The following is a 114749-nucleotide window of genomic DNA, read 5'->3' as shown; positions in this document are numbered from 1 at the left end:
TGAGGCGTTCGCTTGGTTCAGCCTACAATAGGCATCTCTTTCTGTTGCTTCTGCCGTATCTGATGAATCGGTAATTGAAATGGAAACCATTTGCTTTTCTCTCATCATGCATTACCAACTTTTTTTTAATAAAAAAACCAAAGAATTATTGAAAAGTATGAGTAGATCAGATCACAAAAACTGAGATATTCTTATCTGGGAAAAAATGGCCCTAGAAACTTTGCAGTGGGGATAGGTCCTTCTAACATTTTATTTTATGCTGTATTTGTTACTTCCATTAGAGTCAACTTGATTTCCTGTGTCTATAGTAAATTTGTTGGCCTTGGTTTCTAGATAGAAGAATCTTTAATTGGAGGAGCTTGCACCTGCATGCACGTTGGAACTGTTAGGCATGCCTCATTCACCTGAAAATGCTGAAAGGAGACGAGGAGCAATTGCAGCCTTGCGTGAACTGCTCAGACAGGGCCTTGAGGTGGAAACTTCGCGCCAAGTCCAAGACTGGCCGTGCTTCTTGAGCCAAGCACTTAATAGGCTAATGGCTACAGAGATAGTTGATCTTCTTCCATGGGACAGTTTAGCTGTTATACGCAAGAATAAGAAATCACTTGAATCACAGAATCAAAGGGTTGTAATCGATATCAATTGTATCTACGTGGCGTTAATAGCTTATGTAGCACTTGGATTTTCAAGCAAGCAGACAGAGTTGGTAAGTCCTTTCTCTGCAGCTCGTTTATAAGATATTCTTATCCCCACTTCCCTCCTTACTCTACTGTAATTTCTGAGAAAAAGGTTTTGTTAATTTCGTGTATTTTGTATCAATCTTACAATTATTAACATGCCTATTCAGGTTCAATTTCTTTTAAGAGAAAGAGTGAGGTTTGTTGTGTTCCATTTATTAATGTCACTTATTATTTTATTTTTTTTGCAGATAAACAAAGCCAAAACTATCTGCGAATGTTTGATAGCATCAGAGGGAATTGATCTCAAACTTGAGGAAGCTTTTTGTTTGTTCCTTCTTGGACAGGTAAATTATTCATTTTGGTCCAGTTCTATTTCTAGCTGACTTCATTAAAATATTCTCGGAATTGTTATCTTGGTTTCAGCAGATATAATTTTCATTCTCTTCTTCTCTTTTCCCCTAGTTTATTGAACTACTTTGATTTATTTATTGGTTTCTAGTGTAATGAGGCCGAGGTCGTTGACAAGCTTCAACAGCTTGAATTGAATTCAAATCCTGCTGCTCGAAATTCAATCTCAGGAAAGGAAATAAAACACGTTTCTGGTGCAAAACCATCGTTGGTGTGTCCTCTCTCTCTCTTCTATCTTCAGAATTCTGATTTTTGCTGCCCTTAAAAAACTTGCTTCTGAAACTGCTTAGGTGGATGGCTCAATTGGGGGTAGCTTCAATTGATGCATGATGATTTATGGCAAGCAATTAAAGCTGAGGCTTTGGGGCCTAATCATCAAGTTCATAGCCTCTCTGACGTCCTTGATGAATCAATGCTTGTTCAGGTGAAGTGCATGGATTGTTTTTCATATCTTGTCATGCTGTCATATAACTATCACCATTTAACAATCAAACTTTTGAGTGTATTTTGTAATAATATTGTTTAATCATTGAGCTACTGGCCTATAATCTGGAAAAATAAAATAGAAAATGTCATAGTAAATGAATTTTAGTATATGGAAAGATAATTTGAAATTGTGAGTAATCTGATGATAGTGATTGAAAATTCTAATAAGTTGCACATACCAAATAGCTGCGAGGAAATAGTTAACTTACTCTATGGTTGCAGCCATCTTATTTGGTGAATCGCTCAGCAATGTGTTCAAAGAGATGTGTGCACCAGGTCGCTAATGTATTGCCTACTCCTGGTGCAGCTGGTTTTAGTCTTGCTTCAAAGGAAAAAGAAATCTTGAAAGATTTAAATCTCAAAGAAAATTACTTTGGATACTAGAAATATTAAGAAAGAGTCATAATTCTACCCTGCAGAATTTAAATTGGCCAAATGAAAGGCTGAAATTTTCTGAGTGTCGTTAAAAACGTAGACCTTGATAAAGGCAATTACTTTTAACTTAGCGGAGAAACTATTTCGGCATGTTTAATAACAAAAAGTTTTCTTTCCTGGAGGCATAATATTAATGCTTTATCATGATGCTTTAGGGTGGTTTTTGTTTGTGTAATGATTTGCAGTGGCAAGCTCTGGCTGATGTGGCAAAAGCCAAGTCTTGTTATTGGAGATTTGTTATGCTACAGCTGTCTGTTCTGCGAGCTGACATTATGTCAGACAGGATTGGAACGGAAATGGCAGAAATTGAGGCTCTTTTAGAGGAAGCTGCAGAGCTTGTTGATGAATCTCAGCAGAAGAACCCAACTTATTACAGGTATAAGTAGAATCAACATTATACATTAATTTTTGTTATTGTTATTTAGAATCTTATTGTGTATTGCTTATTCATGTTTAATGGGAAATGAATATCATATCCTAGGCTGTTTTTTTGATAAGTAGTGTATACATTTGAATTTTTAGGATTAATTCCCATAATATGGTTCATGAATTTGTGAATTCTTACTACTGCAGACAAAAGATTGCTCATAAATTAGTCTCAATTACCAAGATAATAGTTACAATAATCTCTATTGATGAAATAATCTTCTATTCCCTGTCTTAGTTGCATTTTATTTTGCTATCCTGCAACATTTCCAACTTTTTCTTTATCTTGTTGATTGATTGCAGTGCCTATAAAGTTCGATATGTTCTAAGAAGGCAAGATGATGGATCATGGAGGTTTTGTGAAGGTGATACTCAAACACCATCACAATAATATTCAGCCTAATTCTGGAAGAGTAATGCTACACACATTCCCACTCCCATACTCCCTGACGTGGCTTTTAAAATCACTATTGGATCAAAATTTAATAGTGATCCATTCAAAATCTAATAGTAATTTTAACAACCACGTTAGAGAGTGTGAAAGTGGGAGTACGGGAGTAGGAGTGTGTAGCATTACTCATTCTGAAACGTGAGCCTGCTATGAGGAGTGTTCTGCTAACTCGTGTCTTTTCCGTCTTCAATTTCTTATCTTGCGGAGGAGGCCTGTAAAAATGAACGTGGAGGGCAGTAGTAAGCTTTTAAAAATGGTGAAATGTATATCATATAAGATGGGTTTGTTAGAATAGGGGCATTCAAAGGAAATTGAAGCTGAATTATTTGGTTAGTGCTGACCAAGTAGTGTAAAGTGTCAAATGACCTCATTTAGAATCTTTGTCAATTCGTTTCCTATCAATAATGTGATTGCTAATTGAGTAATTATGGACAAGTGAAATCATTTATAGAAAGGCTCTCAAATTCATCAAGTTTTGTTCAGTTCGTGGCTTCAAATGTGCCACATCATATGACTCATACTTAATCACCTTATTGACCTATTTTTGATGCATACATTTGAAGGAATTTACACCTTAAATTCTTCTGTTCTCCTTGCTACAGTGTCGGTGCTAAACCCACTCCAGTTTGTATTTGGATTTCCTCATATTTTATAAAATATTTGATTCTCATATTCTAAAAAATGAGCCATCTATTTTATCTAACGGTTTAAATAAATGCAAAAATTTGAATTACCGAGACAAGTGAATTTGACATATTAAAAATTAAAATTAAAATTAATTATTTTGGTAATACACAAATTTTTGCATTTGTTTAGACCGTTAGATAAAATGAAGAACTCAAATTTTAAAAAATATGAGAAGATATCAATCCTTCTAGTTCAATTGCACCACCCAAAACTGCTTTGTAGAAAAAAGAATCATTAATTAATAATTATTAAGACAATTATAATCAAGAAAAGAAAACGACAATGTTTGAAAGGGGAAAAAAAAATCAGGTGAAGATTTCTTGTAATTTTTATAATTTTGACATTAAAACCCTAGTTTTTCTTACAAGGTGGATAATAAGTAAAAAACTTCAATTCAAACTCTAAAAGTGGAGCTTTTTAAGATAGCATTTTGCTTTTAAACAAAATAAAAATAAATCTTTATATCATCATAGCCAAACAAAATCACCCTCTAAAATAATTATAATTTTTATCTGACCAACTCAAAATTAGTTTTGTCGACTTGCATATGGTCAGCATTTGCAAGCTTCATTCCCCCCCCCCAGTAGGCACGGAAATCAATTAAAGGGTATTATGAGAGAGTGCCTGTCCCCCCCCCCCCCAGTGGGCACGGAAATCAATTAAAGGGTATCATGAGAGAGTGCCTGTTGGTAGTTGGTACAACCTTCACCGATGCTTTGAATTCATTTCTTTTTTTTGCTTTTCTACTCAAATTGGGTAAACACCGAAAAAGTAGTTGGCTGCCTAATAAAAATAATAGCGCATAAGTATAATTAATTAAATAGTAGGAAAATGACTAAAACAAGTAGTCTGGTTCTCTTTTAGGGCCTGATTACCAAGGCAAAATGCCATAAATAAGGGTACGAATCTCAATAAGTCCTATAACTCTATCTAAACTCCCTGCTATGAAACGATCACTACTGAAAAAAAAGGTTGAAGTGAAAAATGTATTGTCGATGAAGAGGGAGTACAATATATGATAGCACAAGTTTCCAGTACAAGATCAAACCACAATGACAATGGGAGACTGAAACCCACAAAACCCACTAAACACAACATCAAATACATAAAATAACTTCATAAAACGGAGATACGAAGACAACAAAACAACAAATTTATAGAGAAAAAAGCAGAAAAACAACAAATGACCCAACAAACAACAGCATTGGCGGTGGAAATGGTGGGTGGATGGTGTAAGATGGGCTCTAATCGGCACGTGAGGTTCATCTTTTGGAGAGCCTCACAAAGGAGGAAGGTAAACTTCTAGAGAAGGGAGAGCTTCTCTCTCTAAAGAATAAAGAAATAGATTTTGCTTAGAATCCACTTAAAACCGGCATGAGGTGGTGCTACCGCCCAACCGACCGCAATGTGTAGCAATGGAGGAAGAAAATGTATATAAATTTGCTATAAATTAAGTTAGAAGAAATTCTCCAATTCAATATTTAGACTATCAGGTCTCTCTTAACAAGTGAGAATCACATATATTTTATTAATACTATTAAAAAAAGCATATATATGAAATTTCCTACCCAATTTGTAGAAAATTTCTATCCAAAATGAATAAGCATCATATATAAGTTGGATCAACTTCTTCAGAAACTAGCAACCTATTTCACAAAGAAACTGGCAATAACATACGCCAAATTACCAAAATATGCCATTTTCGAATTAAAATAAAAAGAAGATGAAGATCAGTAGCGAGCCAGTTAATCCTCATCAGCTCAATCCAGCCAAGGGTTATTCCTAGTCGGCTTCCTAATACGGCGCATCGAGCGCCAAACGACGCTGTTGCACTTGAACCCGGACCCGAACGCCAGCTGCCAAACCCGGTCCCCTTTCCTCACTTTCTCTTTGGCTTCCAAATACGCCAGCTCGTACCATATGCTGCTGCTCGACGTGTTGCCGAACCGCTCCAATGTCATCCGAGAAGCCTCCATGTTCTTCTCGCTCAGCTCAAGGTTTCTCTGCAGCTCGTCCAGCACCCTCTTGCTCGCCGCATGCACGCAGAAGTGCTCGAATGCCAGCTTGTAGTCCGGAATGTACGGCTTCTTCGACGACGATGAAGGGTTTAACCCCGCCTGTTTCCCGCCGAATAAGTGCCTCCACACCAATGTCGCGAAGAACAGCAGCTGCTCCGAGAACGGAAGAACCAGAGGCCCCAGCGTGGTGATGTTAGTTTTGAGCGCGTCGCCCCCAATTTCCAATAGCTCTTTGCTCACCCTTATTCCCTTGAATTTTTGTTCATCTTCCTCCTGGTAAACGCTCCTGTTGAATTTCATAAATTAAATTAATTAATTTTTTTTTATCAATTAAATGATTTAACAATTTAACAATTTAAATTACAACGAAGCAAAGCAGTAGCAGAGCGAAGCAAACCTCAAGCTGCGGTCATCGGCTCCTTTGTGGGTGCGAACAACGTGTTCGAGGCGGTACTTGGCCCGGCGGTGGTCACGCCGGCGGTTAGAGAGGAGGACGGCGGAGCAACCCATACGGAAGAAACAATTGGGAATGAGCATCGACTTTTCCTGCCCCTGGTACCAATTATACCCGACCATCTCCGCGCTCACCACCACCGCGCAGTTGTTGGGGTTCGATTGAAGCATATCCCTCGCCAAATCCACGGCAATGATCCCGGCGCTGCAGCCCATCCCGCCGAGATTGTAGCTCAAGATGTTTCCCCTCATCTTGTAGTGGTTGATTATCATGGCCGACAGCGACGGCGTGGGGTTGAAGATGCTGCAGTTGACCACCAAGACTCCAATGTCCTTCGGACGAACTCCGGTTTTCTGGAAAAGCTCGTCCAGGGCTCCAAACATGACCGTTGAGGCCTCCGCCCGACCTTCTTTCATGGTGGCGCAGTTTTCGGTGGACATGATGACTGATTTCGGGACGTAGGTTTCGTCGCCTAGGCCTGATGACTCTAGAATTCTCTTCTGAAATTCCAGGCTTGCCTCGTCGAACTTGCCTGATTTTCTAGCCAGCTCAATGAACTCCTTCTTCGACACCTGCATAATTCATAACCAATTTCGTTAATACAGAAGCCCTCATGCATGCAGACATGGCTGTAATCGAATTATCAGTTCCTATGGTTTATTTAATTTGCAATTAGTTTTCTATAATATTAAAATCAATTCAAGCTCCTAGGTATCCCAAAAGACAATTCACTCATTACAATCAAATTAACATGTTTTCGTTACGAATTAATAATAATAATATTATAAAAATGAAGTTACAAGAGTTTAAACGAACCTATAAAAGTTAATTAAAAGTTAATTAACCCGAGTTTATTAGTTTAATAAAATAACCGAACCCAAATCGGAGCCTAATCCGAACCGAACCCGAGTCACATCTAAGAGAAGATCAAAAGCAGTTACCTTGTGATCGTCGTGAGGCCGATAACAAGCGAAATCAACGAGGTAGATGGAGCGCGGGCGTGACATGAAGTAGACGGAAAGCGTGAAAACAAACAGACCGAAGAAACCGAGGACGGTTGCGAGATCGTAGCGAGCATCTTCCCAGAGCTTCCTCCAGAGTTCTTCCCGGCTCAGGCTCCCAACCTCGGCGCTAAACACAAGCACCAGCACAGGGATGGTGGCCAAGTAAATGCCGTGGTTGATCAGGTAGTGGTAACCCAATTTCACATACTTGAGGTTCACCGACTGGAGGAAGTCCGGTAGCCGTCGCCGGACCCTTACGGAGAACGTTTGGGAGCCGGCGTTCGGCCCCGAAGACTCGATCCCACGGCTGACGATCTCTGTGGATAACAGATCTCCTTCGCTCGCCATGTTGCAGATGCGATAGCTATGGATTCGAATGGTGATATTTATATATATATATAGAAAGTTGAAAACAGATTAATGGTGCCACCAACCAAAAATGTAAGTAGGTGAGGAGCTCCAAGCCGCCTTAACTAATTTTTCATTGGTAGTGGGTGTCTGAATTCAAAGTCCAAATAGCCGGGCTGCCAGCGAGGACATGGAGCCCCCCCCCCCCCGCTTTTTTTTTATTATTATTTTTATGTCTTTATCTCCAACAACTTAAAAAACAAAAAATTATGAATTAAGGACATAATTTTTTTTAAACTGAGTAAGAGAAATTTCTTTCGACTCAATATATAAAAATGACATATATTTTTTAAAAAAATATGTGAGATACACATATTTTTTTAAGAAAAGTGTTAGAGAGCCAAATAAATTAATTTAGAAAAATTTTCAAAGTAACGGAAAAGGTTTTTAAATTTTAAAAAAAAATGTAATTTTCTCTCCCTTTTCTGCCCCACTCACGATATGCCACGTCAGTTTATAAATTTTTTTGGGTTTATTTGATTGGCTCCCTAGCACTTTCCTTTTTTTTTTAATAGCAAGGATAAAGTTTGAATTAATCTCACTAAAAACTCGTGTGCAGCTCAAATGTTTAAAAAAAAAAAAAATGTCATTTTTATAAATTTGATTGAAATAAGTTCTTTCAACTCAGTTTAGAGGAAACACTGTCATTCTAAAACTACCTAAATTTAGGTTTTTTCTTGTATAGATAACAGAACGGCTTGAAAAATATTGTTTATTATAAATATAACATGTTACCAATGGTAATTGAGTATATTTTTATTATGTTTTTGTGTTTTATGTTGTAAAAAAAAGCTTTGAGCAAAAATCTCTATTAATTTTTTAAAAAATAAGTCTATTAAAAAATGAAAAATAAATGATTTGAGATTTTTTTTTTTTTTTTTTAACTACCTCAATAACATACCATATTTTTAATAAATAACATTTTTCAAATAGTTTGATACAGTGAATAACCTAAATTCACATAATTTTAGGGATTCGGATCTCCTCAAATTGAGAAGAAATTAGAGATTCTTCAATTATTAATAGTAGTTCTTCATTTTAAATTCAATGGTTTATAAAATTATTTAAACATTGGTAAAACAAAAGTCAGCATTTAATGTCTCGGTTATACAAAAGCAGTTGATATTTAATAGACCATTGAATTTAAAATAAAAAATCACAATTAATAATTAGAGAATCTCTAATTTCTTCTCAATTGGAGGAAATCTCAATTCTAATTTTAGAGTTTTGTAAGAGTTATCTTTTTTGTCTTTATCTTGGGGAACATTTTCTTTTTAAATTTTTATTTTGTTTAATATAGATTCATTTTTGTGGAACTTTGAAATTCATGCAATAAAGGGTCACCCTTTGCTGCATTTCTTGTTGTGGGGTGGTCAAAAAAGTCAAAACGAAGGAGACTGGAGGTGGTTGAAGGTCACTTGGCTGGGACCAAAGGCCTCGCCTATTCTTAGGTTCGGGTGAAGCTAAAAAGAACGTGCCAGACAATTTTTTATTTTTTTTATTTTTATAATTAAAAATATTTAAAAAAAAAATTTTAGCACGTCAGCGTTCCGTGTATTATGACCCCTTAGGTTCAGGCTTTTAAGTGCTAAGGAGCTAAACAAATAAATTTACAAAAATTTTCAAACTGACGTAACAGACCGTAAGTCGCAGACAATGGAGAAAAAATTACATTTTCTTTTAATTTAAAAAATCTTGCCACGTCAGTTTATAAATTTTTCTGGATTCATTTGTTTGGTTCTCTAACACTTCTCTTTAGCTACACCTGGTTGAAGGTTATTGGACTATTGTATTCACATAGAATATCCAATTAGTTATATTTGAAGAGTATTTTGTCTTTTCACCTTTTAAATAGATAAAAATATACTTCCATTATAACTAATTGGATATGAAGATTATAATTATGTATTTTCTCTGTTATTTTTATGCTCGAATGTAGAGTTAATATACAAATTTTATGTAAAATATTAAAGTTTTTTTTTTTTAAAAAAAAAAAGCTACTAAAATAGGTTCAAAACAATTTCTAAATAGTTTAAAATAAACCCCTAAAAAAAAGCTCAAAACACTAAAATAGACCCAAAAGGTCAATTGTTGAGTAATTCTAGGTGGCTTACTTGTGTCCCACTAAGAATGATATAGCTATTAAAATCATTATTTAATCCAAATTCAATAATAATGAATCACAAGTTCAATGGTAATTTTAATAGCCACATCATTCTTAATAGAACACAAGTAAGTCACTTAGAATTACTCTCCATTGTTTGATAGGTAGTTAGCCGTGCAATTTTGTCTTCAATAACTGCATTGATAACAGTTAATAATCACATGCCTAAGGAGTCAAGTGAGCTTACGTAAAAATAATAACCACATGTACATTCCTAATTTTTCCACTAGTATATGGTCCTCTCGTTTCAAATGAAATAATATTCATTTCAAGATTTAAAATTTGTGTATTTAACAAATGATCTCAAATGAGAAGTACCTGAAAATGATTTTGTGAAAGTAAATTGGGATGCTGCTGTAGACAAAAATAGTATGAAGATGAGAGTGGGCATTATTGTTATAAATAGGATGGGAGAGGTTCTAGCAACTCTGTCATCGCCAAGAAACCATATTATTGAGTCAGATATTGTAGAGGTTCTTGCGGCTTTGAGGGTAGCCCATTTTTGTTATGAGCTAGGATTTAATAGAGTGATCCTAAAAGACGATGCTCTTCAAGTGGTGCAAGCACTCAAGGAAGGATGGGAGGAGATGGTGTCACTGACTCACTATGGACATCTTATTGAAGAAGCTAGAGGGGTGCTAAATTGTCTCCACAGTTGGAAGGTTAATCATGTTATACGAAACCTCCCCGTGAAAGAAGCACTATCTCTCACCGTGGCAAAATGGCTCATTGAGGAAATTACATTATGTATTTTGGATATTATTTTTTTAAAACGTTGTGCTTAATGCATTTTTGTTATCTATAATAACCGCTCTATTATTCTCTAAGAAAAAAAAAAAAAGAACAAAAAAAGTGTATTTAACGGTGTATATGAAGTTGACACATTTTCTTAAAAATTTAAATAATATGAAATCATGTATATTGTTAGATCTACAAGCTTTAAATAACTACTATAAAATAAATACTATATATTTCATTTAAAATTAAGAGAATTCTTATCCAAATAATTAATAATGAAGTAAAAAATATTAAAAATTATATTTTTATTTTATTATATTAATGGGTAATGTCCATTTACTTTTGATTTTTTTTTTTTTTATAAATAAAATTAAAGGTGAATTATCAGTACACATTGTAATAATAAAAGCATAGCTTCTACTTTCTAGGCTTCTAGCATTGCCAGATTGAAATAGCCCACCATAATTATAATTTCTAGACTCAAGAAAGAAAAAGAAAAAATGTGGCCCAGAGGTCCCAGACCTTTTGAATTCATCACGAATTCTTCTTTTAAGGGGTTACTCAAAACTCAAAAGCAGCTCAAAGTCCCTTATATTTTCATCAATTCGTAATTAGCTGTTCATGTAGTCACTTTACCTTAGATTTTTTTTTTATTATTTTTTTAATAAGGAAAGTATTCATATTTTTGAAAAAGAAAGGTAAAAAATATATGTACCAAAAACAAAGGGTATTGAAAGCATGAAGGTCAAGTATGAAGCATCTTGTCGGTTCTGACGGTTAAAATTTTAAATTTACTCTTAATTTTAAATTAAAAATGATATTTTGATATTTTTCATAGCTTCCGTTAGGAGTTAACATAAAAAATTGACGGATAGGTAAATTTTATCAAATTAAAAGTTCGAGTAGTGAAATTGAAAGTTTTTAAATTTTTGGGGTGTTCTAAAAAATGCTTGAAAGTTTAGGGAATCTTTGTGAAATTTTTCCTTTCTCTTTTATTGGTGTTTTAATCTTTAGGTTTTTACTTCAATCCTTCATGGCCAGCGGACACCGAGGAGTTCAAGATGTTTCTCAATCGTCGTAAGGGAATGTTGTTGGGGGTTCCAGCGATTCCAAGAAAATCGTAGTCAAATCAACTCACATGGCTACACACTCGGTGTCACTAAGAGCAATGAGGTATCGATGATTTTATATCATCATTTGTCCAAAAAGCTTAAAATGATAAGAATATGTAAATTTAATCATTTAATCAACACTTTACGCTCACTCTCACATGACGTGAAATATTTAATTGAAATTATGGGTGAATCTGACTGAGTCAATGTTTGACCCAAAATATTTGGTTCTGATACCATATTAAGTCACCAATTATTTCAAAAACTTAATTAAATGCTGATTTGAATGAAGCTTTAAACGCTATGTCTCTCTCATCCTCCTATAGCTCCTCTCACTTTCTGATATATATAATTTTTTTTTTTAAGTCACTTTATATATATGTATTTCTTTTTCTGAGCAAGAAATAACTGATCATATCCTGCACGCAATGATCCTTGCGAAATAAATTGAGCTGTGGAATTAGGTGGGTTTTTTTTTTTCACGAATTTGATTATATATATATAATTTTTTTTTTTTTCAATTTTTTATGTTGATATCATGACACGATATTGTTAATCTATCATTAAATGGGAAGTCACCAAAAAAAAAAAAAAAAAAAAAAAGAAAAGAAAAGAAAAGACAAAAGCATGTGAAATAACATTTCTGGTGGTGTAATATTTTTGAATGGTCAGGATTTAATTAATGGAGTTCACGTAAGAGGCAAAGAACGTCAACCAACTTCTCCAGCCGTCCAATGTTCCATTAAATGATGAAGTGGGCAAAGGAAAAAGTTGTTCAGACTTTTATGCTTATCATCTTGGTGAGGGCCCATCTCATTGACTATTTAACCCAATAATCCGTGGGACCCAACTCTATTCCACCAACCCATCTTTGCATAACTGTTTATAATAATAACAATAATTAATAAATATAATTTTTGTTTTATGGGTAACTGCTAACTTTACTAGTGGCACACAATGACTGATGATCCATTTAGGAGTCCCATAAAAATAGCAATATTTTTGTGTGTGGGTGGGGAATGGGTATTCAATTAACTATTATAGATGGTAGGTGTTGAAGACTTGCAATAAAATTATTTCAAAAGAGTCGCAGTAGAAAATCTTCATTAGCAACAAACGACATTGGTTTGGTAAAGATATTATATATATAATACCTTAGCAGTCATCTTGGACTGAGACAACCAACTGTAGCAAGCAGGGTCAAAAAAGCACCAATTAATGCACGTTGCCCAGACAAACACCTAACACATGAATTATATAACAATGATGTCGCTTGCGAGCTTGATGCATACCTAAACTTTAACAACTAAAAATATCTAATAATAGATAAGACGAGTCGCCATGCATGCTAAGGCTCAAAATGTTAAAAAAAAATAATAATAATAAAATAAAATAAAATAAAAAAAATAAAAAAGAAAAGGAGAAAAATGCAATTTACTTCTTTAAAATTTTATGAATTTTTCAATTTTAACCCCAAAGTTCAAAAATTGGCAATCTACTCCCTAAAGTTTCAAAAATTGACAATTTAAACCTTATGTTACTAATTTCCGTTAATTTGGACGAAATTTTTTTTAAAAAAGCCTGAAGGTAGTGATGTAATTTCATAGATTTTTGTTTATTTAGACGAAAAAATTAATCAGAGGGTTTAAATTGCCAATTTTTAAACTTTAGAGTTAAAATTAAAAAACTCCTGAAACTTCAGGGGGTAAACTACATTTTCTCCTAGAAAAAACTTCACAAAATTTTCATGATTTTTCACTCGTTTTGATACTAATTTCAAAGTTTAAAAACTCTCAATTAAAAAAATCGAACTTTCAATTTTTTTAATCATTATGTTAGAATTTTTTATCAAATTTTGTTAAAATTTCCAAAATACCCCTATTTTAGTATTTTTGCAAAGCTTTTTTTTTAATAAAAAAATAAATGCCTAAATCTTTACATTTTTTAATAAAAAAACACAAGTATTTTAAAAATTTTGACAAGATTTAACAAAACAATTCTAACAAACTGGGACATTTGAAAGAAATTAAAACTCCGATACCTTTAATTAAGATTTTTTGACTTTCAAAGATACTTTCAAAACGTGTGAAAGTTAAAGGGAGGTTTTTGTGAAGTATCTTCTTAAAAATATTTAATAGATAAGAAGAGCATTGAAATAACTTTTTCTTTCTTTTCAATGTTGATCAAAATGTACAAACAATAAGGACAAGTCAAGGATTTTATTTAAATACCGTAGAATTTCATATGAGATCAACTTAATGGCAGTCCCAGAGTCTAAAAGGTGCTTCAGGCAACAAGCATGATGAAAACGAATCTTGAGATTCTTCTTCCCTCCAGCAATTCAGTTTTCTGCTATAGTCAAAATACTTCGCTAGAGTCAAATTGTTTGAAAATCTCAAAAATGTTGTGCATTTCTCAGAATCCCATTTGTTCTGCAAGATGATAACCTTCTCCTATGTCAGCAAATGATCCCCATGCCTAATGGCATTCCTCAACTTCCAAAGAGAATACACAGCACTACTCCAGCTTAGCCCTGCATAAGACAGCTTTCATTGTGATCCTCATTAATTCCAGTAGACCCCATTTCAGGATATCTTCCCAATCCACATACTCGTTATCAACAAGACACAGATGCAAGAGTTCTTTCCTAATTCTCCTACTAAAGCTGCATAGGAAAAACAGGTGCTCTCTATCTTCTATACATCTTTTTAGACAGAAGGAGCAAGAGACATCTCCTTTATATCCCCAACTCAGCATCTTCCTCCCTGTAGCTAAAGAGTCCCTAATAGTAAGCCAAAGGAGAAAAGCTTGCTTTGGAATTGCCATGGCTAACCAAACTAACCTCCACCAAGAAACCTTCGTATACTTCAACCTGAGTGCTTCCCAAGTATCAGAATTACCGTACACCCTTTCCTCGACACACTCTAAACAGGTGTCCTTTTCCCCAACATTAACTAAAACCAGCTTACTATGTATAAGAACCAGGTTGTCTGAACGAGCCAGTTGCCAACACCAATTTTCTTCTCTCATCACACTTGAAACTTTAGCTTCTAAACTACTCCCAGCATCATATATAGTATGAAAACCATATCTGTCAAGGAGGATCCCATCTGGGTGCCAATTGTTCAACCACAAATGAATATTCCGCACATCTCGTAACTGAAGCTTCAAAAATTTCCTGGCTAAATCCCTTAGTTTCAATAATTTCCGCCAACACCAGAAGCAAGACTCAGGAATTTTTATTATCCAGAAACATTTCCCTCTTAAGAGGTACTCTTTCACCCAGCCTACCCATAGGGAACCAGCCTTAGCAAGCAAATTCCAAATATGCCCAAGTTTCCAATCTCTTTAACCCCAATCACCCTTCAGTTTTTGGCGCACAAACCAGCTCCTAAGAAACCTTAAGCTTTGGCATTAATCGAATCAGTTCCTGACCAAAAGAACCGATTAAATTTATGCTCCAAAAACTTGATGATTTTCTTAGGAAGAATGAAAATACTGGCCCAAAACACTTGAATACTGTACAGTACCGAAGACAGTAGCTGCAACCGCCTAACAAAAGAAAATTTCTTAGCCAACCAAGAATCTATCCTGCCAGAGATCTTCTCAAATAAGCTTCCACAATCTTCTATTGTTAGCTTCTGCAAAATGAGAGGCACCCCAAGATACCTCACAGGTAGCTTACTCTCCTTGATTTTCAAACAGTCAATCAAATGCTCTTTCTCTCTCCCATTCACGCATAAGGAACTTTTTGTGGGGTTTTTTGACAGTCCCGAAAGGGAAGCAAACTCACTAAGCACTTAATTTATAGTTTGAGCAGAGCTAAGCGTGGCAGCTGAGAAAAGCAGCACATCATCAGCAAAGCAAGGGTGGGTGATCTGCAATTTGGAGCATTTCAGATGGAAATCAAAAGTCTTTTTCTCCACAGCTACATCAGCCATAAATTTAATGAAAACTTCCATGGCTATAACAAACAAATCTGGGAGAGAGTATCACCTTGCCTCAAGCCTCTACCTCCTTCGAAATAGCCAACCAAGGTCCCATTTATAGCCACGAGAAATATAGGAGTTGTGATGCACTCCCTTGTCCAATCCACAAAGACATTAGGTACACCAAAGCAAATAAGACAGTGAAGAATAAATTCCCATTCCAAGGAATCATATCCTTCATTAGATCAATGTATAAGGTACACCTAGCTTTCCCTTTTCCCTTATGGTAGTCCCTCACAAGCACTTAAGCAAGGAGGTCATTCCTAGAAATGCTATGATTGGGGACAAATGCCGTTTGATTGCTACTCACAATGGAATCCAGGCAAGGCAAAAGTCTCCTAGCAAGGATCTTTGTAATGCATTTAAATACAATGTTGCAACAGGAAATAGGACGATAATCCCCCCATCGAAACTGGATTAGCCTTTTTTGGAACCAATGTGATTATGGTTACATTGACTTTTAACAATTTTCCTGTTCTGAAAAAAGATTTGATGGCTTCCTTCATGGAAATCTAAAGGAAGAAGTGTACATGGAACATCCTCCTGGTCCTCAATTCTCCTTAGCTAAGGGTAAAGTATGTAAATTGAAGAAAGCCTTATATGGACTGAAAATATATAATTGAAGAGCATATTTGGGAGCTTAAATAATATAATTTTAAGTCTAGTTGGATCTTACTTTGTATTTTCACTTATTATTGATATTGAGTTTTATTTATTGGGTTTCACTAGTATCTTGGTTTGTTGGACTTAGTAGTAAAAGCCCAAGAATTCCAAGTTCATTAGGGTTAGGCATTAGATGCAGATTGAGAAAAAAAAATTCCAACAACTAATGTAATGCAATAACCAAACAAATCTAATATTGAAGTCAATTCAATAAGAAATCTCACAGAGAAATAAAGAAAACACAAGTGTATGGATTAAAGGGGGGAATAATGGAAGTCTAGGGTCTCTCTCTCTCTCTCTCTCTCTCTCTCTCTCTCTCTTTTGATGATAGCATAATCAAAAAGTGGCTGCTACAATCTATTAACATGTATTTCTAGGTAAAACATAACCCTAGTGTTGCCCTAATGATTGATGAGACTTTATTACCGCTACTTACGCGACTCACATTACCCCTTTTAAATGATTTCAAATAAAATAAAATAAAACAAATGATACATGACAAAAAATAAGATTGAAACAAAATCAGGCCAGCACTTTCAATGCTCCGGCACCATATTGCTTTATGGATTGCATGATGCAACCATATCTAGAGTGTGATGCCGAGTAACTCTAATGTGATGTTTAGGTTTGTCATTTTCATTTATATTTTCTTTTGAGATTTCGAACAATTTTTCAGCAAACCCTAGAAATTTAGACATTCTTTTTCTAAAACCCTTGTTTCACCACTTGTCCCAAAAGTTTAAGTTGATAAGAAGAGATAAATTTAATTATTTAATCAAATACTTTAACACTTCCCCCCAAGTGTGGGCTCAAACTTTTTTTTAATATGTGATGCCTAACACATGAAATATTTAATTGAAATGGGAGGTGATAAACTAAGACAAGGTTCGAACTCAAGACTTTTAGCTTTGATACCATGTTAAATTATCACTTGTCTCAAAAGCTTAAGTTGATAGAAATTGGTAAATTAATTATTATTATTATTATTTTTTTTTATAAGTAATATTGTATATATCAAAAAACGTAGAAGGGTGCATCCCTAGTACACAGAAAATATACAAGAGGACGCCTAAGACGAAAGATAAAAAAGTAAATTTCATTATTTAATCAATATATATATATATATATATATATATGTTGGGAAACTTCTTCAAGGTAGGGCTCTTCGGACTCATCCTTGTAGAGTAAACTTTAGTCCCGTGTACTGTACCCTCGAAAGTTTTTCTACACAGAACTAGTTAAATCGCTGGCTTTTCATCGGGGGGTGTGGCCCCAAGAAATTGTTTGCACCCATAAGGTGTTGAACCTTGGACCTTAAAGACATTTAATCAATACTTTAACAATCCTAAATCACCAAATTCTCATAAGATTCATAAATAGAAAATACTGTTCACACTACTTGTTTTACATTGATGTGCTTGCTCTCAAAGGCAAAAAAAAAAAAAAAAAAAAAGAGAAGAACAAAGGTAATTTACATAATGTGAAGGAATGATAAGATGATGTGGTATATCCACAAAGAACTAAATTTTGGAACAATCAATAGCATGATATTCTCAATTTGTGTCTTACTGCCGAAGGACAATTAACCTAATACTTTTACTACATCCAAGAATAATATTGCACAGTATGGGTGGACCAAGCTCATAACCTCTCCAAAAAAATGTTCCTCAAGCCAGCCTGATGCCATTATAGCAAGTAGGTGATTTGCACCTTTGATCTGATGCAAAGTATCAGGGATCAAGAAGTTCAATGCTTTACTTTTTATAGCTCATCATGTCATAGTTTCATGTGAATGAGAACACGAATAAGGTTGCTTCACTTCTCTAGCATTTATATTTCATGGTTGCCAAAAGAGTACATCTTTGAGGACAATACATTGTAGTATAGCAAGCAAAGGTGGCAGTAATACAGTATGCTTATAAGCTGAACTCAAGAGTGTGGAAGTTTAGTTTATTTATTTTTGATAAGTAAAACTTAAAGCGATTTTTTTTTGGAAGTTTAATTTATATGATGGATCTATACGCACCAGAGAAGTTGAAGCACAAAGATTTCACAGTTTCAAGCCAAATGCAAGTCAATAAAAAAGATAAAACTAAAGATTATCATACAATTGAAAACTAGCATGTTCATAAGCTGAACTAAAGAAGTCTAGTAACTTTAATTTATAAGATGGATCTGTGCACATCAACAAAGACATCAACAATTTCAATCCACGTATAACAAAGATAAAGTAAACATTATCATACAATTAAAAAGTGAAAATATCTGGAACCATCTTTTCCTAAAATAAAAAGGTAAGATAACAAAAATCACAAAAATCTGTTTTAATTATTTATTTTCCTAAAATTCTTTAATAAGAAGGCAAAAATTCGAAATAATGGCATTCCAGTGTTACTATTCTTGTAATAACTCCCAAGGCTGACAAAAATAGAGGGAAAAAAACTAAAATAATCATTTTTATACTTTTATGAGTTCCATTTGCTTGGATGAAAAACATACAACTCAATTTCTTCAAATCATCATGAAGTGTTGCAAAAAGAGTTGAGTTTAACAGTATACATAATATTTTGATATCGATGAACTTACAATAGCTTGATTCGACTTGCAAGGAGGTTTTGGCACTGAACTTTAAATGAGAAGCCCTACTTTGCAGATCAACATATTTAGATGCAATGATAAAATCACTGGGTAGAATTGGCAGAAGCTGTTTGCCCAATCACTGGACTTCAAATGAATTCATGGATTGACTGTTTGTGTTTTGGAAATGAAGGACAGCATTTTCCTGTGAAAACAGCAACATGAATACCTTCAACACTGTAAGTTGGATTTTTTCTGCTTCATGTGGAGTATTAACTGTTTCTGAATGCATACCCGCAACTCTGATTCTTAACATCAATTTGTTGGTCTCCATTGCTTTCCTCCAGTACCATAGAGGAATAAATTTGAAAGAACATGTGGAAAATCTGATTTCAAGTAGAATGTATTAGTGCATCAGTACACAATTAGAGAAATAATGACACTCATCTAAGAAAAAAGCAACATAAACCCCATAATAAGTAGGTTTGGCCTCTCCTTTGCTGACATTTTATAGATCTTATGTGAAAACCACTTAAAAGCCCCACGGATGACATAATTACTTCCCCTTTTTAGTCACAATAACCATGAATGCCACACATGTAGCTGTCCATGTTTCTGTCCGAATTGGATTTAAATAAATGTTAAGAGAACAAAATCTACCACCACACTGCCCCTCTTTTCCTGGTGGATCTTCATCACAAGGGGATTTTTTTTGAGGGGGGGGGGGGGGTTGGACATCAGAGGTGGGGAGGGGAGATCTACTTCTTGTGAAGAGGTGGCTTCCATGGGCAACTCTTTCTAGGACGGAGAAATGGACGACATTTTTTCCATCAGAGCTGGACCTTTGCCACTCCAAAACAAGAGAAAAATCAGCTTTGGAGAGAATAATTGCAGGAAACCCTTTTTTTTTTTTTTTTGTAAGTAAACGACAATTATCATTAAAAGTGTAAGGCGCCTCTAAGTACATAGGAAGTATGCAAAAAGAATCACCTAACTAGAAGGAGCAAAAAAACAAAAAGGAAAGCCATATTTCTTTGCCATAGATAAGAAAATTACAACCTTGTATCCAATTGAAAAAGTGAAATTTTTCTGGTGTTCCAGTTTGAGTAAAGTTCCTCAATGTCCCTATTGATCTATGGCATGATGATGGTTTAGGGTATGCGGGCAGTATCATTGGCACTCCACTGTACCTTGAGTTGTGCTGGAAATAATGCTAGAACTGCGATTCAAGCCAACTAAGAAATACCCAAATGTTATAAACTTAAGCTTCCAAAATGTGAACCTGTAGAAATCTAGGTGGAGGTACCTTGACAACTGTCTAGCTATTCTACATGTAACATGTTTGAATATGCCTCTGGGCTCTGGATGCCCTATTGCTTCTATGCCAAATGTTGTGACAGAACAGCTCAAGCAAAGTTTGAGAGAGAAACAGGAAAAGGCTTTCCAGAGTGGCAGCAAGTTCCAAATAGAAAAGGAAAAGGTGTTGCCAAGGCCCCTCCAGAGAGACACAGTGAAGGACGTGACTCCACAGAGGACAGTAAATCCAATATGTTTAAAGTGTTGTCACTTGCCAACTAGATGGAGCAAAAGGCAGAACGTAGTAAAGGGAACATGGAGCAAGGTGGAAGGGCGGAGTTTCAACCAATGAAGCAAAGTGAAGCCCACAATGGGTCATGCACCAAGAGAAGAGAAAAAGAAGTATGCTCAATGAAAAAATCAGCCAGCTGCAAAAGGCTAGGAATGCAGCATTCATAAGCTTCTCCACCATAAATAGTGGAGGGCGTGAATTGGAGGTGGAGGTCAATTAGTAGCATCGTCTTTAGTGTTTCGTGGGTGATTCACAGCCTTTTGGAATGTAGATGGCAACATCATTTAGGCTAGGACTATTCCCAATTTATAATTTTTTTTGATAAGTAATGCATATTATTAAAAAGCGTAAAGAATCCCTAAATACACAAGTAGTATACACATGAGGCTCCAAACAAGCAAGAGACCCAAGCCCAAAACCCCGAGGCACTCACACTAGAAAGTGTGAGTCTTGCCTTTTCCCCTGCCTAGAGGATGCTCCCACTATAAACTATTCCCAGTTTATAATGAACTGAGTATTCTAAGAAATTCTAATTTTTGAAAGGAAATGGTGACTCTTAGGATGGAGAGATTGGGTCCGAACTTTCTAATTACACTAATGTACCAAAAAGAAAATGTATTCCCTAGATACTTGAGCACAACTTCATTAGAGGAACATGTAAGACGGTGTAAACCAGTATAACTTATAATTTTATTGAATGACATAAGAATTTTATGCATTTGAGAAACCTAGTTTATCCTTGTTGAAATAAACAGCTGCTTCTACCCCTATTCATTCGTTATTCTTTTAAATCTGGTTTCTTGTTACTTTCTATAAAGAAAGCATCCCTATTCGATGTTTAAACATTAAAATATATTGAAAACCTTGGCACAATATGTATCATAATATAAACCTCATAAATGATGCAGAAAATTTTTGCACATTCTTTTTAAGTCCGAATTCGCGAATGAGGTTTATCACACTCTATCAACAAACATATGGTTTTTTTTTTTTTTTAACAAATAAATTCTAAACAAAAGAGTATTAACCTCAAGATGCTTCAGTATCCTCGTATGCACTGCAAACCTCTCCAATCTCCATCTCATCATTGTCTCTAAGCAAAGCATCCTCCTCCAAACTGCCGACGGTATCCTTTAGCTCAAATTGCATACCAATGTTTTCATCCTCAGAATCATTCTCGAACCGACCATCATCTTCCACGTCTGACATGTCACTAAAAGTTTCAATCTTCTTCTTCCTTCCCCTGTAACCAATAAGACCCTGGACTTTTTCCTTCCAAAGCACTAACGGCCCTTTCTCAATGAGCTCCGAACCTTCATAACCTTCTGTCAAGAAGACACTAAACCTCTTCCCCCTCTCCGAGACATAGAAAATCCCAAAGTGCTTCAAAAGAAGCCTCATCAGCTTCTGGGGCATCACAAGTTCCTGGCGAAAATGCGTGAGATGATCAGTCACTAGTCTCTTCTCAATAGTGAAGCTTAGCAGCTCGTGCATAACGGCTACGGCTCTCTTGTCAAACTCTAGAGAGCCAGGTTTAAGTCCCCGAGCATCCGCGTATGGGGACAAATAAGACCTCTTCTGAAAGTGCTCAATCTTTCCTCCATATCTATACACTTTCTTGTAAGTGGAAGGGAATTTCAAAGGAAAAGGAAGCGAAAGCAGTCCCGGAGTATGAGCATTGATATTAACCTCACTCACACTCACCGCCATTGCCTTCTTCTCCAACTCAGTAATAGCCCAAGCTGGGTTCCAGGAAACAAGTTCCAAATACTCATTCTCATCCTCGTCATTACACTTGATTACCTTAAACAACTGAGGATACTTGTGCGCCCAGTTGGTCCGAAAATCAATTGGCAAGCCAAAGTCTCTTCGGAAATGCGCAATCTTGTCTATACGAAGACGTTTATCCACGGACATCATTAGAAACCTCGTGACATGCTCGGCGGCCTTGTCTTGGTTCTCCTCGATTATTCTCTCCTCCTCTTCGACCAAGTCCTCGGCCTGCTTCGTCATTCCGAACCATACCACGCCGTTTCGGTCCTTGTAGAGTTCAAAGAGTTTCGGTACTTTGCGAACGAAGTCGGAGATCTTGTGGGGCTTTGGGAGGTTAATCTGCCTCCGGTACTGGTCCAGTGAGCGCAGCGGGATGATCATCTCGGGCTCTTTCTTTAGAATCTCCATCAAAAAGAGGACCTTGCTCGCTATCTTCAACTTCTCGGTTGCGATTTCCAGATCGACCCGTTTGTTCTTGCTTCGGTCTTGCACACGCTTACTGCTGGTCATAAATCGATGCTGATTCTTCGACCACCAATTGATGATTCTCACCGACAAATACGGAGACTTGTCCAAGCAGAAAAGCGGATCATTCATCTGAAAAACGGCAGCGAGTCTAACAATTCGGATGGCGGCCATCAATGTGTCAAATGCTGCGGTCAAGCGGATGAGTAGTGACCCTCAGGTGTTTGTGAAAATGCCAGCCGAAACGAGAATCAATAGTATTGCGGTAAATGGTGCTACAACGAAGCGGAATGCCATCAATGTGTCGAAGATGTGCTTGGACGATGGATGATGGATGATGACTTGCAAAGTGTCAAAGTGTATTTAGACGACGTCGTTTGTTGAAAATGACAGATATTAAATCTTGACCGTCCAATTCCCCTTACAGAAGATGATCCGATTTGTCAATCATCAAAAGCACTGAGCCAATTTTGGGATTTTACCGCCGAACGAAATTCAAAAGCCTTCCATTTTCCTTCTTCTCTTCTATATACCCGGAGACGGTAACCAAGCCCATTCCTTTTCATCAAAAAAGATGCGATCTGACGACGACGACGACGACTTCCAGATCCCTCTGACCCAAACAACAACGCGAAGGCCTCTCGAGCCCTCCAATTCCTCCAATCGCGTGTCCAAGAAACCAAAACGCTCCGGCAAAGAGAACAACGCACCGGGACCCACCTCCTCCGCTCCTGTTCTGAAATCGCAATCCGATACACCGTCGTATCGGACGGTCCCTGATGCGCGTCCAAAAATTAGGGAGCATAATAGTAATGGTGATTCTAGCGGTTGGGATTGTGATGGGAAAGGGGGATTGCTGACAAAAAGTGGGGGCTGTTTAAGCAATTCGATAGAGTCTAGGTTAATGAGGGGCGGAGTTGATTTGGGTTTAAGTGAGGATTTTGAGGTGGGTGCGGAGCTCGATGTGTTGCTCAAGCTGTGTTCTCAGGTAGAAGGGGAGGAGGATGCTGATGCTGTTAATGGCGTAGCCATTCGTCCGCAGCATGTAGATGGGTTACACGATGATCAAGTTTTTGCTCAAATTCAATGTCCTCTGTGTGGGATTGATATCTCCCACATGAGTGGTGAGCAACGTCAACTACACACTAACGAGTGTCTCGACAAAGAGGAAACTCAAGCTGGAGAAGTAAGTTTCCTCTTCTTTTTTGGCATAAATTTATCCATTTTTCCTTTTATTTTTTTTTTTAATTTTCAATAGATAGAAACTCCTATCAAGTGCTTTTTTCTCCCCTTATTCCCTTGAAGTAGAAGCTTAGCAATTATGCCTATTAGGGTAGGGCTTTGTTCTGCTGTTGCGCTTTTGCCTGACGTCTCATATCTGCTAACTTATTACTCATTACGACAAACTATGTGTTCTTTTTCTTGTAATGAATGCTAAATTTAGAATATTTGATGCAGGTTGTTCTTCCCGATGATGACAGCAAACCCCAAATTCCTCCGCAGGTTGTTGATGTCTCTCCTGTTCTCGAGTGGCTGCGCAGTCTCGGTTTAGAAAGATATGAGGATATTTTTGTTCGAGAAGAGATTGATTTTGACGCCCTACAGTGGCTCACAGAGGAGGTGTGCTTCACACTGAACTGTTTGAGTGCTGACCAACTGTTATCTATTCATCTTGGGGGGACACTGTCAATCATAAAAAGCTTCTGAAATTGATGGTTTTTTGGAAAATTAATGCTTCAACATATTTAGTATAGTCTATTTAAAAGTTCTCAATTTTTTTTTATTGGAATTCTGTTTGTAAACTAGATGAATACTAGGAAATGGTTAAGCATGGAATGAGATATAGAAAATTTTCCTTACCCTCTTCCAGGTGAAAAGAATCGTTTATGCTGCAGGCTAGGTCTTTGTATAATGAAGAATATTTAAGAAATGTATTTTGTTGGGGGGTGTATATGTGCATAGCAATGAAAATGTAGTGCTGAGAAAATTTCACTTGCCCTCTATATCTTGAACCGCAGCTGGTTCATGGTATTTCTCCCGTCATATTGCTTGTTTTGTTAGTGAAATAAAATTTATCTGAGCATTATTTCTTTTTTTTTTTCCTCTTCATTCGTTCTTTAATTTCTGTCTCATTTCATGTTTTGTTAGTGAAATAAAATTTATCTGAGGTTTTTTTCTTTTCCTTCCTCCTTTCATTTTTACTTTAAAGGATCTGTTGAGCATTGGTGTCACGGCACTTGGTCCCAGGAAGAAAATTGTGCATGCTCTTAGTGAACTTAGAAAAGGAAGTGCCCATGCGGTTGAAACACACAGTGATATGCATGCCTGTTCTGAACCTCAAAGGCGCAGCGCCAATGGAGTTGAAATGCACAGTAATGCCTCTGAGGGAACAGTTGACGAAACTAAGCAGTTAGCTGCAAACAAGTTGATTACTGATTATTTTCCAGGCGCTGCCACTGATAGGAAGAAAGTAAACTCCTCTGTGGGACTGAGTGGCATGGGAAAAAGATGCTCAAAATCTGCTGGTAAACGTGCTATGGTGAAAAATGATATTAAAAATGGAAAACGCATGGATGTTCCCTTGTGGTGCTGCATACCAGGAACACCATTTCGAGTGGTAAGTGGCCTTTCAAGTTATTATAAAGATTCATTTTGATTTCTCAGTCTTGCAGATTTGGTAGTTCCCTGGACTGGACTATAGAGCATCCCCTAATGAAATATTAATTTTTTTTTTCATTATGTGTATGCACCATGGTCATTTTTTGCCATGCCCTTGAATATTATAAAACCTTGATCATAAAATGCTGGCTTGACCATTGGGCAAGCAACTCATATTTAGCATTCTAGTCACTTTCAAATTCAGTGTTGTAAAGCAGACATGGGGTAAGTGTGTGGTTCTACCCCAGGCATGAACATCTTTTGAAGACAATGAATTTGATTAAAGACAAAGGCTTTGATATGACACTTCTGATATGCAATTGCTCTTGATAGTTAAGAGAGTTTTAGTGCTTCTACACATATTCTATGATAATTAACATAAATTCTTTCTGATTAACTTTTGCAGGATGCTTTTCGATATCTTAGAAGGGATTGTTCCCATTGGTTTCTCACTCACTTTCATATGGACCGTAAGTTCAATTACATTCTTTTTCATATAAGTTCAATTTTTCTAGTTAGTCTGAGAGATAGTGCAATGCGAGTAAGGTCAAGTTTTATATATTAGGACCGTAAGTTCAATTACATTCTTTTTCATTTAAGTTCAATTTTTCTTGTTAGTCTGAGAGATAGTTGAATGAGAGTAAGGTAAAATTTTATATATTAGCGCATTGCTCCTTTTTTATGTTGGTTGCTTATCAAATTCGTTCAGCAAGCCCACATAGATTATTATTGTTTCTTCACCAGTTGCTTTCTGCTTCATACATTTTTATTACAATATCCTGCCGTATCGCTTTATATATGGAAGAATTTCAAATTGGATTCACTTAAGGTTTTGATTGCATAATTTATATGGATATGGTTATCTTTCGCACAGATCTGGTTCTCTAGAAACTAAATACAAAAATTCTATAGCTGTGTAGCAATCTAATCTAAGAGCAAACTACACTTATCCCCTGAACTTGTACTTCAATTGCAATGTCCCTCAAACTTTAAAAAGTTGCTTGTACCCTCAAACTATTAGCCATTTTCACTTAACCTCTTGCTGTTAGGATTTTCTGTTAATTTAGATGGAAAATGCATGAAATGTCCATTATGATCTTGGTGAGATGTGTGAAAATACCAAAATGCTCCATTTTTTTTTTTTTTTTTAATTTTTAAATAATAATAATCTTTAGAGCAGATCCACGGCCATGGATCTCTTGGCTGTGGACAAGTTTGTTTTTTAAAATAAAAAATCAAAAATCTAATGCAAGGGTATTATTGTCATTTTTGGGTCGCGAGCTACGCATGTGACCCATTTTCTGTCTGATTTAACTAAAAACCTAACGGATGGGCTAAGTGAAAGGGAGTAGTAGTTTGGAGGGTCAATTGAAACTTTAAAAAGTTTGGGAGACATTGCTATTGAGGGGTAACTTCAAGGGTGCGTGTAGTTTTCCCATATTTAATCTTGCAACACTTTTATCTTAAGTAGCCCATTCATTTATATTTTTCAAAGAAGTGCTTTTGTAGAAACATCAAGTTAAATACACTTGAATTATATGTTACATTTTTTTAAAGCATCACCTTACTTTGTTTAGTTTAGATTATATTAAGATTGCAATATACTATCGTACCATGAAGTTAAATGGAAATCTTCAATAGTGAAGCAAACCTAGAGGCACTCACTTAGCATTGCAACAAAGTGTGTGGTACTCTGTTGTCATCAACCATCTCCTAAAAATATAGGTACGCGGGTAGATCATATCTATAGGATCCAGTAAAGAAAATCCTGATGGATGGTCATGACACAAGTAGTATTGGGTATCTGTTACGTGGAATTTGTGTTGCATTGCCTCGAGGACATAAGGAGGTTCTAGGGGGTGCTCGCATATATCATTGCCCGAATGTATGCCTGGAGATGGATTGTTGCAATCTTTCAGAGGTCGGGTTGTCAGTCTGCAAGCATTGGCTTTTGGTTTTATACTGAAGCCCTTTTTTTTTTTGGCTGCAGATTATCAAGGCCTAACAAGGTCTTTCTGTCACGGAACAATTTATTGCTCCTCTATCACGGCTAAGCTTGTGAATATGAAGATTGGGATCCCATGGGACAGATTGCAAATTTTACCCCTTAACCAAAAGATCAATATTGCTGGTATTGGTGTGACCTGCTTGGATGCAAACCACTGTCCTGGTTCCATAATGATACTTTTTGAACCAGCCAATGGTAAGGTGTGGTCCAAACTGACTTCCTCGTATACCATCTTGTAATTTTCCTTGTTGGCCTACCACTGTTTTTAAAGCCCATTGGGGTTTCCTTTGTGCATGTAGGCTATTCTACATACTGGGGATTTTCGCTTTAGTCAGGAAATGGCAAACATATCTCTTTTGCAATCATGCCCTATCCATACTCTTATCCTTGACACTACTTACTGTAACCCCCAGGTGAGTCTACTTGAATGGTGGAATTTTCTCTTTTGTTATTCCTTCTGAAAAATGTTAGGCTTACAAAAACATTGTACAAAAAAGAAATTTTACAAACTGATAATTGAATTTATCAAAATTTGAATTTATCTCATATCTAATCATGTTGTGCCACATCAGTTTGTAAAATTTTTTTTGTAAAATCTGTTTGTAAGCCTGGCATTCCTCATTACTTCCCAAATAAAGAAGGAATTATAGCTCACAATAGTTCTGGGATTTAAACAAGTTGGGCTTGGTTTGTTAGAGCAAGTTTGCTCTTGGCTTGGTTTAAACTTGCAAAGCAAGCGTGCTAATTAATTGGATATATAAGGACTAGGTTTAAAGCCCATCCTCTAATTACCACAACTCTTATGTCCAAGTTTTAAAGTGTAAGGTTATTCATACTGGCAATTAATTTGTTGATCTTTTGTAGCAATCCATGTAGTGTAAATTTCAGCCCTCTCAAGTCCTGCTCTTTTAAGCTTACCTAACTTGGCTGCTTTGGCTTGGCTCTTGGAGTGCTGAATTAATTCCTGATGTTTACCGAGTTCAAATTTCTGCACTGTTTTATGGCATTGTTGTAGGCATGGGCCTGGCCACATTTGGTTATTGGTCAGTGCGTCGGCTTTGAAAACCTAGAATTCTATTTTCTTGGGAGTTATGTATTCATCTTGTATATCCATTAATAATAATAATAAATAATGTATTCATCTTGTAACATTCATGACTGTAAAATTGCAATTTAATATGCACCGCAGCACCTGTGCATGTATTCATAACATTCACTCTAAATGATAGTGCCTATTTGCGGAAAAATTACAACTATCACAGAAACTGACCTTTATTTACTCATACCTGCAAAAGTTCAATTCACACGCATATTCATGTATTTGCTTGGAACATCATGAATAGTCACCTTCTGCACTCTGAGACACGTAGATGCCTTTAACTTTCAGCATAATATATTCTTAAATCTGTAATCATTAGAAAGTGTCAAATCTTCATTATGTAGTCACTATTTTAACTTAATCATACTGATGGAATTTCAGTGTCATTTCATGATTATTGCAGTATGACTTTCCAAAGCAAGAGGCTGTCATACAGTTTGTCATTGATTGCATTCAAGCCGAAGCTTTCAACCCTAAAACTCTTTTTCTGATTGGTAGCTACACAATTGGTACAGTCCACCATGCCTCTCTCTCTCTCTCGCGCTTAATAGGCTTACATATTGATGTATATTGATGTATATCCTTCCAACATTTTGATTATTGAAATTTATTATTCTGAACTAAACGAGTGGCCTATTTGACAACACTGTTTTGAGAAAGTTTTTTACTTTTAACAAAAAAAAAAAAAAAAACATTAATAAACAACTTCAAATACGAACACTCAAAATTACTTTCACGTTTTTATATTATATTATATTATATCATAACAATTTTTTAACTTAAAAAAATAAAAATCATCCCCTAAAAAGTTTTTTTAAACGAACCTTTGTCTTGATGTCTACTTTCTTTTTCAGTATTTGGTTCACCACCTTTTTGGTTACACTTGCAGTATTTATTTCTTTAATTTTTTCTGCTGAAACAATATTTTCTTTTTAACAGGAAAGGAACGGCTGTTCTTGGAGGTTGCTCGTGTTCTACGCAAAAAGGTTTATGTCAATGCAGCAAAGCTGCGTATTTTAAGATGTTTGGGGTTACCCGAGGAGGATATGCAGTGGTTTACATTGAATGAACAGGAAAGCCACATTCATGTTGTTCCTATGTGGACACTTGCGAGCTTCAAACGGCTGAAGCACATATCCAATCAATATGTGGTGAGATACACACATTATATATATAAAAAAAAAGCATATCTATAATCCTAACTGTAGAATGAAAGTTTTGACTCTCTCTCTCTTTCAAATCTTTAGATTATTTGTGACGAATCTCTCTTGGCTACCAGCTATGCAAATTGACAATTAAAAGGGACTCACTTTATCTAAAATGATTAACTTTATTCTTTTGAAGTGACGGATAGACATTTTATCCATGCTATGTGTGCTCTTATTGATCAGGGTCGATTCAGTCTTATAGTGGCTTTCTCTCCTACTGGGTGGACGTTTGGCAAAGGAAAGAAGAAGTCTCCAGGGCGAAGGTGGCAGCAGGGGACCATTATAAGGTCTGTTATCTCCTTGACTTTTTTTCGCCTAGAGTGGACCCTCTGGGAATTATCTCCAGTCCTTTCTAAGTTGTGACCCAATTTCGTTAAACATGCAAATCCCAATGACTAGAGTGGGGCTGACATTATTTATGAATCCGACACAAAATTAGGATGTTAGAATTTAATAATGTTTAATTAAATGAATTAGAATAAAATTGATATAAATAATCTTATATTTTTGCCTTAACACGATACAATCCGAATTTGACACGCAACTACAAACTGCCATCCCTAACTAGCTCCATAGCCGTAGCCCCCGCAACGTTTTTCAACAATTTGGGCAAACAAGTAATGCCTGTCACCTGTGATTTTAGCTCAAATATTATGTGTATGTGCATTTGTGGGTCTGTGAGGACTGATATGAGATATTTACCTTGTTTTCCAGGTACGAAGTGCCATACAGTGAGCATTGCAGCTTTACAGAACTCAGAGATTTTGTTAAGCTTGTTTCTCCTATAAATGTAATACCAAGTGTAAACAATGAAGGGGAAGATTCTGCAAATATGATGGTCTCCCTCCTGTTATCTTGATTTGTACACCACAGGCCTTGAGAGGGTTAAAATTGTAAAGTATGCTGTGAACTGTATTGAAGGGAAATTATTCCCGTTGGTCTTTACCCATTCTTTCACTCTCTCTCTCTCTCTCTCTCTCATTATATATATTTATTGTTCATCTGTAATGGAAAGTGATGTCCAAAAATAATAGGTAGGAACCTAGGCACATGTTATTAGGTACTCATGACCTCATCCAAAATTGAATTACACTTTCGAAGTGTTGTTTTCTTTTTTTCCTTTGTTGGAGGTTGAAAGCTTCTCGACTCTCTTCTCCGTCTTTGCTTACCCACTTTAATTTGAGGGAGGTTGACAGCTTCATTGACTACCCCCTCCAAGTGGCTGGACCATCGATAGCTTCCATACGACAGGAATCCCCAAAATAATTGGGATATTCTTCTTCTTCTTATTTTATTATTTATTTTTAATGTGAAAGAGAGGCCTTAAATAGGAGGACCTTGTTCAAACAGAAGCCTACCTATAGAGCCTTCTGCTCGAGTAGGGATCCCTAATTCCTCCCATAACACTACCGCTCCATCTTTAGGTTTTGTCTACTCTTTTTATGCTTGTCCATGTGTGATGCCCCCTACCTGTGTTAAGGTTAGGTTCGTCATTTAAGGTTACATTTGGAATGTGAAATTATTATTTCATTATGAAAATTGATTTTTTTATTTATTTATTTTTATTTTTTTAAGACGATATATTTTTATCGGTATAACAATTAAATAAGGTAAAATGTTTCATCATTACAACGCCAAATATATAATTTGAAATCTCCACATTTCAAACATTATTTATGACACACACAATAGTATTTTAGGCTATTACAAAACAATCTTTAAATATCATTGTCCTTATCAGTTTTAGATCTATAATAAATTTCGACGAATTACGTCTCTAGTCATTGTCCGGTCATCGATTTTCAGGCTTTTTCATCTTTATCACAATGCATTTTCATACGCAATTTCCTTTACTGCCTCTACAATAATGACAACTCTTATATATGCCTAAAAACTCCTTCGCATTGGTCAATGGTTTACTCTCATAAAAGAACCAAAAGAAAACAAAAGACAAACCGAAAATCCAATACCGTTACTCTTAAGGATTCATATAAACAAAACCTTAAAAAACGACTAAACCTTCACCCCATATATATATATATATATATTGAAATCAAATCTAGAGAGAAGATAAACAAGCTCAAAAACGAAACACGAAGAAACAGAAAAATGCATGAGAAAATAAAACAAAAACAAAACCCACATAATAGAAAACATCAATAGACAGTAGGATGGGAGGTAGATGATGGTGATGCGTGTGTCATGCTAGGTCGAGTGTAGAAAAGTAGATATATCTTCAAAAGATTGCGAACTGAGAACCTTGACAGATGTAGCGATAGACATAATAGAGATGGTAAAATAAAATAGGCTTCATGTTTAACACTTGAAATGGTCATTTTCTCACATCCTTCAATTTTCAATAAAAATTATTATTATTATTATTATTATTATTATTATTATCATTTTAATGGAGTACAGATCATAACATAATACTCTCATTTGCACAAAGAAGTGGAAGGTTTATTAGAACAATTGACTAAATGTATAAATAAATGCATGATAATTAAAATAATGCCAAACTGAAGTTTATTTAGATGAGTAAACTATTGATTTAAAATAATTCCAAATACTAAAAATCTGTGGAGCCCCTCAGTCTAAAAATAATTCCAAATACTACTATAAAACACTTGGTAAATATTCATGATAATAAAAATTGTTCATGTGCAACTGCACTAACCTAAAAATCTTTAAAAAGTCGAGGATAGACTCAATGATCCCACGTCCCCCGTTCCGGCTTCCCATGAGATTCTGTTTCTGTAAGGGACATTTTTTTATTCTAGCTGACATGACTTTTTATTATTTTTAATTCACATATAATTGATATTGTAATATATTTTCTAGTATGAAGTTATAATTACGGATATTTTATAAGTACAAAACTAAATGAGTAATATTTAATTGTAGGGCACAACTTTTAAAACGTTTGGGGGTGAATATATATATATATACTTTTCTACGGGGCGACCCCATGGCCAATGGGGATGCCATTCCAATTTTTTTTTTTTTTTAATTTTAAAAAAAATATATTATTATTATTATTTTTTTTATGTTTTTAATTTAAAGAAATTATTATTATTATTATTATTTTAATTAGGTATATGGACCCGTGCCAATTTTTTTAACAGTGCTGACGTGGTTTTCTGTCAAATTTTAGACAGAAGTATCATTTCCGTCTTTATATATATCTGAAGTATCCTGTAATAAAAACTAAACCCTAAGAGACAAAAAATAATTTTTTTTTAAAACAGTTCAATCTCATTTATTAATATTTAGCATAAAGTTCAAACAACATAGAGCAAAGCTCTGAAGCAACCATAGCCGAAGGGCGAAACTATGAGGTTACAAGTGTCAAAGATGACGTATTACATTCCAGACTAAAACAAAATTTGCTAACCTATAACTAATTTTCAAATTAAAACGCCAAACAGATTCAAACTAATACATATATAGCTATTATTTATCAGCATTGAGGGCAAAGAACCCCAAGCCAAAACTCATCCTCCTCGACTCAAAAGCCAAGATAACGTTCACATCTACAACCCAAAGGTCTGGACCAAATCAACTACCCCGAAGGGCATCAAGTGGATAGATAGAGAGAGAATTGAGCATTATTACGAGCAAAAACAAAATCGATATAGGAAAACAAAACAAGACGGAAAGAACCAAAAAAGAAAAGCCAGGGAAATAATCAACAAAAAAAAAGCACACTAAGAGGATAACAACAGCCCAAAAAAAAAGCCGATCAGGCGTTCACCGGAAACCGAAAACGAAAGTCGCGGTGGGGGGCACGAGAAAAAGGCCCAGTAGAGGACGGTGGGCGGCGGAGCAGGCGTGGAGGAGATCGGCAGAGCACTTAAATGGAGAGGAAAGTTTGAGTGAAACCCCATGAGCATCACTCACGAAGAGTACCTAAACAAGCATAAACAACAAAAGCAAAAACAGAAAGAAACAAGCACAAATTCTAGCAAAAAACAAGAAAATGAGATAATACAAGAAAATAAAACAAAGAAATAAAAAACCCAAAACAGAAACTACGTTGGGAAGGAAGGTTGCCGGGGGAAAATGGTTGAAACGCAAAGAACCCGGACGGAGCCGAAGAGGACAGGTGGAGGGGCGAGCGACGATGTGGGTTCGGCAAGGACAATAGATCGGGCAAAGAGCGGCCGATCCAAAAGCTTAGAGCAAAAAAAGGGGATCAAAGGAAGGGGAAGAGGCGGAGAAGAAGGGAAAGGAAAAATCGCCCCAAGAGCTAGGAGCATTAGGTAAAAAGATTAGCTCGCTAAGAGAAAGAGGGCGATGAGATAGGAGGGGAGGGGGGAGGCAAAAGAGGGAGAGGGGAGGAGGGCCGGAGGAGGAGAACATTTTCTCCGATGGCGCTCTATGCTAGAGATGAAATCCTAACAAAAAATAAAATTATTAAACCGCTTAAGTCAAAAAAAAAAAGAAAAAGAAAAAGTATCTAACCCTATTAAAATGCAAAACGATCATCTCTGTCTTTATGTATAACTGAAGTACTTCTTGTGATAAAACTAATCTTAAGAGACAAAAAGTAAAATTATTAAACCACAAGTACCAAAAAAAAAAAATAAAAAAAATAACCCTATTAAAATACATAACGACCTTGTGACTTGTGAGTCAATCATGAGCGACGGTGGATCTATGGTAGTCTAGTAATTCCCGAAACAAATACGCCCTTTTTGGAAATAAAAGAATTTTTTTTTTGAAAAAAAAGAGCTTTTGAGCCCGTGCCTGCCTCTCTCTGCAACTCTGAGTCTCTTTTGAATTGCTTGCGGGAACATTCCCCTTCTTCCCTTTTCTCTTCCTTTGGACCCAACTCTAAAAGTAAAAGCGAAACAAACAAACACCCACTTGAAGCAATCTCCAGCACTTCATTCAAAAAAAATTCGCTTTTTTTATTTTTTCTTTTTTTCTCGAGCCTTTTCGTGTATAAACACACTCAAAATTCACTCTTTGTCTTCAGCAGATTCTGATTCTTCCATTCCTCGAAAGCATTTCGATTTTGTTTCTTTTTTGACCAAATTTACTGGGTTTTGGTTTGATTCAAGCTTTGTTGAAGTTATGGTTGGCAAACTGTGAATAAGTTGTTGTGGTGGTAATGGGTGGTAATGGTAGAGTTGAGGTGGTAAATAGTAAAGGGTGTTCCAGGCTGTTCCTTGGCCTCTCGTCTCCATTGTCTTCTTTCAGAGGTCTACAACCGTTTGACCCAATGTCTCCTGCCTCGTCCTCTGCTGGGTCTGAGCCCGTGGCCGTCCGATCAAGTGGTCCCTTTGCCGGCCTCGTTATTTGTGTCACCGGTCTGTCCAAAGGTATGAAGTTCTTCAATTTTACTTTCTAGTTCGTGAATTTTTCTTTCTTTTTCTCTTTTACAATTTATATTCCGTTCTTATACTTATTTGTTCTTTCTTTCTGTTTTCATATGACTTCTAACTCGTAATTCTTTTTTGTTTTTTTTCCTTTTCTTTCTGGGATGCGGATTCTGTGTTTCCATTCCTAAAAACTGTACATTTTTGTTGTTTTTTTTTTTTTTTTTTTTTTTTTTTTTTTTTTTTTCAATTAGGAAAGATTGGTATGATAACTACTGTACATCTATAATCTATTAATTCAATTGTTAGAAGTGATTAATTTTAAGAGTATTTTTAATTATTTGTTATGAATCTTATTGTTTAGTCTATTTTCTTATGAATCTTGCTTAGTCAATTTTCTTTTTTTAATTATTTGTCTTATTAAGGAAGCAGTATTCTTATTGTCTAGGTAGCTAATGCCTGTGCTCTTGTTGTGACAGAAGCAAGGAAACAAGTAATGGAAGCAACAGAGAGATTAGGTGGCCAGTACAGCCCTAATTTGCATCCTCAGTGTACCCATTTGGTGGTCCAAATATCCTTTATTAATGTTTTTTTTGTTAATTGTTTTGATAGTACTATTTAATTGTGGTTGACCCAAGAAGATTGGATATAGAAATTTCACAATCTAATGTAACTGGATTAACGGGAAAGTTGAAAGGAAACATAAAATTTTGGGGAAACTTTACAAAACTCCCTTGAATTTCACATATTTTGACATTACCCACCAATGTTCAAAAACTTCAATTTTTTGTGATGTCTCCCCCGTCAAGATTTTCTGTTAAATCTTGTCAAAATTCTCAAAACAGCCATTTTTTTTTTTTTTTTTTTTTAATAAAAAAATTGAAAAAATGGCAAAGATTCAAGGGTAGATATTTTTGCAAATTTTGTTAAATCTTGATCAACGCCTAAATATTTGCAATTTTTTTTTTTTTAATTTTTATAATAAAAAAACAGGGGTATTTTTGGAATTTTGACAGGATTTAACGGAAAATCCTAATGGAAAAGGAGTTGCAAAAATTGGAAGTTCAATACCTTAAATTGAAATTTTTTGAACACTGGGGGATTTTGTGAAGTTTTCCCAAAAATTTCAGTTTGAACATCGTTGATTTCATAGAATTTTGCACAGAAAATCTTCTTATTGGTACTCACCTGATGTATATCAAGTGTGCATCTGGGAAGACTGCATATCATTTCCTGATCCTAGCATATCTCTCTTATACATGTGATATTCTTCAATGATGCATGCTTTTGTAAACTTCTTAACACTTTTTTACAGTTTTGGTGGACGTAAATTTGAGCATGCTTTGAAGCATGGATCAAAAAATAGTCTCTTCATAGTCACGCTTGGGTGGTTTGTGGATAGTGTTAGGAGGAATGGTAAGAATGAGCTACTTTTTGTTTTATAGTGACTAGTTTCTATTTCTTTTTGTTGAGAACTGTCAATTTTTCCTCCTATTGATCCCTGTCTATATTGGAAGTGCTGTCTAAATATTAGTTATTTAGATTTAAACTGTATGTGTTGGAAAGGTTAGAGAATGATCTGGGTTACAATCTTTTGAGCCGATTGATAATCTTCCATTTGCACTTCTCTTAAGGATTTTGTATTGTCCACATACTTGCATGCACCCCGCTGGGAATAAAATACACTCCAAAATACACTCCTGTCTCACTTTGTACGTCTTGGTTTGAAATGGCACAATTATTAACAAAAAGATAAAAATATAGTAATCTTTCTAAAACATCCTTTACCTTATATTAGAGGTGACACAATTTTCAAGAACAATATTGTTTACCTTACAATTTTTTAACGGTAAAAATTTCACTTTTAGAAAGTGAATATGTATTTTGGGACGTCCAGAAAAGAAATCAAGACATTTAATGCATAATAGAAGTACTTACATATAAACGTCCAACCATATATGAAATAAAGATATGAATACTTGCATAATAGACATGTAGGTGCTCCGTTTGCCTCTTGCGTTATTAACGTAATTAAATCACTGCTACTCTGCTGTTTTGTTTTCCATTGCTATAAACATAGTTACCCTAATGAACTAGGAATAAGACTTACTTTCATGGAATGGCAACTGAAACATGTTGGATGTATGATTGCTGGCTTCACTAGAAATTTTGTTTATTTGGTTGGTGGAGGTCTCCTGCCTATCAGATGGATCAGATGTCAAGCCATTATTGGCATTTAGTGTTCTACTTTCACTTTGCTTAATGTCAAAAAAATGTTTTTTCCAAAAAAAAAAAAAAAAAAAAATCCAGTATAGTGGTCTACCGAAGCATTCAGTCAGTAAAGAGTGGATAATCTGAAGTTGCAGTTTGGGCGCTTTAGTGATGATATCTGCTTACCTTGATTGAGAATTTTTCAGCTGATCTCCATTAAATTCCCCAATAATTATCAACAAACTTCTTGTGACCAGTTAGGCTTAGTTTTCATTTAACTTATTTAGGAATGGTTCTCCTTTCGGAATGCCAAGGTCTGGATCTTGTTTCTTAAGGATTTTTTAACCAGAATCAGGCTAAGAAAGCCATATGAAACGAATTTGATTTATGTTCTTATTTGGTACTTAATGTTTAATTTGTTTTCCTGCTGCAGTGAGGCTGAGTGAATCACTTTACAATGTTCAGAGTTTTGGAGAAAATGGTATGCGCTTGGATGAATTGAATTGGCGTGCTGGGTTTCCTGGTATCGAAACTTCATGTCTTCCTGTTGGTACTAATGGAGCCAAGCGATTTGACATGATTGAAGATCCACATCTATGGTTTTCTGGAAGGGAGCTTAAGAGAAGTACTGAGTCAACTCTTTCTGGTAACTCCATGTATATTGATCCAGACATTTCGGCTGAACTGCGTAATAAGGTAAACTTGAATGTTTAGTGGGAAGTAGTGTGTTTTCTTCTGAAAATAGATGTTTCTCTCATTGTGGGGCTAGCTTTTAATGAAAGTCTTACATTGCCATTTCTATCTGTTAACTGGGGAGACTCTGTTTCTTTCATCTCTACAAGTACCTTGATCAACTCTCAGATTATTGATATCTTTGGTAGGTTGTAGAGGCTGCTGCTAGAGAAGGTGCCAAACTTGTAGAAAAATGGTTTGTTGGTTGCAGTGCCAGTCATGTGGTTTGTGAAGGGACTTCTGTCCGAACATATCTTGGCCACTCTAGCAACCTTGTCACAGTGAGTGTCTCTGCCGTGCATTTTTATGTTTATGTGGATGAAAATTCTGTGTTTTCTAGTTCTACCGAGAATGGATACTTTTTGTGTTATGGAAGTTTCTGTTGCTCAGACTGTTGGGATGTCTCACTGTGTCAATATGAAGTATCATATCCTTTGGACCATTGGTGACATTTTCTGCAATGTGGAAAAAATTTGATATCCTTGATAGAGATCTGAGAGTGCTCTATGTAGTTACTTTTATATCAATGGAGTTCATCTGATATATGATGTGTCTCAGCCACTGTGGGTTCTGAAAACAGCAAAGGAGAAATATGTGCAACGGCTTGTTCACATGTCCACAGACTTGGCTAGGCAGATTGGTATGATGCTTGAAGATTCTCAAAATGGCATCTCAGGGAAGGTAAATGTTGATTCTTCATTTTCGAAATTTTGAAATATCATTTCTATTCTTTTCACTTTATTTTTTTGTTCTAAGCTATTCTTTTGCATTTACTAGTATGAATGAAGCATTTTGTGGATGCAGAAATTTTCTGTTTGATTTAATTTCTTTCTCTTTCTGCCCCACATCAATTTGGTGGTAAAGGTGTTGGGTGAGGTTGGACTACACTTTAGGTTCAAATCTTGCCAGCAGGGGGAAAAACAAAACAAAGAAAGAAAGCCTTTGAGAAATCTCTTTTTTAGCTTTAGCTGTTTGTATACTACAATACATGTATGGGGGCAGGGAATCTTGAAATAATGTTATGAGCTGTAAACTGGTGCTCATAATGTATTGACAAAATAAGAGTTATCATAAATGTGGATGTATAGAAGAGAATTTATCATTTGAGGCGTATTCTAGGAGGAATAAAAATTTGGAGTAGTTAGATAAATTCTGTTATGGGTATTCTGATACTTAGACTGTTAGACATTTGTGATAACAGGAGATTATCAAATAAATATGGCTCAGATCTCAACCTTATGAAATTCTCAATTGTCGGTCATATTTTATTCCTATTTTTTGGCAAAAGAATGGCAATCTGATACTTTTTTGAGAATTTATTCTAATATTCATTATATTTGTGTTGTTGCATATGCTTTTTATCTTCTTAAAGTTTCATATTGTTATTATTAACATTTTCTAGAAAACAAATGAGCAAAATGTCCCTGAAGATGATCAGAGTTTTAGAAATAAAGCGAGCCTCAATGAAAGGCAACAGGTTGTGAGTTCTGCTAAAATTGCGGTCAGAAATCGTCGTGGTCGTCGTATGCAGGTAAGAGATTAAATGCATTCTACGTTACTGTTGGGCTTCACGTCAGTCCGTGATTATCTTGGTTTAGGTCTTAGTTGTTGTCTTCCTGCCCATCCTTGACTTTGTCGAAGAGTTAAGACACCATATCTTTTGCTTGACTAAATTCAGAATGCTAACTGTCTATCAATATTAAGCTGAAGTATACACATAAAATCTACATGCTAGAAATTGCAATTTATTCAGGTGAGCTCTGCTGCATGGAAGAAATTTTTAGTGGACAAACCTCAGGCACTAGATTGGGGGATGTTGAATCTATCCAGCTGAGGCTATCCTTCCCGTGATTTATATGTCAATGTTCACTGGCATGATGCTGAGAGAGCATAGGAATTCATAATGATTTTCCAAACTTTCTCTGATGAGCTTGGCTATCTGATGTATTGACTTAAAAGTAATTAAAAGAAAGCTGAAGGGTGGTGGTGGACTTAATGATAATTAAACTTGGTTTAACTAATTGACATTTCATAATCAGTTTGTGATTTTGACCTGCAAGGCCAGCGATCAGTGAAGCTGCTGGAGAAGTGTGATCCCAAGTCTTATATTTTCTTTTTTGTTTATTTATTTATTTTTAATTTTTTTAGTTTTTATTTCAGTGCAAGATCCTAAGTCATATCATCTGAATAATGCAAGGGGTCTTGTCACACTTGCTCACCCTTTACTTAAGTCCACAGATGCAAGGAATCTGCAATCTTGACTGTTTCCTTTTGTTTGTATGTTTTAAGCAATTTGGGAGAGGGGGGAGGGGGGGTGTCGTCATCTAGCTCAATATTCAAGACTGCATCAATGGATTTTGACGTGTTATTTTGAAGTCACTTAATTGTGAATTGTGTTGCTATTGCAGACTTCTCAAACCCCAATTCGGCCAATAACTCCAAGTTGCCTATTGGATTCCATCTGCTGGTCGATATCTGAACCAACTTCCACCGTGTCTATTTACACAGACTCTTTTAGCGTTGATGGTGCTAGTGAACATCACTCACCTGTATTCCTAGATGCCAAAGGCGATGGCAAGGATTTGGAAGCTTCATTTGCAAACTTAACCCGGCCACTTACAGAAAGGTTGCTGATCTCTCTCTCTCTCTCTCTCTCTCACACACACACACACACTGCTACTAATATAAAGATTTAATCTCTGCCAATAGGTGTGAGATTGATGGATGGATTCGACCCTGCATTCCAAGTCACTGAAAATATTGGATCTTGAGGGGTTTAACAATCAATGTGTGTGGTTTTGTATGTATCTAATGTGTGTCTTTGTGAATCTTGCTATAAATTATGAAGTGATTCAACAACCAATATTTTGTGTTCATCCTATGAGGTGAAATATTTGCACTCTGACCAGGTCAGGTTGCACCATTTTCTGAATTTTGGAATCATATATATGCTCGTTATGCTGTGCTTTTGGTTAGCCTTGCTTTTTATCCATAAACAGTGCGTTATCTGACTGCATTTGTTTTTTACATGGTCTATTTGCAGTGAGAAATCTGAATTGATATATAAAAACCATTTTCTTACCATATTGTTTCCCGTTGATCGATTTGCTGAGATGGGGCCTTCTTCAAGAACATTTTTCAGCAATAACGGCTTTACGTGTTTGCAGGTGTTAGATCATATCCATTCATTTTATCAGGTAAGACTTGTAGATCTTTACTTCCCTGGATTATTACGTGCCCACCTACATATATTTTTTCACATTTAATCAATGACTAATTTAACTTTCTTTTGTTAGTGAGAATTGGTCAACGCCCTATCTTTTATAGTCGGTGTGGTCGTCAAATTCAATATAGCATTTGGTGCCCTGTTTACCCTTAAATATATTTTAATGAAAGGAAATATTGTATTGTGTGAATTAGAAGGGACTATTTTCTATTGTTGATTTAAAAATACTATTAAGAAATACAAAACTTTTGCTCTTTTGACATTTGTTTTTCTGAATTGCCATTCTGACGTGTGTTCTGTTGTCCACCAAGAACAAATACAACCTAAGAGGAAGTATGGTCATAGATATATCTTATTTTGTAATTTTGTGACTTCTGTTTTTGAAATTTGAAGGGGGGCTGTTGATTTTACGCCATTTAAGTTTATGTGGTTAACACAACCTATTGGCTATTGCGCTAATCGGACAGTTGAGGTGATTCTAGTTACCAGGGACCTTAATGTATATTTTGCTTTTTTTGCAGGAATACATGTCAGTTCACGAAATAGAGGCTGCAATTCACACTGATTCAAGACATGCGGACCGGCTTCGATTGGTGTACTGTAGTAGAGAAACAGCGAAATGTGGTTTTGTGGTTTTTAAACGGATTGATTTTTTAGGGAGTCGCAAAAGTTTCGAAATGTTGAAGCGTGTCAGCGGTGACAACAACAGTAACGTCTACGAGCTGTTGATCAGGGCATGATGTCATGTTATCAGTGGTGGATCCCTTCCATATACTAGTTTCGAGTTAGTGGCAAGCTCAATTGCCAAGCTGAACTATTAGATACAGATCCTCAGCTTGAAGACAGATGCATTCAACCTTCACTTGCTTCTTTAAGATCTCAAGAAGAATGGTGAAGCTTTTCTACCATGTGGTGGAACACTTCAGATTGTATTACTAGCATTTAGTAAGCATAGTATATAGTAAATGAGTGAAATATTCAGAGCATATTTGAGTTTCAAAACCTACAAATTGGTAGTATACACGTGTCCAATTGCAGTGCCTTGATAGGTAAGGTTCGAATTTTGGATCCCTTGTACATTGAAGACATATCAGATGGTTGAGGTTTTTTTTTTTTAAAAAAAAAAAAAAAAATTTAAATTTTTTAGCTTCAACTGTTTGACAAGCTATTCTTTATAATGTTATCTTGCACCAGATGGTGTTTTAGTCTTGTACGGGTGCTGGATCTATTGTTGGAATGTATTTGATGCAAGACAAACAATGATCTCAAAAATCACACTGCGAAATAGGACAGAGAGGAGAAAGAAGCTAAAAGAAGAGAGAGGGAGAGAAGAAAGAGAAAATAATCAATTTCTGGTAATTTTATTCTTTCAAAGTTTGCCTCAATTAAAGCATAAAGTATGCTTAAATAGACTCCCGACTCAAGTGATAGTTCAATCGGTTGGAGACTACACCTCATGAAGTAGAGACTGCTAGTTCAAATCATTCTCCCCCTTTCCCTCTCCTAGTGTGGACGCGTAAAAAAAAAATAGACTCCCGATTAATTTAATCCTAGACTATATAAATCCTAGGTCAACACCCATTTTTTTCCCTACCTAATATAACTTATTGAATTACAAATTTACTATCGACTCCAAAAAAAGATCAACTTAAATACTTTATAGAACCTAAATAAAATCTTTGCTTCTTGCATTACTATTGAGTAGCAATTATTAAAGATTTTGCATATCACAGCCTAAGTTGGGTGCATTAATGCATTGACCCTTTTAGTTTCATTATGATACTTGGATGGCTTCAATCAGGAAGTACCATAACATTACATGGCATGTTATTGCCAAATATGTCTTAAGAATAACTTTTATAGGGACCTGACATAAATCAAATTCTTTCTACCTTTTAATAATAATTTGTCACATTAGATTGGAATACCAAAACACTTTAACATGAAAACATCCGAAGACCTTTCATATTTTCCGAGCATTCTTGTTCCACCTCTCTCTCTCTCTCCCCTTGACCGCCTTTATTCCTCTAATGTGACATTTTATTTTTTATTTTTCAAAAAGGGTAGGAGAGGGGAGACTAATCAAAGCAATCCTATTTGGACATGACTATACTAAACTTCTATATGCTAAGGAACTAATAACATGAGGGGTTAGACGGGCCCACTAAGATCGGGGATTCGTAGGTCATCCCTCAAGCCAGTTAAGTTATAGTTTGACCTCAACCCTATTAAGGTTAGTGGCTCCAGCTCATGAGTAGGTAGGAGCATCAAAGGAATAAGAAATGTCACGCCGGCAATAATGTTTTCAATTCTTACAAAATGATGCTTTCTGTAATACCCCAACTTTTATTTCCTATAGCTAAGGTCATTTTAAATTTGGAAGATAAGGATCCAAAATTTTGCTAAGATTTGCATTAAATTTATATTTATTGACTAAAGTGGGTAGAAGAAGTCATTTTGAGAAATTATGAGAATGATTAGTTAGAGAGTAAAGCTTGTCAAACAAAGAAATGCCACACCATTTTGGATGCCAATAATTCAATAGGTAATAGTAATCACAATCTGGAAAAATATATATTTAGAGAGAATTATTATAATTTACTAAGAAGATATTTTAAAGGGCAGTTCAGAAAATGATTTGGACGAAGTGTGAATTTTATAAATTAACAAAAGACAGCAGTATTCTAATTATCAAAGAATTCTGACAGCAAATACCTACTTTGCATTTAACTCATAAAAGGAACAATTCAAGGTGCTATAGGTTCTATGGTTGTTACAGAAGTTGACAGCACTGGGAAAAAAATAAAACAATAAGATCAATTTTACATCACCAATAATCACCACAAGAGCAGATTCCATCCCTGAAAAGATGGAATCGATTTGCATCTCTCAACACAATTTCTCTTTGAGAAACCTTTGATATATATTTGATTGCAGTATGGCAATCCCCACAAACTCTAAGGTTCTTAATCACCCGAATTGTTGAAGATGGAGGAGTGCTTATCAGCCCAAAAGCTATGGCTAGCTTCTCACTATGGTGATAAAGAGCATGCTCTTTTTCCTCTTCTTCAACATCAAGCAGCACAAAGTCCGTATCAGGGACATACCCTTCTTCTCTGATCCTGTTTATCAAATCCTCCACCTTATCATATATCAAATCAGTTTGTGGATGGGATTTATCATCCACCACAAACAAGTGCACGTTGTTCTTCACATCTATCCAACTGAACCCTGGATCCTTCTTTACTTTTTTTCTCTCCATCATTTTTCTAGCATCAGTTACATCATCCCATTGGTTGGCAGCAGCACAGATATTAGATAATAGAACATAAGCTGCTGAATCAGATGGCTCCAGTGCCAAGAGCTGTGCTGTGACCCGTTTTCCGGTTTCTGTGTCCCCTTGAACCCTACAAGCACCAAGCAGGGCTCTATACATTGAAGCAGAAGCTTCAAAGGGCATTGATACTATCAGCTTTTCTGCCTCTTGAACACGCCCTGCACGGCCCAGGGCATCAACTAGACAGGAGTAATGCTCAATCTCAGGCTTAACGCTGTACTTTTTGGTCATTGAATCAAAATACTTGTAAACTTCAGAAATTAGACCAGAATGGCTACAAGCAGAAAGTACCCCTATAAAGGAAACTTTATCAGGCTCAATACCATTAGATTCCATAGCTTTGAAAAGGTTGAGGGCTTCCTTGGCATTTCCATGCTGAGCTAAACCAACCAACAGGGCATTCCACAATGCAATGTTCCTCGTGTTCGTCCTTTGGAATAAAAGATATGCATCTGCTATGTTCCCACATTTGGCATACATGTCGATAAGTGAAGTCCCAACAAAAGGATCCGACCCATAATCCAACTTGATCACATTTGCATGAATTTGTCTCCCTTGTTCCAATGCTGTCAAACAAGAGCTAGCTTTGACAAGGGTAGCGAACGTATATTCATCAGGCTGCACTCCTGAGAGTCTCATCTGATGATATATAGAAAGAGCACAGTCCTCATCTCCATTTTCGACACATCCCGAGATCATAGTCGTCCATGCAACGTCGTCAGGTGCAGGGATTTGGGTGAAAACTCTGTGCGCTGATTTCATGTCTCCACATTTTATATACATGTCTAGAATACCGCTGCTGACACATAAATCTAGGTCAATCCGGGATTTTATTACATAAGCATGAATTTGCTTCCCTTGTTCTAAACCCACCAGGCAACCAGAGGCTTTAGCTGCAGCTGCCAAAGTAATCTGATCTGCCCTCTCTCCACTTTCATGCATCAGACTCAAGAGGTTCAATGCTTTCTGACTGGCATTGCTCATTATGTAGCCAAACATCATTGCATTCCACGATGCCAAATCAAATTTGCCTTTCCTTTCAAAAAGAAACTCAGCCTCTTTCATATTTCCACTCTTAGAATATACATCAATAAGGGCTGTTGAAACAAAACTGTCAGCAACGATTCCAGTTTTTATTGCATGAACATGAACTTGCTTACAGAGATATAAGCTCTCTTTAAGTGAGGAGCAAGCCCTTAACACACTTGCTATTGTAAATTGATCAGGTCTTAGGCCCTCACGTAATAAATCTGTATATAGTTTCACTGATTCCTCTTCTAAACTACTCTGCGCACAACTTGAAATCATCGAGTTCCATGAAATTAAATCCATTTCTTTCATGTAATTGAACACTTTTCTTGAAAAATGAAGAGAACCTGCCTTAGAGTACATGTTTATAAGACTATTTGCAACAGAAATAGCTGAATCTAAACCCAACTTCACAGCAACAGCGTGAACCTGTTGCCCTATCTCCAGATCATTGGTTCCTGCAATTGCAGTGAGAATGACAACAAATGTCACACTATCATATTCCACTTTTGATCTAATCATATTTATAAAACACTCCACAGATCGCCAATTTTCACCAGCTTGGACATACTCAGACAATGTCTTGTTCCACATAAATATCTCTTTGTTATCATGATTCAAAAACAATTTTGTCGCATAGGCTTTAACCTGCTCAGCAAGCCTGTTGCCTTCACCAGAACCAACATTGTTAATCCCATTAAGAAGAGAACGGACACTGATATAATCAGGACGCAACCCACTCTCATGAAAAGCAGAGAAGAGACAAAGTGCTTCTTTATAAAGATCCATTTCCACATAAGCCTTAAGCATTACATTCCACAAAACAACATCCCTCTCTGGCATGCCATCAAACAAAACACGGGCATCCCTAATCCGCCCAAATTTGGAGTATATTTTCGCAAGAGTCCCAGATACAAACACATCCCATTCCAATCCAATCTTAACGGCGTATCCATGAACAGCCTCCAAACCCCATACACATCCAGTGAGCAAACACAGCCTTAAAACTGGCGCCAAAGTGTGTCGACTGGTTAAAACAACAGACCCACGAAGCAGGCGAAATAGGCGAAAGACCTCTTGAAAATTCTCAAAATCATCAAAGTCTGCGGATTGTGCATAGGCGGCTAGAATGGAGTTCCAGGTAACGAGGTCTCTATCAGGGGTGTTATCGAACAGCCGACGTGCATATGCGAGTGACCCACACTTGGAATACATGGTAATAAGATTGTTGGTCAAAAAACGTTCTGGGTTTTGGCCGGAGGTTACCATACACGCATGCGCAGACTTGCCGAGCAGCAAGTCGGTCTCGGAAATGGCGGCACGGAGGATGGAGAACCATTGAGAAGAAGAAGAAGGCGAAGATGGTGAGGATGATGAAAAATGAGGAAAGCGGAAGCGGAGGAGAGTGCGTGGGTATGGGGTTTTCGCTGAGGGGGAAACGGAAATTGCTCTGATGTTGGCTTGCAGCCGCATTTCCTGGTTTCATGGTCTGCTTTACAATTCCCTCCGCACTTCAAAATCCCCCTAGTTGTTGATCCAAGGCCACAATAGCACCTAAAAACAAAATAAAAATATCTAGTTTTTTAAATTTAATTTAATTTAATGAATTTTATTATTGGGTTAAATTCACTTTACTTTAAGTTTTAAGAGTTTTTTAATCGGAACCCTTATATTTAAAAATTGATAATGTACTCTCTTAATGTTTTAAAAATTTTCAATTCAGACTTTCTGTTATTAATTTTTTTCTAATTAGACAGAAATTTAAAAAAAAAAAAAATTGAGGGTAATTATGTAATTTTATAAATTTTCGTACAATTTAACGAAATGTCTAAATTGAAGTTATAAAAATATATTACCAATTTTTAAACATTAGAATTGAAATTAAAAATTCATGGCGGGAAAAAAGAATTTAACTCTTTATTATTCTCTTTCTCATTATGACCTTTTGATAGTAAAGGAATTTCAACGGCTCACATTATTTACTCACATATTTATTTGTAAAATTGTGAAAATTTTACAAATATTGCCTAGGAAACCGTCAACGATGACTCCTATACATGTATGGACTCCCCTTTGTCCATGATGGTAAGCTCTGTAAGAAGTTTTGGAGGGCCAGAATAGTCTCTTGGGACGGCTGTAGTGTACCAAGAGAGCAGGGTTGCCCTTGGGGGATGTCTCAGGTGGGGTGACTGGCAACTCATATATTTTTATTTTCATTATTATTATTTTTAAATTTTGTTTTATATATATTTTTTAAATTTAAATATTATTTTATTAATTTTTAATTAGTGAAACACGTGGTAGCTTTTAGACCATTAGATGAAATTCAATGGCCAAAATTTTTTAAAAAATTAATGGACAATTCCCCAGCAATAGCCGGGGATCCCAATCCATTCAGATCCTCCAAAATTCTAGCCTTTCAAGTATGATTGGAAAAAGAGAAATGCTAGGGAGCCAAACAAATGAACCCAATTTTTTTTTTAAACGTGATAGATAGAGTGAGTAGTAGATAAAAGAAAGAAAATTATATTTTTAAAATTTAAAAATCTTTGTCACGTCAGTTTATTTATTTTTTTATTTTTTTTATTTTTTTGTTCAGCACTCTACTACTTTTCTTGAAAGGAACGATCAGGACAGCGCCACATCATCAAAATCTAGAAAATCATATAAAACAAAAAATTGAAAAGTAAGGGTTGGCCTTTACCCATAGATTGTCGATATCAATCCATATTCCCTATCGTTTTGGTATAATAATTGCTCGTACAAACGATTCCTTGCAGAATGTTCCAGATTTATCCAATTCCCCAAGACTCGTGTATGTTGAAATGTGGAGCCTTTAAGATGTCAAAACAATTGGCAATTGAAAATTTCCCACACCCACATTGAATAGAAAAGAAAGAAAAATAAAAATGGCAAGTGAATTTGAGGACTGATTCAATTGAATTCTATCAGTTATAACTGGGAATTAAGGAAAAAAAGGAATTTAACAAAGAAATACAATTTTAAGGTACAACAACGAAAAATGTCGCAACAGATCGGCTGACGTAAAATCCCTGATGCCTACCAACATGTCATGCCGCTGTCGACAGGTTAAACCTAAATCTTAACACTTTGGTTTCATTTTTCACTTTTTACTCTTTCCCACCAACATCTCCATCTTTTTCTTCATTTTACACTTCTCGTCTTTTCTTTTTTTTCTTTTTTTTTGGTCTTTTTGAAACTTGTACTACTCTTTTTCTCCATTTCCTCCCATATACAGATACAAGAATGTCTATGATGACTATGACTTGATGGGTTTTTGCTGCGTCAAAAAAGTCCTATACCTCACTGTCATCTCCTCCGATCAATATATCACAACTCGAAGCAGCCCTGGCTGTGGCTCCGTGTAGTCAAGGGCCTCTTCTTCAAGCAAATACCGTTGTACGGCAATAGGAAGTCTGGCCGGAGTGCGGGAACCTCTGGTGTGATGGCCTGTTCCGACGCATATATAAACCTGAAGGCGCTGCTCTGCTGCTCTGGCAGTGCTCCTCATCACGCTTAGCTCCTGCTTCAAAACATGAATGGCTTCACTAACATGCAGCCCATGCAAGTCTATCATCCGCTCCTGTCCTCTTCCATTGCCTTGCATCTCTGGAGGAACTGGGTTCCTAGAAAAATGGTTTAAAACACAGTAGTAAGTAGCAGACATACCAGACAGTGAAGGTTCTTGCAGTGAATGTTTGAAGATGTCACAATTGGCAGTCCGTTACCAAACTCAGCCTCAGAATAACAAGATAGGACTAGTGTCATTATACTCATGCATGAAGTAACAGTAAATCAACTTCAATCTTCTTTTCTGGAACCAGCAGGCAGTAACATGAATGCCCAACAGGGACAGATGGGCAGCAGTTGCTACGCTTAAAGAGAAGCAACCCCAACATGGGAGAGCAGAGACAGAGTTGGAAAAAATAAAAATTCTAACCATTAGATTTGCAAGTTAATCATTCATGAGGGGAAATAATATTTAAGATGTCAATCAGGCAGCGGCCAAGCATCTAATCAACCCCTTCAAAGATGGAGAAGCGTATTAAAGAAACGATGGTAAACATAGTCCAATCAATCATTTAACTCATGCACATCAGTCATAGCTGAGACTAAGCACAAGCAGCAGGGACTACAAACCTCTGACGATAAATAGATTCTTGAGCTTTTCCATGGGCTGCCTTCATATGCATATTGTGCACCTGCCCTTTAGCACTCAGATCCTTTGCCAGAGCTTTATTGCCTATGAGGTAGGCTTGCCGTGCCTGATTTTAAATAATACACCATCAACTAAGGACATTGGTGCAGCAGATAAATATGGTAACAATGGCACACTAAGCACAAAATTAATCATTAAGGATTACATAGAATAACTCGGCCAGAATTCTGCCTGCAAACTTGATTTAACTTTTCTACCCAACGGCTCAATAGGAGATGCCCACTGCTGTGGCACTCTGCAACCATATTAAGAACAAGTCTACCACGACCACTTGGTCAAATACATGCTCATATGTTTATAGTTGATCAATCTTGTAGGTGGCATGCCTGCAATGTACCACCATAGTCGTTTTCTTGACAGTTAATATATTACTTTTAAGGGTAAATTAGCATTCTGCTGATTTGTGCGATAAAGCAAGTTTGTTGTACCAAATCTGTGGCTTAAAAAGTGAACAATTTACCCAACAGAGGTTCACTCAGTTAGCGTCTGGAAAATTATGCCATTAAAACTATGCATGAGTCAATCGCGTGCTTCGTGAAAAAATGACATCATATGACCTATGGTTTAGAAAAAGAACACACCAACCTATGGTTCATAAACATGGCACTTTACCCACCTATGGTTTAGAAAAGTAGCAGTTTACCCACCTGTAAAGTTGGTGCCTGTTACTTCCACCATGATATTTAACGAGAGAATATATAGAATTACTAATGGCTCACATCTCACATGGATAAAGTGCCACTTTCTTAACCATAAGTTGGCAAATCAAACTTATTCCATACTACAGGTGGGCAAACTGTGGTTTCCCCTATTTTTAATTCTTTATCTTCACCTAGGAATCAGCGCTACAGCTTTTTGTGTCAATTGACACAGCCAAAATAATGAAAGTGAAATGACACTCGAATACTACAGAAAGGGAGGGAGCTGCACACAGGTCAGGTTCGTTTTCACAAATCAATCTACTTAAGTTGGTAGAAATTCGAAATCATACCTCATAACTCCATGGCTGCCAAGATTTATTCTTAGATAGCAAAGAGAGATTTTTCTATTAAAAAATGTCAGATAAGGGGGAAAAAAGAGATTGTTTTTCTACAGTAACAGATAGTTTGAAAAAAATTCAAGGCAAACCTGCTCAAAGTACGCATTACGCAGGCGTGCATGGTCACGAGCTTCCTCTCGCAGCTCAGAATAAATATTAGCTGTCATCTCAACAAATGTAAAAGCCATTATTGACCCAGAAGGCATTCTTCCCACAATTGAAGTCATATAAAGCAAGTAATTTTGTTGAACAAATTTTTATTTTTATTTATTTATTTTTTTATAAGATAAGTTGAACAAAGTATATTACCGACAGCATCTCCAGTTTCAAGCCAAACAGGAGCTGTTCGAGCAGAAACACGAGTTTGCAACCTGTCACCATAGACGCCTCTTCCATGTCCACTATTGTAAGCACTAGCCAAACCATGAGAACTTCTACTTGAGCCAATAGTGGCATCAGCAGAACCATTTCTGTCGTACTTCCATATACCAGAATCCTGAGATGCCAATTTCCTGACAGCTGAAGCAAAATCTATAGCACCCCTAGATGGGATAGAAGATCCGGATTTGAACAAAAGCATGTTGTCCTTGTCAGAAGCTCGAAAAGGATTGCCACTTTGTTGGAGATCATCTCCAGCATATTTTGCAGGACCATTTGGACTATCCGGAACAGTAAGTGCAGGGAAGTCCATTGCACTAAGATTGGGAGCCGACAAAGTCTTTGGGTTCATATTCTGACTGAAATCACCATCAACTTGAAGCTACAATTACAAACAAAAATCCACCATGATTCCCCCCCCAAAAAAAAGAGATTACATTGGTGGTATTGGAAGTGATAAAACAAACAATAAATTCGACAGAATCAATATGAAAACTAGAGACATCATGCTAATTCAGGATACATGAAAAACAAGTTGACTCTTCAAAACCATACACCACTGCCCCATTGAAATCATGAAGCATAAAAAATAGTCAAACTAAGAAAAGATAAAAATGGAAAATAGCACTATACAGTAAAAGAGGATGACCCACAGAGAATCACCAACTCCCCCCTGTACCAGGCCATTGACCAAGGAACTGGAGCCTACACACAAGACTATGGTTGCGTTGAATCACCTCTGAACTCTATAGGGAGCCAGCTCTTCCCTGCCAAAAGAGGCATCAGAGGCATTGCTCTCCATGGTTAGCATCTTACCCTTTGGAATTATTCAGTGCATTAGAGAAAAATCTATATGATGAATAATACCTTATTTTGAAAATATTTATTGCAATAAACTGATATCAGGGAGAGGAGGGGAAGAGGTGCGAAGATAAAACTTAAACTAAAATATTTTTTTTAAAAAAGTAACCTTTGATGGTTAAGCAGGTTGAAGTAGAACATAGTCGTTATCCATGAAAACAAATTTTCTTTATGGATAGTTACAGTCAACCTCGAACCAACGATCTCACCTTTCGCCCCATAAAAAATCACCATAATTAAAGAAAAATATTAAATTTGTCCTAATATTCAGTTAGCAATTTTCAGAAATGTGTTGATCGAATTCATTCTTGAGGCCACAACTTTGAACAATCTATAAAGGTCATATATTCAGTAAAGGAGATTCACTATACCCTCACAAAACAAGAGACAGAAGCTGCCTCAATTTTGCAGCAGGTTATTTGTTTGTAAATAATTGAGCATACCTCTAACTGAGTGAGCATCTCTATAGTCATATTTAAGTCACACCCATTGGCGAAGTAAACTTCCGCAAGGCTTTCAGCAGCAAAACCAGGGAACTGAGAAGACAAGAACTCAAGAGGGTTTATATCGTTATCCTCCACTATAGCACGCTCACCCAACATATTGTTCATAAATCCATGTCTAGAGTTTCCATCATATGGAGTACCCTCCCTAGAATGGCTAACAAGCTGATTACTGTTGACAATTTGATTGTCCCATGGTTTAGCTGACATATGCAAAAGACTAGCTGAAGACAAATCTTCCCCATAAGATGAAGCAGAAAATCTCAACTTTCCAGCAAAGCTATTACCATTAATGTTGTGTGAAGATAATTCTTGCTGCTCATTTAAAGAGTATCCACTGCCCGTAACAGCAGGAAACCTTGACGCGTCACTATCATCATGTAAGGACAAACCCACCAAAGAGAGGTTCCCAATAGCTTGAGACTCGTCTTCTCCCATGATATTAAAGTCAGGAGTAATATCGTCAGGGAGCTGGCGACACCAGAATTGGTGAGCCTCTTCATCAGAATTATTTGAGACAGATGACTCTGTTCTATCTAGCACTGCTTTTCCCGAAGTCCCAGAAGTGACAAGCCTTGCTGCCGCATCTGCAGTGCTGGTGCTTCCAGATGATGGCGATCTGAGGGAAAATGGAACAAACTCTGCTGCATTTGGATTCAAAGTCGTTACCTTGTTTAGGTTGCTGAGCGTTGCATCCTTGGTTTGGGTTACTTTCTTGGATAAGCTCATTATTCACTCAAATGGAAACAAAAAACAATATACATGCATAGAAAGACTCTGAATGAGGGAAATAACTCAATTTTCAGTAAACTTCAGCCAAACCCTGCAAAAAAGTCCCACTGGCGTATTACTAAATATATCATATTGAAGAAAAAAAATTTATTACAAACGAACTTGCTACAAATGAAGAAAGTCCAGAGCTTGCTACAAATGAACTCAACTACCATACCTCAAAAAACACATACTGCTAAATTTCAATAGAACCCAGTATCAAATCTGACCATTTTCAGAAAATTAACTTCCCAGCTTTGAGATAAATTCAATTGTTAAGAAACAGAATAATTAGACCGAAAACCCATCTGAAAGGTACAGATAAAAGAGCATACACTGTATGTATCCACCACCAAAAATGAAACAAGCATAAAATGATCCATAAAAATTAAACCAAAGCTAACTAATTTCACTGAACAACTTCTAAGTAATTGAAGTACTTCAGAAAGCACTGCACCAAATCTCATTAATGGGACAAAATTGCACATGGAAATTATTAAAACCCTATAATTCTTGAGTTGATAAAATTTTACAAAATTTCAAAACAAACAACAGAGATAACTTAAAACAAAAAACTTACAACAAAATCTAATAAAATCAAGCGTCGTAAATTAAAAAAATAAATAAATAAATAAAGAAAATAAATGAAACCCAGAAAAGCGACTGCAAGGAAAACTATTGACCTCCCATTATCCAAACAAATTGACTTACTAGGTCTGAATCAAATCAACTAACAGAAAATTAAGGGAAAAGAAAACCTTGAAGGATTTCCCACAAAACAAAAAGAAGCAACTGAGAGGTTGCAGATTTAAAGGAGGAGGCAAAGGTAGTGCAAAGATCTAATAACACCCATAAAAATCATATACCTTTGCGTATCAAATCGAAGGGATCCATCGGGTAAGATTGGATGAGATGAGAAGTCAAAGAAGAAGAGACGACTTTTTTTAGGGTTTCGAGCTACAGAGACTCTGTTCCAGTTTAATATCGGCTTTCACAGGCCCCCTTCTCTCTCTCTCTCTCTCTCTGTGTATGCGTCTTTTGTTCGAAACCCTCTTTAGCTAATACCATCACCACCACAAAAATATAAAAAGAAGACACCCTACCCTTCCCACTCGATTTGACCTCTCTCTCTCTCTCTCTCTCTCTTGATTATATTTATTTATTTTTTAAGTTATCGATCTATATATATTTGTTTATATAGTATAGGATATTGACCCTCTGATTGCGCAGATGGATTTTATTAAATCAAATAAATTGGTCACACATAACGTAGGTAGTATTTGGAAGGTATGACTGTATGAGAGAGACGTGCACTACTTTTTTCTTTTATTATTTATTAGTTTAGTTAAAATAACGCTTTTTTTTTTTAAAAAAAAAAAAAAATTGATAATACTCTTGTATTTGAGTAATTCTTAAAGGCAAAAAAATTAGTTAAAAATTAGTCTAATAAAGTGACATGTGTTCTAAAAGCATGTGAGAAAAACGCTTTTTATTTTTTTTTTATTAATGCTATTGACAAAAGTATGTGAGAAACACGTTGTATTAAGAAAACATGTAATTCTCGCATGTTTTTGAAACACACGTCCTTTTATTAAGTTGGTTTGTAGGAATTAGTTACAATTCTTGTCATTCTAAAAGGCTCTCTTGTAGTTCTCTTGTGTTTCTCAAAAAATAAGGAGACTTTTCAAATCATAATTTGATCAAAATTTAATAGTGATCTATCACAAACCCAATAGTAATTTTAAAAGTCACATCATTTTTAGAGGAAACACAAAAAGGACTTTTAGCATTACTCCTTCGTATTTATTTTTTAAGAAATGTTACGGTTCTTCTTGATGTTCTTCTGTTGTTTTCATGATCGTATGTGAATATTGTTTTCTAAAAAATATAATACGAGTGACTAATAGGAGAAGTTTTTTTTTAATTTTTTTTTAAAATAATATCTACGTAAAATTAGAAAAACATCAAGAAAACATTCTTTTTTTCTTTTTTTCTTTTTTTTAGGGAGAATTATAATCTTCTCCAATTCCAAAACATTCACCTTATAGGTTTGATGAGCAAGTACCCAAATGAATTTGTTATGGGGTTCTAAATTACCTTAAGCTAAGGCTTACGTGCAGTTTAACGGTTCAGAATAATCTTTTTATCTAACTCTAAAGGATTAAATTAAGTATGTGTGTTTGGGGTTTTATGTAAGTTTTAAAATAACAAAGGTGTGACTCTCCAATATTAGTGAATGGTCATTGAACGATATGAACCCACGTTGTGCTACCATTTTACTTTCGTCATAAAATTGGCGGTGGATCACGATCCACAAGTACCATTCAAGTTCAAGCATGGCTTGAATTTGGTTTAGACATAACACCACATTTCTCTTTCAGTCTCATTGGCCGCAAAACTTTTTCAACTAGCTTTTTCTTCTTGTAAACCCATTTGCACCAAGTAGTCTTCTTTTCCTTGACAATTCTATCGACTCTCAAGTTTTACCTTTCTACAGTTACTCTACTTCTTTCGGCATACTATTATGAATATACGATGGATCTCCAATACCAGCTACTAAAGCAAAAGAAACCATATCTTCAAATCCATCTCTCTCTTGTACTTTTCGATCACATTTTTCTCTACCTCTTATAATACTTTTGCATGAACATGTGATAGAGACACGAGGCTCATCCGAAATGTCGATGTTGAGGGTCTGCGACAACAATTATGCCACTACAGAAGAGGGGGGAGGGGGAAACCATTGTTCAACAGGACACCACCCCTGAAGGCCAAACAAGCACGACCGTGCAATTGGCCAAAACACAATCATGTACCCTAAATCATATTCTATAGGGCAATTAGGCAAATCACCGTCATCATTGTGATTGTAACAACCCTCCTAGATGCGTGGCATTTATTTTTTAAAATAATAATAATAATTTACAAAACCTAAGGCCTTTAAATATTATTTACATGTAAAGAATTTCCAACAAAAACTTGAAATATTTATACTCCAAAATTGTGTTCAAAAATATGTTCAACCAAAAAAAAAAAAAAATGAGTTCAGAAAAGAGAAATTTAAGATTTCAAACGATCGTAATCAATGACAACTATTGTTGATCAATCGAAATCCAACTTCGAACGCTCAACTCATAACTGTACTCAACGATCGATTTTTGTGCTAAAACGTTCGACATAGTTTATGAGCATCTTTTTTTTTGGACACCTCAGCCATATGATACTTGCATGGAGCCTATATATTCACCATTTTCTCCCTTTACCTCATTTTGTACGCCCATTTGTTTCGGTAAATCCTAGAGTGAGAGAGATGGTGAGTTTTAGAGAGATGATGAGATTTCTTGATATCTCAATTTCAAGAGGAGATAACCTCTCTTATCTTAATCTTGTTTTGGTATTGCCATTAGCTTATTATACTACTATTTAGCTACTCATTAGTCTCACTTTCATTATATTGCATCTTATCTTGTAGATTTAGGAGTATAGGATTGCTATGTTGGTTAATGCCTGATTAGACTTTGGTTATGGTTAGGCACGTAACACTTCGTTAGAAGGTCATTTGATCCATTATAACAAAGCATTGGGCCCAAGCAATGCTTTAACTTTAACTTGAACAACATTGGATGGATCATACATATACCCTAACTTTGAAAAGTTTCCTAAAAAGGAGTGTTTCCAAAAAAGGAAAGCTTCCTATAAAACAGGAAAGTTTTTTTCTTCGCAAGGAAGAAAACAAAAAAACCAATTCATATTTAGGAAGCACTACTAGTAGTTTTCCATATAGTTTCTGTTACGTGAATACGTAACGGGATAGATTATAGGTTCTGAGAGAACCTAGACCTTAGATTCAAAGGGAACCTAGACCTTTTAGATTTTGAGGAAACCTAAAAAACCATTTTCAAACTCAAGGTTTGGAATTAATTTTCTGCTCATTTCATTAATGAGCTTGATGTCTTTATATAGACAATTACAATGCATAGTAAAATAAAAGACTAATTAAAATAAACTACTGATAATATTTATCCCTAATATTTAAATTATACTAACTACTCTAATGATAATACTTATCTATAATATTTAAATGCGAATCTCTAATATAATGTTATCTATAAAGATAACATATTATCCTAAGGTATTTTAATCATAAAATACCTATATTATTAAACTCCTAACATTCCATTCCCCTTAAGGAGACCTTGTCCTCAAGGTCTAGAAATTCTTTTCTTCCTTCGTTACTCGTTTCAGGCGTTCCCTTGGTGGCCGTTCAATTGGTGGGATCAATTCTTTATCATAAAGCGTCCAAATTTGCACAAGCCCACTCACTTGCCGCTGCACAAGCCTACTCACTTGCCGCTGCCAATGAACATTGGATTGCTTGTTGTTCTATGATACAGGATGGCGACGAGGCGCTTGCAATGGAGCACGGGGTGGACATGGTTGCCTTGTTTTGGCTACGTTCAATGATGAACATTCCTTCACTTCATCCTGTTTTACAATTGACCGTGCAATGTAATGACATTGCGATGGGTCTTGCGATTTGGCAGTGTTGTGGATGGTTTTTTTTGGTTGGGCCTGTATAGGTACAACATCACAAGGTGGAGAGACTTCAACGGGTTGAAATGGATCTTGCGGATTGAAAAGGTTGTTGATGTCTTCGGGCACCATTTGTGACTGTTTTGAAGAATGGAACTCATCATTGTTATCAGCAGAACAATTGTCGCATTTGGCAGTCGATGCATACAATTTGGCATTATTTGCTTTCATCGTCTCAATATTTTCTTCCATCTTCTTCATCCAGCCTTCACACATAGTTACCAAGTTATCAAGTTGCTGCTCAAGTCGATCCAGCATTGGATTTGCCATTGAATATGCCATTGAACAAGATCGCGGCTCTGATACCAAATGTTACGTGAATACGTAACGGGATAGATTATAGGTTCTGAGAGAACTTAGACCTTAGATTCAAAGGGAACCTAGACTTTTTAGATTTTGAAAAAACCTAAAAAACCCTTTTCAAACTCAAGGTTTGGAATTAATTTTCTGCTCCTTTCATTAATGAGCTTGATGTCTTTATATAGACAATTACAATGCATAGTAAAATAAAAGACTAATTAAAATAAACTACTGATAATATTTATCCCTAATATTTAAATTATACTAACTACTCTAATGATAATACTTATCTATAATATTTAAATGCGAATCTTTAATTTAATGTTATCTATAAAGATAACATATTATCCTAAGGTATTTTAATCATAAAATACCTATATTATTAAACTCCTAACAGTTTCTATAAAGTTAGAGAACCAAGTTAGTTTTAGCTTTCATATTCAAATACACTTCACAATATCTTCTTTTATTTTTTTGGGAAAATACACTTTGCCCTCTGAACTATTTACTCATTTGTACTTTTAACTCCAATGTTTAAAGATACTTTATTTCCACCCCCCCCCCCCTTTTTTTTTTTTTTTTTTTTTTTTTTTCACAAAATGCCTCCATCCCAAGTTAAAAAAAAAAATTAAGGGGTGGCCGGTCTAGGGTGGCCGAAGCCAACCCCAGGCCCAACTAGGGTGGCCGGCCACCCTTTAATTATTTATTTATTTATTTATTTTTTTAACTTGGGATGTGAGCATTTTGAGGGAAAAAAAAAAAAAAGAAGTCAAAATAATCGAATTGTAACAATTTAGAAGTTTTGGAGGAGGGGGGTAAAGTGTCACTTTTAAACATTGGGATTAAAAGTGCAAATGAGTGAATAGTTTATTGGTAAAATGTATTTTTTTTCTTTCTATTTTTTTGTATACCATTAAAATATTTTATTCTTTACAAAATGCAAGTTCCCTATGTACTTTTACATTTTTTACAAAATGTCAACAAAGTCCCCAATGAATGGCATAAAGAAGAGAAAAATATTTTGTGTTAAAATAATGAGAATGACAAGATTAGGAATGGGTATCACTTTGTGAGCCGAGCATCCCCAAAAACTAGGTATCGTGACTCTCTCTTCCAAAATCTCTCTATTCAATTATTCTTGATCTTGTCATTCCCATCATATGGGCATCCCTATAAATAAAGTATCGTGACTCTCACTTCCAAAATCTCTTTATTCAGGTATTCTCTCAAATTCTTTACTAACTTAAACATCAAAGGGTCCCAAATGACTCAGTGCAGATGTATTGTGTGGTGAAAGCAATAGCAAACCCAATTACATGATTTCATATTCCAATTTGACCCAACCGTTTGGCTAACTTGTGCAGTAAAAATTGGTTATTCGTTTAATATTTCAAAAGAAACGTGTTTTGCGGGTAACCAAACAGGCTCCAAGCTTTTGCGTGTTTCCCTTACGAAATGCAATTACAATCTGAGGTGCAAGGTTGACGTACCAACGACAGCCATGATTTTGGCACCAACTTGCATGGACTCATCCCAGCAATACACCCTTGCAACGAAATCATACAAAATCCAAACAAAACGTAAACCCAATCCTCCTGAAAACAAATAGACCCAAAAAAAGAAGAAGGAAGCATAAATACGAACAACTCTCTATAGGCATTTCCGAAATCCACATCATTGTTGTACAAACCTACCCAAAACAAAAAGCATACGACCATTAGGTAACAAATATGAGCATATGTATTGTAGTCATGTAGATATTACAGATTTAATGGTTGATTTGAAAAAATAAATAAATGAAAGATGAAAAAATAGCGGGTCTCTAATCATAATAACCGTCTTTATCCCGCACTGAACCAACTTCTTGTCCTAAATTCACCTTCTTTGTCTGTCTCCTTAGAAAACAAAAAAGAAAAAACAGACTGAATCGAAAAGGAAGATGATGCACATGACCTTCTACTGGGGCAAGGAGCTCTCCTAGTGGACTCGTGGGGCACCACCTCGTGGACCAGTTACTCCTTCACCCTGCTCGCCTTCACCTTCTACCGGTACATGGAGGATCGGCGCGTGCACCTGAAGCTCATCTCAGCTGGGAAGCCACCGGGGCAGATTGAAGTGCCTCAGCTGCATGGGGAAGATCCTTGGAGGAGGGGCAAAGTAGTCCACGGTGAGGATCGGCAGGGCAGTGCTCTTTGAGGTGAACTTGACCATCATGTCTTTCAACGGGTGGCTGTCTTGCTCTTCAGGAGTGGGGATGAGGATATTGCTACGCTTGTCATTGATAATCCTTGTGATTGTGCTTAGGTTTCACCCCAAAATGGGAAAAAGCAATCCAAATAATTCTGCTTTTGGTTTCTTTTTTAATTTGGGGGTTTAATTGTTCTAAAGCTTCCATTGATTTTACTATTATCAGATGAATGATGTGAGAAGAGGGTTTTAAGTGCCATCTGCATCATAATGTGTATGTAATTCTGCTTATGAAACCCGATTGTTGTGTGTTCAATTTTGTATATTATTTGCCACGAGCCATGAATATGAGGCTTTTTGATCATCTCTTCGATACAAGTCTTATTTTATTTTTTCTTTTCAAATTAATGTTAAAATACATAAATGGAGGTCTACAAAGCAAGTTGGCTACAACCTTCACCTACCAAAATAACAAGAATCACGTCAGCTTGAAAATTGATATGCTAAATTGCTATTTGGAATTATGTTTTATATGGGGCAATCAGAGTTTTCTCAAAGAGAAGGAACTCATTCGTAAAGGGTGCAATTTCTGGACAGTTGCATGCTCTGAAGTAGCATGTGTACTCCCTACAACTAACGAACTTAAAATGGAGGATGAAATATAAACCTAAAATTGCAGCAGAACATTGGTAGGAACTACTGCACAAGGTTACCAACTCTGGACTTTCCCACTCTCACCTTATTTGCTTAGGGGGAATAAAAAACACATGATAAAATGGTACAAAGTGAACAAAAAATCATTTACATATATAACTTCCTACAACAAAGAGAACAACAGTATGTGAAACACTGGGGTGACCATATTATACAAGTACAACTACATGCTAAGAACTCAAACAAACTCCTACTAGAAATTCTACTTGACTTGGCTCATCTATCAATAATATCCATCAGAAGTTTTTCAAATCATCCCCACAAAGGGGCATGTATCTCATTAGCGTTGCTGCAAGTGATCCAATAGACTTGGCATGGATGCTGGGAGCTGTGCTCCTTTTTGTCTCTTCATTTAACCCCTCTCTCTCTCTCTCTCTCTCTCTCTCTCTTCCAAATTTAAAGAAAAAAATTGAAGCTCGTTCTGACGAAGGTATAGGAAATGTACCATTAGCTATTGCTGATCTTGAATTTTCAATGAGACTAGCTCACTCTCTTGCTGTAGATTTCTGTACTTTGTATTGTTGGGGAACCATCTTTGAAGCTTCTCTGGCCAGAACCTGGTATAAAAATTGCAAACACAACCATTCACTCAAAATGAAAGTATTTGGAAACCAAAAGCAACCAAGTGAAAATCAAGTTAAGTTAATTAGTATGAAAACAGGGATTGGATGAATAAGGAAAGAACATAAGCATCATCAAGAATTGGAAATTTCTCCAACCCCTCCCCAAATAGCATTTGGGTTTAATATGCAGGAATCATTTCCCTCTCCTCTATGTACCCCAAAAAATGCCAATAGACCCTCTACTTCTTTAGGGGTTAGAGCGGAATGGCTCCATATGAAAACATTTAGCCATCACAAACTACAAGAGATTTCAATCAACCAATATGATATTGCTTGAAACGCTAATGAAGTTGCATAAGTAAAAGTTCAAGGGACCATTTGGTCAGGCTAATACAAATAGATCGGCCTTGAAGGTCATTAAGATAAGACATTCACGGTGGATGGAGCTGATAAGTTACATTTCTTGAGACAATCTAAAAAGAAGAAAAAAAATATCAGCATTTATTACTTACAGTTCCAAGCGCTCATAAATTGCTCGTCGCACTGAGGAGTTCAGGCCATAAGCTATTGAGTTGAACAATCCCTGAAACACGTAGACAACAATTTTGTATAAATTCCCCAAATACGCAAAAGATCCTCCCATCTGGCCCAGGAAAAAAATCAACAAAAGCATTTTTTTTTTTCTTTTGATTGGAGAACATATCATGTATGCTAATTGATAATAAGAGATAATTATTCAACGTAACTCAACATTTTTCAGATCAGTTTTCCATAGTTCTGAAAATTCCACAATCATGCATTAGAAGGTAAAACTAATACAGCCCACAATCAGAAACAAATAAATAAAAATCATGCAGTTATAGGCTTCTGGAATTTCATCTATGCTGTCTCAATGGGTACAAACAAGTAAAATAAATATGAGTTTATTTCCAAATACCACCTTCAATCTTGATAAATAGTTTCTAATGAAAAGAAAAAACCATAATTTTTTTTATTCAAAATTAGGCAAAACCCACGCCCACCACACTGAAGCCAAACACACGCACATAATCAGAATATATATTATGTTGAATTGCTTGATTTATTATAGAAAATAAATCAAAAGAACATGTCTATAGTCAATGGAATTACCATAAGTGAAGCTGTCCCAATATCAAGAACCGAGAGCCAAAAGATGTTATGGCCAGGCTCAATAAAATCATGAATGCGGTTGATTGTACCGAAAGCCCATGCTCCTATTAGAATGAGTGGATAGTATCCCCACCTGTTTACAGCCTGTGGTGTGAAAGGAACAGGAATTATAACATTTTTCATTATTGAGAAGAATTACATTTTACAGGGTTCTTAACATTGAGAAAAGCCAAATCATAGTTATGGGGTAGTTGAGAGCTTCTCTTTTTCTAACCCATCTTTTCTCTCTAGATTTCCTTGTGTTGTTTTCTTTTCTCTTCATACCACTTGCTAGCATAGGGATTTCTAGAGATTGTTGTTAAGATTATTAGCTGATTTTTTGGCTTTGTGACATTATGTTCAAGTTCCTGCTGTCTTTTGGTATTTGTTGAACTGAACATGGGCAAATCTCCTGGTTTGCATTGCTCCTTGAAGATGTCATCGAAGGAGTTCTCTTCTACAAGCCGAGCAAGGCGCTAAGCAAAAAAGGGGAGAGGAGGTGAGTGATCTAGAGGCCAAGGTTCTTGAGTTCCTGAAAGAGGAGCAGATCACTAAGGAGGAGCTTGCACCGAGAAATCTGTCTTGAGATTAAACCAGGGTAAGAAAATTTTTTTGCTATGAAAGGTAGACAATAGTTTTGGTTTGGAGCGTCTGCCAATAAAATGAGTCAACTAAAAAGAAGGATGCCGAGGCTGAAATCTGGTATTATGATGAATTATGATGAAGATTTCCCAAAGTTGGTTAGGCAATCAGGTCAACCTGGTTGCTAGTCAAGCATCCAACAGATATCATGGAGTATCCGGACAGGCAAGGTACTAGAGCAGTTGCTCTGGAGCATGAGCATAAAAATGAAGATTTGACTTCTGGTAAAAGGAGAAAACACCCTGGAGCTAACTGTGGAAATAGTATATCATCCAAAGGAGGTAAAAGACCCAAGCTACAATGGTATTGCAGTCAGTGATTCAGAGCACTCCACTGCAGTATGTTCTTGTGGAATTCAAGATGTTTGATCCATTTGTGATGAGAATAATGAAGAAGATGGAGGTGATGAAAATGAGGAAGAGGAGGATGGAGATATTAATCACTCAGGAAATGAAGAGACAATGAGTAGGAGGTAATTGGCCAAAAAATGAAGCTCAGATTATCCCCTTGGTTGAATCTTCAGGTGCAGAAAGCTTGGGAGGGAAATTTCCCTCCAATTTCCTAAATTCAAAAGCTACTGACACTAGGGCAGAACCTTCAGGAAAAGCTCTTGCCATGCAGGAAAAGGATGCTGCCACTATTGGAGAAGCTACTGTCCATGCAGGAAGCAGGTTGACTGGCGGTGTAAAAGGAAGGGTTCTCTCACATGTGAATGACAATGCTACAGATGGGAACAACAGGTAAGCTAGGCCAGTTAGCAAATCTGACCAAAGACCAGCAAAAAAACCAGGTAATCCCCCTTCTTGGGCTAGTCTTCTTCACAAGGAAAAAAACAAGTAGGGGCACCATGACCAAGCTTACAAAACAAAATGAGGAACCTATGCAAGAAGGAATATATAGCACACCCAAAATAATTACAAAAATAGTTTACAAGAAATGAAAGAATGTGACTGGACCGAGTACTTCCCTTTCATATTGTAAAGGGTTGGGTGGTTAAGAGTTCGGAGCAAGACCTCCTTGATGATAGCTTCTATATTTTTTTTAAGTTAATAAATGGGGGAAAAAAATGCAAAGCCACCCTAAACGGTGGACCTCTTCACATAGATGGAAAGTTGTTTATTCTCAAAAAGTAGCAACCGGGAGTACAATTCTCCGAAAACAACTTTGCAAGTATTCCAATACAGGTTAAGTTTTATAATGTACCAATGGTTTTGTAGATACCAGAAAGAATGGAATACTTAAGTAGCATAATTGGGAATCCTCTCTTCTTGGATTGTACCATCGGTTCAATGAGGATTTCTAAATTTACTAGAATATGTATTCAAAAGTAAATAAGGAAATATCAAAGTCAATGCTCCTAGATATTGGAGGGAAGGAACCAGCAAAGGTAGAAGTGGAACTCCCATGGAAACCACCCTGATAAACTAGGTGCAAGATGTATGGTCATACCTTGGCAAAATGCTGACAATTGGATGAGAATGTGAAGAAATGGAAGCAGCAATGGTGGTTGAAAGATGAGAGGAAACAACTGGCTGGTGAAAAACATATGGAGCATCTTCATAATGCGAAAACCAGAAGTGGAACAAAGGAAACCGGGACATCTCCTGGTAAAGAGATGAGCAACACTGGTTAAGCAAAGGAGAACAAGGTCGTAGGAAGTCACCTCCTCCCTTGTAAAGATCAGGAAAGCAAAGAGAAAACAAAGAAAATGTTGCAGCTTAACACAACAAACAAATTTGAAGCGTTAAGGTTCTGCCATGGAGAGAATTTGTGTAGTGATGGGGGGAGAAAGAAGAAGATGATGCAAGTCCATCTACTAACCCCATAGCAACAGCATGTGGGGCAAGAGAGGAGAATCAGAATCTATTAAGGGTGAAAGTTCATGATATGAAGATAGCTAGGGCAAAAACTATCCTGAGAGTATAATCCTATTCTCTCGGACTGTGACCATTTTGATTCTTGCCTTTTAGTTTCTTCCCTTTGAGGAAATAGGCTGCTGAGTGCATTAGGACTTTTCATCCTACTGCATGTTTGAACATTGTTGTATATCCTCTTTCACTTTATTTGTGCATAGTAAAAATACTTACCTTATCTCCCAAAAAAAAAAAAACATTTTAAAAGTGTGTGACTGTGCACTTGCACACGCATGTTTGTGCATGTGAATGCATGTATGATCAAGGGGAAAGAAGCCAAATTCAGGGACAAATGTATCATTGGAAGTTATTGAAGAGGTATGAATGACATGAATGGTGGGATATTTTAATAAATGAAGCAATGGAACCAGCGATAGATATTCATTTCAGTATATTCTATATCCTCTAAACATGATTAGAATCTCTATATATGGCCCCTATTCAAATCCATGTAGGAAATAAGTCGACAGAACAGCATACCTTCATGTCTGCTCTTGCATCTGACTGGTATGCTCGGTCTGACATGCCTACCGCCATCTGAAATTTTCAGAGTAGAATTATAGTCTCAACAAGTGTACAAATGACCACAATTTTTTTTCTGAACGGCATGACCAGCATACATACACGGGTTGCATTGTTTAGCATGCGTATCACTTGAAAGTACGTAAAACCATTGTAAAGAATTGCACCCCAGAGTGGTATATAAAATGTTATAAAGTGAACTGCCTGCAGGAATAAATAGAAATGTTCAGAATACAGTGAAGAAAAAACATCAGAAATTAAATACAAAAGATGTTAAAATTCGAAAGATCTTTATTTCATGTTACTGCTTTTTTATCAAATCAAAGCCAACTCTGTCATCCACATTCATTCACAGTCTAGTGTCTTTATCAATTTGAAACCCAACATCTATTTCTGAAGTGGTTTTTTTACTCAAAAAATGAATTTCAGCTATGCATCGATAGATTGCTAAAATTCTGACAAATCTAAGAATATTTTGAACTCTGAAACTAACTTGGTCCCAGTAAACGTCTTGAATAGACTCACTCCATTGTCACTCAAGTTCATTTTGTAAATAAGCAACTATCTTGAATATATTAACTATTTCTTTATTATCTGCTGGCCACATCATGCTTTAAATATATATATGGTTTTGGTAACCCCAGAGAGGACTCCTCACTTCCACTCTTACTTCATATATAATGCAAGATATATAAGCATGGAGAAGTGTGACAATACAATAGGCAACTAGCACTGGATATCATGAAAAATAACTAATTGCACAGGAATTCTGAGCAGTTCCCTAGCAGTCTAGAAAAATTTAATAAACTTGTAAAAACACGAGCCATTATTCCTACAGCCAAAAGCTACTTATACTAGCCTTTCCTGTGCGCCCTGTTTGTGTCCAACACCATGCGCCTAAGTGTCCATGGTTATTACCAAAAGAGCGTATGACAGTCATAACTAGTGAAGTTCCTGTAGAAAGTAATGAAACATTAAAACCAGCAAATGGAATAAAGATATCTACTAGCCAGCTAAAAAAACATAAGAGTGAAGAAGCCAATGTGTGCAATAAACTCTAAATATAACTTTTTTCAAAAATAAAAAACTCTAAATATAACCAATCTTTTAGAGCAGGAACATTGGACAAAGCTTACTTTCTATTACAGATATTATTATGAATTATTTTTGTCAGAAATTGTCCATACCCCAAACATACAAGTGAAACATGGCCTCCAAATCTTCAACATCTGTTTTGTGTCTAACAACAGTACGGTGAAGAGTAAAAGCTATTGTTGTAGTCCATAGGAAAGAAGCCACACAGAAGAAATGTGTGCTATAGCCCTGAGCATAACAAAAAAATCCTTTGGATGGATCTCTGCATCAACACAAAACTTTCTCTGAGTCACATACAAAAATATCAAACGAACTACATCCAAAAAGCTGTCAGCTCTAGACTCCAGAAAGCCTACCCAACCATGCTGGAAAAACTGCAAAGCATGTCCTGCACTCAAAAGAAAATGCAGTATGTCAGCACACGCCATAATTACTCAAAGAATTCAACCGGGGGACTCGGAGGAAGAGAAATGAGATGGATTATATACGAAACAGAGAAACAGACATATCTGGTTTCCTTAACTTGTTAAAGGAAATCCTTGTGTATCAGGCAACAACATCAGCCACACAAGCAGTTCTCTGAAACAATCCAAAACTATAATTTGGTTGTCCATTTCATTCATTGCCATTGATTCAGTGGAACCAGTACACTAAAATTCATTTTTAAGATTAAAGGCATGATTTTACCAAATCTACATAGTAGTAAATTTCAAATCGAACTTGATAATTATTAATCCTGCTTCCAATTAGATTATGTCGACACCCAATCTTATTTTAATCGCCAAAGACCTAACTTCACCATGAAGAACACCAAACAATGCTGTGCCCTAGTAATATCGTTGACTGCCAATCCTTTAAGAAATCAAGCAGGAAGCATGAACAGTTCGATCCAAATCTACAAGATCCCAATTTAAACCAGTTTTCATAATCAAACAAGTACTCAGTGTGTCATCACCAAACTCAAAATCGCTAGCGAAGCTCCACTGTTTTAATCTTTGAAGATCAATAATCCCAACAGTTTAGATAATAAGCAAAATAGAGGTGATTATAGTGAGAAGTAAACAGAAGAAGGCAGCAGCGAGATCTAAAAGGGACGACAGAGTTGAGTTTAGAAAGCGTACGGAGAGGGCGAGATAGAAAACGAGCTTGAAGGAGAACTTGCGGAGCTCCTTGAAGAGGACGTAGCAGAGCACTATGAAACCCGACCCCACGAACGAGAGGCTCGATGCTCCGGCATTCACCGCCATTAGAACGCGGCGATCGTGCGCCGTCAGAGTCCCGCCCATTTCTCTTCTGTCACTGCAACTCTTCAGGTGAACCGGAAAACTGATTCTTATTGCTCGTAACCGTTCCTTTAAATCCCGCGGAGAGTATACAAAACAGAAATTGTGATGCTGTGTGTGTTTGTTGGAACTTGGCGACAAAGACAATGGTCGGGACCGAATTCATGCCAAAGGTGAGAAAATAAAAGAAAAAGACGGGATGTGAAATTTAAATGCAAACTAGTTTATTTATGATAGAATATCAATGAATTAATTTAAATTTTTTTTATATTTTATTTTATCAATTAAGATGTTAGAATAATGGAAAAAAAAATACAAAATTAGTCTTAGTTGTTTACTTGATTTACAATTAACTACATGTGGTATCAAAATAAACTTAAAAGTACCATGATGTATGCAAAAAAAAAACAATTTAGTTCCTACAGTCAAATTAACAAATTCCGTTAATGTAACACTAATTTAAATATGACAAGTATCACAATTTTATTAGTTCTAACGTTTCATGTTGTTAAAATAATAGAATCTGTAACATCCCCAGCCCGTTAAGACTGAGTTTGCCACTTCTCTTCTTACTCAATAAACATTTTTTTTTTTTCCAAAGATGTATAAGGTCTATCAAAGTACTTGATTTTAAAAGGTACGATAAATGTATAAAACATTCTTCAAAAGATTTTATTACAAGCAAAATTAGAAAACATTAAACTTCAGTTGCGGAATATCATATTATTACAATAACTGATATGAAAAGACTTTGAAAATTAATAATTATTCCCGTCCCCATTCCGGCCTCCTATTCCAGCGTCTTTTCTACCTGAAAATAAGAAATAAAACTGAATGAGCCCAAATGGGGCCAGCAAGTAACATCCACGACCATAAATAGTTTTACTCCTTATTCTCAGTTTTGAAAATCATTTTCGCAAATAAATATACTTCTAGTCATAATAATATATGTATGTACGGTTGCATCTCCCGTAACATATACATACTATTACATCTAGTAATAGATCATCGTTGTAAATCATCTTTATAAATCATCATCATAATGCATCATTATAAATCATCATTGTAAATCATCTTAGCATATCATCGTTGAAAATATAGTATCATTTTCTCATAATAAGGCCCATGTACACTATTACCCCTGTGCACGAGGGTTGCGGGTCCTGTGACCATGGCACTGAACTGTGGCCACAGCCATGCCCGACCGTCAATTAACTCTTTCTTGGTGCACTCAACGGTCTAGTTGATGGAATACCACCTTCTGGCATAGCCTCCTTCAGTGGTTTCGCCTCCATCCGAGTATCGGTACCGAACTCTTCTCTTTCTTACTTATCTTGGGGCCAAAAATACTCTCCTCCATGCATGTGCCCTCATTTCATAAACATTTATCTCATCTCTTGTACTTTGCTTTGTACTTCTTTTGATGCATCTTAGGGCAACATGTAGGAGGGTTTATCATCATTTTTCTTTCTTATAATCATCATCATTTATCAACTTTCTTTTCTCAAAATGGAAACCTTTTCAAATATAAACTTGTTGTACTGAGAAAGCGTTTAAAGAAATAGAAACTTTCTACATAATTCATTTAGAAATCCTTCATGCATGCAACATAACTTCATAATACGTGAATAAAATAATTATTTACAGTTTGATACAAGAATAAATAAATAGCATGACATGAAGTAATTTTAGAAGGGGTAGCGAATTTACTTACCTCTAGACTGAAGCTAAAAGCGGTCTGAAGGAATCTAGTTTGCTCCAATCTGACTAACACCACTAGTATATCTTTTAAAACTAATTTCTAAAGTCCGCTATCTCTTGTGTTCTTTCTTTCTTGTAGCGCTTTGTCTCGCCCTTTCTCTCTCTATTCTGAGTAAACACTCTTAGAAAGAAGAAAGACCGAGTAAAAAGCAGAAGAAGGAAGAATATGTGCAAGAGATGGGATATGAGTAGTAAAATTGTGAAGGAGAAGAGCTCTATTTATAGGAGAAAATCAAATACTATTCTACCTTCAATTTACAATTACACCCTCATTTTACTATTTCACCTACCCACTTAGTATACCTACAATTGACTATTCTACATGCTTATTTAAAAGTCCACCTTCCTTATACCTACCATTGACTATTCTACCTTCTTATTCAAAATTCTACCATCCTTATACCTACCATTTACTATCCTATTATTTCACCAATTACCATTCTTTAATTACCACTCTCTGTAACACCATAAATTTCCCAAGAATTAAAAACCTTAGCTACAATGGATATTAAAATAACATCATTATCGAAATTATCTATTTAAATAGCTTTGAAAATTCTGGAGCGCTACCGAATCTGTTAAGTTAATGAACGTAATTTGACTGTAAGGGCTAAGTTTTTTTTTTTGGCATACCCTAGAGACTTATATGTTTATTTTGATACCACATATAATTAATTACAAATCAGGTAAACTATAAGGACTGATTTTACATTTTTTTCTAGAATAATTAGTGATTTATCGTTCTAGAGTCGGTTCAAATCTAGCTTCATAGTTTTACCTAGTGTAGCAAGTTGTGGGATATAAGAGATGACACCAATATATCTTATATGTTTCCTAGCCAAATAGAAAACCAATGGTTTTATGGATCAGTAAAAAGAAAATCAATGGTTTTTTAAGTTCAAGTTCCAAAAAAAGAACTTTACAAACTTAAAACTCGATTTGCATTTTGAATAATATGTCAATTGCATCCCACCTATTATTAATTCCAAAAAAATATTTGAAAGGATAATTGAGTTTGATGGTATAATATATAGAGACAGGGTGGTCTAGTCACCATTTTGCCCATTTGAGGGTAACCGATTTTATAACACTCTCGAAATTAATTAAATAGTAATTAACTTTGTGCACTCCCCAAACCTATTTATCAAGTAAATAAGTACAAAGTGATGCCTCTACACCTCAAAAAAATAATACGAAGCATAAAAAAACATATGATTTTTTTTTTTAAATCTTATTAACATTAATCATTAAAGCCAAAGTACTTGCTATAAATTATCACATTAATTTTAATCATTACATTAAACACATCATCACTATAAACAATATTCATATTTAACCTTTAATACACATATACATCTCAAAACACTAAGTCTGCAATGTTAACCCAAAAGTATTAATTACCATGAGTAGCCTACGAAATCTTGCAATGAGTCATCAAGTGATAGACAAATCAATATCATTATGCCAAAACAGTTGCATCTCTCTCTCTCTCTCTCCCTCTCTCTCTCCCTCTCTCTCTGTTCTTCTTACCCAAAACCTAGCTAGCTCCTTTGTAAAACATATTAGAGGTAGAGAAGTTAAAGCATAAGTCCATAACTTAGTAAACGAGTAAATTGGTACTAGTGTGTGACTGTGAACATTTCATTATGCTGATAAAATATTATTAACGCAACGTTATTTCTAAAATTAATTTTTAGATATATTTCTTTTAAAACATTTTGCTGAAGACATTTCATTTGTAAGTATCAACATTTCGTATATATAGTATCCATACAAACATTACTAGCTTTGAAGACATTTCATTTGTAAGTATCAACATTTCATATATATAGTATCCATACAAACATCACTAGCTTTGCATCACCCCAGAGCAAGGTTATGCTTGTCCTTAACACCACCTTTTAGCAACGATTTATTCGTTCAACCCCTCTATGTGGATCCTTATTAGCTTAGCCCCATTTGCTTAGGGCTAACGGCTGATGTGGTGACTCAAATAATTAACTAAGCTTAAGTAGTTTAGTTAGAAGGTTAATTTAGGCTTTGGGTCCTAGGAATAGCTATGAGAGCATTTTGAGAATTTCAGACTTTCTAACCGAACACACACATGGGGGACCACACGGACGTACGCTTGCAAATAGTACATGGACGTACGTATGGGGGACCACCCCCAGTTTGGCAAGGAGAGATGTGGTGAATTCGTAGTCGCTAAGCGGGTGACCTGCGGCAGCAAGGGTGGCTGCGGTTTGCTTGAGCCGCTGGAAATATGCTGTGATGGAGGAATTGTCCTTCTTTGCAGTAGCAATTTCGTCGTGAAGGGTCATGGTACGGGCTCGGGAGGCTAAAGAGAAGGTGCGTGCAAGAGCAGTCCAGAGTTCTCGGGCAATTCGGCATCCAAGGACTTGAGGCAGCAATTCTTCAAAGATGGTGGACATAAGCATGCTCAGAATAAGCTGGTTTTGGCGGAACCATCGAAGTGTCTCTGGATCGTTGGAGATGCGGAGAGAGCCATCAATGGCGATGGAGGTGTGAGGATGGGGAGGCTTGTTGGTTCCATCCACAAAACCATAGAGATCGTGACCTTGAAGAAAAGTTTGAAGTTGATGGTGCTAGACCAGGTAATTGTTTTGGGTGAGTTTAGAAATAGATTGGGCAAAATTTGAGAGAGATGCGGGTGATGGGTTTGGGTTGTTTTCATTTTGGGTAGGTGGAGTAGGATTGGTGACGTCCTGGGTAGAGGGGTTTGGGTTGTTTTCATTGTGGGTAGGTGGAATGGGATTGGTGACATTCTGGGTAAAGGGGTTTGAGTTGGTTTCAGTGGAGGTGGATGAGGCCATTTGGTATGCAGCTTGAGTGTTTGATGAAACACTTCAAAGAGAGGAAGGGAAAAAAAAAAAGAAGAGGAAGGCAACGTGGGTTGCTTGTTAGAGCTCTAATACCATATAAGAGAAGAGATTGAAATAATTTTGCCTTCCTTATTTTCATTGATACGATGGGTTTATATACATGAGATTGCATTTACATAATAGGAATCAAATATAAATCAAATAAATGATTTCCATTCTAGAAGTAGCCGTTGTTGCATTTATTCTTGATTGGTTTGAGTTTCCTTGTTGATGGTAGCCGTTGCTTGATTTGTGGGTGCCTTGATTTGGGTTTTAGCCGTTGCTTTTGTTTCCTTAGAGAGAGTGGTTTTGTGCTGATCACATGTAGGTTCAATACTAGTTTCATTGTTTTGTATGAACTCTGTTTGGTCGTCCAAAAATCTGCATAGACATAAAAGGTTTTTGTATGTGTACATATGGTGTGTGGCCAGGCTGCGATGGGGTTCATGCTGGTCTAGCTATCTTGGACAGTGGGTGGGGTGGGTTGGGGTTGGGCATTGTGTCATAATATTGAGTCTCCATGTGAGTTGGGACCATGCCATGAAATTCAGTGGCCTCCACGAATCTTCCCATAACCTCCTATTGCCTGCTGATAACGAGTCGTGAAAGATTGAGTTATTCTAAAAGTTTCTCTTGTGTCATTCTGGAGTCTCTCAAAAAATGATGTGGCTATTAACATCACAATTTGATCAAAATCCAATAATGATCAATTACATGCCCAATGGTAATTTTAATAGTCACATCATTCTTGAAATGATTCAAGAAGGACACAAGAGAAACTTGTAGCATTACTCATGAGAGATCTGTCAATCCCATTTCAAGAACCTTAACTCTACAAATACACTATCACGAGTGCATTTCTGTTGCATCAATCATTGTGCAAAATAAGAATCGCTTATAATTAGAAAAACAAAAAAACAATGAACCTCCAGTTTGTGAGATTTTATTTAATTATTATGGAGAACCTAATTTATTTATTTTATTGTATAGGATGCATGTGACAGCACAAAGGAAAATGTTTGATACGTCTATTTATGCATTTTTTGATTTTCTCTAGACTTTCTCATCAAAAAATAAAAGAACGTTAAAGCATAACAATCAAGTTAGGATAGTGGGGGAGCTAAGATTCAGGATCCATGGATATCTATATATGCCATTCCTATCAAGTCATTCTAATAAGAAGTTGGTCACATGTTGTTTTCACTTAGAGTTGCCATGTGTCTCACTAATTATAAAATAATAAACTATTATTTATCTTTTAAAAAGAAAATGTAAAACAAAATATTAAGATATTATTTACTTTCTCCAGCTAGCAACGGCACGGGTGGCCATGACGATCAGCCCGTCGAAATCAGAGTTCCAAGACGATCTAGGAGAAGGATCAGATCTGCGTTGCTGAGCTTGGGCGGTCATCGGATCGATTCGAAGAGGGATAAGGACAAGGTCACGGCGGAGGCGCTATTGAGATAGTATTGGGTGAGTTTATGAAATTTGGTGAAGTTTTTGGTATTGACTATAGTGAATGATCTTGAATAGGGGGTTTTTGGCTGGGTTTCTTGGGTTTTCTTTAGATCAAAGGATTTTTCAAGCAAACTATAGTTTGGTTTGATGGTTTTTCTGGTTAGGAGTTCAGGTGCCATCAAGAGCTCCGGCCCTGAGTTGCAATAATGGAATAACTGAAATACCCACAAACAGAATGGCAAGAGCCCTTGGACCAATGCTCTTCCTCTTGGTCTCTGCATTTCTTGTGCAGGTATAGAAGAAAATGGATTGGGAAGAAGAAGGAAAGCATGATTGGCAGATGGGAGAGTGTAAAAAGCAAGAGCCTTGGGGGTGGCCGAACCACCCCCTGGGGCCATTGGGGGTGGCCCCCATGACTTAGCTGGGCTTGCTGGCCACCCCATATGTTTTTATAATTTTATTTTATTATTTTATTTTATATTTACTTTTTAAAATTTAAATAATATTTTATTATTTTATAATTAGTAGGACATGTGGCGACTTGTAGACCTTTGGATGACATTAAAGGGCCATGATTTAAAAAAAAAAAAAACTGATGGGTAATTTTTCTCCCATTGCTGGGGATCCTGATCCGTTATTATAGGGTATCGTTGGTAGCGACTCAGCGAAAAGCACATTATCACCCTAAAAATACTAATAAATAATGCAACGTGACATCGTGGGGGATGCAAAGAATAATAGCAATAATATATAATATATATAACTTAGACTTCCAGTCTATCAAAGATCTAAGAAATCTTCTCAAAACGCTAGAGTCTATCTAGGATTTAAAAGAAATTAATGAAGAAACTCAACTATGAAGCTTTTTATTGATAAAAACTCAAATATAACCGAAAGCTACGATCTTAGGGTTATAAGCATGTATTTATAGCCCCCAAACTCCTAACCCTAGTAGAAAATAAAAATAAGTCTTTTTAGATTTCTATGACTAATCTCATCCGGATGACATGTAGACGAGGTTGCAGACAGCTACAGACGAAGCTCTCTGGAATTCAGCTTCATGTCTCGGGAATTATTATGGTGACTTCCTGGGAGTGTCCTATCCTTCTTTATGAAATTCCTAGCTTTCTGGTCTACATCATCCTCGTCAGGTTGGAGAGAATTCGTACTCGAATTCACACCCTCATCATCATCGTCCGTAGGGGGAAATTTCCACCCTACATCATTGTTTGTAGAGGGTAATTCCCACCTTACATCATTCTCCCCTTGTTGGAGAGAATTCGTCATCGAATTCAGATGGGTCTTTCCACGATCTTTCAAGTGCCTTGTCAACTCGTTCCATTCCCTTTCCTCAAAACCATAACAAGGCAACATCCCATAATACACGTGATGGCCCTAATCATTGGGAGACTGTGATGATTATCTTGAATGCCCCGCACATCATCTTGCCAAACGTCATGCTTGTCATGCTTTTCTCATACCTTGTCTTTCCCATATGCCATGAAAGTCTTCAAAGAACTAGCAAGGACTCTGTCACTTTTTGATAGAACATTCTCCTCCACAAATTTGGTTAGAAGAATTTGACAAAATAGTATCTACCCCTTTGAAATCAACATGGTTAATTGGCGCAACACTCAAATCAAAGACTTTATTCTCGAGGCTCTTATCAAGCATACATGGTGTGTAAAACTCTCATTACCAAAATTTTCAATATTATCCAAGAGACTTACCTTTTCGAATGACTCATTTTCGTCAAGATAGGTGTCCCAATCGACGACAGAGTCCTCTTCATAGTCATAGGACAAAGAACCTCTCATTAGATATTCGTCGTTGATATCACTATTATAGGCTGGTGGAAAATTCCAATTCACGAATCCTTGTGAACGATTTTCAACATCTTCATATGAATTCTTGGAACTCTTCATCAACGAATTCACCTTCCTCCTCCACATAAGATGAATTTGGTAGATGGATTTGAGGATCGCGAATAACGATCAAGTTGGCCTGTCGCACACTCCTCGCGTCAAACCATGCCTTCCTCCGTTGAGATCGCGCCACACTAAAGGTAACCACGTCATCCTCATCCACAAAATGTGGGGTTGGTTGACGGCGACGACCGTTAGGACCACCCATGTTGGCCAATTGGTTAATGAGGGCCTCCATCTGTCCACTTATAACCTCCAACAGCTCATCCATGCATTGCCAACGAATCGCCAATTGATCCTTACGTGTTGTCTCTATGCGCAAGTACATTTTGTTCATGTCTGCAAAACGGTTACCCCTCCTCATTCATGTAATTGGAAAGCAACTTGGGCTCTGATACCAACTGACGCAGCGTGACGTCGTGGGATGCGAAGAATAATAGCAAGAAGAATGGATATATATATATACACACACACACAAAGATCTAAGAAACTTCTCAAAACGCTAAAATCTATCTAGGGTTTGAAGGAAAATAATGAAGAAACTCAACTCTGAGGCTTCTTATTGATAAAAACTCAAATATAATCGAAAGCTACGTTCTTGGGGTTATAAGCATGTATTTATAGCCCCTAAACTCGTAACCCTAGTAGTAAATAGAAAATAAGTCGGTTTAGGCTTCTATGACTAATCTTGTCCGGACGACTGCAAACGAGATTGTAGTCGGTTGCAGACGAGGTTGCAGACGAGGTTGCAGACGAGGCTCTCGGGAAGTCACTTCAGTCATCTCATCCAGACGGCTGCAGATGAAGCTTTATGGAATTCAGCTTCATGTCTCAGGAATTACTATGGTGACTTCCTAGGAGTGTCCCATCCCTCTTTATGAAATCCCTAACTTTTTGGTCTACATCAGTAAATATGGACATTTCTTATATCTATCTAGGCTACTACACACCTTCTCAATATGGGACGTGAATATTACGTGTTGGTTCTCTACTAACTCATGACTTTATTTTCCCTTAACTCTTTCTTTGGCTCTTTTCTCTTATACAACTTAAGTTCTTTATTTTGAACCCAACTTAAACTTTTCATTTTAAAACTGATCTTATTTTCTTATACTTTCTTTTTTTTTTAAAACCATTCTTTGAAATTTATTTTCTTTAAATTCCTATTCTCAACGACTTGTAAACAACATTTAAACATATGTGCAATATATAAATTATGTAAGGTGTAGGGCTCATACCACAAATAACACTATGCATCCGCTCTATATAATTGAGTATACAAGGTTTAAGACATTCATATTCTTGGTGGGAAGCTTTACTTTCCCAAACCTGTTAAATACTATGAATGTAAAATTCATTTCGGTACTTCAAATGTTTCTAAGAAACCAAGCTGTCACTGTCTTTGAAGAGTTGGTACCACATCTATACTTCCCTTTCCAATGGTCTTTTACTCCATTATATCAAGAAAATCCAGCTTGGCCAAGGAATTGGATGATCCACCATTTGTTCTCCTTCCTTGATTCATTGCTATCCTGGATTCTATTAAAGCTCCTCCACTTTGTGCAAAAAGACTATCAACTTTGGCAATTTGCTGCGATTGTTCCCTATTTTGGGTTATAATTTTAGTAAACAGTAGGTTATTAGAGGTAACTGAGGCCTTCTTCATACAAAAGTTTGGAAATCAATTCTCTGCATGCCATATATTCTTCTATATTTATTTCTTAAATAAACGTTTATAGGGAATATATGGATAAATAAACAAGTAGCTTGGACTCATAAAAACATGATAAAATGATAATTAAGACTCATTTATTCAACTAAGCTACTAATTAAACAGTCACTAATCAAAAGATAAGATTCAACAAATAAGTATATATTAATGTAACTATCAATGTAAAGCACGCTTGTCATGCTGTAAGCCTTCTCATCCACAACTCATCTTTATCATGCAACGTGGGCCGGTGGTCTTCTAAGGTGCACACGTCTCTTATCTTAACAGTATTGAGTATTCAATGGAAAATACTTTTGATATCTATAACAACATTAAACCTTCTTTATTAACATATAAATAATAATCAAAGCCAATATATTGAGATGGGAATCTCATCAAATGGATCTCCATATCTCCATAGTTTTATATTATTAGAATTTACAAGATCTCTTGTCATATTTACTGTGGTAAAATCAGAATATAATCATTGCCATGTCTATCTTGTAACTCATGTTAAAATTTTCATCTTATTTGGATTTACTCCTTGAGGTTTCAATTTCAAAAATATGATCATTATGTTTTGCCCAAATTTAAAATAGATTTTTCTGTTATTTTACCATCAAAACTGACCATTTCTCATTTACCACATATGTTTCATTTGACACGTCAATGTCCATCTCAACACCCCAATTCAATGTTCTTAGTAATTGAACTTCAATATATTAAGAGTGAAGCTGGTCCATAAAATACCAAGAGGTGTCTCTCTTTGATATGTAACTTCCATAACCAAGAGTTGTGTGTCTTTGTTGGTTATAAATAATCCATGGGATGATAGTTAAAATCAGATTATCCATTCAATCATTTCAGAATTCAAAATTCTGAAACTCTCTCAATTCTCTTTTCTATTCTCTCTCAAATAGCATTTAGATTGTGGGTACAAGTGTTTTGTTCTTGTAATAAAACATCATAGTTGAGTTCTTTCAAATCTGAATGTGAGAGGCATCACTATATATACATTGTAGAACACTTGCCAAATATCCTTATTTGTGAGTTCCGGAAGAAATGTACACATTATAGAACTCTATGTTTTAATGTTTATGTTTTTCCAATAAATGTCATGCCAACGGAACCTAAGTCTTTGTTACTGTTGATTTGTTATTTAGGTTTTCAGGTTTTGTGTTTCTCTACGTTCTACGTGTCAGATCGATGGTCTTTTTGTGTCTTTTTATTTTTTTATTATTTATGAATGACTTAACACTTGTTGATGTAGCATTGTATTGGAGTGTTTATGACATGTCACATGTGGCAAATGACAAACCGTTAACTTTAACGATGAAGTGAAAGGGACACCTATTTTAAACTTAAACAAAACCTAAGGACTATAATTCTTAAAATTGAAAACTCAAATACTAAGTTAAAATCATATGAAAACCTAAGAGCTAAATATTATTTTTACCAAAAAATTTTATGATCTCCTTGTCATACTTTTTTTGTATTATACGTTAAATGTAATAAAAGACAGATGCGCCATCATTATTGAAGAGTGCTACACATCTTAAATTTTCTTCTCAAAAGTTAGTTTTCAAATGAAGTGTTACCATCTCATGAGATTTTTTATTTTGAGAAGTGTGTCACTAACTCATGAAATTGTGACACATCATTTAAAAATCAACTTTTAGGAAGAAAATTTAGAATGCGTAACATTTAATGAGGTAGAGAAAATTCAAAGGCATGAGACTATTGACTTAAGAAAGGCGTAGTCATGAGAATAGAATCGACAATAAGTCCAAAGGACAGCACAGGATCCTCATGGTCCTTCGTTGTCTCACCCTTGAAGCTCCAATGCATCGATCTCAGCCGTACGATTGATGGAACAGTCAGAGCGTCCGGGGCCCACGCAGAAGCAGCTGCAGAGTGTTCTTTAATCACACGGTCCTTCTCTTTCTGCCTTCCCCAACACTCCACACGTATAGGCTACACCCTCCTCTACCGAAGCTTGCCGACACCGGGGCACGTGATGCGACTGCGTAATCTCGCATGTCCAACCCCACGATGACATGATTCAATATCGTTTACAACAATATTTTTTATATATAAAATGTCTACCCACAATATTTAAAATGTCTTACTATGATATTTATTTCTTTCTGAAAATATATTTTAATAAGTAAATGAAAAATAGATGTTATACGTATAGTCCAAGTCAACTATAAAAATAATATTTTAGTGAGAGCATTCTCATTTGACTGGGCTATTTGGCAAAGGCTTATACATTTTCATCGTAGTAAAAATTGATTAACGTGAAAAAAAAAATGTTTGGTATTATAAAGTAAAAAAAATATATATATATTTTATAGTAAATTTTTTATTTAAATAGTAATAAAAAGTTATTGATGTGATATAAAAAGTAGAAATGTTGAGAAGTTGGAATTTTTGAGAAATAGTATCGGGCACTAATTACTTTGGTGAAAAATTTGGAGAGTATGAACAATGCTCCCCCAACTTCAATCAGAGCATTCATATCCACATCTTTATCGTGAAGAAATTTCTATTTTTAGGAGCCAAAATGATAAAATAAAGAGAAATGCTAGAATTTTATAAAAACTCTATATTTTGCCCATACAAGTCTATGTGGCAAGATGCCACATCATATTTTTTATGAAGAAAAAAAGACAACAAAAAGAAGATGTGGCATCTTGCCACATGAACTTTTATGGACAAAATATGAAGTTTTTATTAGATTCTAGCATATTTCTAAAATAAATGTTTTTAACAGTCTATCAGGCTCATTATGTGGAAAATTTTGGGAATAATTGTTACACATACTCTCATTCTTTTACTCACTCTTAAGTGACCCCAAAATTTAGAAAAAAATTGAAAAAAATGATAGTATCATTAACATTACTCAAAAAGAATCGTTAGTTGATGTGAATGAAAATTGGAGAGGAAATTATCTTGTTTATATTGAATGCGTATGACACTTAATAAAAAGAAAATTGAAAAATATAACCGATAGAAAATGACAAATTTTTAAAAATATATTTGTTTTAAATATTTAAGTTTTAGGAAAAGAAATAATTTTTTTTATAAAAAAAAATAATATTTAAATGAAATAGCAATGAAAGTAAATTTAATTTGCTAAGACAAAAATAAATAAGTAAAATAAAATATATAATTTTTTAATTAAAATAAAAAGTAAAATTAAGTAGTGCGAGGGTGATGTTTTATTTATATCTTAATTAATCTTTCAAAAATTGTATTGGTCATTCAATTGACAAATTTTTTGATAACCCTGATAAGTTGTCCAAATGGGCTGTCACTTCTTTCAATTCTTATCCATTGGCCAGTCAATCTGCTTGCTCATTGTCTGGATGCAATTATCCAACTTGGTTTTGGATGATTTAAGTTAAGATCCCAAACTAATTCTGGTTCCACAAATTCAACATATATAAATATAATGGAAACGAATTCCCTGGTTGAATAATTTCAATAAGGTCGTGGTATAAATTGAGTGTTTTGCATCTTTTAATAGAAAGTAAATATTTTAGCTTGAAACGCAAAAAAATAATATAATTTTTTTATACCAAATAATTTTTCTTTCTCATGACAAAATACTTTATAGACAAAGTCCTCATTGATAAAATCTCCAAAACCACCATCTTCGTTGATTTTGAAGGCTCCGGTGTTAAGGGCTCGAAGGTGAGTGGAGGTGTTTGGTCAGGGGTGAAACTAACATTTAGAGTTTGGGGTGTAAAATCAACATATAAAAATTTAGAATATAATTTAAAAAAATTTATAAGGGCATTTTTAAATTTTTTTTTGAGGAAATATGGGGGCTTGGGGGCCAGTGTAGTTCTGCCCTCAGGTTCGGTGGTGGAAGGTGGGCATTGAGTTCGAACAACAGGAGAAGTTCTTAGGATTTTTTTGAATTAAACATACGCTGTTTTCATTTCTATTATATTTGGTATTTTTACCTAATGTGTCAAATTTTTATTGAATGCTGTAAAATGAGATTTTACACCACATTTGGATAAAAGTGACTCTCATTTGCAATACAACAAAACTAACCCACGTCCAAAAAAAAAAAAAAATAAATAAAAATGAAGAAGAAGATAATACACCATATTTGAGAAATAATAGAAGGCCTCCCTGTGCTAATGCTTTTTAGAATGTATTTTTTATTTTCATTTTTTTGAATTGTAAGAGTATTCACATTGGTTTATCTAAATTTTTATGCAAAATGGCTAACTAAAATCCACTTTATTTAGTTTGGCTAATGGGTTTTGAAAGACACCATACATCCGATTATCTATTCTTTCCTTATATTATTTAAAATATTATTTTTTACTCTTTTTTATTGTTCTTTATTTCTTTTATAAGGATTGTAATTTTTTCAATCGTATTTCTTTTAAACCGTCTTTTTTTTAAACATCATTTTTTTAAAAATTGTTATATATTTTGTTAACGCTATAAACTCTCAATACAAATTGTGCATGGATGTGAATATAGTGAGTTTAATCCTCGTTTAAGATAAAAACAAATTACTTTGCATTACCTTTGTGTTGCAAATTGCATTTTTCCATTTTATTTTTTGTTTGAAAAATTAATAAGTATAGGAAAGTATGCTCTAAATATCAAATTTTAAGACTCTTGATTGTGGACTTGTGTTTGTTTAGGGTTAAATTCGTAATGAGATGTATAACAAAATGTTGAAGAAATATAAAATTTAGTGAGTAGGGCCAAATCACAAATGGGTAATCAATTTAATGGGTTAGGGTAAAAAATAAGGTTACTACAGTTTTTAATGGGTAAGTGTCGAAAGATTTGTGAATGAGTAATCAACTTTTAGATTTTAATAGGTATGACTCAAAAGATTTTTTGAGTAGGAACAGTAGGGCCAAAAAATTTAAAGGGTAGAGCTAAAATGTTTATTGGGTAAGGCTAAAAACATTTATTTATAGGGCAAAAAACTGTGGGTAGGAGCACATAACTAAAATATTAAACACACAAGGTTTGGTTCGGTTGGTTCGTGCAACTTGCGAGATAAGATCATCTTCATTCATTTGAAATAAAGAAAGGTCATTTCATGTTCTTGATTTAAATTCAATAAATATAATTTTTTTTGGATGAATTCGATATATATATATAAACTGAAAACGATAAAATCATAAGTTGAAACGTCTAAGTCGTGTACACGAGTCACATAACAAAACGATCACCATTGATTTTTCAGGTCAATCAACGGGTAACCTGACATGACCAAACACAAATATTCCATTTTAATGCAAACAAAGGAAAAGACAACATAAGAAACAAAAAGAAGTGTTTTGTGCAACATACTCACCTGTTGACAGTTGACAGATAAGGATTGACCATCTACAATATTATGGAAGCAGCGAGCCATCTCGGTCTCATCTCGCTGCTGCAGAAGCTGTCTTCTTGGAATGACTTCCCAAGAAGACAGCTTCTTGGGAGTGGCCAGTGGCGTAGAGAAAACTAGGGTTTCTGGGTTTGTGTTGCGTTGCTTTGTATAAATGGAAAAGTTGAGGCTTTAATAGACTTTGCTTGATACTGACCACCCGACTCTTATCGGCTACCGATGTCCGTGTTCATAGAAAATATATTTCTTGATAATATGGATCCTGATAGTATTGCTTTCCAGATCAAGATCCTAGAAAAATTTGGGTTCAGTAAAGAAACATGTGTCCCTCCTTCCCTCACTCAACTATCACCAAGAAAATCGCTCTCATTTGCCATGGAGGAGGCTGTAACAGTAATGTGTTCAGTGGTTACAGATTTGTTTCAGAAAACCAACATCAACCCTAAAGCCATTGATATTTTGATCTCAAATAGTACTGTGTTTTGCCCTACACCATCTCTAAGTGCTGCTGTAATTAATAAGTTCAAAATGAAGAGCAATGTTATGAGCTTCCACCTCTCTAGCGTGGGATGTAGCGCTGGAATTATAGCAGTGGACCTTGCTACAGACTTGTTGAGAGTTCATCGGAATTCCTTGGCTCTAATTGTCAGCATGGAGACTCTACTCTTGAACTGGTACACTGGCAAGAATCCATCCATGTTGATTACTAATTGTCTCTTTCGGATGGGTGGTGCGGCTGTACTGCTCTCGAGCCGGGAACTGGACAGGAGCAGAGCAAAGTATGAGCTACAACATCTCGTTCGAACAAACAAAGCACAAGATGATCGATCTCATGCGTGCGTTTTTCAGGATGAGGACTCGGAGAACATGGTTGGGGTGTCGATTTCGAAGAACATCCTACATGTCGCCGGAGATGCACTAAAGGCGAATATTGCTGCACTGGGACCTCTGGTTTTGCCATTTTCAGAGCAATTGAGGTATGGATTGTCCATAGTTCGCCAGAAGATCATGTGGAGTACAAGGAGAAGTAGCATCTACGGGCCGGATTTCAGGAAAGCTTTGGAGCATTTCTGCATCCATGCAGGGGGTAGAGCTGTTATTCAAGCAATTGAAAAAAACCTAGGGTTAAGGAAACAGGATGTTGAACCATCAAAGATGACTCTTTACAAATTTGGAAATACTTCATCTTCTTCGGTTTGGTATGAGCTCTGCTACATAGAAGCTAAAGGGAGAATGAAAAGGGGCGACAGGGTCTGGCAAATCACACTTGGGAGTGGATTCAACCGTAATAGTGCAATATGGAAATGTATTCACAATTCAGAGTTTGAGATAGCCAACCCATGGAGCGATATCTGCTCATATCCCGTAGAAGTACCTAATGTTGTAAAAATCAATTGAAGACAAGAATTCCTCTGATCGCGTTTATCCGACAAGAGTGGGTATACAAAGTGACTCTGCCCATGGAGGAGTTCCACGCTATAAAAATAATAACAACAATAAGTTATTTTAGAACCATAACCATTCACAAGTATTAGACAAGAAAGTGAATGATCTTCTCTCTTCCAATATTCTGCCCCTATATGTTCAAACAACAAATATTTATGCAAATATACGAACACATATTTATAGGGTAAAGCAAGAAGACTATAGGAAGCAAGAAATTCGATAAAGGAAACCCAACTCATAAGACTTTCTGCCTCAAGTTCTGACAATTTAAACAAAATTGTGCAACAAAGATGATTTAAACATCCAAAAAAGGGGAGACCGAAGAGCATAATCGAGGCAAACCATTTGCTAGCCACTATGGCTCAACTCCAAAAATGGCAATGCAGGGGGAAGCAAAACATTGAATAAGACAAGGTAAAGCCATAGGAAGCAGCCTCATATATTGAGAGCACTCTAATCCAAAACTGAAACAAATTATCAGCACAAAGTAACACGATCCCATAAGAAAAAGGAAACATAACAAATGGTAACAACGCAAACAATGTTTTCTTCTCCACCTGACAAAAATGGTTCCCAACAATTTTCTATCTTCCCACATCTTTCCTTAATTCTCTTTTAAGTATTTAACAGGTTTTTCTTCTTTCTGTCTGTTTAAGGATTTAACTCAAATGGGGCAGGGTGGGACATCCAGGGTAGTTCCAGCTTGAATCTGACCCCAACCAATAAGACGCCAGTGCTTCTCAACTCGTCGACTAAGGGCAATCTTCTCCCCTTTGCTGGTGCACACTGGAGATGTGAGTTGCAACTTTGCCAAATCATTCTTTACAGCAAGTACTCGTGCTCCTGTAGACATAGATCCTATGTTCAACATTAATATCTCTTGCTTTGTCAGCTTAGAGACCTTTCCCTGCCTCTCTGTACCCTTAGTCCTGACACCTAGAAGCCTCCGCAGCAAGAAAAAGTTCACCTGCAAAATCACAGTAACACAAGATCAGCGGAAGAGAGGAATGTCTAACAACACGTGCAAGAGAAGGGAGGGAAGGGAAAGAAAAGAGGGGGGAGTGGGATAGAAACCAACAAAGAAATGCCAGAAGAATATAACGGTATCACCTCTTAAAATCTGAAAAAGATTCCGAGCACTGAAGAAGCTCATTTTGAATGTTTTAATAAAAACAGGCACAATAGAGTTCACAGCAATAGACCTTTCTCTCTCTCTCTCTCTCTCTTTGAAAGGACACATACAAATAGGAATAATTATTTCCACAGATATTTTATGCCTTGCTCCACACAAATCCATCTTGGGAGGGAGGAAAGCATGTGCGCATTATACAATGGGACACTTGCATGTGACTTGCTTAATTATTATTACATGAAATGTTTTTTAAAAAATGGCACGTTGATATAGCTACCAAGTTTAATCAAGTCGAGACCAGTAAAAGCTTTCAAATTAGCCCCTTACCTCAAGCTCAACAAAAACTTCTGGGAGTGATCCAACTTCCCCAAGAACTTGACCCACCAACCTATCAGCACGCGTTAAAGTGGGGTCCATGGTTGTGCCAACCCCAATGAGACCTCCGGGCACAGCAAATTGCAGCTCATTTTGCTCAGCATATAATGAAACTATTCTGGAGTATATCGGGGTGCATCTGATGTTCCCACTCTCATCTTTAACAACAATCCCAGGACGAACCTCGATAAATTGATTTACCTTCAAAACCCCCTGCCAAAGAATAAACTCTCAAATGAGGCACTGACATACGATAGATTTCATATACTTGGTGGTCCAAGCCAACGCTGTGAAAGGTGGTCAGCAAATAAATTTTCCAGCATGTTTCAAATAGTCATAAACTAATGCAAAATTGATTAATAGTTTGCACAAACAAAAAGTGGGAAGAATTGACAGTAGAAACCTAAAAGTGGGAAGAAGATGCGACTTATAGAAAGCTTTAGTCATATCTGCGCTATCACTCTAAAATGACTAGTCAAATTGCAATTGGAGCTCCCTAAAGTCGCTTATAAAGTCCAGTCTCACTTAATAAGGAATCAATGTGGGACTTAGCACCCATGAACTCCTTTATAATTCATTCACTCTATGCAGGCTAATCATATTCCCAAAGTGGGATTGAGGTGTTACATTAATTGTTTGAAACAATGCCAAACGCGTCCATTAGCACATTTTTGGGACCCATGATTCAACTAATTACGTATGAATAATGTAGACCAACATTCCTAAGAAAGTCCATGTAAAAAACAATCAAACATCATATGCCAATAGCAGGCATGAACGGCACTTAAATGGTTCTCAATTTTGAACAAATTCATAAAGAAGAAACATACCCTGAGAATACTTCCACCAGCCACACCACCTCTTATCTCATCGACCTCAAAACCAGGCTTATTAACATCAAAAGATCGGATAACAATCATATTAGGAGGTGAAATAAAGTTCCTTTCTGGAATGGGGATCTTTTTCACAATATACTCGCACACAACATCAATATTATACTTCAGCTGAGCAGAAATCGGTACCACTGGTGCTCCATCAGCAACAGTTCCCTGATAAACAAAAAGTCAACAAACACCATTCAGCACACTTCCACAAGCTGTTTTTGCACCAAATATGGTCCAAAAGAATTTACCTGAATAAACTTCTGGATTGCTTCATGCTGGTTAATGGCCACATTTTCCTGAATCAGATCTACTTTATTTTGAAGGATTATTATATGTTGAAGGCGCATAATTTCAACAGCAGCCAAGTGCTCAGATGTTTGTGGTTGGGGGCAGCTTTCATTGGCAGCAATTAGTAGTAGAGCTCCATCCATAATTGCAGCTCCATTAAGCATTGTAGCCATGAGAATATCATGACCCTATAGAATAGGTCAAGAAACAATCTTATGAACACAAGTTCAAGACCAGATACATCAAGATTTAGCAGCATAACACAATATGCAAGGACGGCATTTTACTTGGCAACTCATAACAGAAAAAAAAAAAAAAAAGGCCTTGGGGCCTCCCACAAATCCAATGTCAGATCCAATACATGACAAACCTTCCAAAAAAGAAGCTCTTATAGATGAGACCTTGGGTATTCAAGAGTTTTGAAAGTAGGACCTTCAAGTCACAAAATTTAGGACGACTAAAACTGGAAAGTATATGCAGAAAACAGAATATCTCTAATTAAAAACAATAAAGAAAAAGCAAATTTTAATTCATAAATACACTACTAATAAGAACCTAAAAGGAAAGAAAAATCCATACAACATTTCCCAAGCCAGTGCAACCATAAATTTGAACGATAAACTAGTGTCGGCATCTAATGTCTACAATACCATGTATACAAGACATCAGGAACCTAAATGACTTAAAAGAAATATTTTATCTAATCATACAAATTGCACATAAAACCATAATTGCCAATAACATGCACTTCAGTATCTTACCGGGCAATCTACAAAAGAAACATGCCTCAACAATTTCATCCTGCAGCTTTCAAACCCTGGAACATCACACATAGGACTATCTTCCTTCCCACTTCCATAAGCCCTATAACAACAGTGTAACATATTAATGAAATGCAGCTAGCTAGATGAAAATATAATTGAATCTGTCAAAAGTTACGCACTTATAACACATAGGTCGAGGGCACCGTTCTTCTTCACATTTGTAGATCTTTGCATTGGCATAACCAAGCTTGATAGTAATGTTGCGCTCCAACTCATTTTTGAAACGAACAGTCTGCAGATGAATGACAAGACAGAGTTACACTTTCAAAAATTTATTCATGCAATGTTTGTACAAAGGAAAATGTAAATATATTATGCTCCACTATCACCTAAGTTAATGTCTCTTTCCTATCTAAACTCAAGCTTTGATAAACAAAAGTCAAGCCAAGGTTTGCCGCAGTCAAATGAAATAAATTTTGACCAGTGGTCTCCGCTTCATAGTGGCTACAAATTAAACACTAGGCCAAGAAACATTTGCTTAACCAATGAAATTTAACTAACCTCAGTAAGATGAAGGCAACTAAATCTCTAGCAAGACTGTTAAAGGAGACTCAAAACTGTTAAGATTTAGTGAGCTAACATCAAAAATTTCCATTCTGATGAAAAGTTAAGAATCAATATCCATCTGGAACAAACTCAATTAAGATTAGTAAGTAGTGGTTTCTATGTCCTGAACCTAACTAAATGGTAGACATTCCCTTTACTGGACAGCATACAGTTCTGCAGCCATGTAAAATTAATGAGCTCTACTATTCATACACAACAGAAGTATTATAACTCATACCATCAATTACAGTGCTTCCAGGAAGGGATGCATTGCAAATTACAAGCAGTAGCAATATTGTAAAATAAAAAATCACCTGAACACCAGATATGGCTTTTACAACTGTTGACTTCCCATGTGCCACATGACCTATAGTGCCTGGTACAATAAGTTTAGTTGCAAGTCGTCAGCTTCAGAAATAACTTTAGGAGCTATGATCAATCACCAACTAGGTGCATGAAAATTCAGTCAATCTCAGCTGCTATGATTACCAATATGTTACGGGGGTTTAGGCATTCCATACTGAACAAAAATTACCAATATTAATTGTAGCCTGACGAGATATAACTTCAGGAGAGAGCGGATGTAGCTTTGTTACATCCAGTTTACTCAGGTCTTGCTCCATCAAACCCTTCCGCGACATTTTGGCTGTTTCTAAAAGCTCCCTGGATGAAAGAACTTTTCAATTTGCTGGCAAAGTTCAACGAGCAAGTGGTGAATGTATTTTTGCTTATAAAATGCAAGAAACTGCACCATAAAATGTCACAGACATTATTAAGCAGAGAACATCTCTTCACTAGGCTTGTCAGCTACTATTCAAAACAACTAATGCACTGCTCCTAAAGTACAACCAGACTTGGGTAATAATTTTACATTTGATCAAGAAACTTTTTTATGCACCCAGTTAGGGGTGTAAATGAGCCGAGCTTGGCTTGTCCAGGTTCAGCTCGTTTACTTTGAGGCCAGGCTCGAGCTCGAGCTCGACACGAGCCTAGAAATGTTGCTCGAGCTCGGCTCGATAGGGTTGGAACCCTGTTCGAGCTCGAGCTCGTCTATTTTGGTCAAGCTCGAGCTCAAGCTCGATTAATTTTGGGATGTATATGTACATGCATTTGGCAAAAATGATTCAATCCTAGAATTCAATATTATGTGAAAGACCATGTCACAGGGAGTTCCTAACAGAGCCAGGCAGTGAAGTGGAGCTTAGAAGATGAGCTGGAAAGGAAGAGCAGTGAAGTCTGTTATGTAGTTAATGTAGTAATTCTGTTAGGAGATTGTGCACGTGTGGATATGGTAGTTAGTTGGAACTAAAACTGTAAACAGAATTGCCTCAACTGATTAAGCCTTATAAAGGCTGGTGGAGTGCAAAGGAGGGGAGTCTTTTGCATTTTGGCAGAAACTGTAGGAGATTAGCCATCTCGAATTGGCCAATTCCATTCAATAAAGAGTTGATTCTTTTCTTTTCCATTTCCATTCTTTGTTCTAGAGAAGTATTCTGTTACAGACCAACACCCATCTGTTTAATAAGACGAAGATACTTTTTCTGCTCTAATTTCATCAAACACAAACCATAATTCAGAAAAAAACAGAAACCCCAATACCTATCTATCCAAAAATATTTACACATTTTTCTGGGCAACCAAACAAACACATCAAACGGCAAAACCCCAAACCACCCACCACCCAAGAAGAAACGGAGAAAAAAAAAACCAAAAAGAAAAGAAAAACCCACAAATCTTATCACCTCCTCTGCCTCCGATCCGCGGCGTACTGCGAGAGTGAAACGACCTCCGAGAGCGGCGTGGACAGCGGGGTTGGCAGCGGCAAGTTCCTGGAAACCGGGCACGTCGAGGTGTGTGGTTGCTGCGGTGGTGGTGGTGGTTGCTGTTGGGGGCACTGGGGGAGTGGTAGGAGCCGAGAGTCGTGAGAATGGAGGCGAGGAGGATGGTGGTGGAGACTGAGAGGCGAGTCGTGAGAATGGAGAGATCAGAGATTCAGAGATGATAGATTTAGGTTAAATTTCGGTTCTCTAATTTACAACCGTTGGATTTGAAAAAATAATTAAATTTTAAATATTAACGGTTTGATTCGTTTTACCAAAAAGCTTATTCCATGTGGCTGTCTCTACTTAGATCTGGTGTGCTTGTTCAATATGATCCATTGATAATATATACGTTTTCAAATTGGTTTACATAGATCAAATTCAACAGCGAAGATTAAACTCAATTAAATTGGACGGCTACGATTAAATTCAATAAAAAATTCAAAATTCAAAATTTAGAAATTAGGAATAAAAATTGTGTTATGTAGTATTATTTAGGGTTAGTTTGTTATTTCAATTTCAATAATTACGATTTTAAAAATTGTGTTTTATTCAATCGCGAATTTTTTTTTTTCTTATTTTAGATTAAATATTTTTTAAATCACAACGTAAAACGCTTTATGTCACACACTCACACACACTAATCACTATTATCATATTACATATAGTATTATTTAGTTAATATGTTAAAATGTTAATGCTTAACACGGGTCAAATATATAATGTCAATATTAATATATATTGTATCTTATATGTAAACATTTATATACTTATATGATTGTATCATTATATGGGTCAATATTAATTTTTATATACTTATATTTTATGATCCCATGATCACGATTCATGACATATATATGATTTAAATTCAAATTGTTAAATTTTTACTTACTACAAATTGTGATTATAATGTATAAATTATAAAAAAAACACATTAGTTACTTAATTATTAATAATTTAATTTTAATCTAATAATAATGCTCAAACTCTAAGTCCTAAATTTCTCATAATGTAATATGATGAATTGTTTACGAAACAATTTGCGAGAAGTAAAAATTGTTAAGTTTTTACTTATTGCAAATTGTGATTATAATATATAAATTATAAGAAACACATTAGTTACTTAATTATTAATCATTTAATTTTAATTTAATGGTAATGCTGAAACTCTAAGTCCTAAATTCCTCATAATCTAATAGTCATACATTCATACTTAAATTATATGATCATATTATCTCACAATCTATATTAATACTATCTTACATCTAAGATCATGTGATATACGTTTTCTAAGAATAAAATATCTAATTATAATGCATTGATTGCAGATATACCACATGATTATATAATAATTAGTGATAACATCAAATATTTCTTATTATTTACTATATATATATATATATATATATATATATATACATACAGTGTGAGTGTCTAGCTAGGCAGCTAAAACCAAGGAAAAAAGTATTGGAAGTTCATATTGCTCTACTAACTATAATAAGTAGTGATTCATAACTCATTTTCATTAGTTTGGCCTTGCCTGGCTTACAAGTTAGGTTGGCTTGCTCCTCTTTGCAGGCTGACTTCTTTGATTGTGTTTGTTAACTGAATATGTTGCTAATGTTGGTTTTAAGCCATTGTAACACTTTTCAATTTCATTTTGTAGGTCATCAGTGGCCACTTGGGATGGGTGAGATCTATTGCATTTGATCCTAGTAATACATGGTTTTGTACTGGCTCTGCAGATCGCACAATCAAGGTATCCAGCTTCAATTCAGTTAATCCAAATTAGTTCTAGAGAGTTGTTCTAAGGATTTGATATCATAATCATTTGACCTTGCTTTGATACCCTTCATAATTTGTCTTCTGGTTTTTGTTGTATTAAATTTACTGTCCCTGATATCTCTAGCATAACATTTTCTAAAAATTTATTTCTCATGCTTGTGGTAAACTTGGAAATGTATTGGGAGAACTTGGGCAGGAAATGGTAAATTTTTTTGACAAAGTTGACCCATCTAAAAAATAACTGTATTCCAAAGCTCCGTTACTGCAAAAATGGATGGATCATGAGATGGTGAGTCTATTTGGCAACACTTTTTGCCCAAGCTTAACAAGCAACTTAAAACACAAAACACTCAAAACTATTTTCACCTTTCTGTCAAATTAAAACACTTTTTTCTAAACAAGAAACAAAAAACACCCTCTAAAAAGTTTTGCTAAACGAATTCCGTATTTTTGAGATTTACAAACGGAAGACTTTTTTTGATAAGTAATATTTCTGAGATTTGAAAACTGAATATGGTTATGCAATAATCCCAATGTCCCCCAATATTTTATACCTTGTGATCTATCTTTCTCTCATAAGAGAGTTGGCATTTCATTGTAAGGCACAACTACTGAGGTTTTTTTCCCATTTGATTTTTGATTGACAAGATATGGGATGTGGGAAGTGGAAGGCTAAAACTCACACTAACAGGACATATTGAACAAATACGAGGCCAGTTCCTTACGAATTTTTCATGGTACGTCAAATTCCATTGGCTAACTATGGTATGGTTAATGGCCATATTACTCGAGAACTAACATGGTAAAAAATGTGTTTTATTTTGCAGGCCTTGCTGTCAGCAGCAAACATACATACATGTTTTCTGCTGGTGATGATAAACAAGTTAAATGTTGGGACCTTGAACAGAATAAGGTCAGAACCTCTATATAAATTCAAATGTTCAATGCTCTATTGTATTAGTAATTCTGGTTGTTAAGAATATATTTATTGTTGTTTAGGTTATCCGGTCTTATCATGGTCATCTAAGTGGTGTTTATTGCTTGGCTCTTCAACCCACTATTGACATTTTGCTCGCTGGGGGACGTGATTCTGTCTGCCGGGTATGTGGTTTATCAGTATGATAGAAGTTCATAGAACTTCTCTCATAACAATTGCTATATTTTTAGCTTCTGACTACAATGATTGTGTGTGTGTTTTTAGTTCTTGGTAAGTTGGGACCAGAAAGATGATTTTATGATTTGATGGAACAACAATGTTTAGGTCTGGGATATTCGTAGCAAGGCGCAAATATTTGCTCTGGCCATGATAACACTGTTTACTCAGTGTTTACTCGACCTATGGTATGCTGATTCTTTATCTGGTTCAGAGCTTTTTTCCTTTTCTTTTTCTTCATTCATGATGCTATATTTAGATACAAGGGCTGTCAACAACTTTGCTGCCTCATCTGTTTTATGTGGTATAGGACATAAGTAGAGTATCCTTTGGAAGTTCATTCACACGTGAACTTAAATATATTGTTATTGTTAATTAGAGTATCCTTTGAAAGCTCGTCTGTTTTATGGAGATTACCATACATGTTCGGGGCTTTGTTATTGTTAATTCTATGTGACTTTTTACATCAATGGGTGGGGATTTAGGTTATGTATCAAGGGGTGTAAACGAGCCGAGTTTGGGCGAGCTTGGGCTGTCCAGGCTCAGCTCGTTTATTTTTGAGTCAGGCTCGAACTCGAGTCAAGCCTGACTTCGCTGCTCGAGCTCCGCTCGATAGGGTCTAAACCTTGCTCGAGCTTGAGCTCAAGCTCGTCTATTTCAAAGCATAGAAATCAACGAAACAAGAAAAAGATTGAAAAGGAAAATGAAAAGCTCCTCCCATTAGAATCATCTCCTGAGAGTTGTTGCAGATTCAAGAGATCTCCAACCCAAATTGAACTCTCGGTTGTCAGGACTCGGCTGAATTCCCGCCCAACAAGCTTGGCCAGGCCAAAATCTGCCACTTTTGGACATAAATAGGCATCAAGAAGAATGTTTTCTAGTTTATGTCACGGTGTATGATGCACTCTCTGCACTTCTCGTGGAGATAAGTCAACCCTCTAGCTGTTCCAATAGCAATCTAGTATCTTGTTTTTTAGTCCAAAAATTTTTCATGGAAAAGATGAGACTCTAAAGAGCCATTTGGCATATAATCATACACCAGCAACTTTCTAGTACCTTCAGAGCAGAACCCATGAAGACGAACAAGATTTAAATGGTTCACTGTCGCGATTGTTCTGACTTCTGTGCGGAATTGCTTCCCTCCTTGGCTGATGCTTTCAAGTTTCTTGACTGCTATGAGCGTTGAATCGGATAACGTCCCTTTGAAAACAGAACCAAAGGCTCCTCCCCCCAACTTGTCCGATAAATTTTTGGTGGCATTTCGCAAGTCTCTGTACCCAAATGCCACCAATGAACCCTCCACTATTTTTCCTGTTCCAACAGCTTTCTTCCTTTGCCTAAAGATTACAACCACAAAAAGGCCTATCAGAATGGCTACCCCTGCAACTGAACCCATAACAACATCAACAATATTTATCCCCTTGGCCTTATTATTCTTTTTACTAGGAAACTCAGAACCTGCCAGTCCATACCTAGAATTGGCTAGGCTAGGTGATGGGGGTGATGTGATTCCGTTTGCTCCAAACTCAATCCACGCGTGTAGACTAGGGTTTCTAAACCTTCTTCTCAATTTTATAATGAGAGCAAGAGTGTTGGCTCAAATGCCTACACAAGACGCCTTTAAATAGGCTTGTGTTTCCAAGTTGACGTATGACTAAGTTTCCTTGTCAAAGACTTGAAAAACCTAAATACTCCAACCATTATACACGGCCACAAGGGTTCTCGTTGTGTAATTAGGTAAAGCCCAATAAGGGATTATAATCAACTTGAGAATGGTCCTAAAGGGAAAATAAAAATGAGCTCTAAGAGGCCTAGGACACTTATCATCTCATGACTTGTCCTACGTTACTATTAATTACAATTCATTGCACTAAAAAATTGTAATTGAACTCAAGTATTTATTTTGATTAATCAGAACTCCCATTGACATCTTATAATTGCAATTGACCTCTCCATGAAAATTCATAATCGAATTAAAGTCATAAAATAAACTATCACTTTATTTCACTCTCTCTTAATCCTTGAGTACTCGATTGAATTTCTTGATTGTTCTTGTACTCTAGAAATCATATTTCATTTAGGGTCCGTTTGGGATTGCGGTTTCAATAAGTGCAATTTTAAAAATTGCGTTTTTGATATCGCTACTTTTTAAAATCGCAAAGGCGTTTGATAAAACATGTTAAAAAATATTTTTTTATGAAATATTTGTTATGCGAAATCGTGATTTAGTTTAAATTCGCACTTTTTTCAAATAAGCAGTCCCTAACCTGCTTATAGAAATCGCTTATTTTGTTTTTTTTTTACTATTTTAGATTAAGTGCTTTTTAAATCTCAATGCCAAATATCTTATATTTTGCGATATCTTTTAAAAACATATATTATTCTTGCAAAATCGTAATCCCAAACACACCTTTAGTGCATTTTATTTTAGCAACTCCTTACTAAGACATTTTGGCCAAAGATTTAGAATAATTAATTCCCATTAAATTTATCTCAAATGGATATTTCATGTCGCTTTGATTAAATCAAAGGATTATGAATTCCATCTTCAGGAATTATGTTCATACATTGCTACATATGATCACCTAGCACACCGAGATTTTGTCTGTAATAGATCTCACTCCTAAATGTATCAAAGTAACTCTCACTTGACATGAGTGCACATTCCTCTCAGGATTGAGAGTCGATGTTATAAATTGTTGTGATTTCAAGTTTTTCATTTTGACAGCAATTATATATAAAACAACAACTCGCGTGGTATGTTCCGTGCATTGTTACTGCACCAACATATCAATTAGAACTCTTCACTTCCCTCCTCAAAATAAATCATCATGATTGGTATGTTATAGTCTTATGAAATGGAATGTCCAATTCCATTACTGACTACGAATAATATTTTATGAGTTACAACTTTACAACTTTTATGGTTTAGATTTTTTGCCCAATAATCACATTAACATACCTCAATTCATGGTCAATATAACTTGAGGAGTACATGTATATATACAAAATAATATGCATATGTAAAATATAATAATCCTAATGTTCTTGTATAATTAAGAAAATAAACAACTTTATTTAATAAGCTATAATGTCATACAATTGGAATTGGCTTTTTAGAGCATAAACCCTGACAGTGTTTGGTCTTTGGTATTTGGTACATTCTTGGAGTTTGGTATTTTAGTGTTTTGGTATTTCGGTATTTTGGAGTTTGGTTTTTTTTTTTTTTTTTTTTGGCTTGTTCGCTGCATGGGGCCTCCTCGTTTATAAGTGCTGTGTGTTCTTCTTTGTGCCAGTGTGCTGCCCATCTGTTCTCACATTTTTGTGCAGTGTTGTTTCTGAGCAGCTTGTGGTTTTCTGCTTATGATTTGCTTCCAGTGTGCTTGTTTGTGGTTTTCTACCATTATTTTTGGTGCTTGGCCTTTGATTTTGTGCCAGTGTACTACCAACCAGTGAGTTTATTTGTGGTTTTCTGCCACCATATTGTTTTTTGGTGCTCAGCCTTGAATAGAACTTAGTCTAGATAGGAGGGAGATACTTCGTATCCTATGGAATCTAGGGGTACAATCGATCCAATATGATCTTAAATAGGAATGCTGAAAACGTGGCTGCTAGTTTTGCTTGAGCTGTAAGACTCATGTTCCACACATTTCTCAAGTATCTAATGATTGTTTTCTGCATCAAGTTTTAGTCTACATGAGCTTGATCCTTAATGAAACATTAATATTAACACGACTAATTTATTTATGAGTAAAATTAATTGGGCTGCTTATTGACTGTGGGGATTTATTTGGGAAACCCAAGTTGGTTATTATTCTCTGTTTTAATCTCAGGAGAAGATTTGGCTACCGATGTGACTCACCTATCTAGTCAGCCTGTAAAGGACTCTTCAGCACTGAAGAGTCTTCTGAAGAAGCCGCACGTGCCATATAAAGTTCTTGATAAACATGGTTTTGGGAATGAACTCTTGTCTAGAGTGGAGAAAGAATGTGTTGAGATTGATATCAAGTATGAAGGCTTCATTATGCGGCAACAAAACCAACTTCAATAGGTGAGTAATAAATGTTGTTTGGTTTACGTAAAATTTTCTGAATCACTTTAACTCATATCATTTTATTCCCTTTTTGGAATAACCTACCATTTTGGGCATTGAATCAGTGGCAGAGCTAGGAAATCTTTTCAAGATGTACAAGGTTATATATATATTATATGTAATTGTAGATCGAGGGTTGGCTTGCATCTTGTAGTTGCATGACACAATATGGTGGTACCTGCATCTTATATAGGACTTGAACTTTGCACATATTACACGGAACATGAAGGAATAAAACTAAACTTACATGAATCCAGATTATGTTTTATGTCATGCACACATATCAATGTGATGCTAATATCAATAGTCTACTTGAACGAGTAATTATTGGCTGGCTAGACTATATGTCACAAGCTAATTGACCCCATTATGTATCGTCCAACTATGAATATGTGAATTAATAAGTTAATAAAGTATCATCTTAAATATGGGTGGAAGAGTTTTAAGTTTAGAAGTTATACATTAATGACATAACAAATTATGATATATAATTGAAAATAACATATTTTGTTAATTTTCAAAAAGTTCGGGAAGTAAGAATATAAATTAAAAAATATAATTTAGTGAAAAAGATACTTGACCATCTCCCTTCTTCATCATTGCATTGAATGTTGAGAATTTTATTGTGTCCTTTGTTTATTTCTTATTTGTAGATGGTCCATAAACAACATAAACCAATTCCAGAGGACTTGGATTACTATGCAATGACAACTTTGTCTCTTGAAGCACGTGAGAAACTGTCCAAGGTTTGTATGATAACTTTGTTTATTTAACTAGTAGCATAATTGATTTTCCTCATGGTATTTGTTTGGAACTGCATTAGCATAAATTTGAACTCCTAATTGCAAATAAAATCTTGTTGAAGATACCAAGTGTTGAATTGTCGTTGCTTTCTCCTGCTTTACAGGTCAGGCCGCAAACCATTGGGCAAGCAAGCAAGGTGGGTGGGGTAAGCCCTGTTGACATTACTGCTCTCCTCATTATTCTTGAGGCCAATCGTAGGAAAGCTCAGGAACAGTAGAGGCACCAGAGATTGACTTCTCTCAGAGCAGATATAGATGATCCACATTTGCCTCAAGTTCCTTTGACTGAGTCAATCATCACTTAAATGTGCATCACAGTATTTCAAAGAAGCCGCCAGAGAATCAGGCAAATGAGCATCAAATCTGACTTTGGATTAACGTGAGACCTTTTGGAAAGCTTAGTGGCAAGATGGTTTTTCGGCATTAGGACTGTGTGAAACTTATCACAGATATGCTTTTGTTGCCTTGCACTTGAGGAATTTTGATCATCTTTCTCATACTTTTGCAGCAACAAAAATGAAGGTCAACTCAGGAACTCTCAAAAGTTAAAAGTGCATTATTTCAAAATTAATTTTCTTGTCAATTTACTTAAAGTCTGTTGATTCATAGTTTTTGCAGCCTCACAAGTCAATAGATATTGTATTAGTTGTAGTCTTTGTAATTAGTATAATATGTGTACATGCCTTAATTAAGTGAAAAATGTTTAGAAATAGAATTAAGACCTTCTAAGGTTGATATTGTGTACTTGCTACCAACTACAATCTCAGGCAATATTAATTTGGAGGCAACTGAAGATGTCTTTTCGACTATATTATAGGTCCTACATGGATTCAGGTGGCTATGTTTGTTAAGGATTTTGAAAAGTCTTCTCTTTTCAAATACAAAAAGACAATCTTCAAAAAATAATTACCAAGCAAACACTTTCCAAAATACAAAATACAAATACTTTTCAGAAAAGAAAACACAATTGACTGTAGAAAATTTCTCACCTTTTTCTTAGGAATATTTTTAATAAAACAAGTTAATTTTTTTAGGTGTAGAAGCTCATTATTACTTTTCAAAAAAAAAAAAAACTCACACACACACACACACTACACTTTTTAGAAAATTTCTAACCTTTTTATAGGAATTTTTTGAGAAAACTTGTGAATTTTTTCATGTGTATAAGTTACCTTGTTAGAGCACTAACAACAGATACCCAATCGCTCATTCACTTTCCTCTATATAGAGAAAATTTAAAAAAAAAATCACAAAAAATATCTTACAGTAGGTTCCTTATTGCTTTTCTAAGCATTGGGAATGTTACAATGTTTTTCAATGCATTTGAGAAGTACTTTAGCTTTCCTATAACTTTTTTATTCATATTTTAACACAAATATTTATCTCTCATCTCCACACTATTTGCCTTTCATTGGGGATTGTATTGGAATTTTATAAAAAATGTAAGGGTAGGTAGGAATTTGTATTTTATAAATAAATAATATTTTAATAGTATATGGAAAGGTAATAGAAACTATTGTAGAGTGTATTTTGTTAAGGAAACAAAAAATAATTTTGTTCCTTAGGAAACATCATACAGAAATGAGTACTAGTGGTCTTACTAACAAAACAAAAAACTAGAGAGGTGGCCACCCCCAACAAAGTAAAGAGAGTGGTCGCATGGCCACCTCTATCATGCTCATAGGAGACCGTGTGGCTACCCTAATAGGACAGAGGTGGTTCAATAGCCATACCAACAAGTTTGAGATGGCTGAGCGGCCACCCCTACCAGATTGCGGGGTGTCTGCAAGGCAACTTATCTATTTTTCTTAATTTTTTAATAAGTTAGTCTTTACTCTTTTTTTGCTTAAAAAAAAGTATGTTTGGTGTTTGTCTCTTTGAAGACACAACACACTAAAAAGCTTATCGTACAAATTTCTTGTGTAGATCTCGCAAAAAATACTTTTCAAATGTGGATCTCATTTAGGGCACAGGTTGGGAGGGTTGAAAGGGGACAAATGCTCCCCTCACCTCTCAAAAAATCTCCTTTAACCCTAGAAGAATTTCTCTAAATGCTTTTGTTGCCTACCTTTAACTGCTTATCAAATTCATGAATCACGTTTTTTGTCATTGTTAAAGGCGTTTCGGTAATCAGATCGGAGTTCAGACCAAGGTTGAAGTCGATGCGATACAAGTCTTCTATTTTTTACAAAAATGCACGGTTCAAGCTTTGTACTTTGTTTACCAAAAAAATGCATCATTTAACTTATTTAGCTAAACGCTCGTCTAAAATATCCATTATATTATGTTCAATGGATTATGGGCCCACAGTCCTCAAATTGGACACAAGTTGCGCCATGATGTGTGTCTCCTTGTAGATTATTTATGGTCATGATAGACTAATTACCTTTTTTTTTTTTTTTTTCTTTTCTGAGCGACCAATTACTTATTTCTTGAGTAACTCTATATAAGATTTGATTTTTGAATAGTCTCTTTCAAAAGTAAAGATTTTTGTTCAACAATCTTTTCTGAGCGATTCTACTAATAATTATCATGTCTAAATCAATTTAATTATTAATGTACTAAGTGATTATTAGATAATGTAAAAAAAATAAATAAAAGATTGTAATTTGTAAAAGCGAGCACAAGAATTCAGCTATCAACCGCCAATCTCTATTAATTATAGACCGGACCCGCTTATCTCTCTCTTTCCCTCCCCTTGTGGGTGTGGGTTTGTTTTGGTAGAAGCCATGTTTTACGGTAAACAAACTTTTGAATATTTCCACCATCTGAATGTCCCATTCAATCCAACAAAAAAGAAACTTGCTTGATGACTCATCTCTCATCCACCCTTCTCCTTCTCCAACCTTGAGACCCAATCTTCTTCTTCCTAATTTGCAAATGTATCCCAATGAACGACATGGATGATGACGAAGAAAATTTCTTAATCCAGGTTTTGGATATATAGTTAGTTAATTTTTTTTTTTTTTTTTTTTTTTTTGTTCTTGGTGAGACCTAGAAATGGCTGCACCGGATCCAAGTGCAGGAGGCACCTTCATATGGGTAATCTCTACCGTTTTATTTGTGTCTCTAGCAGCCGGAGGTGGTTGCCTTGTACTGTACATAATCCAACCTGACTCAGATTACGCATCTTGGCTTCCCTTTGTTGGGGTGGCATTGGTTTGCCTTCCTTGGTTGTTTTGGATGCTCACAAGCCTCTACCGAGTCATTTCCCGGGCATGCAGAGTTCGAGTTGCCGCCGGTGGTGGTAGAGGAGGACGACAAGGCAGCAGTGGTGGTGGCGGTGCATTCGATCAAGGAGGCTCTGCTCGTGCAAATGTGGTGAATAATAATAATAATAATAATGCAGCAGCAACTCGCGTGGAGGCGCCTCCACGCATAGTAGAGACTCTGCCGGTGAGGTCTCCTGAAAGTGAGGCAAGAAGGCGCGCTCAATTTGAAGCTATTCTAGCATTGGACGAGGAAGATGAAGAAGAAGTGAAGGATAAAAAGAAGGGTAGATCATCCTCAAACCATTCAAGCACCGATTTGTCAATGGCTTCACATGAGAGTGAAATGCCATTGGCCTTATCCATGGCATCTTGATGATCACCACATTCATCATATCCATATATGAGTAAGCCATATATATATATATATATATATAAATGCCTATCTTCTGCTCTGAATGGATTATGATTCTTCTGATCAATGGATAACATTTTTCACCCTACGAATACCCATATATACATGATACATTCTTCATCGTCATACATACATTCATTACATGTACATATATACTGCTCCGTCCATACCATAAATCCTGCCTTATTCTTGAAACATCTACCCCAGCTGGAATATTGTCTGCTTGTACATACTGGACTTCATAAATTTATTGTCATAGATATGATCTTCATTCAAAGCTTTTTATCTTCATCATTGCAAAATTAATAGTCCTTGAAAAACAGTTTTATAGGGGAAAAAACAATTGAATCTTTTTTCTTTTTCCTTTTTTCCATTCCTTGACTCGTGTGTAAGTCATAATACACGAACAACATTTTTGCGCATTAGAGAAAAATTTCAGCTTAACATTTAACATCTCTATTTTTTTTTTTTTTTTTTTTTTAATAAAAATGTAAAATCAGCCCATATTGTTTGCCTGATTTGTAATTAGCTCCCTATATATGGTATCAAAATGAACTCAAATGTCCCTAAAATATACCAAAAAAATAATAATTTAGTCTCCACTGACTTAATAGATTTTGATAGCGTGAAACATTAGAGCTAATAAAATTGTTACACATGTTCTATTTAAGTAACTGTCGCTCGCACTAACGGAAACTGTTAAATTAAGAGGCGGAATTTGACTATATGGAGTAATTTTTTTTTTTTTTTTTGCATACCTCAGAGACTTCTAAGTTCATTTTAATTCCACAGGGATCTAACTGTAACTCAAGTAAATCACATGGACTCATTTTGCATTTTTTTTTTCTTCCTTTTTTCTTTTATTTTAGATGTTGATATTTATCATGAAGAAGAGCAAACGGACTGGTTTTTTGTCATACTTTTGCATGCTTTACTATTTTTGCTTTTTACGGTAGATGTTCAGAAAACTCTTTTAGTAGGCAATGGATAGAATTGAGTAGTCGTTCTGTAGACTCGTGTTTTTTTTGTTTTTGTTTTTATGTTATTTAAAATTGATGTGACTTTTAAAATTACTATTAAATTTGTAATAAATCACTGTTAAATTTTTATTCAAACATATCACAGATCAAAGCATGATACGTTCATTTGTGCCTTTATTTTTCAATTTTTAGAGTCAACTTAACCAGACTTGAAAAGGGTAAAGGTGATTCTAAATCTTAAGTGTTAAGTGCATAAGAAATTATTCATTGTTGGGCTTTGCGTATCTTGATTATGTGATTTATCTTCTAGCTAGGCAAACTGCAAATTCTTCGGATGCATGTTTGTTGAAGGGAGATCTCCCATTTTACCTGTGTGATCTGTGCGCGTGCGTGCACTTGCTTTCAGATAATTCTAATGCTATACAAACACGATTCTTCTCTTCTCAACAATTACTGATTTTTGCTTGCCTCTCTCTCTCTCTCTCTCTCTCTCTCTCTATATATATATATATATATATATATATATATATATATATATATATATATATATATATGTTGTGCAAAAACCATTTATGGTAAATAACTCAAAACAATTATAGACAAGAATATCAAAATTTACATGGCTCCCTCAATAAGAGGTACGTTCACAAACGAAAGCAATCACAAAGAAATTTACTAACGAAAGATGGAATACAAAAAAGAATAAAAAGAAACAACTCAAAACTCAAAGCATGAGGCCTTGTTTGGCAAAAGACTTGGTTGTGAGTTTGGGCTTGGAATTAATTGATGTGATATAAAATAAATAGAAGTTGTTGAATTTTTTACATCAAAAATTGAAAAAAAAAAAAAATTGCTTTATACTGAGTTTTTTATTTGAATAATAATAAAAGTGATTGACGTGATATAAAAAGTAAGAATGTTTAAGAGTTGAAAAAACAATAATAAAAAAATAAAGTGAACTTAATTAGGCCTTTTGCAAAAACACATGTCTGGAAAAAAAGAAAAGAAAAGTGATACTCCAACCAAATACCAGTTATGTGCAACACATTGTTGTATAAAGATAATTAAAGAATGAAACAACAATGGAGAAAATAAACCTAGATGGAGATCATGTACCCTAGTGGAGTGAGGTTCATGTGCACAGTGATGAATGCCAAATATTGCATAATTGGGTCCCTTAATTTGCATTTGTTAATCCTTTACCTTTATTATGATATGATGTTTTGTGTTAGTTTCGGCATTTTAGTGTTTTACAGGTTGCAAAGGGAAAACTGCGGCTTAATGTGAAAGATGCAAAGAAGTTGGGAAAAGAGCAATTCTAGAAGTGGGATCAAGCCCACAACACTACGCTTGAGTGCATCTGCACTCGAGCCCTGCAAGGGCACGCTCGAGCGCACCCTGCCTATGCCCAAGCAAGCAGTGCCCGTAACGACCTCGATGGACAAGTCAATTAATTAGTAATTGATCCCATGGTTCGTCTCCCAGCCCTATCCCTCACGCGACAAGACTCAAGGATTTCAACCCCTCGTAGACGAGTGACCTCAGCGGAAGACTTTCTGAACTATAGGAATAAAGAGCATTACATATTCAACCACACATTCATACACCAGAGTAAACAAAATACCTCATAATATAAAGATAATCATCAAATGTACTGGTCATCAGACCATCATCAAATAAGGTTACAACCCATAATATAATTGTCTGAACAAAAGATCAACAGATCAAATCCTAAGTTTAAGCAAAGCTAAAGAAATAACAATCTCGATCATGTCTGCTCAAGTGGTTCCTCCATCAGCCCACATAGAATGTAACCAAATTGGATCCATGTCCTGTTAAGTGTCAAAATATTCATATTTTAGCCCTTAAACTTATATGTGTTAATTCCTTAGTGTTGTTAGTTTGTGCTATTTTACTTCTTTTTTGTATTTTATTTGTTTTATAGGTGTTTGGAATGTTTGGAAGAAAAGAAAGCATTCCTGGAAGTATCAGGCTTAAAGGACAAAATTGGGAAAAAGCTAGAAGATTTGAAACAAGCAAAAGTATTATGGTAGTGCGATCGATCGCAGGTCTCCTGCGATTGAGTGCACTTCCAGAGAGGTCCAGATGTGAAGAGCGAGGCGTGCATTCGTGCGCACAAGAGAAGACTCGATCGCAATGTGATCGAGGGCAGAAGACATACGATCGATCGTAGAGGTGCGATCGAGCGCACACGGGCTACGATCAAGCGCACCCGTGCACTGGAGAATTCCAGAAGTTGTGGCCAGACTTCCTTTGCTTTCCATATTAGGGTTTTTTCTAGTTTTAGTTGCACTAGGAGTAAATGTTGTTCAAATTTATTTAACTCGCAAGTAAACTAAAGCTGGGAATTTAGCTTTAGTTGGGAATTTAGCTCCACATAAAAATAAAATTTAAACCTAAACCTAAACCTAAAGAAAAACTAAACTAAAGCCGTAGAATTTTGCTCTCTAGACTTGTGTATCTTTTCTTGAATGCAAATAGATCTATTTATAGGCTTAAGAGAGTCCTAGAAGCCCTAGTAAGCCAAGATAATTTGGAGGTCTGTCTTCGTCCAGATTTGTGTTTTTTATTTTTTTTTATTTTTTATTGCGGAGTGATTTTGGCATAATAACCGTCCGAATTAGGAAAATCTTATTTCATAATGAACTATAGTATGCTGAGTTATATTTCCAATGCCGCTTGAATCACCTCAATCTAATACTCTAGTGGAAAGTTATGGTCAAAATACTGAGACATGTGCATAATTTAAATTTGAATCAAATCCGAAATTTTATCCAATCTGAAATTTAATCCAATTTAACATTTTCTTGGATTTGGTTAACCACGTCATCTAGGTCTTCTCAAAGTGTGCTTTCTTCCAAACTTTGCATTTTTCCCTTTAAAGCTATAGTTTTTCTTTAATGACCTATAAAACACTAAAAACACAAAGCTAAAACAAAACATTAGATAACGATACAGCTACATGATTAACTAATGTAAATAAAGGAGTCCAAATATGTAATATTTGACACTTATCACTAAACCCTATGATTTTACTAGGGTTTCTGGGTTTTCTAGAGTATTCCTAAACCTATAAATAGATCTCTAAACCTTTAGAATAATCATCCATCAATAGACACAATTTTGGGGGAGGAATTTGGAGGCTACTTCTAGGAGTGGTGTTTGGTTCTTTCTTTCCCTTTTCTCTTTAGTTTTATTTTCATTATGTGTAACTAACTTTTAGGAGGGCTAGATTGAAGCCCTAATTATGTTTATTTAATATTTCAATATTGGCGCCTTTGTGATAATCATATTGTGATAACTTGATTAATTCCTGTTTTATTGAATTCCTCATATGTGTGTGATTGGCCATTATATGCATGTGGTATGTATTAGTTAATTAAATCAATTTGGATGATCGAGTCTTGGGCTTAATAAGAGTAACAAAAGAAATCCACATCAGGTTCTTGGGTTAATTAACATGGGGAACCGAGAGTAGATACCCATGCCTTAGGCCTCAAGTGTTTGTCGATTTCCACAGATTTATGCTTTGTTAAAGAACAACTTAGTAAATACCCATGCTAAATCCTTTATGAAAGAAAAGAATTAGAGTAGACACACATGTCTAATTCGTTGCTTAGGAAAATCAATAGCTTAAGGAGTAGACACCCATACCCTTAGGTTGACAAACATTAGGTATTCATAATATGATTGGATTATTGGCATATTGTTATATTATCTAAGTATAATTAGTGGTGAATATCAATGCCCTACCTTTTATTTATCTTTTTATCTTTTCATAATATCAATATCGTGACAATTTTTATATTTTAATTAATTATAAATAAAATCAACAATCTCCGTGGGATCGATCTCGTACTTGCTGCACTATACTATTGTTTTGATCTTGTGCACTTGGGAGTTAAAACGTACTAAATATTATCTATTAATTAGGTAGTATTTGGCACAATATGTCCTCAAAAATTACTCGAATCAGATCCTGCGCAATCACCCACGTCTACTCCGAAGGCATCTTCGTCTAAGCTTGCTAAACCGCCCAATTATTCGTAATGGAGGGGGAAAAACCTAAAATAACGAGGTAAGTCTAAAGACTTATTGAACGTTAACGCATATAATGCCCATGCCAGTTTTTGTAACGAACTCTAATTTTTATAAGGGTTAAATACCCCCCTTGGGGTTTGGTAACTTTATTTTTACTCCCATAGGGTTTCATTTTTATCACAGGACCCCCCTGGGGTTTTGATAAAGGACCAAGTTAGTCCATCCGTTAGTTGACCGTTAGGACTGACACGTGAACCAATCAGATGTTGACACGTGGCACCTATTTAATTTTTAAATTTTTTTTTAATTAAAAAAAAATAAATACAAGCCACGTGTCACCATCTAATTGGTCCACGTGTCAGTCCTAACAGTCAACTAATGGTCAACTAACGGATGGACTAAATTGGTCCTTTAGCAAAACCCTAGGGGGGTTCTGTGATAAAAATGAAACTCTATGGAGGTAAAAAAAAAGTTACCAAACCCCAGGGGGTTATTTGGTATTTAACCCTTTTTATAAAATATGCAACAGTTTCATCATGACAATTTTTCATAGGTGTGATATAGATATATGATATATGCATATGATATTGAGTAACAGTCATAGTTCAACAGTATGGTCTACCCAAGATATTACTCATTCCCAGCAGGGTTGGCGCTGTCCTGAGGGACCTGTAATACAATGTCGGTGCCCTGACCAGTGTATGCTATCGTACATAACAGTAGCAGCACGACCGAGTCCGACCTCGAGTGGCCCACATTGCTAATGATGTCCATTCTATAGTGATCGCCCATTAAGGTTGCGCCAGCCACAAAGCAACCATTGGATCCAAGACCCATATAACACACACATTTGACCATAAAGCTAACATATATAGTAAGCCTATGGCCATTATGCCGCATATACCGGTGTACCATGTCATATAATGCAATTTATCTTGTTTGTATTTTACATGCATGCTTTTTACAAGTCTCACTTTGTTAACATATTTCGCCCAACGTTTTTCTAAAAAATGCTAGAGTTCATGTGCAACAAGTGTAAATTGTGAGAGTTGAAAATATGCATGTTTTGGTACACAAAATAGACGTGTAGTCATAGAAAATAACAGCAAGCATTATGTGAGTTAAAGCTCACCTGGGTTCCCCAAATTTGTGGAAAACCTTCTATTAGTCCTAATTCCACTAAAACAACTCTACCACAAGAACACTGGAGCTGTCGGACTACCAACCAAAATATCGTTTCCTGGAATGCTTCAGACTGTACGTCCGGGCTCAGTGCTGTACGTCCGCTCCGAAGGATTTCAAGTAGAACCTTATTTTGTCCATTCGTCCTCCTATCCTCCCAAATCGATTTCTAAGGCTATCAAAAGGCTTTCTAAGACTACATATTTCAAAATAATGTGTCCATGCAAAACAAAACACGTTAAATCAAGATCAACTACTAAACCACCAAGATTAAAGCATAACCTAGCTAGAAACTTAAAACTAATAACTAAGCTAGCAATTAAACAACGTAACAGCTAAGAAACGAGTTAAGCTTAAGGATATTACCTTCTTGAAGCGAAACTTCAAGAACCTCCTCTCTTCTCCACACAAAACACACTCTAACAAAGTTCTGGGAGCCTGTGGACGTAAATGAGCATGTGAGAGTACGGGGACAGGGGGTATTTATAGCAGAGGGTGCTACCAACTTCTTTGAAAAGTAGCGGACGTTCAGTACAATTGGGGCGTACGTTCGGTACTATTTACACAACGGTCCAAAGGTTGTAGTGTACGTCCAGGTATTATCCAATGGTTATCCAAAAAGCAGTGTACATCCGGTGGTCCCCCATTGTACATCCTTGTACTTTTTGTAGGTGTATGTATGGTGGTCCCCCCCGCGTATGTCCTCTACTACAGACAAGAGCGTACGTCCATCAACCCTAGCATATGTCCGGTCTGAAAGTCTAAATTTCCAAAATGCCCTTCTAGCGGTCCTTAGTGATCTAAAACCTAAATTAACCCTCTAACTAAGCTACCTAAGCTTAGTTAATTTATTTGGGTCATTCCATTCTCTCCTCCTTAAAAAATTTCGTCATTGAAATTTTTAGATAAAATACCAAAAGAACGGCATTCAAAGAGAAGTAGAATGTTACCTTTTGTCCGTATTATCGTCGATATCGTGCTTAGTAGGTTCCTAGGCTATCTCTTCCCATCCATTAACTGGCACTTCATCATCCATTTTAATTGGACTTAGAACTAATAATAGGTATTTTATCAGACTTCGAGGTTATGGAGCCTCAAGGGGATTTTACGAAGGAGCCTTACGACCCTGATGAGTACAAACTCACACGGATACTTATTGTTACTTTTCCCGCATTGCACGATTATTTTATATATATCAAACATCCATATTTTGTAACTCTCATGAAATACAGTTTGGACAGATGTGAACTTTCTTCTGAGAAAACGTATGTTGATTAACAAGATAATGATGAGACTTGTAAAACTATACATGTAAAAGACGGATAAAATTACCTGCATCATATGACATAGTACACAAATACATGCGGGATAATGGTCATGGGCTTACCATATAGGTTAACTTTATGGTCAAGTGTATGTGTGTTTGTGTGTGTGTAGGCCTTGGATACAGTGGTTTTCTGATAAGTGCTAAAATATTCATATTTTCAGCCCTTAACTTGCATGTTTTAATCCTTTGGTTTTGGTTAATTAGGTCATTTTACTTTCTTTTTGTATTTTCTTTGTTTTTTAAGCTTTTAGAAGAAATGAAAGCATTTCTGGAAGATTTACAAGCTTAAAGGGTAAATTGGGAAGACCTAGAAGATATGGTTGAGCTTAGCCAATCATGGTTAAGTTTAATCAAATAGAGGAAATGATCAATTCGGAATTTCTCACATTGAAGTCAAATCGGATTAGATGAAAAATTGGATTCTGAACATGTCTAGGTACTTTGACCATAACTTTCAACTCAAATATCCGATTGAGGTGATTAAAGCGGCATTGGAAAGCTAACTCAAAATGATACAATTAACTGTGAAATATCATTTTCCCAATTCGGAGCACCACAAGGCCAAAATCACGCTGCAAGACAGGACCGTAATTCTGGGCGAATCCTATTCCGATTTGGCCTTAGGTTTTCTTTATCCTAATTGGACTTGGACTTAAATCTCCCAAATTCCTAGGATTACTAGGGCTTCTAGGACTCTCCTATGCCCTATAAATAGACCTCTAAGCCTCACAATTAAAATCATCCTTGGAACATCCTTGGAGACAATTAGAAGGAGACAACTTTGGGGAGAGGATTGGAGGCTACTTCTAGGAGCGGTTTTTGGTTCTTTCTTTCCCTTCTCTTTTCTTTTTATTTTAATTATGTGTAACTAACTCTTAAGGAGGGCTAGATTGAAGCCTTAATTATGCTTATTTAATATTTCAATGTTGGCGCCTTTGTGATGATCATGTTGTGATATTTAACTTGATTAATTCCTGTTTTCATGAATTCCTCGTATGTATGTGACTGGCCATTATATGCATGTGGTATGAACTAGTTAGTTAAATTAATTTGGATGGCCGAGTCCTGGGTTTAACATAAGTAACAAAAGTAATCCACACCGGGTTCTTGGGTTAATCAACGTGGGGAACCGGGAGTATATGCCATGCCCTAGGCCTCATGTGTTTGTCGATTTTCATAGAACATATGCCTTCTTAAGGAACAACTTAGTATAAATCATGCTAAATCCCTTAGGAAATAAAAGAGTTAGAGTATACGCCATGCCTAACTCGTTGCTTAGGGAAATCTATAACCTTAGGAGTATACGCCATGCCCTAAGGTTGACAAACATTAGATATGCATAACATGATCAAAGCATTGGCATATTCTTATATTATCTAAGTATGATTAGTGGTGGATATCAAAGCCCTACCTTTACCTTTTCATTTGTCTTTAGATCTTTATATTTTTTTTTTCACAATATCAATTCCGTGACAAGTTGATATTTTAATTAATTCAAAACAAAATCACAATCCTCGTGGGATTGATCTTGTACTTGCTGCACTATACTATTGTTTTGATCTTGTGCACTTGCGAGTTAAAACGTACTAAATATTATCTATTAATTTAGGTAGTATTTGGCACAACATTTTCGTGACCGGCGCAGTCATTGCCAAATGGTTGGTTATTACAGGACGTACATCACTAGTAGTGTAGGCCAACCGAGGTCGAACTCGATCGGGCTGCTAGTGGTGGATGGTAGCGTACAATGGTCGGGGCATCAGCATTGTATTACAGGTCCCTCAGGATAACGCCAACCTTGTTGAAAATGGGTAATATCTCGGGTAGACCATAATGTTGAACTATGACATGATTATCATATTACAGCATATATTATATCTATATTGCATTTTTGATAAACTGTCAACTCATAATGCTACATGTACTTTATAAATAACTGAGTTCACCATTTAATGATGGATACGTCATGTGCATTTATACTCATTAAGTCGTCGAACTTACCCTTGTATTCTTTCCCTTTTTTTCTCCATATGTAAAACTATGTTGTTATAGATAGTTTAACAGAAGATGGATGCCACGAAGCATCCGGTTATAGTGGAGGACTTGATCCCGTGACACTTGAGGACTTATTGCGAGATTAGGCGAGTGCTCATGGTAACTAGTACTTTTTAGTTATGGTGTAAACTTAAGAGCTTTAATGTATACTTGCATATTAAGTATAGAATGGAACCCTTGGAAAGATGACTTGTATAGTGTGATTTTAGCTACTTTGATGATCCGGTAGATGTTTTGGTTGTAATGAATAATGTTTATAGAATCTTAATGTTTTTGCTGCTTATTATCCTCTTTTTGAGGTGTAGAGATTCCTGAGTCTTGTCTCGCAAAGGGTAAGGCTGGGAGACGAACCGTGGAGTTAATTACCAGATAATTAATTTATGGGGCGTTACAGTTGGTGAGGACACCCTAACTAAGGGTATGTTGCACTTCCTTTAAATTTATTGAATTACACACGGTATAGGTGCCATCATTTATTATTCAATCTCACATTTCATATATTTCATATACCTTTTTACAAATAACTGCATAAACATTATCTCTATATCTGGCTAGAAGTGGCCCTGAGCAAAAGAAGCCAAATATGGAGGGTGATGGGCAATGCCAGCCCAGAATTAAGAAGGACAAATACAATGACAAATTCAAGGTGGGGGAAGTAGCTTGGAAAGGCTTGACGCATATACAATGACAAATTCAAGATTATACCCTTGAGGACAAGGACCGCTTTTTGGAAAGGTCAAGCACATATGTAACAACTTCTAAATTATACCCTTAGGACAAAGCTCAATTTTTTTTGGGGGGGGAGGGAGTTAGGGGTGCTTTTGAGTTTAATAGTTTTACTTGTTTTGTCATAGTATTAGGTCTCGGTTGGTACACATAATGATTATTCTATTAGAAAAATGAATAGTTTTTTTTTTTTTTTTTGACATGTCACACAAAAGGGGGGAGGGGGATTCGAATTAGAGACCTCCACTTTATGAGAAGTGCTCTCCAGCCGATTGAGCTACCCCTTGGGCACAAAAATGAATAGCTATTACAGGGAATGAAAGGAAATAGAATGTAATAACTATTCTTATTCCTTTGTTTGGTGACAACACATATACTCTCATTGAAATTGTACTAAAATTACTAAAATACCTGAAATATAATAATAATAATAATAATAATAATAATAATAATAATAATTAAAAAAACCTGGAAAAAAAAATTGGTGGCTAACCATCCGACTAAGGCGTTGTTTGGCAACCAACGTTGCCAAACCCAACACAACACAACACTGTTTACCATCAGAGGGAAAGCAAACCTCGTCTGCAGGGTTGCGGTACAAGGCTCCAGGAAATAAAGTCTTCGACACGCCATCTCCTGGTAGAATGACAAAAACACCCACTATCCAAAATTACCAAAATGCCACCCATCGGTGTTTTCTTCTATTATTTCTCCAAAATCCCTCTATCTCATCCCTGCTTAACAAAACATATCTGTGAAGCTGTGTTTAGAGTTTGGTGACCTTCCAGCCAAGATAGGAAAAACTACCACGTAGTCCAAAAAAATCGAAAGCCAGTTATGCCTTAGGAGAGCTCCAGACAATCACTTCGGGCATCTCCCCGGCCTATATGGAAGAGCAAGGTTGGCTTAAAACTTCTTCCTTAAATTTTTTGCTTTTAATGGCATTTGCTCTTCTCTGTTCTTATAATGAATAAGATGGTTAAGATTTACAAAACTAGGCATTTTTCAGAAGTTCTCTTTTCGATTAATTATAATCTTTTGAATGAGGCTACCTTCATATTTAATCAAAGGGTAAAACCAAATCAATTTGAACGCTTGTGTGGGGAGAAGTTTCTGAGGAAGAGGCTTGTGTGAAAAGAGGGAAAAAGTTGGGCGCAGATTTTAGTTGGCAAAACGTAAGAACAATACAGGAATTTCACTTGACCCATTTTTTCAAACTCGGTTCTCTTTTTTCCCTGCAGCCCGTTATGTCAAGGCTCCGTACTTGATGCATCTCATCACCCCATGCTTTTCCTTTGATGAAAAACAATGACGTGTTGCATTGGGTTTGGCAATGTTGATTGCCAAACAACGCCTAAATAACCGCTATATAGCAAAGACGGTTAGCCAATTTTACTAATCGCATTTTCACCCCTAGACAAAAGATTTTTTGTGAAAGGGAAGGAATGTTATCAATGTGCACAATTTCTTTTCAAATAATGTAATCTCTTAGAAGAAAGTTAGGGAGTATCTTTCCTTTCAAATAACCTAATTTCTTAGGATAAAATTAGGAATATTTTTCGTAATAACTTTTACAACTTGTAAAGGGTTTTCAATAAAATTCAAGGTTTATTAAATAAAAGGCATCACAGATGGAAAATAAATAAGATGGTCTTTTAATTTTATTTGGATCTTATTAGTTAATTGGGTTACTTATATTTAGATGGATGTTTTATCTATATTTTCAAAGTTATTGTAATGGGCTTGGCCCAAATTCATCTAATCTAGACTTAGTGATATTTAATAATTAGATAATGGGCTTAGCCCAAAGTCAGTCAAATTAGGGTTAGGGTATATTTTACAAAGTCTATTTAAATGCCCTCTATACTCCTATGAAGATCAAATTAGGGTTAGGGTATATTTTTTGGCATACCCCAGGGACCTATATGTTTATTTTGATACCACTGAGAGTTAATTACAAATCAGGTAAACCATAGGGATTGATTTTACCTTTTTTCCTAGAATAATTGGTGATTTATCGTTCTAGAGTTGGTTCAAATCTAGTTTCATAGTTTCACCTAGTGTAGCAAGTTGTGGGATATAAGAGATGACACCAATATATCTTATATATTTCCTAGCCAAATAGAAAATCAATGGTTTTATGGATCAGGAAAAAGAAAATCAATGGTTTTTTAAGCTCAATTTCCAAAAAAAGAACTTTACAAACTTAAGACTCGATTTGCATTTTGAATAATACGTCGATTGCATCCCACCTATAAATATTATTAATTCCAAAAAAATATTGGAAAGGTTAATTGAGTTTGATGGTAGAATATACAGAGAGAGGGGTGACCACTCCCTTTGGCCATTTGAGGATAACTAGGTGTTCAAACGGTTATAACCGTCGGTTATT

At 35.8% G+C, this 114749-nt stretch overlaps 11 protein-coding genes, 1 long non-coding RNA gene and 1 pseudogene across 19 annotated transcripts; 7 read left to right on the top strand and 6 right to left on the bottom strand.

Moving 5' to 3' along the window:
- Positions 1 to 346: 346 nt before the first annotated feature.
- On the top strand, positions 347 to 3358 carry LOC132184811 (plastid division protein CDP1, chloroplastic-like). 2 transcript variants are annotated; one of them, XM_059598582.1, is made up of 6 exons: positions 347 to 706; positions 929 to 1024; positions 1180 to 1299; positions 1379 to 1512; positions 2195 to 2385; positions 2739 to 3358. In XM_059598582.1, exons 1-4 carry the CDS (start codon positions 392 to 394, stop codon positions 1409 to 1411), a joined length of 564 nt encoding a protein of 187 aa, XP_059454565.1. In that variant the 5' UTR covers positions 347 to 391; the 3' UTR covers positions 1412 to 1512; positions 2195 to 2385; positions 2739 to 3358. The 2 variants fall into 2 exon arrangements, with proteins under 2 accessions (XP_059454565.1, XP_059454564.1); XM_059598581.1 differs by having other exon boundaries at positions 1180 to 1512.
- Positions 3359 to 5067: 1709 nt separating this feature from the next.
- On the bottom strand, positions 5068 to 7429 carry LOC132184810 (3-ketoacyl-CoA synthase 10). The gene is made up of 3 exons (XM_059598579.1): positions 6987 to 7429; positions 5989 to 6617; positions 5068 to 5877 (listed from the first exon to the last, which is right to left on the bottom strand). The coding sequence occupies exons 1-3, from the start codon at positions 7395 to 7397 to the stop codon at positions 5334 to 5336; spliced, it is 1584 nt and encodes a 527-aa protein (XP_059454562.1). The 5' UTR covers positions 7398 to 7429; the 3' UTR covers positions 5068 to 5333.
- Positions 7430 to 13988: 6559 nt separating this feature from the next.
- Positions 13989 to 15433, bottom strand: LOC132185153 (uncharacterized). The gene is made up of 4 exons (XM_059598966.1): positions 15323 to 15433; positions 15002 to 15112; positions 14872 to 14901; positions 13989 to 14777 (listed from the first exon to the last, which is right to left on the bottom strand). The coding sequence occupies exons 1-4, from the start codon at positions 15431 to 15433 to the stop codon at positions 13989 to 13991; spliced, it is 1041 nt and encodes a 346-aa protein (XP_059454949.1).
- A 2215-nt stretch (positions 15434 to 17648) lies between these two features.
- On the bottom strand, positions 17649 to 22811 carry LOC132184644 (protein WHAT'S THIS FACTOR 1 homolog, chloroplastic). 3 transcript variants are annotated; one of them, XR_009440576.1, is made up of 3 exons: positions 21317 to 22811; positions 18710 to 19086; positions 17649 to 17840 (listed from the first exon to the last, which is right to left on the bottom strand). XR_009440576.1 is itself a non-coding variant. In XM_059598353.1 (2 exons), the coding sequence occupies exon 1, from the start codon at positions 22698 to 22700 to the stop codon at positions 21318 to 21320; it is 1383 nt and encodes a 460-aa protein (XP_059454336.1). In that variant the 5' UTR covers positions 22701 to 22811; the 3' UTR covers positions 18563 to 19086; position 21317. The 3 variants fall into 3 exon arrangements, 1 of the variants encoding a protein (XP_059454336.1); XR_009440575.1 differs by lacking the exon at positions 17649 to 17840 and having other exon boundaries at positions 18563 to 18905; positions 18995 to 19086; XM_059598353.1 differs by lacking the exon at positions 17649 to 17840 and having other exon boundaries at positions 18563 to 19086.
- A 218-nt stretch (positions 22812 to 23029) lies between these two features.
- On the top strand, positions 23030 to 30423 carry LOC132184760 (DNA cross-link repair protein SNM1). The gene is made up of 10 exons (XM_059598501.1): positions 23030 to 23712; positions 23985 to 24146; positions 24736 to 25143; positions 25591 to 25654; positions 27175 to 27392; positions 27492 to 27605; positions 28695 to 28800; positions 29231 to 29442; positions 29683 to 29786; positions 30214 to 30423. The coding sequence occupies exons 1-10, from the start codon at positions 23101 to 23103 to the stop codon at positions 30356 to 30358; spliced, it is 2145 nt and encodes a 714-aa protein (XP_059454484.1). The 5' UTR covers positions 23030 to 23100; the 3' UTR covers positions 30359 to 30423.
- Positions 30424 to 34281: 3858 nt separating this feature from the next.
- Positions 34282 to 42201, top strand: LOC132183846 (uncharacterized). Its single transcript, XM_059597301.1, has 10 exons — positions 34282 to 34826; positions 35303 to 35395; positions 36138 to 36239; positions 37468 to 37730; positions 37916 to 38047; positions 38325 to 38447; positions 39169 to 39297; positions 40175 to 40392; positions 40810 to 40963; positions 41514 to 42201. Exons 1-10 carry the CDS (start codon positions 34616 to 34618, stop codon positions 41730 to 41732), a joined length of 1644 nt encoding a protein of 547 aa, XP_059453284.1. The 5' UTR covers positions 34282 to 34615; the 3' UTR covers positions 41733 to 42201.
- Positions 42202 to 43733: 1532 nt separating this feature from the next.
- Positions 43734 to 54277, bottom strand: LOC132185152 (pentatricopeptide repeat-containing protein At4g33170). Its single transcript, XM_059598965.1, has 7 exons — positions 54017 to 54277; positions 52320 to 53202; positions 50947 to 51397; positions 50727 to 50797; positions 49520 to 49644; positions 48708 to 49005; positions 43734 to 46834 (listed from the first exon to the last, which is right to left on the bottom strand). The coding sequence occupies exons 2-7, from the start codon at positions 53106 to 53108 to the stop codon at positions 43820 to 43822; spliced, it is 4749 nt and encodes a 1582-aa protein (XP_059454948.1). The 5' UTR covers positions 53109 to 53202; positions 54017 to 54277; the 3' UTR covers positions 43734 to 43819.
- Positions 54278 to 59760: 5483 nt separating this feature from the next.
- On the top strand, positions 59761 to 60945 carry LOC132184871 (copper transporter 5.1-like; annotated as a pseudogene).
- Positions 60946 to 61016: 71 nt separating this feature from the next.
- LOC132184873 (G-protein coupled receptor 1) lies at positions 61017 to 68313 on the bottom strand. The gene is made up of 9 exons (XM_059598656.1): positions 67971 to 68313; positions 67206 to 67237; positions 66942 to 67111; positions 66610 to 66708; positions 65857 to 65954; positions 65713 to 65769; positions 62639 to 62782; positions 62020 to 62090; positions 61017 to 61501 (listed from the first exon to the last, which is right to left on the bottom strand). Exons 1-9 carry the CDS (start codon positions 68133 to 68135, stop codon positions 61396 to 61398), a joined length of 942 nt encoding a protein of 313 aa, XP_059454639.1. The 5' UTR covers positions 68136 to 68313; the 3' UTR covers positions 61017 to 61395.
- An 11321-nt stretch (positions 68314 to 79634) lies between these two features.
- On the top strand, positions 79635 to 84731 carry LOC132185151 (probable 3-ketoacyl-CoA synthase 21). The gene is given in 2 exon segments (XM_059598964.1): positions 79635 to 79899; positions 83416 to 84731. Coding segments are annotated over 2 exon segments (1500 nt in total). The 3' UTR covers positions 84651 to 84731.
- Positions 84732 to 85120: 389 nt separating this feature from the next.
- Positions 85121 to 90725, bottom strand: LOC132184870 (eukaryotic translation initiation factor 2 subunit gamma-like). 5 transcript variants are annotated; one of them, XM_059598655.1, is made up of 9 exons: positions 90490 to 90725; positions 89283 to 89410; positions 89062 to 89123; positions 88321 to 88433; positions 88139 to 88241; positions 87338 to 87565; positions 87036 to 87254; positions 86158 to 86418; positions 85121 to 85665 (listed from the first exon to the last, which is right to left on the bottom strand). In XM_059598655.1, the coding sequence occupies exons 2-9, from the start codon at positions 89386 to 89388 to the stop codon at positions 85363 to 85365; spliced, it is 1395 nt and encodes a 464-aa protein (XP_059454638.1). In that variant the 5' UTR covers positions 89389 to 89410; positions 90490 to 90725; the 3' UTR covers positions 85121 to 85362. The 5 variants fall into 5 exon arrangements, with proteins under 5 accessions (XP_059454638.1, XP_059454634.1, XP_059454636.1 ...); XM_059598651.1 differs by having other exon boundaries at positions 89283 to 89492; positions 90490 to 90579; XM_059598653.1 differs by having other exon boundaries at positions 89283 to 89435; positions 90490 to 90579.
- Positions 90726 to 97480: 6755 nt separating this feature from the next.
- Positions 97481 to 98539, top strand: LOC132184869 (uncharacterized). The gene is made up of 3 exons (XR_009440590.1): positions 97481 to 97556; positions 98252 to 98344; positions 98506 to 98539. It is a non-coding gene; the product is annotated as an uncharacterized LOC132184869 (long non-coding RNA).
- A 2862-nt stretch (positions 98540 to 101401) lies between these two features.
- Positions 101402 to 101986, top strand: LOC132185150 (uncharacterized). Its single transcript, XM_059598963.1, has one exon. The coding sequence runs from the start codon at positions 101402 to 101404 to the stop codon at positions 101984 to 101986; it is 585 nt and encodes a 194-aa protein (XP_059454946.1).
- The last annotated feature ends 12763 nt before the right edge of the window (positions 101987 to 114749 follow it).

Source organism: Corylus avellana, chromosome ca6 (assembly GCF_901000735.1).
Source record: "Corylus avellana chromosome ca6, CavTom2PMs-1.0".
NCBI classification, from domain to species: Eukaryota; Viridiplantae; Streptophyta; class Magnoliopsida; order Fagales; family Betulaceae; genus Corylus; species Corylus avellana.
This window is presented reverse-complemented; position numbering and strand designations above follow the sequence as displayed.

Bases quoted from the DNA above. Each gene is read 5' to 3' on its own strand.
- LOC132183846 (XM_059597301.1), top strand. From the start codon at position 34,616: ATGGGTGGTAATGGTAGAGTTGAGGTGGTAAATAGTAAAGGGTGTTCC. The intron at 36,240-37,467 runs GTAAGAATGAGC...TTCCTGCTGCAG, and splicing joins GGATAGTGTTAGGAGGAATG to TGAGGCTGAGTGAATCACTT. The intron at 39,298-40,174 runs GTAAGAGATTAA...TTGCTATTGCAG, and splicing joins GTCGTGGTCGTCGTATGCAG to ACTTCTCAAACCCCAATTCG.
- LOC132184644 (XM_059598353.1), bottom strand. From the start codon at position 22,700: ATGGCCGCCATCCGAATTGTTAGACTCGCTGCCGTTTTTCAGATGAAT.
- LOC132185150 (XM_059598963.1), top strand. From the start codon at position 101,402: ATGGCTGCACCGGATCCAAGTGCAGGAGGCACCTTCATATGGGTAATC.
- LOC132184810 (XM_059598579.1), bottom strand. From the start codon at position 7,397: ATGGCGAGCGAAGGAGATCTGTTATCCACAGAGATCGTCAGCCGTGGG. The intron at 6,618-6,986 runs GTAACTGCTTTT...TGAATTATGCAG, and splicing joins GGCCTCACGACGATCACAAG to GTGTCGAAGAAGGAGTTCAT. The intron at 5,878-5,988 runs GTTTGCTTCGCT...GAAATTCAACAG, and splicing joins GCCGATGACCGCAGCTTGAG to GAGCGTTTACCAGGAGGAAG.
- LOC132184760 (XM_059598501.1), top strand. From the start codon at position 23,101: ATGCGATCTGACGACGACGACGACGACTTCCAGATCCCTCTGACCCAA. The intron at 25,144-25,590 runs GTAAGTGGCCTT...TAACTTTTGCAG, and splicing joins CAGGAACACCATTTCGAGTG to GATGCTTTTCGATATCTTAG. The intron at 29,443-29,682 runs GTGAGATACACA...CTTATTGATCAG, and splicing joins ACATATCCAATCAATATGTG to GGTCGATTCAGTCTTATAGT.
- LOC132184870 (XM_059598655.1), bottom strand. From the start codon at position 89,388: ATGTCGCGGAAGGGTTTGATGGAGCAAGACCTGAGTAAACTGGATGTA. The intron at 88,434-89,061 runs GTGATTTTTTAT...ATTCATCTGCAG, and splicing joins AAGCCATATCTGGTGTTCAG to ACTGTTCGTTTCAAAAATGA. The intron at 88,242-88,320 runs GTGCGTAACTTT...CTGTTGTTATAG, and splicing joins CCTCGACCTATGTGTTATAA to GGCTTATGGAAGTGGGAAGG.
- LOC132185152 (XM_059598965.1), bottom strand. From the start codon at position 53,108: ATGAGCTTATCCAAGAAAGTAACCCAAACCAAGGATGCAACGCTCAGC. The intron at 49,006-49,519 runs GTTTGTAGTCCC...CCATTTTTCTAG, and splicing joins GAATCTATTTATCGTCAGAG to GAACCCAGTTCCTCCAGAGA. The intron at 46,835-48,707 runs TATTGATCGGAG...CCATGAAACCAG, and splicing joins GGCTGCTTCGAGTTGTGATA to GAAATGCGGCTGCAAGCCAA.
- LOC132184873 (XM_059598656.1), bottom strand. From the start codon at position 68,135: ATGGGCGGGACTCTGACGGCGCACGATCGCCGCGTTCTAATGGCGGTG. The intron at 62,783-65,712 runs GTATGCTGTTCT...TTCACACCACAG, and splicing joins ATGCAAGAGCAGACATGAAG to GCTGTAAACAGGTGGGGATA. The intron at 61,502-62,019 runs GTAAGTAATAAA...TTTTTATACCAG, and splicing joins ATTTATGAGCGCTTGGAACT to GTTCTGGCCAGAGAAGCTTC.
- LOC132185153 (XM_059598966.1), bottom strand. From the start codon at position 15,433: ATGGAAGTTTTCATTAAATTTATGGCTGATGTAGCTGTGGAGAAAAAG. The intron at 15,113-15,322 runs GTGCTGCTTTTC...CTCATTTTGCAG, and splicing joins ACCCTTGCTTTGCTGATGAT to AAGCTAACAATAGAAGATTG. The intron at 14,902-15,001 runs GTACTGTACAGT...TCTTTTGGTCAG, and splicing joins GGTTGCAGCTACTGTCTTCG to GAACTGATTCGATTAATGCC.
- LOC132184811 (XM_059598581.1), top strand. From the start codon at position 392: ATGCCTCATTCACCTGAAAATGCTGAAAGGAGACGAGGAGCAATTGCA. The intron at 707-928 runs GTAAGTCCTTTC...TTTTTTTTGCAG, and splicing joins CAAGCAAGCAGACAGAGTTG to ATAAACAAAGCCAAAACTAT. The intron at 1,025-1,179 runs GTAAATTATTCA...ATTGGTTTCTAG, and splicing joins GTTTGTTCCTTCTTGGACAG to TGTAATGAGGCCGAGGTCGT.